At 40.6% G+C, this 144,179-nt stretch overlaps 2 protein-coding genes and 1 pseudogene across 6 annotated transcripts; 1 reads left to right on the top strand and 2 right to left on the bottom strand.

Moving 5' to 3' along the window:
- Positions 1 to 29,092: 29,092 nt before the first annotated feature.
- On the bottom strand, positions 29,093 to 95,469 carry CDC5L (cell division cycle 5 like). Its single transcript, XM_002746594.7, has 16 exons — positions 95,301 to 95,469; positions 92,803 to 92,906; positions 90,622 to 90,783; positions 89,889 to 90,016; positions 86,572 to 86,671; positions 79,465 to 79,683; positions 77,057 to 77,201; positions 75,198 to 75,386; positions 64,941 to 65,089; positions 62,370 to 62,532; positions 60,554 to 60,718; positions 58,955 to 59,035; positions 58,415 to 58,657; positions 54,985 to 55,182; positions 37,615 to 37,827; positions 29,093 to 36,868 (listed from the first exon to the last, which is right to left on the bottom strand). Exons 1-16 carry the CDS (start codon positions 95,343 to 95,345, stop codon positions 36,764 to 36,766), a joined length of 2,409 nt encoding a protein of 802 aa, XP_002746640.1. The 5' UTR covers positions 95,346 to 95,469; the 3' UTR covers positions 29,093 to 36,763.
- An 11,872-nt stretch (positions 95,470 to 107,341) lies between these two features.
- SPATS1 (spermatogenesis associated serine rich 1) lies at positions 107,342 to 141,512 on the bottom strand. 5 transcript variants are annotated; one of them, XM_008994519.5, is made up of 9 exons: positions 141,403 to 141,512; positions 140,924 to 141,062; positions 132,289 to 132,436; positions 125,579 to 125,703; positions 124,159 to 124,320; positions 117,766 to 117,886; positions 116,445 to 116,507; positions 110,684 to 110,799; positions 107,342 to 110,136 (listed from the first exon to the last, which is right to left on the bottom strand). In XM_008994519.5, exons 2-9 carry the CDS (start codon positions 141,048 to 141,050, stop codon positions 110,108 to 110,110), a joined length of 891 nt encoding a protein of 296 aa, XP_008992767.4. In that variant the 5' UTR covers positions 141,051 to 141,062; positions 141,403 to 141,512; the 3' UTR covers positions 107,342 to 110,107. The 5 variants fall into 5 exon arrangements, with proteins under 5 accessions (XP_008992767.4, XP_017826617.4, XP_078225441.1 ...); XM_017971128.4 differs by having other exon boundaries at positions 125,579 to 125,700; XM_078369315.1 differs by lacking the exon at positions 116,445 to 116,507.
- Positions 107,439 to 109,399, top strand: LOC100394348 (serine/threonine-protein kinase MAK pseudogene; annotated as a pseudogene).
- Positions 141,513 to 144,179: the final 2,667 nt, after the last annotated feature.

Here is a 144,179-nt window from a genome sequence, read left to right as displayed (position 1 = left end):
AAGATTCTGAAAAACGTAGGGTGGGGAGACTTCAAAAGAGCTTAATAAAGGAGTTTTCTTACAGAGTTTAAGGAAATCAACAAGGGAAGGGGGACCAGTAACCATCCCCAGGGCTGAAGGGCAAAGGGAGGAGGTCGTTATGGGAATCCAGAAAGGGAAAATGTGTGAAGGGGCCACCTGACAGGAGCTATCACTCCCAGCAGAGGGCTGCCACCAGCCTCTGACCACAAGGCCTGACCTGGCACATAGGGAGCCAGCGAAAAGAATCTCCCAGCCGCATCTCCTGTCCCCGACAGAGGCTGAACCCTTTGATGCTTCTGAGCAGAGAGTAGGGTGGAGGAGGCAGGCAAGGCAGAGGCCTGTACAGCTTGTATGCATAAGAGAATGTCCAAAAGAGACACCCCAACATATCAAACTGTGTTCATCTTGGGTTGTGGGCCAACTGGGGTTGCCAGGAGTACAGGAAATGACGCTTGGATCTTTTACTTCCTATTTCTCTATCTTTGCATTTATAACAACTAGCAGATATAAAACGTGTCATCGGCAGCAGTAATTAAAATGTCCCATTTGGGGAACAGCACCTAGATTTCAGTGACATCTGGTGCTAAGAGCATTATGTGGGGGTCCACCATCTCAGCAGCGGTTCAAGAAGTGCCGCCGGTCCTCCCCCTCCAAACCACTCTCGGCAGCCGCGGCACAGAGCTCCAGGTCAGCTTCAAGTTGAAGGGCTGTACCGCCTGTTGGGCTGCTCTGCACCGTTCTACTTAAATGAGGCGTGTGTATCCACAGCTAGACAGTGGCTACCTTAATGTCATTTTCACAGCCCTCGGCTGGGCACAGAGGTGCCTGGGAATCTGTGGCCACGACAGACGGATGGAATGTGTCAGATCTGTGTCTCACCAGTGGGACGACCTGCGGGGTAAGCCATTTAATCTCAGTGTCCTCACCCCTCAGGTGCAGAGATGGATGGAGGCCTTGCTAGCCTCCCAAGGCTGCCACGAATTGAAAACCTTCAGAAAAGGCAAAGGCACATGCAAAACCAATGTGTCGGGAGCAACGTGCTGGATTCATGCACCTTTGCAAATGCTTTTCTTTTCAGTGTTAAAAAAAAAAAAAAAAAAGGTGTGTTTAAGAAGAGCGATCACTTCTCTTCATTTCCTGCCCTCTCCCCTTCGCAGGGGCATGAGACATTTCATTCAGGGTCACAGACTCTGTTTCTGTCTGGGGGAGGCAGGCCTCGGGGAACGGCCCCCTTTAGGAATTTATACCAGGGGAAATACAATCCAGTGTTTTCCAGCCATCATTTAGCAAAGAGTTGTCATCGGAGTAGTTCCCTCCCAGCAATGCTGCCTCCACTGTACCCCTCCCTGCCCCCTCGAAGGACCGACTTGGTGACTCTCTTCATAGTTATGAACAAGCAAATCTGCGAAAACTTAGGAGGCCTCGGCTGAACCAAAACGTTTTTCAAAGAAACACTTTCCAGCCCAAGAAAGGTAATATCCTGGAGGGCTGCCCGCCTTCCTGCAATTAACTAGAATACCACCCAACGGCGCTTTCGTTGGCTACCATTTCCCATGGAAATACCTCAAATGCTTTTCCTCCTGGTGGTTCAGCAACTAGAGACATGGAAACAGACTGCAGCTCTAAAATGGGACCTTTGTCTTTTCCTGTTCAAGCCACAGAAGGGCAGCTTGGACCATAGAGCCCTTCCTCTGCCACCCACGGCAGCCTAGGCACAGGCAAGGGGCAAGGGTCCTGCTTCCCGGGTGGGCTCTGAGCCCAGGCCCTGAAGCAGGATGGGAGGGGAGGGGGCGATGTCAGGAGGAGGGGCCTAGGGACTGAGACTCTACCAAATGTGTATTCAAGTCCAGCCCTACCAGAGAGCCTCCAGCTCTGTGAACCTGACTGCTTGACTGTACCTCCCTAAACCCCTAGGCCTCCACTTCCCTATCTATTAATTAGGGAAGCAAAACCTTGCAGGTTGTAGTGAAGATTAAATAAGGTAACACTTGTGCAAGCTACTGATACACAGCAGATGCTTGTTACAGAGTAGTTTTCATTTTATTCTTTGGGTTAGAGTGTCCGCTCCACTGTCTCATTTTAAAATACAAATGCTGCAGGAGGAATCATCTTTGAAGGTTTCTAGAAGCCTATCAGGAAAAGGAAAGGAGGTGGCGGTACCAGGTGGAGGGGGCCAAAGGAGAGATGTCAGAAAAACCAAGCCACAGAGCAGCTGATCTATCCTATCACGGGCAATGGCAGAGAGATCCTCCAAAGAAAGCGTTAAGGCCTCTGAGCCCCCGGAAACCTAATAATGCAAGGGCTGTCCCCTGACCAGGCGGTCCGTACCATGCCATCAGTGACAAGGACACTAGAGCTTCACCACTAACAGGATCCAAAAAAGGAACTGGTATGCAAAGTATGTCCCTCCAGCTTCAAGCCTGCCCTGTGTGTCCTCCATGACCTCCACACACACAGCTGGCCTCCCTCCCAGCCATCCCCAACCCTGGTCTGCAACTGCACTGATGCTGGGTTATCAGCACCAGGCCTCTTGCTTCCCAGAGGCCCAATCCTGTCCACCTGGAGCAGCCTGCAATGGCAAATACTTCTTCTTGACCGTGATTTTATAAAAACTGCTTTCCAGAAACAAAAGTCAAGATGCCAGATTTACAGAGGATAAGCAGCTGGTAGCCCCGTTTTAAACATGAAGTAAAAATGAAATTCAATTGGCCAATTTATTATTTGCTGACTAAATTATATCTTGAAATGTAATACATCCAACTTGATAATAAATAGCAAATGAATTTATTCTTTCAGTCCAAAAAAGGATCAGAGAGAATATCGGATGAGATGATTCAGTGAGCAAAAGATAACATGAGTCATTTTATGTTGGACAAGATGACCCGTCCAAAACTGTCTGCACCTGAAATTCCACCACTAGTTGTTCATTTCTTTAAGCAGGAACTGCACGGTTTTGAAAACGTTCAAACTATGGAGGAGACAAGTAAATGGAAAAAATGGGATGGGGAAAAGGGAGTTTGCTACTGTTTACAAGGAACATGAACATAGAGACATGAAGTAATTTTGTTATTTTATGACGTGTTATCTTTTCCTCACAAATCTCATTTTGTATCATATCTGATCCTTTTTGGACTGAGGCAATGTATTCACTTGTTATTTAATATCAAGTTGGATGTATTACATTTAAAGATGTAATTTGGTCAGCAAATAATAAATTGGCCATTTCGATTTCATTTTTACTTTGAGTTTAAAATGGGGCTACAAGCTGCTAATCCTCTGTAAATCTGGCATCTTGACTTTTGTTTCAGAAACGCAGCTTTTATAAAATCATAATCAAGAAGAAGTCTTTGCTATCTCGGAGAAAAACTTTGGATATTTGCAGATCCTTTGATCGGATTCAGGGAAGGAGCAATGCTGAGGCCCAAATCAAAAATAAAATAGCTGAAGGCCAGGTGAATGAGGAAGAGGTCGCAGCACACATTTCTGTACAGGAAACTCACGAGTTACGCCACGGGGACCAGCAGCAGCCACAGGGACATGATAACAGGGCAGGGGCCGGGCACAGGCACTGGAATGAGGAATTTGGAAGGTAAAATTTGTATGTATAATTTGCCATTTTGCTAAAGAATGCTGCTGTTGCCAAATGACAATTTAGTAGTTTTCTTTGTTTATGCTGATTTTTTAAAGATACACTCAGGTCTTTCAAAAATGCTTTAGATGATCCAAATTGTCTCTTGAGAATGTTTTTAATTTAGTACAGAGAAGTATAAAGGGTAATAACCGTGCTCATACTCATGCCACCTTAAGAGTTCATTTTTGGAGGCCAAGGCAGGTGGATCATTTGAGGCCAGGAGTTTGAGACCAACTTGGCCAACACGGTGAGACCCCCCATCTCCACTAAAAAATACAAAAATTAGCCAGGTATGGTGGCGCACACCTGTAATCCCAGTTACTCAGGAGGCTGAGGCAGGAGAATCACTTGAACCCAGCAGGTGGAGGCAGGAGAATCACTTGAACCCAGGAGGTGGAGGCTGCAGTGAGCCAAGATCACACCACTGCACTCCAGCCTGGGCTGCCAGAGTGAGACTTCATCTCAAAAAAATAGAGTTCTTCATTTTCACCGGGAATATTACTACGAGGCGTGGACTGCCATAATCATGCTTATTCAGCTTTTATTACAGATCCATGACAAGGGGTCTGTGTTTGTGTAGTGCCCAGCTGTACTTGTTGGTGCTTTGATTTTTGGTGAATGGCCTTGCCACCTGAGCCTTTCCCCGGGGCTCCTGCACCTGCCTACAATCCTGCAACTAAAGAGTTAACATCTGTCACCAAGCCTCCTACAACCTAGGTTACTGTCCCAGAGGGCCTGGCTGGGGAGCCCTAGCTGGTGATTCCCTGCACCCACCAAACCTCTGAAGCTCCTGTGCGAGATTGTATCCCAACATGCCTCCTTGGCCCAGTAGCCTGGACTCCTTGGCAGTGGGGCATCCATCCCCCGACATCCACACCCAAAGGCTGTGGCTGCCCCATAAACCAGAGCTCCCCATGGCATCACCCTCACATGGCTGCGTGTGGACTGCAACCTCTGAGCTCTGCCAGAGGAGAGAGCAGGTAGCCAGGCAGTGACTGGGTCGTCCCTGATCAGTGCTGCTGGTTCTGACAGCAGAGGCACCCGTGTGGCAGGAGGAGGGATGCGGGCCCAGGTCTGTAGGGACATTGAGGCCTCATCCCCTCAGGGGTAGGTCCCTCTTTTCACAGTCCCTGTTGAGTTTCACCTTCTTTTAATAAAACACATATTAAAACATTGAAACACCTGCCCATCACTGGCATTAAGAATCTAAACTTAATAAATATGAGAGCTGACGTGTATGTAGTGATGCTCACTGCCAGGTACCCTTTTAAGTGTGTCTTGCCTCACTCAGTACCATCCATATCATCACCATCATCACCCACCTTTACAAACGAGGAACCTGAAGACAGAGGTATTTAAAACTGAGGCAGGAGAATCAGGATTCAAAGCCAGGCAATCTGGCAACAGAGCCCACACATGGACCTCTTTCTCCCATGCACCTGAAAGATTAGACCTGATCTAATTAAATATGACATTTCAAGAAAGGAATGTCAATGATTTCATCACTCATAGAGGTATGGAATATATGGAAACTTCTGACATTCTCATAAGGCCTCGAAAACGTTTTATTGAGCTGCTGTTAGTTTAGCAGAAGCTGAGAAGAAATCAATACCCCTTCAATATCTGATGTTCAGAAAGATTTTCCACTTATTGAGGCTAAAAGTACCTCGTGCCTATAATTTCATGGGGAAATTCTTGGAAGGGTTTGCTGCTATCTCCTACATCGAAGCATGGCCCAGACCGGTGCATCACTTACTGAGAGTCCACCACATCGAACAGAAGCTCACATCAGCAATTCCTGAAAATTAACAACTTGGAAATCATAAGATTTATCTGATAAACCATTTTTGCCAGAATTTAGACAATAGAAGAGAATATTTTAAAATCTTGGATGTATTTATTAAATTATGTAATTTACATGATCACTCTCGCTAAATATTTGCATATCAACTTCTGTCCCTACCAATAATAAGAAAGTTAGCAGTAATCCCAGTTACTCGGGAGGCTGAAGTAGGAGAATCGTTTGAACCCGGGAGGCAGACGTTGCAGTGAGCTGTGATCACACCACTGCACTCCAGCCTGGTGACAGAGTGAGACTCCACCTCAAAAAGAAGAAGAAGAGCAAGAGGAGGAGGAAGAAGGAAGTTTTACCTATGAGTTAGATTGTCACAAATGCTCTCTTGCTAAGTATGTCATTCTATATCCTCTTTTTTCTCAGTGGTTGCTTTTGATTGCTGTGTATCCATTTGTAGGGAAAGAATGAATGAAATGTGGGAGGGTCCATCAAGGGGGACCACGGAGTAGGGAAAGGTTAGAACAGTTTAGTCGTTTCTAACCTTGTACACTTTTCCTTGTGCACAAGTTGAAGAATTTCTCTTGTGTATAAAAGCTGAATCAGAGTTGTTGAGCCCCATAGAATACACCCATTTCACTAGATTCTACCAAATTACTTTCTTTCACCCTCAGTGGATGAGACTGCCAATTTTCTTTTTATCCTCATCAATTCTTGATATTGTTAGACTTCAATTTTTTCAATCTGATGAATGCAAATGGCAGCTTAATGTTGTTTTTTTGTTTTGTTTTGTTTGAGATGGAGTCTCGCTCTGTGGCCCAGGGTGGAGTACAGTGGCACAATCTCAGCTCACTATAACCTCTGCCTCCCAAGTTCAAGCCATTCTCCTGCCTCAGCCTCCTAAGTAGCTGGCGTTACAGGTGCCCACCACCATTCTGGGCTGATTTTTGTATTTTTAGTAGAGATGGGGTTTCACCATGTTGGCCAGGCTGGTCTCAAACTCCTGACCTCAGGTGATCCGCCCACGTCGGCTTCCCAAAGTGCTGGGATTACAGACATGAGCCACGGCACCCAGCCTAATTTCTTACCTTTTACTAAATAAACACATTTTACATGGGAGTTAATGAGACAAACACCCAGTTATACAGTTGACCCCTGGCATGTGCTACACATATTTTGGTTTTTGAGAATAAATTCATAATTATTCAGAGTCATCAGGCCTAGTGAGCAGCTCATGTCTCCAACCCCCAGGGGAGGACTCCTGGATTTATTTTTGTTTATTTATTTTTTGAGACAGAGTTTCGCTCTTTTGGCCCAGGCTGGAGTTTAGTGGTGCGATCTCAGCTCAATGCAACCTCTGCCTCCCAGGTTCAACTGATTCTCCTGCCTCAGCCTCCTGAGTAGCTGGGATTACAGGCGCACGCCACCATATCTGGTTAATTTTGCATATTTAGTAGAGACAGCGTTTCACCATGTTGGTGAAAAAGGTAAGAAATTAAAACAAGCTAATTTGAAACTTACCCATATATTAACACAATAGTAACCACAGCAATTGTTTAGGAGTTAAACCAACAGATGGTTTTTTTTGAGGAGGGGTAGGTTATCACTGACATAGTTCAGAATTGCTGATTGCTGCTGCGTGGTGATAATGAAAAGCAGACCGGTTCTTACCCCTTTACATAGTCTTCAGTCAATGTATGTCCTGCTGGACTGCTTTCACCACCTCCACTGTTACCACTCTCAGAAGTGTCCCAGTTTAGATGATAAATTATTAAATATATGGTCAGTGGTTTATTTGAATCTTTGTTTTTGCTTATTTGGGGGCAGGAGGGAAAAAATGGCTGTCGTGCACAAGTGAGAGAGGAAAGAAGCCTGGAGCTACACAGCCAACAACGGGTTAATTAATACTTTGAGGTCTTCTTGCTGGACTGGAATCGGCCTCCCTGGCTTCGCTTCTCTTCCTTGGGGTCACATGAAACAGCATTAAGCCTCTTGCATGTGACAGCCTTTCAAATCGGGAAAGGGCGTGCTACAGGATGAACTGTGTCTTCTCCAAGAAAGACACAGTTAGAGTCCTAACTCAATACCTGTGAATGTGTCCTTAACTGGAATAGGGGCTTTGCAGACGAGCAAACTGAAATGAGGTCATTAGGGTGGGCCCTAATCCGATACACCTGGTGTCCCTATAGCAAAGGGAAGCTGTGCGCAGAGTCAAGCACACAGGGAGATCCCATGGGAAGGTGAAAAGACAGACTGAGGTGATGGAACTACATTACAAGGAATGCCAAAGATGGCCGGCGAACCGTCAAAGCCAGGACAGAGGCAAGGAACAGGTTCTCCCTCACAGCCCCAGAAGAGCCAACCCTGATGACACCTTGACCTTGGACTTCCAGCCTCCAAAACAGAGACAATAAAGTCTATTGTTGAAGCCCTCCATGTGCAGCCATAGGCACTAACACTGGGCTCTTACATGCCACTTTCCCGCACCCCACCAGCTCTCTGCCCAGCCACCACCCCCATCTCTTCACCCTGATGGTTCTGTTTCCCAAAAAGCTCACAACTGAACACAATTCCCCTGCTAGTCTTATACGGAGGCCATTGGTATCTAGGTCCCAAATCAGTCAGATTCTTCCATTTGTCATTATCTCATTTCATACTGTTACATTCAGCTCGTCACTCTGTTTGGTCAAAATATTTTTTGCATCTTGCAATTTTTTTTTAAACAAGAGCCCTCCCGACCAGTGTCAAATCACCCCGGAATGCAGGAAGTGTGCTTTTGAGGCTTTCATACAAGTTAATGCTTGGGATGTTAAGCAGTCCAGGGTCAAGGGCAGAGTTGGGGGCACACGGCCAGATACCACCCTGGGGGATGACACGATTTCCTTAATCAGCAACACTTTTTGTGCTGACCTTGTGCCTTGGTGCTTTTATTTTTTTAAATATCATCTTATCTTGACCATAGTTACATCAAGTTTTATAAAACAAAGTTTTATAAACAGAAAGGTAGTCATTAAGTCTTTCTCTTGACGTTTACTGTTATTTAATAAAGAGTTTTACTTTACATGAAAAGTAGCATTGGCTGGAGTGTTCCCTATGCCTGCTCCTCTCCATTATTCACAGTTGGCCCAGCCTCACCAGGCACTCCCGAAGGCCTGGTTCCACCACCGGAAATGTTAAGGTCTGCACTGGGGAAATGACCATGCTCTTTAGGGTCATCTGGCACATTCAGAAAGTCCAGAGATGGTCCACCCGGGCTGGTGTGGCTCTCCCTGGTGTCGGGGACCCAGGCCCCTGCTATCTTGTCCTCCCCCATGCCCGGCCTCCCTTCCCAGTGTCTCCCTGTGGCAAGTACAGTGGCCGCAGGGTTGCAGACACTAGTGTCTGTCTCTAGCCAGCAGGAGGGAAGAAGGAGGGCGCAGCCTCTCGCATCTGAAGAACATGACTCTTGCACTCATCATTCCTATTCTGTTCTACTGGCCAGGACTTAGACATGCCACCTTCTTAACATGGGCTTGAAGATTGACTGTTAAAGACTGCAGAGAGTGTCCATTGAGAGAGTGCTGCTGATTTTGCTAAAATATTAAACAAGCTTGGAGGGTAGATCATGCGTAGGAAATGTGGGGCTTATAACTTTGGATTCCTTTCCTAAGTGTGGAATTTATCTGTAAAGTAAGTGTATTCGTTGGAATTTAGTTCAGCTGTAACAGAAAACCCAGCGTAACAGTGGTCTGCTTCTGTTTCCTGTGTCTGAATGTTTTAAATGGCAGTAATGCCCACCATCAACTGAAGGCCTGCTGCGTGCCAGGAATGGCCCTAGATGCTTTCCATTTCACCTCTCGAGCCCTGGTAAAGGAAGGCCCCCCTTTACAGGTGAGGAGACTAAAGCTTGGCAAACAGAAGTAACCTGTCCAAGGTCACACAGCTCCTTCATGGTAGAGCCTACAGGAACTCGAAGCTCTTTCCACTCTGCTGACTGAACCAGGGGATGACAAGTGCCACCCTCACTGCACCCAGGTCAGCACTAGTTGGGCAGAGACACCACCCAGCTGACTGTCCAGTGACAGAAGCATGTTTTACCAGACTGGCTTTCAGAACACGTCTGCTAAATGGGTGAAAACTAAAACTGAAATGTGCGTCCACACTCATCTGGCCACATGAGCTCGTCCCGTTAAATTTTTTAAATACTGCAGAGTGACCTATTTGGGTTATGCTTAGCTATGAGCCAGATATGAGACATAAACTGATACCAAGGACATCTGAGACAAGACCCCACAAAATGATGAGTCTCCAGGCACTCAAGTCCTCTCTTCCTCTCCAAGTACCAGGTTTTGGTCAAAACAACCAAACTCGTGGCCCTGATCTGGTGTGAGGCTCATCCTGGGGTCTTTCTCTGTGAACTACAGCCCAGTATCATGAAGGGCATGAGTGATATTCAAGCTTTTCAGGTGCGGGCACTTGGGGGCTCAGAGACAAACAACCTGACACATGATCCCCTCTACTTGAGCAGTACAGCTGCACTTCACACAGGGCAGTCAAGGTCAGAGATGCCAAGGAATTTGTCTCAAGTCACACAGCCTAAAAATAACAGAGTCAGGACTCCAATCCAGGACTTCCGACTCTGAGAACAGAGCTTGTTCTTATTCCTGAGAAGTTTCTCCTCACTATGTTACCCTCTTCCCATTCCCTGCTGTGTGGAGCAGCAAGAGTAACCAGTAATATCCAGAGTTGAGGGGCATCCATTGTGTGGGTGCAGGGGATGGAGACTGCCAAGGGGGCCTGATGTTTTGGGGCCAGACATGCCGGGGGACAAAAGGGAGAGAGACAGAGACGGAAACGGAGAGAGAGGCTGAGCCAGTGGTCCCCTTTCTGGGCAGATAAGCAGAAAGTGTGGTCTAAAGAAGCTAAGAACCTAACTAAGAAGTCAAGATGTGACCCAGGAAGAAACCACGACATGACACGAAAGCTATGGACTGAGGCTCAGCAGAGAGTAGGGCTGCCCTTCCATGGGGGTTCTGGACGGAGGGTGGGCTGAAGCCGGCCAGGCCATATTTGGACAGGGGAAGAATGGAAAGGATGCAGTGAGAGCATGGGGAGACTAGCCTGGAGTAGGGATGACAGGAGAGGCACACTCACCCTGAGGGTGGGGGCAGCACAGTCCTCTGTCACGTGGGTGTTGCCATGAGTTTAATTCACTGAAGGATGTTTAGTCGTTTCAGTCTTTCATAATCACAATGCAGTAACGATGGATTTCCCTTCCAGATCAATCCCTAAATGTGGAATTGCTTACTTAAAGAACAAAGAGTGTTTCCCAGGTATTATTATTTTTTTTTTTTTTTGATGCAGGTTCTCACTTTGTTGCCCAGGTTGGAGTACAGTGATGCAATTATACCTCACTGCACCCTTGAACTCCTGGGCTCAAGCAATCCTCCCAACTCAGCCTCCTGAGTAGCTGGGACCGCAGGTGTGTGCCACCACATGCAGCAAATGTTTTAATTATTTGTAGAGACAGGGTCACCCTATGTTGCCCAGGCTGGTCCCAAACTCCTGGGCTCAAGAGATCCAACTCAACCTCCTCAGTAGCTGGGACTATAGGCACATACCACCACACCTGGCTACTTTTTGTAATTTTTTGTAAAGATGGGGATTCACCATGTTGCCCAAGCTGATCTCAAACTCCCAAGCTCAAGTGATGTGCCTACCTCAGCCTCCCAAAGTGCTGGGATTAGAGGTGTGAGCCACTGTGCTGGCCTCTCCCAGGTATTCTAATTGCATTTCGTGTTGCCGGGTTTGATGGGCAACATCTTCTGCCCTGCTCCCCTCCGTCTCCGCTGTGCTAAGATAGCCCCAGAGCTGCTCTCCTGCTTCTTATCAGCTCAGTGAGATGGGAATGTGTGCCCTAATCATGTATTTAAGAAAATGTAGAGAAATCAAGGTTTATGAGCTTACTCTAAGCTTTTCAAATGTAGGAGAGGTCATGGGCCAATTGGTGAACTCCACCTTGACTCAAATACAAAGAACAATCTCTTTTATGTGCTTCCGGAAAGTGCCCAGGTTTTCAGATGCATCAGCATTTTCAGGGCTTGTTTGTAACGGTGTCAGGAGGACATGACTCTGGCAGTGACCCCCATAGCCCCAGCCACAAGACCGTGAAGCAGGTGCAAGACTGAGAAGTGTGTGGCTATAGAAACAGGACTGACCTGTGCTCCATCCTAACATTTTCTGAAATGCTGATCCTAACGTAGGCGTTCCTTATCTATCTCTTCCCCTTCAGCGGCCCTCAGGAGTTTGTATTTGTGTTCATGCAGTATCTATAAGATGTGATCTCAGCTGAGTTTGAAATATGTTGAAATATACTTTCAAAGACCATTGCAAAAATTTTGAGTTAACTCAGATGCTGTTTTACTTGTACGAGGGGAACCAATCAACGGTGCTGGCCAAAAGAGTCAAAGGAAGAAAGCTTTTCCCTCACTGACACAGAAGAAACTGCAGGGGCCAGGATGCTTTGAATGTCAGACAGGAAACAGACACATTTCGTTAAGTGCAAACCCTTCCTGATGTGAAACGTGCAGCTGTATAAGGATGTAAATACCTTTGTGTCTAAACTATCATTTTGCTAAGCTGCCAAACTAAGATTTTGTCACGTAAAACAGCCTGCTTCAAGGTTAGTTTCAAGCCAATTAAAATTAAATCTCAAAAGCAGTATTAAACTTGTATACCTCATATTCTAATACAGTTTTAAAAAGAAATTTATAAGCTAGGGACTGTGGCTAATGCCTGTAATCCCAGCACCTTGGGAGACAGAGGTGACAGGGTCACTTCACTTAAGCCCAGGAGTTCAAGACCAGCCTGAACAACATAATCAGACCATGTCTCTAAAAAAATTTAAGAAAACATTAGCTGGGCATGGTGGCATGCACCTGTAGTCCCAGCTACTTGGAGGCTCAGGTGGGAGGATGGCTTGAGCCTCGGAGGTTGAGGCTGCAGTGAGCTGTGATGGCACCACTGCATTCCAGCCTGGGCAACAGGGCAAGACCCTGTCTCAAAACAAACAAGCAAACAAACAAACAAAAAACTTACCTCTGCACATACACCAGTGATTTTTCCCCTAGAGCGAGCAATATGCACATCAGAAATGTAGGCGGACAGGAGACAGGAGTGTATTTTCTGCTGTTGTTTAATCTTGTTGCTGCTGTTTTACTTAACTAAATGAGGGTTCATGAAGTTGTTGGTTTTCTTTTATTACTAGTTTTAGTGAAGACAGTGTCTCACTATGTTGCCCAGGCTGTTCTTGAACTCCTGGGCTCAAGCGATCCCCTGACCTCAGCCTCCCAAAATGTTGGGAGCCACTGCGCCAAGCCTCAGAAAGGTTTTCATCCTTTAAGTCCTGTGTGCAGTTCACAGCTGCATTTTCTCACTTGTCCACCAGCACCCTGCTAGGTGGTGACAGACATTGTCTTTGTATAAAGAGACCAAGATTTTACCAATTGTCCAGTGTGGCATGAGGCATGCAAGGAAGCCAGGTGTCTGGTTTTGAGCTCACCATGTGGCCTACAGCTCCTTAGAAATTCCACAGAGGCAATGGCCACAGCATTGCTATTTTATTAACAGTTTTCAAAGCATGGCAGAGCAAAAAGGCACACTTACCCACCCATCCTCAAGGAAGACCATCCGAACTTGGAGGCCCCGCTTGGCATATACAGTGCCGTCTTGAACCAGAAATAAATTACTACAACTTAGAAATCAGTACGTCTTACGGCAGGGATGCCCAATCTTTTGGCTTCCCTAGGCCACATTGAAAGAAGAATTGTCTTGGGCCACGCATAAAACACAGTAACACTAACAATAGCTGATGAGCTTTAAAAAAAATGGCCAAAAAAATCTTATAATGTTTTAAGAAAGTTTGAGGATTTGTGCTGAGCCGCATTCACAGCCATCCTGGGCCACATGTGGCCCGTGGGCTGCAGGTAGGCAAGCTTGTCTTGCAGCCCTATGTGACTTTCTAGAATAGCACTGTCCAGCAGAACTTTCTGTGATGACAAAAAGGTGGCTAGGGTGACTGAGGAACTGCATATCTACTTTTATTTAAATTTCGCTCATTTAAATTCCAGTTTTAACAGCTGCACATAGCTAGTGGCTACCATATTGAACAGCAAAGTTCTGGAAAAACCTGAGCCTTTCTGAACTTTGATTTTTCCTTGGGTTTTTCTGACCCTTTGTCGAAGCACAAACATGGCAACCGCGGATACAGCGAGAGCCCTTGTTCTCCCCTCCCTCAACCCAGCTCCCCTACCCTCTCTACATTCCCCCTTCCACCCAACGCCTTTAGAGCTTTCTAGGACCAAATATTATTTCTAATAACAGAGCTTTCTCATTCCAGTTATAATCACACATCCCTCTGGAGAGAAAGTCTTATAGTGCAACAAATGGCCTATCCAAAGTTTTCAGAAAATTGCTTTTTAAAAACTCTTTGGAGTGGACTCTGCAGGGAAATTAAATAAGTGTCAGGTTGGTTCGAGTAAGTTATCACATATGCCCCATGAGTTTCAGGCCATGTTTTGAGAAGACTTTTTTCACTGGTTGCAAATAACGGACAAATTGTTAATATCATGAGTGATCGAAGGAAGGACTGGTTGTTGCCTTCAGAACAGGAAGACCTCTGCAGGGAGGAGAATATTAATCAAGCCGTCTGGAGAGCAGAGGACAGCCAGGAGAAAAACAAGCTTCTCCTTCATGCATAGGCAGCTCCCGGGTGAGGCTCCAGCAGTGTTTCCCAAACTTCGACGTGCATGCACACCACCTGCATTAAAAGGCAAATCCCTTCAGCAGAGCCGGGTGATGCTGACGCCATGGTCCATAGTGGCGCTGCAGGCCTCGATGCCCTGAGGTTCACAGAGAGAGTCCACATCTTCCAGCCCTGACTCTCGGGTCTTCTCTGCCTGCCGAAGGGAGACTTCTCTTGAAATGAGCATCATGGAGCCTGTCTCCTTCTAGGAATTCAGCTCTGCTTTATAAACTCACCTGTGGCAACCAGCAATTGGCAGACCTCCAGGAAGTTGCCAGAACCCATCCAAATTTATAGGATAGGGCTGGGCGTTGTGGATCATACCTGTAATCCCAGTGCTTTGGGAGGCCAAGGCCAGAGGATTGCTTGAGGCCAGGAGTTTAAGACCAACACAGACAATAGAGCAAGACTCCATCTCCACAAAAAAATTAAAAATTATCCAAGTGTGGTGGTGCACCCCTGTAGTCCTAGCTTCTTCCTGGGCTGAGGAAGGAGGATTGCTTAAGCCCAGGGAGTTCGAGGCTGCAATGAGCTATGATTGTGCCACCCCAGCCTGGGCAACAGAGGGAGATCCGGTCTTTAAAACAAACAAACTTGTGGTTCAGAAGCCCTGAGAGATTAGCTTTGGGAGATTTGTATATACAGTCTTCTTCCTGGATGCCCATGGAGGCGAGAAACCTGGAGGTCATCCCTGATGCTGCCTGTTCCTAATGCTGCCCTTGCCTTAACCCTCTCAGACCTGTCAGCATCTCATTCACCACCGCTACTGCCACCATGGCTCAGGTCTGCCTTGCTCTTTGCTCACCCATAAGCTGGCCTCCAGCAGTCCTTTGCCCGTGCTGACTCCTCCTCCTTACACCTCTGCTGGAAACTCTCCTTGTCCTCTTAAGTAAAGTTTTCCACCATTTTTTTCCCCAGTCTTTCATTTTGGCATTAGCTGGAATAGTTTGGTCCCAAGTAACAGAAATCAACACAAGTGGCTGGGTGCAGTGGCTCACACCTGTAATCCCAGCACTTTGGGACTCCAAGGCAGGTGGATCACCTGAGGTCAGGAGTTCAAGACCAGTCTGACCAACATGGTGAAACCCTGCCTCTAAATAAAAATACAAAATTAGCCAGGCATGGTGGTATATGCCTGTAATCCCAGCTACTTGGGAGGCTGAGGCAGGAGAATCATTAGAACCCAGGAGGCGGAGGTTGCAGCTAGCCCAAATCACACTACTGCACTCCTGCCTGGGCAACAAGAGCAAAACTCCATCTCAAAAAAGAAAGAAAGAAAGAAAGAAACCAATACAAGTTAGCTGATGTGCAGGGGTTCTCACAGGAACCAAGGGAGGTCTGCAACTTGTTTTCAAGAAGATTTTGAAAGCAAGACTGAAGCCACTAGAATTCTCCCCAGGTCTCATCTCTGCCTCTTTCTGGAGATAGCTTTCTTGGTTCCTCCGTCCCCATGATGAAATGGTAGCTCTTCTGCTCCTGGCTTTCCACATTCATGCTGCCATTAAGGGAAACTTAACTCTCTCATTCAGCTCCAGATTCCCAGTAGAGAGGATTTTATTTGCCCAGATTAGATCAAGAGTGTCAAATCAACTATGAAGAAATGGAAGAATAAAAAAACTGTTGGGCCCTATTTCATTGTGTGAAATTTTCATACAATGAAAATTTATGGAATTGATTGGAACTTAAGACATCAGGAAGGCTCCGTGAAAAAATAGAGCTTAGGGGATCTTTTAGGCACAAACAAGGAAGCAGGAAGCCCAGTATCCCCATCTGTTAATACATAACCTCACTTGGCTTCACTGCCTCCTGCATGTCCACTGTCCCATATGGACCCATTATCAGGCTACCCACCAGAATTCTTGGTTGCAAGCAACAGAAACCACTTCTGACCAGTCTCACCAGAAAGGGAGTTGATAGCTCACACTATCTCAGGCAGGCCCAGAGAACCAGGCATGGTGCCTGTGTTGCCCAGAACAATGTCCAAAAGACGCCCTGCAGAATCAGTCCTATGCACACTGGGTAGACACCCTGAGGCTCACACCACCACCACCTCTGCCAGACATTCGTCCCATGGTGATGCTGTCTCTGAAACTGCATGCATGGCTCCTTCTGGCTGGAAAGTGTGGATTCCACACAGCCTGTGCTCCTGTGCATCCCTGGTTCCTGAGCCACAACCCAGCAGCACCTGACTGGGGGAGCTTTCACTGCCAGGAAGACAGGAGAGTGAGCTTTCAGCTTCTACGTAGGAAGCAAGGAGGAGATTCCACAAACGTACCAAGAGACTACACATACTATAAGGCCAAAATGAGTGATGAGCATCGAGTCCAGCCCTGAAATCCTGAACTTCCCCCTGCTCTTTTTACCTCAGGAAAACCCCAGTGGCTGTTCACATCACCATCCCTTTACTCATGCCTCAACCTAAATGAGCCTCTCTCCTCTCTTGCTGTAAAAGCCCACGTGCCCTTCAGGACAACAAACGCAACCCCACATGCCACATGCACCACCTGCCCTGTCCTGGCTGCGGTTCCCACCTGTGTTCTGTCAGGGGTTCCTGCCCCTGACTCTTAGCTCTGTTTTACAACCTGCTACGTGATACAGTCACCATGTTACCACACCTGACCTCCCCTCCCCACCTGAGGAGCAGCCCGAGTTCCTCTGAGCCGGGGATCGTGGTTTGTCTGTCTTCTAAATGCAGCCTCTGCATTTATGTGTGCCCTCTGCAAGTTACTGAATCATACTGGGAAGGCACGGGGAACACTCTTTCTCCATTCCTCTGCTTTCTAAGAGAGGGGTTTTCCCTAAATTCTCCTGGCCTCCTGCCCAGAGACGGAGGAGTAACCAGACTAGCGGGTGACAGCCAAAATCCTAGAGTCATGGAATAGGCCTCTTTCTCCTTTTCTTCTCACCCTAGACCAAAATGAGGCATCGGCCTGGGTGAAGGAGTCCACTCTGCAAACTCACCCAGGCCCATAAAGGGCAGTTCTGATGCAGAGGTGACGGATGCTCGAGGAAGCCACTGCTAGCATGAATCTGAGCCCTATCTGCTTTTATCAGGAACGATGTCGATTTTTCATCTGTTTCTTCCTATTTCCTCCTGTCTCTCACTTAATTTTGTCTTCAGTAGGAAGGAAATGGATTGAATTTGCCCTTTCAAACTTGATCTCCATCTATAAAAGGAAGACAGTAGAGTACTTACACTTCTGTTTCGTGAGGATCCTATCAGACAAGGAACAGGTTTAACCTCATCCCTAGTGTGTCAGACGCTTACTCCATACAAGCCGTTAGAATTAGAGGTACCTACAATGTTTGTTCTATAAATAAGTACAGATCAATCTCCAAAAACAATCTTCCATTTGACCTCTAGATCCATATTTTCCAACACCTGCTTGATATTTCCAGTAATAGCAAACATTTCCTCTTTTCTCCAAAATCAGTTTCTTGTGCCAGCTTCTGTCAGAGGTATCATCATTGTCCATCAGAGACAATATCTTGGCATCAACACCTTCCACTCTGCCTCCCCAAAGCTCTTAAATACACCCCACTTCCTTCTCCATTACCCCAACCTCATCACCCGCCTGTAGACACCTTCAGTAACTTCTCACCATCTTCCTGCCTCAGTATCTTTTTTTCTCCAACCCCATTACAGGCTCTGCCTCCAGGTCAGTCTTTCCCAAGCACTGCTGGAGACATTCAAAACAATCCCAGTAAACAGCTCCAAAGATGTTTTCTTGGTAAGCAGTGGCGGCATGATTGGAGTAAGCACATGGCTTTCTAGGGGACTACATGTACGAAGGCCACACACATGCACCCTATTGCCTCTGAAACAGCTTCAGAATCAGTCGTGGCACTTTAAAGCCACATCCTAGGCGTGTCTCATTGTCTCCTCCACACCCATGGAGCCCCCACTAGGGCTGGACACTGAGGCTTCAGCAGTAAATACGGCGAGCCCCACCCTACACACTCAGTCTGTTTCAGGAGACTTAAAGCCCAGGTCGAACGAACCTGTTTTTCAGAGAGCATTGGTTTGGTTTAGGTTTTGCCCTGCACATATTTGCTATGATTTTGTCATCAAGCAAAAGCATTGCTTTTGTTTCATTATCTGCTAGGGATTTTAGGACCTGGTATTGTTTTGGAATTCATCTAGTTCAAAATAATTTTTTTTTTTTAAAAAAGCAAGTTAGCTTAAAAATAGTGATGACAGTTGAGAATGAACATGCTCTGCTTCTCAGATTTGAAGGTCAAAAAATCTTAACCCAGTTCTTGGTCCTTTGGTTAAAAGGCATTCCTCTGTTTAACCACCAGATGGCACTGGAGCTGCAGAGGGCTGAGCCAGCTCGTTTCAGAGTTTGGGACAACACCCCAGGAAAGCCTAGACGGAGAGGAGATCGATGGAATTTGGAAGATTTGGAAGAAGTGTCCCACCACTTCCTTAACCAACCAAACAGGGATGCCACTTTATTTAGAGACAGGGTCTCGCTCTGACACCCAGGTGTCCCACCACTTCCTTAACCAACCATATAGGCATGTCATTTTATTTATTTATTTATTTATTTATTTAGAGACAGGGTCTTGCTCTGTCACTCAGGCTGGAGTACAGTGATGCAATCTTGGCTCAGTGCAACCTCCACTTCCTGGGTTCAAGCGATTCTCCTGCTCAGCCTCTGGAGTAGCTGGAACTTCAGGCGCATGCCATCACACCCATCTAATTTTTGTATTTTGAGAAGAGATGGGGTTTTTCCATGTTGGCCAGGATGGTCTAGAACTCCTGGCCTCAAGTGATCTGCCTACTTCGGCCTCCCAGAGCACTGCCATTGCAGGCATGAGCCACGGTGTCCAGCTGGCATGTCACTTTAGGACTGATTTTTATTAAAGACAAGAACAAAATATTAATAATTAATTACCATAAAGGCAACAGTGGAAAAAATAGAAACAGGTGATTTAGAAAATCCCAGTCTGCGGCTCACAGAGTCCACATGTCGTGAGTCTCCTTAGTTCCACCTTCTAGTTCCATCTCACCCCTAGAAAAGGACACCTCTACAGAAGCTGGAAAAAAAAAATCCCTCTAGTTTAGTACCTATCTCATCTGCACACTTATCACTGCTAAGATCCTGCCTTCCCTGGGAGCTCAGTCCTCCAAGGCTCAGTTCCCCAAGGTGTAACCCCGGAAGTATTTAGTAGCTGTTCTTCTGTGTGGGCTCCTCCTAACTCAGCAAGCAGGATCGAGGCGGCTCGCTCCCGCCAAGCCTCTTGGTTCCCTGCCACTAGAACACTAAAATGAAATGCGGTGGCCTGGCATCTGTAATCCCATCACTTTGGGAGGCCCAGGCCAGTGGATTGCTTGAGGTCAGGAGCTCAAGACCAGCCTGGACAACATGAGGAAACCCCGTCTCTACAAAAAATAATGGGGGCAGCTACCATCCTCCTTTTTCTTCCACCAGATTTTCAGAACCAATTAAGAGAACTTTAAGGGAAGACATTGGAAACTTCTATGGACGTCTGAAACTTCTAGTCTAGGCAAGGCACGGTGGCTCACACCTCTAATCCCAGCACATTGGGAGGCTGAGACAGGAGAATCTCGTGAGGCCGGGAGTTCGAGACTAACCAGGGCAATGCAGAGAGATCCTGTCACTACAGAAAAACTAACTAACTTTCAGATTTCTCAAGCAAGCAAATCGTAAATCTGGGTAGGTTTTTCTTAACCTCTCATTCCTCAGGTGAAGAGTTTTAAAACCCAAACTATAGTTGACAGACCTGACGGTTTTTGTTTGGAATCTGCGAGTCACCTTAGAGTAATCAAATAACCATCTCCCACATATCCTTTGTTTGATAAATTTTGTGTTTATTTAACATAGACAACATGTTACGAAATGCTCTTAAGTAAACTCGCTACTAGAGTGAAGCAAGTTGACAATAGCCATCATCTCCCAATTACCCTTCTTGTGTGGCAAGAGCGGCTAAAATCTACTCATTTCGCAAAAATCCTGAGTACAATTCAATATTAACTACAGTGCTTGTGGGAAGTAGCGAAGTTCCTTTTTAAAGTTTCCTTTTTTGTAAAGAGTAAGCGTGCTAATAACTTTGTTAAGTCCTATCCTATGTAGCTGTTAGACATGCCATGCTTACAGGCACGTAGTACATTCTACGTCTTTGTCCTTTAACCAAGATATCTGTGCTGGACATGCTCACAGGCATGTCCCAGCTCTCCATTGCTTCTACCTGTTTAGAAAAGTTTTAAGTTATTAGCCAATTGGGTTTTAGTTTAAATTGTAAGGTCTGGCTTCAGCCAACAGAGATTAAACACAGCAGTAAAGACAACCCCAAATGCATCAGGGATAAATTTGTGTGTTTTCCATTGTTCATTGTACTCTCATGGCAGGATGACTAGCAAGGGTACCCTTTCGGCAGTCCGGGAAGTAAAAATTGCATTGCTAAAAGATTGTTTGTCTCAGTGCTAATTTTTCTTTGTAGCACCAAGCATCTATTTCCAACAGCAATCATGTTGTACACTCGATGGCTAGACTTGTCCATCCTACGGAGCTGCTACTTTGCATGCTTTGAATCCCATCTCTACATTTCCCACTCCCCTAATCCCTGGTAACCACCATTTTAGTCTCTATGTATTCGACTTTTTGTTTTTAGAATTCATATAAGTGACATGGTGCCATATTTTTCTTTCCATGTCTGCCTTATTTCACTTAGCATAATGTCTTCCAAGTTCATCCATGTTACAGCAAACGGCAGGGTCTCCTTTCTTAAGGCAGAATAATATTACATTGTGTGTGTGTGTGCGCACGCGTGTGTGTTTACACATGAATCTGTCAACGGACACTTAGTTGTTCTTCTGTGTTTGCTTTGTGGATATTGCTGCAATGAACACGAGAGACCAGATATCTTTATGAAGTAGTAATTGCATTTTCTTTGACTATATACCCAGAAGAGGGATGGCTAAGTCATCTGGTAGGTTTACTTTTTATTTTTTTGGAACCTCTGTACTATTTTCCATAATGGCTGCACTAATCTACACTCCCACCAACAGTATACAAGGATCACTTTGTCCACACCCTCATTAACACTTCTCTCTCGTCTTTGTTATAATATTCATCCTAACGTGTGTGAGTTGACAGTGGCTTTGATTTACATTTCTCTGATGGTTAGTGATGTTGAGCACCTTCCCATATATCTCTGGGCCATTTTTATGTCATCGTTGGGAAATTGTCTATTTAGGTTCTTTGCCCATTTTTAAAAGAGTTATTTGTTTTTCTGCTATTAAGCTTATGAGTTCTTTGTGGATTTTGGATATTAACTCCTAAGCAGAGATATGGTTTCAATAATTTTTTCCCAAACTGTATTCATCTTTTAATTTTGCTGATTATTTCTCTTGTAGGTAGAAGCTTTTTAATTTGATGTCGTCCCATTTATTTATTTTTGTTTTTGTGGTCTGAGCTTTTGGTGTGATATCCAAAAAAAATATTGCCAAAGTCAATGCCAGGAAGATTTTCCCTTATGCTTTCTTTTAGGCGTTTTATGGTTTCAGGTATTACCATTAGGCCTTTTATCCCTTTTGAGTGTTTTTGTTTTTGTTTTTGTTTTTGTTTGTATGGTGTAAGATAAGAGTCCAATTTCATTCTTTTACATGTGGAAATCCAATTTTCCCAGCATTTGCTGAAGAGACTTTTTTTTTTTGAGACAGAGTCTCGCTCTGTCACCAGTCTGGAGTGCAGTGGTGCAATCTCCACCCACTGCAACCTCTGCCTCCCGGGTTCAAGTGGTTCTCCTGCCTCAGCCTCCCAAGTAGCTGGGACTACAGGAACTCGCCACCATGCCCAGCTAATTTTTTTGTATTTTTAGTAGAGATGGGGTTTCACCATGTCGGCCAGGATGGTCTTGATCTCTTGACCTCGTGATCCGCCCACCTCGGCCTCCCAAAGTACTGGAATTACAGGCGTGAGCCACCACACCCGGCAAGAGCCTATTCTTTACTCAATGTAACTTCTTGGTATTCTTATTGAAGATTAGTTGCCTAATGTTTTGATTTATTTCTAGACTCTTGTCTTAGTTCATTTGTGTTGCTCTAACAGAATATCCAAGACTGAATAATTTAAAGAACAGATATTTCTATCTTATAGTTCTGGAGGCTGAGAAGACTGAGAGCATGTCACTGGCATCAGGCAAAGGCCTTTGCACTGCATCATCTCATGATGGATGGTAGAAAGAGATTTTGATAAGGATTGCGGGTAATCTACAGATCATTTGGGATAGTATGGACATTTTAACAATGTTAATTCTTCCAATCCATAAGCACAGACTAACTTTCCCTTTATTCGTTTCTTCTGCAGTTTCTTTCATCAATGTTTTATAGTGTTTGGTGTACAGCTCTTTCACCTCCTTGGATAAATTTATTCCTAAGCTTTTTGTTTTGTTTCTGATGCACTGTAAATGGGATGGTTTTCTTGATTTCTTTTTTAGCTGAGTCATTATTTGTGTATAGAAATCCTAAAGATTCTTGGAGGTTGATTTATATTCTACAACTTTACTGAATTCCTTTATTAGTTCTAACAGTTGTTTTGTTTTTTTTTTTTTGTAGAATCTTTGGAGTTTTCTGCATATAGGATCATGTCATCTGCAAATAGAGATGATTGTACTTTTTCCTTTCCAATTTGGATGTCTTTTATTTCTTTTTCTTGTCTGAGTGATTGTGCTAGTATTTTCAGTATGATGGTAAATATAAGGGGTGAGAGTGGGCATCCTTCCCTTGTACTGAATTTAAAGAAAAAGCTTTTAGTTTTTCCCTATTATGACGTTATCTATGGGTTTTCCATAAATAGCTTTATTATATTGAGGAGCTTTCCTTCTATACCTAAACTGTTGAGAGGTTTTTTTTGTTTTGTTTTGAGAGAGGGCCTCACTATCTTGTTCAGCCTGCTCTCAAATTTCGGGACTCAACTGATCCTCCGGCCTCAGCCTCCCAAAGTGCTGGGGTTGCAGGCATAAGCCACTGTGCCTGGTCAGCTGTTGAGAGTTACCATGAAAGGATGTTGAACTTTGTCAAATGCTTTTTCTGCATCAATTGAGACGATCATTACCATATGATCTACTGTAATGTCTCCACTTTTTTTTTTTTTTCCAGATATTTTCCTCTTTTCGTCTGTTAATGTTATGTATCACATTGATTGACTTGTATGTATCAAATCAGCCTTGCATGCCAAGGATATACCCACTTAGTCATGATATATAACCTTTTTGATGTGTTGTTAAATTCAGTTTAGGATTTTATTAAAGATGTTTACATCAATGTTCACCAGAGATACTGGCCTACTTTCTTACAGTGGTATCTTCATCTTCACTTCATAAAGTGTCTTCATCTTCATCTTAGGTATCAAGGTGATGCTGGCCCTGTAAAAAGTGTTTGCAAGTACTCTCTCTACCTCTACTTTTTGCAAGAGTTTAGGAAGTATTGGTATTAATTCTTTGGCTGTTTGGTAGAATTGAGCCACGAGGCCATCTGGAACTGGGCTTTTCTTTGTTAAGAGAAATTTTGTTTCTTTATTAATTACCACTTCAGTATCTTTGTTATCAGTCTGTTCAGGCAATTCCTTCCTGGTTCAATCTTCACAGGTTGTATTTTTCTAGGAATTTATTCATTTTCTGTAGGTTATCCAATTTGTTGGCATATAACTGTTCAGAATAGTCCCTCATAATCCTTTTTTATTTTGGAGGTATCTGTTCTAATGGCTCCATTTTCATTTTGGATTTTTTTTTTTTTTTTTGGTCTTTTTTTCTGCTTAAGTCTAGCTAAGGATTTGTCAATTTTGCTTTTTCAAAAAAATCATTTTACTTTTATTAATTTTTTTTTCTATGGTTTCTCTATTTTCTGCTCTGATTTTATTTCCTGTCTTCTAATTTTGGGTTTAGTTTGTTCTTTTTCTAGTTCCTAGAGATGTAATATTAGGGTATCTATTTGGGATTTTTCTTCTTTTTTAAATGTAGTCATTTCTTGATTGCCACAGAGTCCCCTTAGAACTACTTTTACTGCATTCCATGGGTTTTGGTATGTTGTTTTTCCAGTGCTGTTTTGTCTCAAGGTATTTTTTAATTTTCGCTTTGATTTCTTCACTGACCCACTGGTTGTTGAGGAGCACGTTAATTTCCACGTGTTTGTGAATCTTCCAAAATTCCTCCTGTTAGTGATCTCTAGTTTCACACCACTGCAGTTGGAAATGATACTTGATATGATGGCAATCTTTTAAAATTTCTTAAGACTTGTTTTGTAGCCTCATATATGGTCTATCCTGGATAATGTTCCATGAGTGCTAGACAAGAATGTGTATTCTACTGCTGCTAGATGGAAAGTTCTATATATGTCTGTTGGGTCCATTTGGCCTATAATGCAGTTCAAATCTGGTATTTTAATTTTCTATCCATTGTTCAAAGTGGGGTATTAAGCTGGCACAGTGGTTCATGCCTGTAATCCCAGCACTTTGGGAGGCTAAGGCAGGTGAATTCACCTCAGGTCAGGAGTTTGAGACCAGCCTGGCCAACAGGGTGAAACCCCATCTCTACTAAAAATACAAAAATTAGCTGGGTGTGGTGGTGGGCACCTGTAATCCCAGCTTCTCAGGAAGCTGAGGCAGGAGAATTGCTTGCACTTGGGAGGCAGAGGTTACAGTGAGCTGAGATCGTGCCATTGCACTTCAGACTGGGCAACAAGAGCAAAAGTCCATCTCAAAACAAACAAACAAACAAAACAAAGCAAAGTTGGGTTTAAATTCCATCACTATCCAAATGGATTGCACTGCTATCCATTTCTCCCTTCATATCTGTTAATATTTCCTTTCTACATTTAGGTATTTAGGTGCTCTAATGTTGAGTGCATATATATTTACAACTGTTATGTCCTCTTGATGAAATGACCCCTTTACCATTGAATAACCTTTGTCTCTTGTGACAGTTTTTGACTTAAGGTCTATTTTACATTACATAAGTACAGCCACCCCATATCTTGAACAGTTCTACTTTCCATCAGCTATCAAGTTTCCCTGCATGGGATACTCTAAGAGCAGAGGCTAAATTATACTCTCCAATTAACCCATGACAGACCTCCAAGAGGCAGGCCACCCATATCACTTTTTTTTTTTTGAGACAGGCGAGTCTTGCTCTGTCACCCAGGCTGGAGTGCCGTGGCGTGATCTCAGCTCACTGCAATCTCCACCTTCCAGGTTCAAGCAATTCTCCTGCCTCAGCCTCCTGAAGGCATCCGCCACCACACGTGGCTGGTTTTTGTATTTTTAGTAGAGACAGCATTTCACCACGTTGGCCAGGCTGGTCTCGAACTCCTGACCTCAAATGAATCACCTGCCTCAGCCCCGCAAAGTGCTGGGATTACAGGCAGGAGCCGCTGCGCCTGGCCTGCACATCACTTTTAAAATCTGGTCAACTTCTGTTTTCCAGCCACTTTCATTTCATTTTACCAGGCCAATCTTTAGATACATTCAGCCACATGGTCTCAGCAGGGATCTAGAAGGGAGGACATCAAGTGATGCTTGCTGATTGACAATTGCTGGCTGGGCACACTGGCTCAGGCATGTAATCCCAGCACTTTGGGAGGCTGAGGCGGGCAGGTAATGAGGTCAGGAGTTCGAGACCAGCCTGGCCAACATAGTGAAATCCCATCTCTACTGAAAATATAAAAAATTAGCTGGGCATGGTGGTGGGCACCTGTAATCCCATCTACTTGGGAGGCTGAGGCAAGAGAATCGCTTGAACCCAGGAGGCAGAGGTTGCAGTGAGCTGAAATTATGCCACTGCACTCCAGACTAGGTGACAATGCAAGACTCTGTCTCAAAAAAAAGTGATGACAATTGGTAATTAATCTTCTATAATTCAGTTTCAAAGGTATCAGTACAACATATACTCTTAAGATATAGAATCTTCATTAATTATTCATGAATCACAAAGGTGCATTCCTTTATATCTTTAGTTTCAGCCAGTTTCAGGGTGATAAACTCCCTAAGATTTAATAGGTGCAGTATATAGATGACTGTTTTATTTAGAGACTAATAAGCGTTCTGGGATTGGTATGATTTGAGACTTTAGATCCTGCAGCACCTGGATATATTAGAAACAAGTCCTGGATTCTGTGCTCAATATGAACACCAACTTCATCACTTGGGCAAATACCTTCCTCTTACTAGTCACCTCATCTGCAAATGATATTTTATTGCACTAATTACTTAGTATTTCCTCATTACTGTATTTAAAACATCTCTCCAGGATCAAGATAGAAAAAAGAATAAAACCTAAACAAAAAAATATAACTGGTTACTTCTGCTGCTTATTGAAGTTGAAAAACCTCAGAATCAGAGAATAAAAGTTAAGAAAAAGAAAGTGACTCACTCACTGCACATCCCCACCCCTACCCCTTCCCAGCCAAGGTAGGTAGGGCTGGAAGGGATTAAGAGAGCAGGGTGTCCCCTAACACTCCCAATCAGAGACAAGATAACTGCAGATTCTCTGGGAAGACGTAACTTCTATCCAGCAAGTTTAATCTAAATTCATAGTTCTTAAATTTCTTGGTCTTAGGATACCTTTACACTCAAAAGAAAAAAATTGAAGACTCCAAAAACTTGTTTGTGGAGTTGATATTGATAGCTATTGATATCTGCTGTATTGGTAATTAAAACTGAGAATGTTTAAAAATACTTAACTACAGCCGGGTATGGTGGCTCACGCCTGTCACCTAGCACTTCGGGAGGCCAAGGTGGGCAGATCACGAGGTCAAGAGATTGAGACCATCCTGGCCAACATGGTGAAACCTCGGCTCTACTAAAAATATAAAAATTAGCTGGATGTGGTGGCACACACCTTGTAGTCCCAGCTACTCGGGAGGCTGAGGAAAGAGAATCGCTTGAACCCAGGAGGTTGCAGTGAGCCAAGATCACACCACCGTACTCCAGCCTGGCAACATAGAGAGACTCTGTCTCAAAAAAAAAAAATTAGCTACAAATTCGTTTTAAAAAAATAACAATAAACACTTATTAGGACCAGGAAAGGTAGTTTTTCTGTAAAGGATCAGACAGTAAATATTTTAGGCTTTGCAAGCTACATGGTCCCCATTGCAACTCTACTGTTGTAAATGCAGCCATAGATAATACATAAATGAGTATGGGCATGGGACAGTTTGCTTCAAAAACCAGCCTCAAAAGGATTCAGCTGATCTGTAAGTAAATTAACTATGAATAAAGTCTAATATAATTCAAAGGAGGAAAACAAGGGCCATCAATGCAACATTCACAATGTGTACCATCCTTTCCGGGTACTAGACTGCAAAGAACTAGAAAATGACCAAGAACCAGGATAAAAATCAGTAAATAGAAACAGATCAAGAAATGACAGATCATGGATCTGGCAGATAAAGATGTTAAAAAATCCGTTATAGACTGCTGTATTTGCTTAAGGATGTAAAGGAAAATGTGAACATAATGAGGAAAGAAATGATGTAAAAACAGAACAAAGTTGAACTGCTAAAGAAGAAAAATGCAATATCTGAAATGAAAACTTCACTGGAATGGATTAATGACAAATTAGACATGGCAGAAAAAAAATTAGTATAGTTAAAAAACTTCAAAATTTATATACACACAAAAAAATAACAGAATCTCAGTGACCTATGGAATGTCAAGCAGTGTAAAAAACATGCCTACCACAACCCAACCATGTAATACCCAAAAAAACTCACTTTATATAGATACAGTGAGGTTAAAAGGATGAAGGAAAAATAATCATGCAAACACTGTAACTGGAGTAACATGAATGTCAGAAAAAGTAAGTTTCAGGGCAAATAATGCTGCCAAATGCAAAGAAGGGCATTTCCTAATGATAAATGGGTCAAGTCATCAAGACACAATAATCCTAAATGTGCAGTAACAAAGCTTCTAAACAGATGAAGCAAAACTGACAGAGGCTGGGCATGGTTGCTCATCCCTGTAATCCCAGCACTATGGGAGGCCAAGATGAGAGGATCGCTTGAGCCCAGAAGTTCAACACCAGCCTAGGCAACATGGTCAGACCCATCTCTAAAAAAATATTTAAATAGCCAGGCTTGTTGGTACATGCCTGTGGTCCCAGCTACTCAGGAGGCTGAGGTGGGAAAATTACTTGAGCCCAGGAAGTTGAGGCTGCAGTGAGCCGTCTGTGCCACTGCACTCCAGCCCAGGGGTACAAAGGAAGATTCTATCTAAAAACAAAACAAAACAAAACAAAACAAAAACAAACAAAAAACAGAAAAAACCTGACAACTGAGATATGCAAACCCACAATTATAGTTGGTAATTTCAACATACCCCTCAGTAATTTGTAGAACAAGTGGAGGAAAAAAGTAATTAAGAATATGAAAGAGAAACTCTATTGATCAATTTGACCTACTTGGTATTTGTAGAACATTATATCCTGCGGAATACACACTATTTTCAAGTGAATGACATTCACCTGATCAAGCATGACAACTCAGTGCCTGAAATCTCAACACTTGAGAAGTCTAGGTGGGAGGGACTGCTTGAGCCCAGAAATTCAAGACCAGTTCGGGCAACACAGTGAGACTGTTTCTACAAAAAATAAAAAATTAGCTGGGTGGTGGTGCACACCTGTGATCTCGCGTTCAGCAAGACAGACCATCTGCAGGCCCATAAAACAAGTTTCAATAAATTTAAAAGGACTGAAATAATCCAGGGTATGTTCTTAAACCACAATAGAATTGGAAACCAATTACAAAAAAAAAAACCTCAGTGTTGTGCAGTAGAAATAGAATGCAAGCCACATATGTCATTTAAATTTTTCTACTAGCCACAAGAGTAAAAAGAAACAGGTGAACTTAATTTCAATAATATATTTTATTTAACCCAACATATCCAGAATACAGCTGACACTTAAACAATGAGGGGGGTTAGAGGCACTGGACCCCCATGCAGTCAAAATCTGAGTATAACTTTTGACTACTCCAAAACTTAATTAATATCCTACTGTTGGCTGGAAGTCTTACCCATACATAAACACTGGCTTAACCCATATTTTGTCTCGCGATGTAGTTCAGGCTGGCCTCAAACTCCTGGCCTCCAGTGATTCTCTTACTACAGCCTCCCAAAGCGCTTGGATTACAGGTATCAGCCACCACACCTGGCCAGAAAATGTTATTTTAAAAATTGTTAAAGAAGATAAAACATATTTAGAATTAGTTAAGTGAAGTGGATCATTATTAAGGTCTTCATCTGCATCATCTTCACACTGAGTGGGCTGAGGAAGTGGAGGAGGAGGGACTGGTCTTGCTGTATTAGGGGTGGCAGAGGGAAAAGAGAATCCTGTGTAATTAAACTCACACAGTTCAAACCCATGTTGTTCAAGGGTCAACCATACTCTCATTTCAACATGTAAGCAATATAAAAAATTGAGCTCTATTACATTTACTTTCGTATTGTCTTCAAAATCCAGTATTTTACACTTAGTAGCATACCTCAAATTTTGCAACAGCAATGTTTCAGGCATTCAACAACCACATGTGGCTAGTGGCCCCCATACAGGACAGCACAGCTCTACATGGTAGGCTAACAAGTCTGTTATAACTGCTAATTTTAATATGCATATACTAAGTTATTGTCTTTTTTTTTCAAAGAAAAAAATCTTGAGACAGAACAAAGCTTTTGAAATATTTAAGCCTATCTTTAAAATTGCAATCTATTATTAATCATTGAGATTACTAAGCTGTCGTCAATGTTATGGTGAACGACAGCATGCATGACAAAGTCCCCATGAAGTTACAGCAGAGCTGAAAACTCATATCACCGAGTGACATCATAGCTGTCATAAAGTATAACATAATTATTTACTTTTTAACAAATTTAGTGTAGCCTAAGTGCACAGTGTTTGTCAGTAATGTCCTAGCCCTCACAATCACTCACCACTCATTCTCTGACTCACCCAGAGCAACTCCCAGCCCTGCAAGCTCCATTCATGGTAAATGCCCTGCACAGGTGCACCATTTTATCTTTTACACCATATTTTTACTATACATTTTCTGTGTTTGGTATACAAATAATTATCATATTACACTTATCTATAGTATTCAGTAATGTGCTGTACAGGTTTGTAGCCTAGGTGTGCGGCAGGCTATATCATCTAGGTTTGTGTAAGTACACTCTAAGATGCTCACACAAGGACAGAACCACCTACCAACACATTTCTCAGAAGGTATCCTCCCCATCAAGTGATGAGTAACTGTACTGTTTGTTCTGATCTGATAACAGTGCTGGCTAATGAGCTGGTAGAATACACAGCCTGGATACACAGGACAAAGAAATGATTCGCCTCCTGGGCAAGATGGAGTGAGATCATGAGAGATTTCATCACACTACTCAGAACTGTGTGTAATTTAAAAAGCACGAATTACTTCTTTCTGGAATTTTCAATTTAATATTTTTGGGCCATGGTGACTACAGATTATAAATCTGAGAAAGTGAAACCTCAATGGGGGACTACTGTAGAATTGCCTGAACTCCCCTCCTTGGCCTTATCTCTGACAGCAAAGGTGCAAAGAAGGAGATCCAAAGAAATAATGCAGGACTGCAGGAAGGATGGGGAACTAAGGAAACGCTTTCAACAAATATTCCAAGCCCAAGAGGCCAAGCAGAGGTGAAAAACTTGGAACCAAACTCAAAGACTGGCCACCAGGGAACACCAGATGAAATAAACAGCCTTAAATAATGAAATAGGATGCATACCCTGGAGATCCCCCAAAGACATATCTAAATCATCCCCTGACCACAATGTAAAAGAGCCGCTAACAGAATTAAAATTGGTTCAAACCACTGCTTCATTCTTTACTCGGAAGTCCAGAAAACTACAGGCTTGAGTGTGATTTTGAAAAACAACGGTTATTGTGCCAGCTCCAAATTCACCCTTTTGCCCTGCTTTGTGGTACAGGAATCGTAATGTATACATGTTTCCACTTTGCCAGTAGATTCAGTATCACAGCCACTGAGGGACACAAGTGGAAGGGGCTTCATTTCTCCTGGTTCTGGGCGTTTCCTTCTTACTCCTACTGTGTCACTGTCAGAATGCAGCTTCCTTGCCAAGGGGCACTTCTCTCTGCTGGGGAGGTGTGTGAGACCCAGTGGTGCAGGTGCTCTGGAGTTTTGCTAGTGCCCCAGAGGCAGCTTTCCTCCAGGTATCACCAGCGCTCCCAGCAAGTGACGTCCTAGTGAGGTTCCCTGGCATCCTGCCTGCCACCCCAGACTGGCACCTCAGCAAATTTCTCCAACCACACTCTTCAGTGAAATGTGAATCTCAGCCTTCAAGGAGGGAGAAAGGGCTCTTTCAAGTCCTTCTTCAGTTACTCTGTCTATAGGTAGCAGCTGCTCCCTACATCTGCCATTCCTGTCTTATTTAGAGATGTCTTTGTCCCTCTTAGTCGTTAACTCCCTACTACAAGTCAGTAATCTTCATATTGAGTCTTCCTTGTTCAAATCACTGGTTTGCTTTCTTTCTCCTGAACAGATTCTACACCCTGAATGATACCATTATTGGTAAGATGTAAAAGACTATGTATATTTTCTAAATCGCTAAGATAATTAAAACCAAGAAATTACAGTCCATTTTAGGGACATCAGTGAGAAAGTATAAGACGTGATTACAGAAGATTAAAGTCATTAATTAGCATAAAAAATGAAACAGACCCAATAAAAAGGCAAAGGCTCTCCAAATGGTTTGAAATACAAAATCCAACAAGATACACTGTTTAAGAGACAACTAAAAATTATATATGAAAGTTGAAAATAAAAGGACAATTTATCATGCAAATATAAGCAAAGAAAGAAGAGAAATTCTAATAACAAAGAAAGTAAAATTCCGGGCAAAAAGCATAAACTCAACAAAAAGGATAGCTTTAGGCCATGAAGTATCCCTTATGAATTGTATGTATGTAACAGACACAAGTATTTATATACTAAATAACAGTATCAAAATACACAAAGCAAAAGCTCTAGAGAAACATATGAAATTGAGGGAAATAACTATGAGATTTTAAGAAAACACTATTATTCGTATAATAACAAGAACATTAAATTTGAATAATTGGTTGAATAAATACACATTTACCTCTGTCCTAAACAAACTAAATAAATCTTCATTTATAACATCCATAGAACACTTTTTAAAGCTGCCTGGCCCCCAAACCTCAATAAACAGAAACAACATAAACCACATTTTTTTTCCGACAAGGTAAAAATCCTACAACTAGCAAAAAAAAAAATTTTTTTAAGCCAACTATATGGAAATTTTGAAAGAATTATTGAACCAGGAGTTTAAAACACAACAATAAACTACTTAGAAAGCAAGACTACTACACATCAAAATGGCTGGGAAGTGAACATACTTGAACTTAAGAGATCGTTCAAAAGCCTTCAACACATTTATTTGCATACAAGCAAAAAATAGACATCAGCCTCAAAAAGTTGGTCAAAAAAAAATCTACAGAAAGCAAAATAAGTCTAATTGAGAAATTAACATATTTTAAAACAAAATCACAATCGATATGCAAATCAAAACACTAGTTTCCTGAACAGAAAATGTGTATCCTTAACAAGTCAAGTAAAAAGTGGTAGAATTAAGAGAAGGTAAATTTCTTAGAACTTAGAAATGGCAAAGTTAATAGAAAAGAGATTGCTGTTAGAATTCCCTGCTAACAACAGATGTTTAAATTTCAACAAAATAAAAATATTTCTTAAAACGTATACATTTCTTAAATTTACTAAATAATAAACATAAAAGGAAAAATATATTTTAAAACAAATTTTTTAAATTTAAAGTTGCTTAAATTTGAAAATAGGTAACATAATAGTCACAAAAGAAACTGACAGTTATAAAGAAATTATTTCCAGAAAGGCTGTGAACTCAAAAGTTCTACAAGTATAGACTTTCCACCTTTCATGAATAAATCATTCCAATATTATAATTGCCCAATGCACAGAAAAAGATATACAGTTATCCTATTTATTTTAGAGAGCTAGCAAAATCTCAGTGTCAAAATACAATAACCAGGCTGGGTGTGGTGGCTCACACCTGTAATCCCAGCACTTTGGGAGGCTGAGGCAGGCGGATCACCTGAGGTCAGGAACTCAAGACCAGCCTGGCCAACGCAGTGAAACCCCACCTCTACTAAAAATAAAAAATTAGTCAGGTCTGGTGGCAAATGACTGTAGTCCCAGCTACTCAGAAGGCTGAGGCAGAGAATCACTTGAACCCAGGAGGCAGAGGCTGCAGGGAGATCATACCACTGTGCTCCAGTTTGGGCAACAGAGCAAGACTCCATCTCAAAGAAAAAGAAAAAAAAAAAAACACAAAATAGCCCAAAAGACCAATCTCATTCATGTAAAAAAATGCAAATTTCCTAAATAAAAGATTAGTAAATCAAATTCAAATGCATTTCTAGGGAGGATGCATGGTTGGCTAACATTAACTCTGCGATCATTGTAGTGTAGTTTTTCTTTGATGTAGTTTATTAGACAGCATTATGTCCATAATATTTCAAAAAGGACTCTCCCTTGTGGGGGTTTCTTTCAGCTTTTTGTCACATTTTATTTCTGTCCCAAAGTTACTGAGACTTTAACATGCTTAACACAAGTTTCAACAATACGTTAATGAATGCCTGTGAGAGACCAACACCAAAGTCGATGTTAGTTTTATTATTATTACTTTTTAATAGAAACAGGGTCTATGTTACCCAGGCTAGTCTTGAACTCCTGAGCTAAAAGGATCCTCCCACCTCGGCCTCCCAAAGTACTAGGATTACAGGCATGAGCCACCACCCCTGGTCTCAATGTGAATGTTAAAATCATCACCAAAATGGCTGAGTGGTGCTGGTAAAGAATCTTGGGTTTTACAGGATACTAACAAAGGATAACTGCGTGTCTGTTCACCATCTCAAGTGGCACTGCTATGTAGCAAATGCATATGCAGTTTACAATGCACTGAGACTGCCGGTTTTGAAATTTTGTAATTCTTGGTGTTTTTATAGGCTATAAGTATGTGCATTACTTCAAATTTTGAGACCAAAGTAGCCTTTATTAATATTAAATTTTAAATCCATATAATTCAAGTCTACAAAAAATGCAAATGAACTGTAAATCCTTTTAAATTTCTTTAAAAAATTAATCTACCTGATTCCAGGACTGCAAAGATGATTTTATGTGGAAAATCTATTAATATACCTCATCAAAACATCAAATGAGAAAAATTATATGAATGTTTTAACAGATGCCCAAATGGCATGTTTTTGAAAGTTCCAGAGGCATTTCTAATTCAAACTCTTTAAAAACTAAGAGAGACACTATCTTTCAGATAAAGACTATCTAACTCCCAACGGCAAACTTAAAAGTAAAAACTATGAACATTCCCATTAAAATGAGAAAAAAACAAAAATATCTAACAACATTGTTATTTAACATTGTCCTAAACATTTCAGCTAACAGAACATGCAATAAAAAGGAAATAAAATTATCAGAAGAAACGTTATCATTATTCACAGATGATACGGAAGTATTTCCTAGAAAACCCAGAACTAAATGAAAAAAGTATTTGAATTAAGTGACTATATAACAGGAAAATATCAATCTATGGTCTGATAAGACTACTAAGTATATACCTATCATGTCTCTCCACATAACTCCCCTACTATTACCTGGACCCTAGTTAGAGTCACTATTATTTTTTGCCTGGATTACTGCATCAGGCTCCTAAATGGACTGGCTTCCCTATCTCCAGCCTGATGAGATATCACACAGTAAAGAGATAGTGATGTTTCTAAAACCAGATCTTATGTCATTCCTTTGCTTAGATCGTCTCATAGATTCTTGCCATATTTAAAGATCCAAATTCCTTATTATAGCCTTATTTATGTGGCTGTATACAGCCAGACCTTATATACAGAAAAGCCACATTGTCCTTTTTGTTCCTCAAACACACAAAAGAGGCTTTTTGCTTGCTATTCACTCTGCCTGGGATGTTCTTTCCTTGAATCTCACAAGGATGGCCCCTTCTAAAATGTCAATCACATGTTATCTTAAATGTTACTTCTTTAAGAGGTCTCTTTGGCTGTGCGGCTTATAGTGATATGGTACAGTATAGTGTGGTGGTACAATGGTGAGCATAGCTGTCTTCCAAGAGGTCTCTTTGATCATCCAATCTAAAATAGCCATTCGTTCACTATCTCAATCACTCTAATTTCCTCCATAAAATCTAAAACTCATGATCTGATACTTTCCCTGTACATATTTAGTATCTCCTCCCCACTAATGTCACCTCCATGAGAGCACGAACTCTTAGTAATTGCTTATCTCCAACACTTAAGTAAGTGTCTGACACACTGGATTTTAATTGTCTGTCATTCTTAAAAAACTATAAGCTCTACTAAACAGGAACCAGGCCTATTTTATTCTTTGTTCTCACTTGAAGACTCTGGCACAAGGTATACATTCAGTATCTGATGGATGGATGGATGGATGGATGGATGGATCGATGGATGGATGAATGAATAAATGAATGAATGAATGAATGAATCCCTCCCTTCCCTTCCTACAGTCCCTAGTATTCTAAGACTGGGCAAATGTTTTTGGTGATCTCAACACATTGCTGGCCTATAATGAGCTTGTGAATGAACTAATACTGAACACTAAATCAATTTATATGAATTATTATAAAATGAAATCTCTCCACCTCTATCCATTTCTCAAATTCTACACTGATGTAACTGACTTCTTACACTAAACATAGAGCTTTAAGTCTGATGGTCTTGTTGAAATTAACTTTTAAAGTGCCTTTGTCAAAAAATACAAGAAAATAATAGGGCAAGAAAAGTTAAATATTTTAAGCCCTGACCCATAAATTATATAAGTAGCTGGCACAGAAGAGACCTTCTTTAAAATGATATTTTAAAAAAATTTTTTTGAGGTACTAAAAAGTTAATCTATCTTGTCAGTGTATACAGAAATGACCATTCTTTGCCGAAACTAACAAAGCCACAAAGAACTGCCTCTTAGTTTTTAAGATACTGGATCACCATTTTGATTACCCAAGAGTTACTCATTAAATATGACACAGAGTACAGAGCTGCTGGTTTGTGGGCACTCTTAAGTATCTAATTACTTCAAACAAAAGGCTACATTCTCAATTTTTTATATTTTGTTTTTATTCAAGTTACTCATAGGCAGCACTTTAAAATTAGGCTTTTTAAATTAAAGGCCAAAACTAAAAAAGTTTGCAAATATGACATTGCTAAAAGAATGATAGCCTTAATAATTTAAATCCCAAAATGTCCGTCCTGTGGAGTTAGGGTCTTTATACACAGAATGTGTAAGATTGATATCATTTAAAATAAACAACTGAAAAACCACAGATGGTGGGTTAATTTGTCAATGAAGATAAACATCAGTTTCAGCCTTCTAGGGTATGAAAACCGGCAATTAATTCGTTCTGTGGCAGAATAATAAACTGTACTTCAGAATTTTGACTTTAACGTCTCTTTCTCCAGCAGCAGATCAGCGTATCTATGCTGAAGTTCCTTTTCTCTTTCTTGTTGTCGCTGAACATCTTCTTTTAGACACTTAAAGAAACAAAAACATTAATTATTTTAGATATAACTATCTAAAATCTACAGTACTCTACTATCTTAAAAACCAGCTGAGTTAAATCATGATTCTTAAGAGGTAAATATTTCTCAAAGAGAAACAAACATATCAAATACTTTTGCTATAAAAGCAGTATTACAGCCTTTCTTTGATTTGGTCATATGCTTGCTATCTTGTAAAACCCTGCTGCTACTTCAAATAAACAAACCACTACTGTCTTATCAATACCCACAAATGAACCTCAAGAAGCCCTGACTGCCCTTTAGCTGGACAGGAGCTATTATGCACATCTGGCAGATAACTGAATCCAAACCTGGTCAAAGAAATGTGATGGTTTGGAAGGACTAGCTATGTTCCCAGAAACCTAGGTTACAAAACAAAAAGATAACTGGTTTAGTTTCCCCTCACAGAACTACATGAATGGGTTGCAATTACATTTCAAGGGGACAAATTACAAGGGCTAAGTATTCCATTTCACAATGTATCTATATACAAAACAGAAGATGAGTAAGGGAAGGCTTTTGTATCTACAACTTGCCTGGTCTATCCATCTACACAGAGGCAATTCTAGATTAGAAAGTCAAATACTTTAGGCTCTCATTATTAAAAGCCTGACAGTACCAACTTCAGAGACAGCCAGCACAGCAGAAGTAAAAAGAGGACAGCTCTGATAATTCTTTGCAGCACTCTTTTTAAGCAACGCTTCAATATATCACATTACCTCTAGCCTCCGGGGAATAGCAGAATCTTCATGTTTCTTGAGTTCTTCAAAAGTGCGTAACTCCAAGTGAGCCTGTTCAATTTGATCCCATAAGTCATTCAACTGTTTCATGAGCCCCATAGCACGAGACTGGTAACCCCCAAGCAAAATTTTCATCTTCTTTTCCATCTTTGCAGCTCTCTTGGCTTCTGTCGTCATGTGACCCCTGTTTATCTGGAGAGCAGGGGAAGATCTCAGCATACATGAGAAAAGCAGGCTATTAAATAACAGGGCTAAAAAGGTACCATTTGTTCATGTATGTGCCCCAAAGCAAAAATATACTGGAACTTTTTATAGCTCAATTACTGTAACAAAATATCAAGCTTAAGCAGGATTTATCTTGCACCTAAAGGGTTTTATAGGTGAGTCCCAAATGATCTATAATCTGTTCATAATAATTTGACCCATAATTGAAGCACAAAGCGGGTTTGAATGTCATAGTATAGGGAAAACTAATGTCTACTTTCTGAAAATGACTTCTGCTATCATTCAACATTATTCATTCTGAGACTAGCGGCAAGCCATCCTCATCATCTGTATCTAAAATATCTACTTCTGGGAGTCTGTTCACACATCAAGCACCCCAACTTTTACAGTTTCCACCCAAGGGCCTGCATCCTAAATCTCCTGGCTCTGGGAGCTGAGGGATCTAGTGTCAAGTCTTCCAAGATCACTAGATCCCTAGAACAAAGAGATGCTTTTAATCAGGCACACAAGTACTTTCAGGAACTACAACCTTTGGGGGCAGTGCAAAGAAGGGGCTAAAATTGTGAAGCTCCACATTTCTCCCTGGAAGGAACTGATGGCACAGTCTTGCAGTGGATACTCGACAACCTGGCTTTGAACTTGCATTGGGGAGTTAATGGGACAGTGCAAAAGTAGCCTCTGGAGGCCTAAGCAGCAGCTGGACACTTTCTGAGCCTTTTCTCCTGGCTTGCCCCAGTAGTAACTCTAGGCCTACCAATTCCTCCTAGAAGGAGTTTGTCTGCACATCAAATGCCCCAATTTTCACAGCATCCATCCAAATGATTATATCCTAAATCTCCTAGATCTGGTAATGGAAGAGACTAGACATATGCAAGTCTCTGTAGATCAAAAAATAAGGAGGTGGTTTTAAATAGGTGTGCAAATACTTTCTAGGGCTACACTCCCTGGGAGCAGCGAAGAAAATAATCTGGAACATGCAGCTCTCATTTTCTCTCCAAAAAGGGTTTATAACTGCATACTCTTCCAGTGGCTACTTGACAGCCTGGCCTCTAACTTGCATCAGAGAGCTAATGGGGGAGACAAAAAGTAGCCGACAGGCAGCCTGAGCAGTAACTTGTCATATCCTGAGCCTTTCCTCCAGTGCATCCCACTGATGATTTCAGGCCTACCCCTTCTTCCTAAAAGGAGTCTGTCCACAGACTGAGTGCTATACTTTTATAGCAACACACACACAAGGGACTATACCCTTCACAACCTAAGCTATGGAAAGTGACAGGGTTTTGCATTCTGGAATCTCCCTAAACTGCAGAAAACAAAGAGGTAGACACAGAACGAGCCCACTTCCAGCCGGTATCTCCCCAGGATCATAGTGTGCAGCCACAAGCCAAGCATAGGCATTTGCCATAGAGATGGCTTACTGTAGAGAGGGTGGAAGAATCAGGCACTTGACTTCAACATGAGGACAGAAGGAACTGGGACACATATCCAGTACCTCAACCTTCCCAGCTACATCTAAGCATCTGGCTTCTACCTTACTAATCACAGGGTACTGACAGAATATGGCAACAAAAATAGACACAGCAGTCTGAACAAATACAAAGATTTAAAAGGTATCTTAAAATCTCTACCTAGATGGATTGGTGACATCCTTCTTCTACACAAGGCCAATCTGAGAAGACTAAGACAGGCAGTTATCCCATGTAATGCACAGAAACCAACAGAGTCAAGAACAATGAACAGAAATATATATTCAAAAAAAAAGGAACAAAATAAATCAACAGAAACCAAACCAAATGAACTGGAGATGTATGATTCACCACCTAACAGGAAATTCCAAATAATGGTCACAAAGATGCTCACCAAGGTCGAGAAAGCAATGCAAGAACAAACTGAGAACTTCTACAAAGAGACAGAAAGTATTAAAAGTACCAATGAGAAAACATCAATCTGAAAAATACTAAAACTAAACTGAACAACTCAATATAGGGGGTCCGACAGCAGACTAGATCAAGCAGATCAAAGAATCAGTAAACTAAAAGATAGGTTACTGGAAATCATCTAATCTCAGGGGCAAAAAGAAAAAATAATGAAAGAGAGTAAAGATAATGTAAGAGACTTATGGGACACCATCATGGAGAACAACTTACGCATTATCAGGGCCAGAAGGAGAAAATAAGTAACATATTCAAAGAAATAATGGCAGAAAACTTCCCAAGCTTGGGGAAGGAAATGAAAAGCCAGATCCAGGAAGCCCAAAAGAAACCAAATAAGATCAATTCAAAGAGACCCACCAAGACACATCACAATTAAAGTGTCAAAAACTAATGGCAGAGTGTTGAAAACCGCAAGGAAAAACCATACCACCATGTATAAAGGAACCTCTGTAAGACTACCAGAAAATTTCTCAGCAGAAACTTTTCAGGCCAGAAGGGAGTGGGATGATACATTTAAAACTCAAAAGAAAGAAAAGGAAGAGCTGGGCACGGTGGCTCACACCTGTAATCCCAGCACTTTGGGAGGCTGAGATTTATAGGGCAGATCACGAGGTCAGGAATTCAAGACCAGCCTGACCAACATGGTGAAACCCTATCTCTACTAAAAATACAAAAAAAATTAGCCAGACATGTGGCACGCACCTGTAATCCCAGCTACTCAGGAGGCTGAGGCAGGAGAATCACTTGTACCTGGGAGGCGGAGGCTGCAGTGAGCTGAGATCATGCCACTGCACTCTAGCCTGGGCAACGGAGTGAGACCCCATCTCAAAAAAAAAAAAAAAAAGAATGAAAAAACAAAAGAAAAAGAAAAGAAAGAGAAACTGTCAACCAAGAATACTATATCCAGCAATCCTGTATTTCAAAACCAATGGATGATAAGGACTTTCTCAGGCAATCAGAAGCTGACTTTATCACCACTAGACCTGCCTGATAGGACATGCTAAAAGGAGTTCTTAAGCTGAAAGAAAATACTAATTAGTAAATGAAAATACATTAAAGCATAAAACTCACTGGTAAAGGTATGTACATTGTCATATCCAAAACATTCTAATACTCTAATGGAAGTGAGTAAATCAATTATATCTCTAATGTAAAGGTTAAAAGGCAAAACTATTAATAACTAAAATACAACAATTTATTAAGGGAATAAAAATTATATAAAAATTTTAAGTATAACATCAGAAACATATGGAAGAAAGGGGTGTAAAGTGTATAGTTTATGTATGCAATCAAAATTAAGTTATCAACTTAAAATACCCTGTTAAATAAACTTTTATGTAAGCTTCAAGCTAACCACAAAGCATACCACTACAGAAAGCCATTAAGCGCCACCCCCCACACACACATACACATACACAGCACAAGCAAGAGAAGAAGAACAGAACAAAGAATCTAAAAACAGAAAACAATTTACACTGGTTAAGTCCTCACCTATCAATAATTACTCTGTAAATGGATTACATCCCCAATCAAAAGGTACAGAGTGACTATTAATAAAAAGAACAAGACCTTTTTAATCAATAAAAAGAACAAGACCTCCCAAAGTGCTGAGATTACAGGTGTGAGCCACCATGCCGTAGCCTAAATAAGGGGCCAATACCCAAAATATACCAAAAAAAAAAAACCCTCAAACTACTCAATAAAAACCAAATAACCCTATTTTTAAAATGGGCAAAGGACCTGAATAGACATTTCTCAAAAGAAAACATACAAGTGGTCAACAGATATATGAAAAAAATGCTTAACGTCTCTTATTACAGAAACACAAATCAAAACTACAAAGAAGTATTACCTCACACCTGTTAGACTGGTTATTATTTTTAAAAATGAAAAATAGTATGTGTTGGCAAGGTATGTGGAGAAAAGGGAACCCCTGTTCACTGTTGGTGGTATTGTAAGTTAGAACAGCCATTTTGGAAAACAGTACGGAGGTTCCTCAAAAAATTAAAAACAGAATTATCATTCAATCCAGCCATTCAATTTCTGGGTATACCTATCCAAAGGAATTGAAATCAGGATGTCAAAGAGATGTCTGCACTTTCATGCTCATTACACCATTATCCACAACAGCCAAGATAGGGATTTTTAAAATACGGTATACACATACAATGGAATACTATTCAGTCTTTAAAAACAGGAAATCCTGTCTTTGCAACAACAGATGGACATAGAGGACATTCTGCTAACTACAATAAGCCAGGCACAGAAAGCCAAATACTATATGATGTAACTTGTATGTGGAATCTAAGAATGTTAATCTCACAGAAGTAGGCAGTACAATGGTGGCTACCAGAGGATAATGGGGTAAGTGGTAGATAGGGAAAGAGGAGATGTTGGTCAAAGGTATAAAGTTTCTGTTAGACAGGAAAAAGAGGTTCTGGTGGTCTATTACACAGCATGGTAATCACAGAATAATGTTTATTTCAAAACAGCCAGAAGAAGGGATTTTAGGCCAGGCATGGTGACTCACAAGTGTAATCCCAACACTTTGGGAGGCTAAGGTGCGTGGATCACTTGAAATTAGGAGTTCACAACCAGTCTTGCCAAATGGTGAAACTCCATCTCTACTAAAAATATAAAAATTAGCCAGGCAAGGTAACATCTGCCTGTAGTCCCATCTACTCCAGAGGCTGAGATGGGAGAATCGCTTGAACCCAGGTGGCAGAGGTTCTATTGAACTTAGATCACACAACTGAACTCCAGCCTGGGAAATGGAGCAAGATTCTGTCTCAAGGGGAAAAAAAAATGGATTTTAAATGTTCTCTCCACAAAGAAATGGCATGTATTTGAGGTGACGTATATGCAAATTAGCTGATTGAATTATTTCACATCTGTGCATGGAAAAAAAAAAATCACATTTTACTCCATAAATATATCCAATTATTATTTGTCAATTAAAATAGAACTTTAAAAAATATGGCCAGGTGCAGTGGATCATGCCTGTAATCCCAGCACTCTGGGAGGCCAAGGCGGGTGGATTACCTGAGGTCAGGAGTTCAAGACCAGCCTGGCTAATGTGGCAAAACCCCATCTCTACTAAAAATACAAAATTTAGCCAGGCATAGGTGGCGTACACCTGTAGTCCCAGCTACTAGGGAGGCTGAGACAGGAGAGTCACTTAAACCCAGGAGGCAGAGGTTGTAGTGAGCCAAGATCAGGCCACTGCACTCCAGCCTGAGCAAAACAGCAAGATTCAGTTACCAAAAAAAAAGTATTATACATCTTCTGTATTATACATATAATATACTTTTAATAGCTAGAATATACCATAGTTATAATCAAAGCATAACTCCCTGAAATTACAAAATGAGCATATTATTTTTATAATGTTATAATCCTAAATTTGGCATAAAACTCAGAGGGCACAAATATAAACATTACATAAAGCAACAAAATATTTTTTAAATTTTAAAGACTTAAAACATACCGTAAAGTCAAGATAATTTCCCTACTGAATATGCATACTGAGTACAGGCAGGCTGCCTTCTCTGATTATTCTAAAATTATAGGAAAATCATTTTAAAATGTATAAACTCAAAAACAGGAGAGTAACAGTTAACAGAAGATTTAAACAAAACTCTGGATACAGGAGGGGCAATAAACTGATACAATAGGGCAGACAAAGTCTGAGCTTAGAGAGTCAAACAAGAGGCAGAGCAGGTATGAAATGGAGAATTCCATTGGCATCATATTGTATCCATGTACATATTCTACACCAGTGGTTCCCAACCTTTTTGGTACCAGGGACCGGTTTCATGGAAGACCATTTTTCCAAGGACCAGGGCGGGGAGTAGGGGTGGTTTTCAGATGATTCAAGTGCATTACATTTATTGTGCTCCTTATTTCTATTATTATTACAATGTAATATATAATAATTATATAGCCTGCCATAATGCAAAATCATTGGGAACCCTGAGCTTTTTTTCCGGCAACTAGACAGTCCCTTCTGGGGGTGATGGGAGATAGTGACAGATCATTAGGCATTAGATTCTCATAAGGAGCATGCAACCTAGATCCCTCACCTGTGCAGTTCTCAACAGGGTTCATGCTCATATGAGACTCTAATGCCACTGCTAATCTGACAGAAGGGGGAGCTCAGGCAGCAATACAAGTGATGGGGAGTATTGTAAATACGAAGCTTCACTGGCCTGCCTGTGCCTCACCTCCTTCCTACTGTGCAGCCTGGTTCCTAACAGGTCATAGACTGGTACCCGTCCACGGCCAGGGGTTTAGGAACCCTGTTCTACATCCCCATGATATAATCATTTCACATTTTAAAATGATCTGCAAATGCTTGTGCAACATGACAATACTTACACTTGTGAGGTCAAAGCTTTAGGAATAATTAGTAAATCTGTATTCATTTTCTTTATGTCTGTCTATTCCCTGCTTCCTCCCTTCTCCCCCACGCCTTTTCCTGTCTCTCTCTCCATTCTTCTCTCTCAAACTAATTCCATCAAGTGATTCCATTAGCAGCTAAAAGTAGGTAGTTTCAGAATAATGTGTACCCAAATGATATTCTGTACTTCAAAATAATGTAACTAAGAGCAAACTGTAGAGAGAGAGAGTGCTATGTAAATACTTAGAAATGTCGTGGGGGGGGGGAGGGCAAATAAGCAGATATGGTACCATGGTGAAAATACTGTCAAATGTAAAATTCTGATATGAAAACTGAACCTAGGATGTTTTCTAAACGTTTACACACAAAACAATATAATCGTATTTGTAGAGTTTTAAAACAAGTATGTAGGTTCCCACGATAAGAACTCCGAAATACCCACTTCAATGCATAACATCTGATTTAAAAAAAAGTTCAACCTCAATGCTTTATGATTATATGTAAGAATGTAAAAAAAGTAGTGTCGCTCAAAACTTAAATACAGTATTTCTACTGGAAAGTAGTACTAGTTCATATCTATACATCTCCAGGTTAGTTTATTAAAAGTCAAAGTCAAATAAGCCCATGGAAGGTGGAGGCAGGGGAGTAACACTGCATGCATGTGCCTTACAAACATGAGATGGACCCAAAATTAATTTAAATGAAGCTCCTTTAAAACCATGCATTTCTTCAGATTTTTATAAAAGTTAAGCTTTTATTCCTCTGCAATTTACTTGAATAAATTCATGAAAACTGATGTCCTTTAATAAATGAACCTCTGATAAATCAAACCAACTTCCATGACAATGATTATATGTCTCCTAAGAGTCAGGATATACTGGCTAAGGGCAGGCAGCACAGTATGGTGGGTAAGAGTGAGTCACTCCTACAACTCAGCACTGCCGCCCAGCTGTTTTGACCTGATGAAAGTTATTTAACCTGTGTGTCTCCATTTCTTTATCAGTAAAATGGCAGTCATTGCTACAAGTTGTTATGAAGTTTAAATAAGATGATAGATGCAAAAAGCCTCAGCTGCCCAGTGCGTGGCACGGAATAAGCATTCCACAAATGTCAGGTCTGATTACTATTATTTTCCAGATATTAAGAGTTCAAACATTTTGCTCTTTTCCCTAATATTAAGAGAGTAAAAGAATGAGGCTTTAAAAAGCTTCATTAAAATTCCACCTTCAATCAAAGTCTAGGTGGACCCTTTCCTGGAAATACAACAAGGAAAACCAGCTGGTCCTTCTTTAAGTGAGGAGTTTGCCGCTGGTGGACCATGAGACCAAATAACACACACTGGACCTCTGTCCTACAGTGTAAAAATAGTATCAGAACATGGACTCGTGGTGCTTCCTAACTCTATGGGAAGATCTGCAAATGAGGTGAAGGAAGTATCTTAAGTATTTGATCCAGCAGTTCCATTCCTAGTATTTCCCAAGAGAAATGAAAACATGTCCACATGAAAACCTATACACGAATGTTTATAGCAACATTATTCATAATAGGCAAAACGTAGAAGCAACCCAAATATCCACCAACTGATACATGGATAAACAAACTGTGGTATTATCCACACAATGGAATAGTACTAAGCCATAAAAAGAAATACTAATATATGCTACCACATGGACGACGTTTGAAAACATTATGTTAAATGAAAGAAGCCCATCACAAAAGACAACATATTATATGATACCACTTATGTGAAATGTCCAAAATAGGTAAATCTATAGATACAAAAAGTAGATTAATTGTTGACTAGGGGTAGGCAGGTTGCGGGAAATGGGGAGTAACTGCTGATACAGAATCTCTTTCTGGCGTGATCAGTGTTCTAATAATGGCTGCACAACCATGTAAGTTTACTAAAAGCCACTGAACCATACACTTTAAATGGTCTGAACTTTATGGTATGTAATTTATATCTCAGTAAGACTATTAAAAAAATAAGATCTACTGCAGGGCACAGTGACTCACGCCTGTAATCCTAGCACTTTGAGAAACCAAGGTGGGCAGATCACAAAGTCAAGAGATCGAGACCATCCTGGCCAAAATGGTGAAACCCCATTTCTACTAAAAATACAAAAATTAACTGGACATGGTGGTGTGCACTTGTAGTCCCAGCTACTCAGGAGGCTAAGGCAGGAGAATCGCTTGAACCCAGAAGGCAGAGGTTGCAGTGAGCTGAGATTGTGCCATTGCACTCCAGATTGGCAAAAAAAAAAAAAAAAAAAAAAAAAAAAAAGGTATACTAGTAGTAGAAATATTACCTCCATAGGAGAAAATAAAATATCTCCATGTTCAATTCTTCTGGATACAAAATGCAAAAATTTTCCCCCAGAAATCAAGAGTCCCTTCTGAGTATAAGTTCTAGAAAGGTGGTAGCAGGATGGAATTAGATTAAAAAAAAAAAAAAAGACAAAACTTCTACTACATAAATTTTACAACACCATCAAAGAGAGAAGACAATAATTTGTACACACTCACTTCCACTTCAAATATTTCTGGAGTATGTCTTTTTAAGCCAGTGGTTTTCAACCACAACTAAACTTCAGAATTACCAGTGGAGTTTTTAAAATCTACCAGCCCCAGTGCCCTAACCTCAGAGACTCTGATTTAAATGGACTCAGATCTTTGTGTTCTTAAAAGCTCCCATGATTCTTAACAGGCAATTAGGATGACAAACTCTGGTTTAGCCAGAGTCATTACAGAGCTAGATATCAGTTGTTTTCTCAACTATATCTACCAAAAAGTCCTCATTCCCAGTAAGATATGAACAACTAAATCCATCAAATTATATTCAAGTTCCTTATTCTATAATTTAGCATGTTCAGCCAGGCAACAGTGGCTCGCACCTGTGATTCTAGCACTCTGGGAGACCAAAGCAGGTGGATCACTTGAGCCCAGGAGTTTGAGACCAACCTGGGCAACACAGTGAAACACCACCTCTCAAAAAAATACAAAAATTAGCCAGACATAGTGGTGCATGCTTGTGGTTCCAGCTACTTGGAAAGCTGAGGCAGGAATCACCCAAGCCTGGGAGGTTAGAGGCAGCAGTGAGCCATGATCATGCCACTACACTCCAGCCCGATCAACAGAGCAAGACCCTGTCTCCAAGAAAGAAAAACAATTCAGCATGTTCTAAGAATACCCATATTACCTACTCCAATCACATCTGGATTCAAACATACATTCCAAAACCCTTAGAGCAAACAATGTCAAATACATACAATGCTTTTTAAAAATTAGTCACACAAACTAACATTTTCATCAGTTAAGATAACTCAATTAGGTACACACTGTGCTCCAGGGATAGTCCATTTCCAATTTGGTGTAACATTATAATACCTGTACTCAGAAACTGCTTAATTAGTCATCAAGGTACATTTAGTATTATCAGTACCCTGTATCTTAGAATTACCTCACCTCATCCAATGGAGTTATTATTCTCAAACCATCAGATTTTAAAACTTCAAAGTTGTTAGCTTTCATTTAACGTCAACAATTTTATTTCATTTAGCTCAAGCTTTATAAGTCTTCTGGCTCAAATACTGTGCTAAGGTTCCAATCAAATATGGACATAAGTGTACAAAAATTAACTTAAGCACAGGAAAAAATTAATTTAGCCAAATAACTATGTAGTCACTAAACATATAAAGAAGAAATGGAATACAGCTTTTAATATTGAAGTTAAGCTTAGTTATCTTACACCTGTCATTTGATTACTAAAAAGGAAGGTATCTGCATGCTTTGTAAACTGCTCAACCTATGACTGTTCAACATGCTTTAAGAGGAAAAATCCTAACCTACAGTTTCTGCTTTTTCAAGCCAATAAACCTCAAGTATGAAATGTACATGCATACAGGGACAGGACTACTTTAAATCAGCCAAGCTCCTCCCAACACCCACCCACCCACACACAGAAACAACATTGAGTGCAAGACAGTATAAAACTTTATTTCCTAAAATTCAAAGAAAAAGGGAAAATCAGACTCAGATTTAACCAGATTCATATTTCTGAATTTTTTAAAACAAGCACTAGCAACTGCCCTGATGGACACTTACTGGCACAAAATTTCTTAAATAAAATGAAGTTCACTATCACTAATAGGAACTTACAAAGTAGACCAACACTTGATACAATTAAAGCTGACTTGATCAAATATGAAAGGGTAAACTTCAATTCAAAACAGGAAAGTAACAAGAATATATCCACATACGAATGGGTAGGAAGACCAAGCTGAGATATTTCATGCATCATAATTCTATTTCATAATACAGTATCTAAAATTTGCTTCAAAATAGTAGTGGAAGGAAGAATGACAGGGAAACAAGAGTGGCTATGACTGATGGCTGTCATAGCTGGGTGAGAATACATGAAGATTCATTACACCAGTATACTTTGGGGTATGTTTGAAAATTCTTGTAGTAAAAGATTTTTTTAAGTCGAACTGAATACTCCATCTACTCTAAAGGCTACTTTCTCAATATCATACACCACAAACCATGAAACATCAATGTAATGAAATATAATGGAGACATTAAAATTTAAAGTATGTCAACTATTTCAACACACCAAAATGTATACATAAAATGTTAGATTAAAATCCACAATTATGTAAAATCTATTTACACTAACTAAAATGAATTTTAAGCCTCACTCAGTACAGCAATCTCTCTCCTAAAATCAGCCCATGTCTCAAATTTCAGACATTCCTCAAAACTTACAGACTATAAAAAATATAACAAATTTGCTGTTGTTTAAAGTGAGGTTAGTTCCTAATACCTCATAGTATCAAACCAAGTATAATCCAACTTAGGTAACTCTAAGAGTGATACAGACCTGAAGAGACATGGGAGGAGAATTCCCATTTACTAAAACCTGCTATCTGCTAATCTCATTTAATCTTACAGTATCTCAAATGCACACTTCCATCAAATAAAACTATTACTCACCCAATTTTTACAGATAGGAAAATGTAAGACCCAGAGAGGTTAAGTAGGGCTCAACTGCTGGCGTCATCACTGAGTGTCTTTGAGGCTTGCCCTAGGCCACAGCCACTAGGGGACGATGCCATGCAGTTGTGCCCTACTTTAAAGTCCAATACACCGGCCACACCACTGCTAGCAAACTAAAAGTCTTCCTTGGCTCAGCGCCTGAAACGCAAACATGCCTGAAAAAATTTAACCTGTGGAACTGAATGGCTTAAATGTCACCGGACAGCTCCCTGAAAAGTAAATTATTCTAGACACATGTAAACAAGAAATAAGACCTTAATTAGCGATTCTGCCCATCATTCTCTCTCTGACTTAGATTTCCACCTATAGGTACCCACTTATAAGAATTTTGACACCTGAGAAAAGCTTTTACTTTCCCCAGTTTGTATTTTAAAATTCCAAATTCTTTTATTAATAAGCTATCAAACTATAAGAAAATAAACATGTCTCAAAAACATTTACAGGAAAAAAAGGTTCCATTTACCACCTTTTTAGAAGTAGGGTGGAACATAACTAATGTTTAATCACATTTACAACTATTGAAGGAAAAATGTAGAATATGATGATCCCATTTAGTTTTAAACACCTTCATCCACACATTAAAAAAAAAGATATATGGGAGAATGTGGGGGTGTTTGTGTGTATACACACTACAACGCTTAAGGTGATTATGTCTGGATAGGAGGTTCCTTTTCTTCATGTTTTCTATTTCTTTTTAAACTTCTACAAAGCACAGCTATTATTTATAGAAAGACGCCTAGAAATGTTATTTTTGTAAATGCATAGAAGAGAAACTGTCTAAAAAAGACTGGCCAGAAACCAATGGAAAACTGATGGTCCCCAGGAGATGAATCAGTGGAACCATAAGTGTTTCCTTGGGTCATTACAAAAGGGAGCTGTATGGGACTTATAAAAGTGTAATTGTTACTTTCAAGCTCACTAAGTTTGTTAAGGTTACTAAGTTTAAGTAATTCCAAAATAAACACATGATCCTTGGGTCTCCAATACTGTCTTAAGTTAAAGTCTGTTACAGTAAGGTTCAGAAACATTAAGAACACCCCTCACTGAAACTCTTACTTGGGGGCCCAGAACATAACCTTATACCACTGGAAAAACAGGTTTAAGGATACCCAAAATAAATAAGCAGTCAATGGGAGCTCCACTTCCCAGTCTATCATTCAGCAACATGATCCCACAATAGTAAAGATGTGGCTCAATCACCAAAACGTTTGCAAACAACAGGAGTCCAGGAGTGATTCTCTTTTAATCTCTATACCACTTACCAGCAATTTTTTAAATCAGTGAACCTTCTCTATACTGATGAGATGCAGGTCCAAGAAAGTAATTATTGTTTGCATCTATGAGTTAGCAACCAACAGATTGCATCCCCAAAAAAGCACGCTAACCAGGAAGGTAAAACCTTATTAAAAACCTTTCCAAGGACAGTAATACACAAACAAAGCAATGCAAGAACACTTTACATCTGCATACAGTAGGAAGTGAAACATGTAAACTGGATAAAACAAATTCAATTCATGTTGAGGCATAACAGAAGCAACCCGGTTATATCAAGATCTCTGGTCCAGCTCATAGAGTTCTTACCAGAGACCACTACAAAATCTGTCAGTGCCTGTAAGGATCGTGGCAGAGAACAGAATTTGGGAAAGAGAGAGTATTCCAAAGTACTATGAACTCCTCTCCTGTACCACAGGTCAACTGTCCCACCACCCCTACACAAGACAACATAAGGATAAACCTGCTGATATCTGACAACATACAGCTCTCTACCCAGAACTGTCCACTAACTAAATCCTTGCCCTAAGTTTTCCCTCTTTAAAGTATTAAGGACATTTTTTCCTGTGTAAAAACATCTGACTTCATAATGAAAATCACTGAGAAAATGAGATCTACTGTGCAGCCAATTTTGCAGAAATATAACCTTCAGACGAGTCAGAGGGTCCTCCTAAGAGTTCTACAAAAACACTGAGAAAGATTTTAAGTGTGTTATCTGTGTTTAAGTTACTTTACTTCTAAGAAGTCAATGTTATATAATATTTCTTGACTATAGTTGACTATGCCAGTAAATTACAGAGTAGTAGTAATATTTCTTCTGGACCAACTTTCTATCTCTAAGGAAAGGCTTTCCATTTTTATAGCTAACATGACAAAATCTACTTTTCAGCCAAACTTCCTCAACCAGCAGTTTAGATACTATTTCATATACTATTAAATTTAACGGCAGGCCTAAATTCAGACTTCTCATTTCACTTTTGCACCTACCAGAAATAATTTCACTCAAAATAATTATGTCTTCAGATGACTTCCTATTTCCACTTAAAGTAGAAACAAATTAGAACACTTCAAATTCTGTTTGCACTTCCCAAATACAGTAATGACTCATTTATCTGGCATCATAAGAAAATGAGGTTTTCCAGATGAAGCATTTTCCAGGTAACAGAAGCCCACAAACACAGAGAACTTGTCTGCCTTGTTCCTTGCTGTTACCCCCAGGACCTAGAACAGTGTCCAGTACATAGTAGATGGGCAGTAATAATTACTGGATGCATAAATAAATAAAAGTACCAAAACTCTTTTATTTTTAACCATTCGTGAAATTTTTTCCTATAATGAATTACAGTCATCCCTCCTTTTTTTAAAAAAAACATGACACTTTTCGAAAAGAAAGTTCTTCTTATTAATTTGGGACACCACTATAAATAGCAATCACTTTACTCCCCTACAATGTATCTTAGTGCCCTTAAGGCTATTAAAATACACTGGGCTTTTTGCCACTATGTAAAAATGGCCTCAGCATGAAACTTTTCCTTTCCTTATATTAACTGTCATTGCTGTGTTTGCTCTTGCTGTCTTATTTTACACACATTAAGTCTGGCAAGGTTCTAAATTTAATTCTGCCTCTAAAGCAGAATAAAATACACGGACTTGGTTACAATTCAGAAGTCTTTTCCACTTATTTCTGACCTGTAGCTACCTTCTAATTCTATTTATTTAACAAACTCCTTGCACACACACATCATCTACCACATTCTACCTAAAATTTGAGATGGTACTATTAGTTTTAAATGAGTATCTTAAGGATTTTTATTTAAGTGCTAAGTTTCAAATATTAATCATGAGCAATGGCTCAAAGACTACCTCCAATATAAACCCCAGGGCATTTTTTTTAATCCATTCAGGAGACACCAGCCATGACAAAGCTGGATTTCATCTGGCTTGATAGGCAGTGATAGGGCCATAATTTAGATTCACGATTCCAAAGTTCATGGCAGCAAAAATCAAACACACTGGCAGCCATGGCATTGAGTGCTTGCAGAGAAGGGCTTATCTCCTGAACCTAAGAGTGGAAAGGATCATTTAAGTATAGCATTTAGTTTATACAATATAACTGAAGTTCCTTCCCCACAACAAACTTTGAATAATGTTTATAATTTAGCAATCAACTGAAATGAAAGAATTACCACAACTGAAATAAAATATTTATGTATTTCAAACCAGTAGAACTACGTCTTCAAAAACTAAAACAAACTAAAAGAAACCTAGTTCTGAATTAGGGATGAATATAAATAAAATCGGGGGTTTGTTTATTCGGGTGTTTGAGTTGCTTTTCTTTTTTTTAAGGATTTCATGAACTTTCATTTGAAGTAAGCACAGTTTACTAAATTAAAGGACTTGATTAAGTATTCTTTAAAAGTAACTAGCTGGGTAAACAATAAAGTAAGTTATCCAAGAGTCAAGAAAAGAAAAATGACTTCAGACTGCATTATTAATATTCTCCAAAATCACCAATCCTTCAACAAAAATAGTTCAACGGAAGATTTCAGTTCCTGGTACTGAACTGAACAAAGAGAACCACATGTTTTTAATGGATGCTCATAAACGACCCAAATAAATCTCCAAAAGAACAGCAGTCGTTCTTTCCGTATTTTTCCCTTTAAAATTCATAAGACCAATTCAACACAGAAATAAAAATTACTGTACTTTATGGCACCACTCACTGTGTGACACATTTATTTGCTGTCATGAAAGTTAGTGCCTCAACAAAGTAAATGAGATTTAGGGAGAAAAAAAATTTCTACCATTTTAAAAAGCACGAAGTGTTCTTGCCATTTGTGGCAAAAAGAGTTTACCTACCTCAAATGAGAAGATTTTCATACTAAGTAAGAAACCTAAGTATTTATATATAAATGATACAAAGAAGCTTTCCAAATAGCTTTTCAATCGATGATGCTGACCTTAGTTCACAATTACACTGCTAACTACCATTTATAAGAAACGAAGCCTACACAACAAAAAAAATGTAACTTACAATTTAACCACTGATGTTCTATTTTCCCTGGCTTTAACACTGAATCACAACACAGAGCAACAGCACACCCTGCTGGAAGTTGGTAATATAAATAATTAGTGGCACTAAACTGCTAAGATTTTACCCAAGAACCAGTAATTTCTCACCAACTGGGGAAAAAAGAGGTTCACAGGGATTAAACATCAGCTGCGATCTTAAAGGTTAAATTAAGACTCAGAATAACTCAAATCAAAAGATACTGCCTTTTTCTGCTCATTCCCCCCCCCAAATTTCCCCAGCCCCACACAGCCCCAACCACCCCAAGTGATTTTAATATTTCTGGCTTTAACCCTAAATAAAAATATTTTCAGATGTGCTTTTTGTAAAGGGAAACTGGTAATGATATAAAAAAGGAAACCAAGGCCATCTTCTGCATATGACTGCCTGAAGTACCCCTTCTCTCCCATCCCACCTTGGCCTTATAAACACCCCTAAAGATTGACATTAAGAAGGCACAAGGCATGGCCAGAAGCAGTGGCTCATGCCTGTAATCCCAGCACTTTGGGAGGCCAAGGTGGGCAGATCACAAGGTCAAGAGATTGAGACCATCCTGGCTGAAATGGTGAAACCCCATCTCTACTAAAAATACAAAAATTAACTGGACATGGTGGTGGGTGTGCACTTGTAGTCCCAGCTACTTGGGAGGCTGAGGCAGGAGAATCGCTTGAACCCGGGAGGGTGCAGTGAGCTGAGATCATACCACAGCACTCCAGCCTGGCAACAGAGAGAAGACTCTGTCTCAAAAAAAAGAAGAATGCACAAGGCAGCCTGGTGGTCTACGAGCCACAATTTACATGCCATTGACAAAATGTCTACACAGATTCTGGAATTCAAAATATGCAGACTATATTAAGAAACCACATGTCCTGAAACTGCATCTAGTACATTTCAACATTTTCAGACATGGAAAATCATGGAAGCCACTATCTAGAGAACCCAGCTCTGTCCTCCCTAACTCAAACTTACAGTAACTCAAGGATGAAGAGAATTGCACTTAACTTTTGTAAATGTGCTCTCTTTGCTATAAATAGAAAACTGTTTGGTACTGCTGAGATTCCTCTTTAGAGCAAACAGGCTATGCTAGCAATGACCTACACTTTAGTATTGGCTTCTTGGCTCCTTGCTCCTACATCTAAAGGTTCTGATTGACCTGTGGTCAATTTGCGGGGCACTCTTTAGTCATGAAGGCCAACAATTATTTTAAAACAAATAAAAAACCCAATGAACAAGGCCAAGGAAGATCTAACACTTAAGTGTAGTTTTCTCCAAGAACTAAAAAGGCAATAAGCATCTCAGTGTATTTTTCTGAGATTGTTTTCAGTGGCATTATTTGATTCATTATCTCCATCAAGGTACATGTAAAATTAAAATTTAAAAAGGATACCAACCTCGAGCCTCTTTTCAAGTGATTCAATTCTGTCCTTTTTACTAGCTAGATTGGCCCGTGTGTAGCGGCTCTGCCCCGGAAGATATAAAACTTGACTGTAGCATTCTTCCCACACCTGGTTATAAGCTTCACTTGAGAGTTCTCCATGGCTCATTCCTTGTTTAACCACTTCCATCTCCTGCACCAAAACGTCCTGGGCCTGTTTACAATAATAATTTCAATAAGTTTAAGTACTACAAATACTTGCTATATCCAGAGAGCGTTAGGAGACTCATTTTTTCCCTCATTCCTTGGGCCAAAGGCAAGGAATTTCGGTTGGTTGTTTTTTTGGAAGTGGGGATAACAATACCTAGGAAAAATACTTAAAAAGCCTTTGAGTCAATGCAGATTGCTTTTTAAAAGTCAAGCATCCATATTTCATCAAAAGCATAAACATCCTTTGCTTTCACTCACTATTACAGCAGCTGCCATTTCTCAGGTACCTATTATTTGCAAGAAACTAGGTTTAAAAGTTTTACCTGCATTATCTCCAAAGGTCACAACCACCTTACAAATTAGCCAATATTAACCTCATTTAAAAGCTAATGAAATTAGGCCCAACACGTGGCTCACTCCTGTAATCCCAGCACTTTGTGAGGCTGAGGTGGGCGGATAACGAGGCCAGGAGTTTGAGACCAGCCTGGCCAACACAGCAAAACCTCATCTCTACTAAAAATCCAAAAATTAGCAGGGCATGGTGGTGCATGCCTCTAATGCCAGCTACTCAGGAGGCTGAGGCACAAGAATCACTTGAACCCAGGAGGCGGAAATTGCAGTGAGCTGGGATTGCACCACTGAGCTCTAGCCTGTGTGACAGAACAAGACTCGGTCCCAAAAAAGGAAAAAAAAAGGCTAATGAAACTAAGGCTCAGAGAGTTTAATCAACTTGTTAAGACCACATCGTTAGTAAGCAGATGAGGCAGAATACAAATGGCATCAATTTGTGTGTACTCCTTCCACTCTCCCACTCCACCGTAAATAATTAGCAAAAGGGAGCTAGGCATCTTTTTGTCAAATGCTATTTCTCTCATCCTGAAGGAATTGCCAGATAATGAGACTGTGGCATGAATCAGATGATAGATCATAAACCAGCTTAGTTCACTACTAAAGAAAACAGTGTAAAATGACAGAATGAGAGAGATAGCTGGACCGGCCTGGGTTCAAATCACAGCTTTACCATTAAAGCAGCTCTCTGAGCTTGCTTAATTTATCTGAGCCCATTTCTCAGCTGAAAATAGCTTTCCAAACAATTATGATGTTGACCTTAGATCAGATGTGTGTGTTATTAGGATTAAGTGAACAATACATTATACAGCCTAGCCCAATGCCAGACTCACAGAATTCCATTAGCATATGAATTTTTTTCCAGCCCTTTACTTCATGGCTTATGAAAAACTGGGAACCACCTTCTGTGCCTTTCAATCTTTCCAGTAATATTAAAAATAAACACATCAAAATCTAAAAAAAACAAGAGAAATCAATAAACAAAAAATTTTAACCAAAAAATGAAAAATCATGTCTATAGAAGATAAAATGGACCCTTAAATATTAACTCTCAAGGGAAATAATGAAAAGAAATCAATTTTAACATACTTTTTCTTTTAAGAAAAAGCAAGTCTGACACTTTATTAAAAGAGAAATGCTATTTTACTCTGTAACTGTACACAGTAAAAATTTACAAGTTCAGATCTTGCAATCATTAGGCGAGAATATGGCTAAGTTATCTTTATCCATAAATAATCTGCTAAGTAAATAGCTGCTTCAAATTATTTTTGGAACAAAAAGAAATAGACACAGATAAATAAAATATGAGAGAATATTTAAACTACTTTGTTTCACAAAATTCCAAACCAATACCTAGAATGATTATTTTTCATAAATTCTGTTAAGGTTTATCCTCTACAGAATCTCCAAAAGCAACAATGTGATCTTTGTTTTAGGTTTCCATACATACAATTTAGGAAAATTTATTTCCTAAATTCCTTTTCCCCTCATATTTTCACTCTAAAAAGAGGAAACTGTGCAAGTATCAATTTCGTAGCCTGATTCTCAATCCCAGTTCAATGATTAAATGTGCTCAACAGAGTAAGCACTCAACAGATGTCAGTTTCCCTACTGCACTTACTAAAAAATGAGTGACTCAGTTATTCTGAAATCAGGGACAACTTGTTGAAATATAAATCAAAACCCTCCTTCCTTTCTCTATTTTCTAAAAATCCTATAATAAATATGTATTACTTATGTGATAAAGAAAATACAAAGTAAGAAATTGTGAGAGGGGAAGAAAGAGGAATAATGCAGGAGAGAAGACAGGAGAGTTTGTAAGAATCTTGTTTGTTTTATCCTAAGTAACCAGGAGCTCATTTCAAATCCATGAGTCTTACTGCTCCTCAGGGCTGAAGGCTAAAGAAAAAAAGACTCAAGCTAATGACCACTCTGCTTCCAACTATGAGACCCACTCTATCTTCTTACACAATTGTGGAGATTTCTATTTACAATCACAGTTGTTTGCTCTGTCAAAGAGAAGGAATAAAATGTGTATGGAGGAAAAGACCAGACACAGACTTCATATAAGAAATCATTTCTGGCCGGGCGCGGTGGCTCAAGCCTGTAATCCCAGCACTTTGGGAGGCCGAGGCAGGTGGATCACGAGGTCAACAGATCGAGACCATCCTGGTCAACATGGTGAAACCCCATCTCTACTAAAAATACAAAAACTTTGCTGGGCATGGTGGCGCGTGCCTGTAATCCCAGCTACTCAGGAGGCTGAGGCGGGAGAATTGCCTGAACCCAGGAGGCGGAGGTTGCGGTGAGCCAAGATTGCGCCATTGCACTCCAGCCTGGGTAACAAGAGCGAAACTCCGTCTAAAAAAAAAAAAAAGAAATCATTTCTTCATGTCTTTATCCAAAAAAGGATATCAGGGGGAAATCAGGTAAGGGGAGTATATTCAGCAAACAAATATTTCCTTTCTTTCAACAGGTGAAAGTTTAATATATAAACATTTTTATATTAGCCTCTCTCTCACCTCTTCATATTATTCTAAATAAGCAAGGTTTTAGTAGTAAAGGCATCAAATTTTCATTCAGAGATAGCAGAGCTGAATACAGAAAATGGCAACTGTAACAACTGTCAATCAAGCCATTAATACCCATGAAACAAAAACATCCTGGTGGTGTTTATTTGATAAAGGTCTAGCACACTGAACATGGGGGACAGAGGTATTTAAAGCATGTCCTTTTCATAACACTTAATCTAAACATGTAACTCCTAATCATATACTTTAGTCGTTTACAAATACCAATGGGGAAAATAAGTTCATTATTTGTCCATGATACACAGCACCTAACAAATAACTAAATCTCAAGACAGAAATATTCCAGCTCAATCATACCTTTTTCAGCTCTTCTTTGGAGAACTTTTCATAAGGATTATGTTCCAGATAGGTAATGTGCTCTGAATTATTGGTACCAAACGCTACAGTTTTGCCTTTTTTACTTCCAGATGGTTCATAAGGGTGATGTAGAAGGTCATAATGAAGCATTGTGATCATTTCTTTTTTGATTAGTTCTTCACTTTTCTGTAAATCTGTTAGAGGTGGCTCTACATTTAAGGGTCTTAGAATAGTTTCATTTACCTAAAAATTTAAAACAAATACAATTACCAAACATATCACTGCAATATATTAACATTAGTACCTGTTACAGCATGAATTAAATAGCAGTTTTACATTTTCGAAAGCAATTTCTATTTTTTTACTTTAAATTCTTATTAGTACTAGTGAAACACTTTAAAGACTGGATTTGAGAACTACCTTGCTATATTCCAGAAAGTAGATGAAATTTTGTTTTACAGTCTTTATGAATGATGTAAAAAGCAGCAATCATATAAAAAGAAACTTAAAACTTCCTAAACCAGAAATTCTAACACTTACTTCTGATGGTCTTGGCAGATCTTTCTGGACAGCTTTATGCATTCGTTTCATTTCCTTTACACGCTCTGCATCTCGTATGGCCTAAAAAATGATTTTTATATCCTTTATTGCAGCTATCGAGTATTTAACATCTCTCAATAAAGCTAAAAACACTTTGGTATGTAAGATCACATATGTTCAAGAGCTAAAGTTTAGAAATTAGTTTAAGTTTGTAGAAAGGCAATGCTAAGGCCACAAAAATGAATGTTTATTCATTCTCATTATAATAGAAACTCAGAGTCCCCACTGTCTACGAGAGCATTCTCCAAATTTGCATGAATCCATCCATCACATAACAAACTTTTCTCATCCAAATGGAAAATGTAAACTCCAAAGAGACTCCCCGCAAAACAACTCTTTCTTCCCTTTCACCCCAAATTACTGACTTTTAATTCAAAAAGCTAGCCAAAAAATGTATTGTTTCTTGATTGTTATGAATAATGTGGGGTAACACATTAAAATTTCATGCCATTTCTGAAGGAGTAAATGGAACTCAAAGTAGCTGAGACCTAAACACAAAAAGTATCATCCTCTGTTCCCCAATGAAAAGCACATTCACATGGGTCCCCTCTAAAATATTATTTCCACTGATGTCATTCTCACTCCAATCCCCTGAGATTAAAGGCTCCTAAAATCCTCCAGCAATGGACTGCAGCAAGAATTACTGAAAGGGGTCATATAATACCAGTACTAGTTTAGGAGTTACCACTTACCCACCATGAGACCTGAGAAAGTTGAGACCATGAGACCTGAATTCATCTGAGCTTATTGAGTATTCCTTATCAGAAATATCTGGCACAAGAGTATCTTAGATTTCTGATTTTTTTCAGATTCTGCAACATCTGCATTATACTAACCAGTTCAGCACCTCTAATTCAAAAAGCTTCAATGAGCATTTCTTTTGAGTGTCATGTCAGCCCTTAAAAAATTTTGAATTTTGGAGTATTTCAGATGTTGGATTTTTGGATTAGCAATGTTCAATCTGTAATACCAATCCTATTTATATCACTGTGCTATTATGTGCAAATGAGAAAATAATTATATATAAGATATATTACTACAAAGTGTTACTAATATTATTCTGACATACTCTAAATTTCCAACTCCAGTTTAGATAGAGGTCTTACTATATTGCCTGGAAAGGATCCTCCCACCTCAGCCTCCCAAGTACCAAGTAGCTGGGACTACAGGCTCCTACCATTGCACTACCCAGGAACCAAGATGTATTTGTTTTTAAAGCTAACCAATAACATCTTTTCTTTGCTAGACTGAAGTAATGTCAAAAAGACTTCCTATGTGTATTTTAGAGAAGCATAATGAATTTGACAGAATGTATTTAAATTTCCATATACATTTTTAAGAATGTCCATCAAAATACTGTGAGTATATTAATTATGTAAATGAGTATTCCTTATTAATGACATGTTATTTACTTTCAAAATTTTTTTCAATATTAAAAAGAAATAGGTAAAGATCTTGAGACATTTAACGGCTATTCTTCATTCTTCAAGCCTGCTGACACATTCAGCCAAGCTCACTTCTTTCAATGCAGTCACCCACCTGCTTTCGAGCATCCACATCGGCAGCATCTTCAATGTAAGTATCATCTATTTCACGTTCTTCCAGCTCCTTCTCAGCATTTTCTGGTAGAACAATTTCAAAATCATTCTTGGGGGCAGGAAGGCCCAGCAACCCTAAACGGAGATGTTCTCGAGATTCTCTTTCCTGTAGAAAAGAAGTACTCCTTCTCAATTCATACACATCAAATATTCAACCAGTATTTTATGAGTCTCTTAGAAACTGATAGCACAACAGGGTGACTCTAGTCAAAATAACTACCTTTCAAAATAACTAAGAGTATAATTGGATGGCTTCTAATACAAAGGTTAAATGCTTGAGGCGATGAATACTCCACTTTCCATGACATGATTAGTACAAATGCATGCCTATATCAACATACCTCATATATCCCATAAATATATACAGCTACTATGTATCTACAAAAATTAAAAATTATAAGAAGAGAAAGGTCTCAAAAAAATCAGCCTAGTATTAATTCTAGAAAAATAATCCTGACTTCAGAACTAAGATAAATCTTTGCTTTGTTTTCTATTCTTCCTTATTCCCAACATTCAGACCAATCGAAAACTTTCACCTGTTATTACTGAAGATACTCTGGGATATTCCAGTAGAAGGTTTGAGGACAGGGCAAAAAAAAGACCCCTATAATTTTCATTTGAGGGAATACATTTCTGACACTGAAATGTAACAGCAAATGAAAAGAACAGGTTCAAAAGTTAGTTTGTCCTTGGACTAATAAAATGCACTCTGAAAGATATCTGAATTTGTATGTGTGTGTTTATTTTTAATAGAAATACTGAATCCCATGTAGGCAAAAGAGAGTCAAGTCCTGATTACCAAAAAAGCCTCCTGGTACCCAGAGTTTTCCCAGAATATTCTCACCACATCCTCAGCTCGCCTTTCCAGCCTCATTTCCCACTACTACTAACATGTACTAGGTTGTGAGGAACAGATGGGTTGTTAGGTCCAAAACATCCTCCGTGCTCACTCATATTGTGGTCTCCATCTGGGACAGCCTCCATCTTCCTTCAGAACCTACCTCCTCAATTAAGGCTTTCCTGTTACCCAACAAATGTGATTATTCCTTTCTTTACCCCAAGCACATTGGTTTTACTCAAAGGGCTTATTCTGTTCTGATATTACAATTATTTTTGGACTTAGTTTAGTACTGCCAATCTCCCCAGAATATAAATTTCCTTAAGACAAAGGACATCTTTATTCAACTTTAGATCCCTCAAATGTCCAAATGCATGCTCTGCATGCATGAAGTTCTCAATGTTTAATTCTTATGTATCCAGTCAGAGGTGGCTTTAGTTGATATCAATTTGGACTTTAAAAAAACATATATAAATCAACCAAATATATACATTAGGTTAGAATTAATTTTAAAATGAAAACAAGCCAGTATCATTAGAAGTTATTTTTTTAATTTCACAATGATTTCTGTAGCATCAGATAATAAGGCCCAATAGCAAAGTAATAAATGCAATTACATGTGCAGAAGCAAAACTTAACTTTTACAATTAGCTTTCTACTTCACCTTGCTGAAGAAAACTTCAGTAAAATCAACAACAAACATCAATATTTGTAAACCTAGTAAGCATAAGGAAAGGTAGGTTTTGAGCCCAAAAGATTCCCTCTTTCATCAAGTCTTACAAATCATTCTCTTTTTTTGGCATCCACAGGTGTATAGATTCTTAAGGTATACGTGATATGAACTAACAGGAGAAATTTTAATTTGGCACCCATGAGATATAAAAAAAATTAAGAGTTTTAAAAGGGAATTGACATTTACCATCTGCTTCACGTAAGAAGGATCACTATAGTCTGCCATTCCATCCTCAGGATTAATGTTTAACTTGTCTCGAAGAGGAGTCCTACCCGGCGTAGAGTTAATAACTGGTTTGGGAGTTGTTCCACTCCGGGGAGTCAGCCCTTCAGTTCCATTAGAAGGAGTCCTAGAAAGACAGGAATCCCAATTAACAGCAGCGCTACTTATATTTTAGATTGTGCTTTCAAATGTTTGTCACATAAATTATTTCGCAGGAAATAAAGAAATAAAGATTCCAGAAATTCTGTCTAGCTAGTTTCATTAGGCTCTCTAGGTTAAAATCAATGTTTGGTCGAGCTACCATGTTATTTAAACATAATATTTTTACTTTTTAACTGTCAATAGTCATTACATATGATATTTTCTAGCCTTTCTAATAAACTAGGTCCACTAAACATTATTTCAACCTTTTCCAGGCACATTAGGGCAGCTAAGAATATGCAGTGGGCAGGGAGATGGGCCACCACACTCAATGACCAGATTCCTCTTTGAATTTGGTTTTGTCTCCTCCCTAACAAGCTGTTGGCTCTCGCGCATCATTATCATTGTCATTACTACTGATGTACACACTTTAAATAGTTCCTCATTTTACATTTTGTTTAGAAACCAAATACCACACTTTTAGAATCCCATCTAAACATGAGTAAGCTCCTGAGGGAGGCCTAAGAGAGTCTCCTAGGAATTAGATCCACAGACTTTGCAGCAACCCATATTTTAATTATTCAAAGTCTTTTTTTTTCCTGGTTGCCTATTTCCTGTATATTGGTGTGTTGCAGAATGGTGATGCTGCCAGACAGCTATTCCTGATAGGTAAGGTGTTATCACATAAGACATGGTCCCTGTCCCCATGGATTTTACAATCTAGGTGACAAACAAGACGTACAGTTGTCCCTAAGTATCCACAGTGATTGGTTCCAGGACCAAAATCTGCAGATACTCAAGTCCCTGATATAAAATGGCATCGTATTTGCATATAACGTTTGCACATCCTCCCATGTACTTTAAATCATCTCTAGATTACTTATAACACTTAATACAATTTAAATACTATATAAATAGTTGTTATACTGTATTTGTATTTGTATTATTTTTTACTGTTGTACTGTTTGGGTTTTTTTGGGATTCTTCTTAAAAAATGGCAGCTTAAAACTAAGCAAAAGAGTTATAAAAAAATACTAATTCTAGTTAATGCATGTGGAAGTGCTTAGGGATCAAACAAACTGATATCTGCAAGTTACTTTGAAATGCATTTAAAAATATGATGAATTGATGGATCGATAGGTGATAAAGCAAATACACTAAAATACTAGCAATCTTAGAATCTAAGTGGTGGCATGATGATACGGATGTTCACTTTAGCATTTGTCAACTTAAACAGGTGAGAGACTGGGTCTCCAAAACAAGGAGTTTATTCAGGAACAACAAGGGATGACTGTGGGATATGCGTGCTATGACAGACCACAGGTATACCCGAGGGTGCTGGGGCAAGGGGAAGGTTTTAATGATAAAAGGGAGAAGTCCATGAAAACTGCTTTGAAATAAAGGCCACTGGTTACAGGGACTTAGCACAGGAGGTGGCATTTATTTTCATTGCCGATATAGATAAGAGCACCCCTTATCTGAAATGTGGGACCAGAAGAGTTTCAGATATGGAATTTTTTCAGATTTGGGGATATTTGCATTATACTGGTTGAGCACGCCAAATCTGAAACTTCGAAACTGAACTGTTTCAACGAGCATTTCCTTTGAGTGTCATGTTGTTGGTGCTCAAAAAGTCTAGATTTTGGATTTTCAGATTTAGGATGTTCAACCTGGTAGGGCAATGTCTTCACAGAAGCAACTTATCTGGAATTTGTGTGGTTTTCAGAAGATCTCTGCAATAATTTCTGTCATGGGCATATGCACATGAGGGTTCCTTTTTCATGAAAATATTACATAAGTGATTCCATTTCAATACTGATAACTTCCACACATTCTTTCAACCTCTCTAAATGCTTGATATTTTCAAAATAAAATGCTGGGGGAAAAGCAACAGTAATACATACACAAAAGGATTACAATCTTAATAAAATTCATAAAGTAATCATTAAAAATGAATCAATCTACTCTAAACTCAAATATAAAGCATTCAAAAATAACGTGACAGGATCCGAAACTTTGCAAAAGGACACTCCAATTAGACAGGCATGGTGGGAGCCTGTAACCCCAGCTACTCGGGAGGCTGAGACACAAGAATCACTTGAACCCAGGAGACAGAGGGGTTCTGTGAACTGATACCGCACCACGGCACTCCAGCCTGGGTACTGTGGTACCCAGGTACTTTTTTTTTCATCTTTAAAAAAAAAGGAGAGGGGGTGCTCCATACTATTTAACCATTCCCTGGATACTATTACTTATTACTATGAAGAAGAAATCAAAGAGGAAAATTGAACACAGGAAGTATTCATTCTCTGTAAACATTACTAAAGCAAACATGCTGCCTAAGTCCTTGAATTCAAGTTTTTCTAAAATAAAAAACATATTTATGTACAATACCTGAATGGAGTAGAGAGAACTGTGTTTGGAGTCTGTACAACCTGCCGCTGTGGAGTTACACCTGAAAAGTCACTCTCATGCAACGGGGTATTAAGTCCACCTTTTAATGGGGTGTCCACATTGGTCAGGGCCATGAGGTTCTGGGCTTCCTGATTAACAAGAAGGCAAAGAATCATGTTTAACAGTTTAGACAGGCTTGCAGAATCTCTTCTGGTCCTACTATACAAATCTTGAAGCAGGCAGAATCCTTACACATTTTCTCAATGAAAACCAATAGAGAAAATGAATACCAGTCACGGCAGATTTTAATACTTCCATTCCTTCTATCAATCTAACACATCTCACATCAGAAGTTTTATACATCAAATAAAGTTTTATATGTAGAGGTATGCTTTTATGGCCTCGCATATGAAATTACCATTACCCAAAAACTTCTCCTATTACTTGTGCCAAACCTCTCCATAATCATGAAATATAAGAATTCAAATTTCCCAGTGTGAGCTTAGGCCAAATGTCTAAATGCCTAGGTTTTAGTCTGGCTTCACCACTAATTCTCTATCCAGTCTTCATTAGTGTCTCTGAGTCTGTTTTTTCTACTGGGAAGTTAAGATACTCCCAAGCAACCTTTCCACTGCACAAGAAAGCAACCTGTGGGGTCAGGTCCCTTTCAGAAGTCTTGCCTGATCTCTTTAGGCAGAACTGACCATGTTCTCTTTAGCACCTCTACTATAACCCTGTCCTCAGTGCTATCTTTACACCCTTAAGTCTCTTAACGTCCAACTTAAGGCCTGTGGCAGAGTTTATTTTCCAAAGATGGTCACTACCTTCTCTCTCATGTTTCATGTTCCCATGTTTAAAATCCAACTGTGATACTCCTTCCATCAAGAGGTAGGATCTATGCCCCCTCCCCTTAAATCTAGGTGGGCTTGTGATTCACCTGTAACCAAGACATTACAACAAAAGTGACAATGCTTGACCTCCCAGGTTAGTTTAGAAAAAATAACGCGGCTTCCCACCACACTCACACTGGAGCTCTGAGATACCAGAGAAGTTCAACCGTTCTGAGACCACCACGCTGTGAGAAAGCCCAAACCACAGGAAAGGCCACATACAAATTCACTCCACATTCCCAACTGAGGACTCACCCAATCAACAGCCAGCATCGACCACCAGACATGGAAGGATGACACCTCCAAATGACTCTATCCCCTATCTGTCAAATCACCCAGAACTGCTGAGTCCTCCTTCCTAAGGCCCTAGACATCACGAAGCACAGACAAACTACTCCTGTGCCCTGTCTGAATTCCTGACTCACAGAAGTCATAAACATAGTAAAATGCACTAAACCACTACGTTTTGTGGCAAAATGAAAATAACCAGAGCAAGACTTACTCCATTATTCTGTATATCTTTATTCATGGGAAAAAAATCTGAAATTTCACACTATCAAAGATCGGGTGTGTGTCCTTTTTGCTATTCCAAATATAAAGCATCTACGGAAAACAATATATGTAGGCTTAGAACTTCTGCATAGGAAAGAGGAGAAATAAGACTCAAATGGCAAAAGTATATATTCCTGGAAGAGTGGGTAACATGTGACATATCATAAGTGCCAAGATTACAAATAGGCAACACTCCCAAAAATGATGTGGCTAAGGAGTGGGGGAGTTTGTCCCAGGTAATAGGGCCAAAGTAATATGCTGGTGCATCTGAGAGCTGTCTCCTATGTAATGAATCATCCTCTTGTCAACCTGGTTACACTGGAATGTTTCCCAGAATCCTGGTACTGAGTTATTTTACATCAAAAATAAAATAGAGGTAGAAGCTGAATGAGAAGCCGAGGTGACAGAGGTGAAGTAGTAATCACCAACCTCCGAAGGCCCTCACTGGTTAGAGGTAGTGACAGACTCGCTGAGGAGCTGACAAGTTCCAGTGTGTCCCTGCTCCTCTTGCTCCTTATATCCAATCCTCCTCCTATATAGGCAGCCCTGGAGACCAACAGCAACCAGACTTCTAGTTTCAAACTCACAGAAACAGCAGTAACAAAAAGCCAACAACCCTCCAGACTTCCATACCAACCTGCTTCCTGCCTAGCCTTCAGATTTCCCTCTAAGCTACGACTCACCCCACCAGGGCTGGTGACCTTTCTCTGTTCTTTAACACTCCTCTTCAGACCTTTCATGCCCTGCTTTTCCCATGACTGTGTATGGGACTAATTCCTCTAACAAATTCCTTCATCTATGATTTTCACAGTGGTTCTGTTCCCTTAACTAAACCTTGACTGATGTACCCTAGACTACATCAGAGGCGGCCAAGAGACAGGGGCAAAACTCCTCATATCCCTAGCTACACACAACAGCAGCCAGAGGTGCTACCTTTATCACACATAGAACAGAGACCCTGAACCAATAAAAGCTGAAAGATGAAAACCAACAAAAGATGAAATTTATCAAAGCTTTACATAAAAATATGTCACAGACTAGACGAAATCTCAACTTCTGTCAGTTCATCCTAGAGATTCCAAAGGGCTTCAACCAATCATAATCATTTCCACTAATAGGTATTTATCTTAGCAGTGACTTCTACTTGTCACCAAACACCCATCCTCTTCCTCCATAGTAACAGAAGCCTCAATTCTTAACCGGCACCTGGCTACCCAGAACAAATATCATATGTTCCCATAGCTGGGACATGTGTGCCTAAGTTCTAGCCAGCAGGACAGAACAGAATGATGTGTGCAAGAGATGTGTTTTTAAGAAAGGAAAGGGTGTGCCCTTTTTCCTCCTTCTTGCTGGCTATATGCAGACATGATGGCTGGTCCTGCAGCCACTGTACCTGTCACAAGGAGAAAAGAAGAAGAGAAACCTGATATGGGGGAGGACAAAACAGCCGGTGCCCAGGTCCCTGACACCAGCCCCAGTTTGATTTAACATTTAGGACATGAAACAGAAATAAACCTCTATTCTATTTAGGACACTGTGAGAGGTTTTCTGTTACAGCTAAACCTAATTCCAACAAATATATAACTTCCCCTACATCTTTTAGAAGAGGAATCCAAAGTTACAAGCCCCAAACTTACTGCATATGGCTCAGGCTCTAAACCTGTTTTGACCTTTTCAAAGTAAGTACTCCTCTCTCAGTTAACATTCACTCATTACCTCAATATTCTTTAACAATCAGTTAAAAGCCTGTATTAAAAACACAAAAGGATACTACAAGGTTATAGGAATTAAGACAGTGTGGTAGTGGCACAAGGTAGATAATAGATCAATAAGACAGAATCGAGAGTCCAGAAATAAACCCTTACATTAATGGTCAATTGATTTTTTAAAGGCTGCTAAGACCATATAATGGGGAAAGAACTGTCTTTACAACAAATTATCTTAGGAAAACTGGATATCCACATGCTCAAGAATAAAGGTAGATCCATACCTAACAGTACATACAAAAAATTAACTTAAAATGGATCACAGACCTAAACGTAAGCACCAAAACGATAAAACTCTGAGGAAAAAACATGGAAGTAACTCTTCAGGACCCAGGGTTGGAAAGAATTTCTTGGATAAGATTAAATGCATAAGCAAAAACGAAAAAGATAGCTAAACTACCCTTCATGAAAATCGAAACCTTCTGTACTGCAAATGAGAACATCAAGAAAGTGAAAACACAACCTACAAAATGAGAAGAAACATCTGCAAATTATATATCAGACAAGGAACTTATATCCAGAATATACAAAGAACTCTTACAATTATAAAAAACTCAGTCAGGTGCAATGGTACACATACATAATTCTAGCACTTTGGGAGGCTCAAGTGGGAGATTCTTGAGGCCAGGAGTTCAAAACCAGCTTAGGCAACACAGCAAGACCCTGTCTCTACATAAATTTTGTTTAATTAAAAAAAAAACAACCCCAATTTAAAAATGGGTGAAGAATATGAATAGCTATTTCTGGAAAAAAAAAAAATATATATATATATATATGGATACACACACACACATATAATATATATATATAATATGTATATAAAAATATATACACATATATGCGCCAGGCCAGGCACAGTGGCTCAAACCTGTAATCCTGACATTTTGGAGGGCAAGGTGGGAAGACTGCTTTAACCCAAGACTTCGAGACTAGCCTGGACAACATAATGAGACCCCATCTCTACAAAAAATAAAAATGAGCCAGGCATAACGGTGCACACCTGTAGTCCCAGCTACTTGAGAGGCTAAGGTGGGAGGGCTGCTTGAACCTGAGAAGTTGAGTCTGCAGTGAGCCATGATGGCGCCACAGCACTCCAGCCTCAGTGACAGAGCAAGACTCTGTCTCAATAATAACAACAACAACAAAGATAAAAAAAATGGCCATTAGCTATTAGGGAAATACAAATCAAAAACACAAGATACCACTTCACAACTAGGATCTGTTTGATTACAAGATAGCTATTATCAAAAAGACAGAAAACAAGTGGTGGTGAGGATATAAAGAAATTAGAACCCTTACACATTCCTATAAAAATGTACAATAGGCGGGCCGGGCGCGGTAGCTCAAGCCTGTAATCCCAGCACTTTGGGAGGCCGAGGCGGGTGGATCACGAGGTCAAGAGATCGAGACCATCCGGGTCAACATGGTGAAACCCCGTCTCTACTAAAAATACAAAAAATTAGCTGGGCATGGTGGTGCGTGCCTGTAATCCCAGCTATTCGGGAGGCTGAGGCAGGAGAATTGCCTGAACCCGGGAGGCGGAGGGTGCGGTGAGCCGAGATCGCGCCATTGCACTCCAGCCTGGGTAACAAGAGCGAAACTCCGTCTCAAAAAAAAAAAAAAAAAAAAAAGTACAATAGGCTAGGCACGGTGGCTCATGCCTATAAACCCAGCATTTTGGGAGGCTGAGACAGACGAATCATTTGAGGTCAGGAGTTTGAGACCAGCCTGGGCAACATAGTGAGACCCTCCCATCTCTACAAAAAATTAGAAAATTAGTTGGGCCTGGCGGTGCATGCCTGTAGTACCAGCTACTCAGGAGGCCAAGGTGGGAGGATCACTTGAGCCCAGGAGGTTAAGGCTGCAGTGAGCCATGATTGCGCTACACTCTAGCCTGGGCAACAGAGCAACACTGTGTCTCAAAAACAAATAAAATGGTGCAGCCACTTCAGAAAACAGTCTGGCAGTTCCTCATAAAGTTAAACATAGTGACCACAGGACCTAGCAATTCCATTCCTAGGTATACCTGCAAGAGAAAGGAAAAACGTGTCCACATAAACATCTGTTCAAAGCAGCATTATTCCTAACAGTCAAAAGGTAAAAAGAACCCACATGTCCATCAGCTGCTAAGTGGATAAACAAACATGGTATATTCGTATAATTAAATATTATGCAGCAACAAAAAAGAATGAAGTACTGATACAAGCTACAACATGGATAAACCTTGACGATATTACACAAAGTGAAAAAAGCTAGTCACAAAAGATCATATGTATGATTTCATTTATATATATATGCAGAATAAGGAACTCAATAGAGACACAAAGCAGATTAATTGTTGCATAAAACTGGCAGGTTTGAGGGGAATAGGGAATGACTGCTAATGGGTATGGGTTTTCTTTCTGGATGATGAAATTATTCTAAAATTGACTGTGGTGATGGGTAAACAACTCAGTGAATATAGTAAAAACGGGTGAATTCTGTAAGAATATTTCAATAATATTGTTAAAAAACATAAAAAGAATTCCATTAAATGTTCCTTATATTACCCTATAATGTAATATATTCCCAAAATTAAAAATGTATATATATTTTAAATTTCAAGTGTGAATAATCACACTTGCAAACTCCTTCAAACAGCACCACTGAAAAAAATGGAGGGGGAGGGGGTCAGGTGCCGTGGCTCATGCCTATAATCCCAGCACTCTGAGAGGCCAAGGCAGGCAGATCACTTGAGTCTAGCAATTCAAGACCAATCTGGGCAATATGGCAAAACCCTGTCTCTACTAAAAGTAAAAAAACTAGCTGGGTATGGTGGTTATGGTCATGCCACTGCACTCCAGCCTGGGTGATGGGAGTGAGACCCCGCCTCAAAAAAAAAAAAAAAGTAGTGGAAAGGTTATTCCTATCTGTCAGAGAAGTGGAGACATCTGAAAGGCTAAGGCGTGGATCAAGTGACAGAATGAGGAAAGCATGCTCTGTATTTTAATGAAAGGGCTGGGTAAGTGCTACACATGCACAAGCAATTCAAAGCCATGTAACACTGACAGAGCCACTATCAGAAGCATCTACATCACTTCAGGGCCACCAGGAAAAGATGGTTGGTGGAATTCTTACAATATCTACAGCCACTACTTCCCCATGTTATTACCAGGTCTATATAATTTAAGTGGATTCCTGTCTATTCTGGACTGTTTAGGCCCCTCCATGTTTATTCTGTGGGTGGTTAGGTTTTCTCTTTCCCAGCCTGCCTGAACAGGCTTATCTGACACTTTACCTGATCTTGAACACCCTGAAACACATTCCTTACTTGTGTTCAGAGTCCCAGGAAATGCAAGATCACATTATTGTTTTTAAAGCTCCTGATATGCTAGACATTTTATTTACTTGAGAAACCCTATGTCCAGGCCTCCTCAAAGCTAATGGGCAATAATTTAGCAAACTTTCATAAAACAATATAAAAGAAGAAAAGGGAGAGGGATAATAAAAAACAAAGTCTATAGGATTTTTACACACACACACACCCACACACACAGGATTTACAAAAGGCACAGGGGCTTTACTCTCTGAAGAGAGTACAACAAAAGACTTCTAAGCCAGAGAATACCAGGAAGAGTTAAGAGCAAAATTATCATTATGAAAATAGAGAAATGAAGCGGAAGTTTTTATTTTAGATTGGAGGCACCCAGCCTTTCTCCCCAAGAAGGTTCCCAGGGGCTGGCCAACTTTATACCCCGTAGACAGGAGACTAGAAATTGCTTATCTGAGGAATCTGACTAAGCAAAAAGAACTAGAAATACTGACATCAAGAATTCCCCAATGAAACATCCCAGCCAGATTAGCCTTCGGGGAAGCTGGGAGGCTATCCACACCTAAGGAGCTTCCAATCAGCTTGTGATTGCCCCCCACGTACCCCTAAACACAGTCAAAGAGCATCAGACTTTTGAGGAAATATCCATTAGCAAAGACAGAAATGAAACAAAACAAAAACTTAGAAACTATGCAAGGAAAAGAAAACTTGTAAAAACAAAACAAAACCACCATTAACAGCCTCAGAGAAATAAGATACTCATGAAATGAGATGTTAAAAAACATGCTGAACAAAACTTTAAAAAGCACTTAAACATTACATATATGATAGCAAATTAAAAACAGAATAAAGATAAAATTGAGAAAATCTCCTACAAATAAATCAAAATCAATGAGATAGAAAACTGGAGAGGAATGAATAGAAAAATTGGAGGTTCATAAAGAGATCAATGAAAGGGAGAAAAAAAATTTAACTAAAAATAATTTTACAAAATTGAAGGCCATGAGCCTCCAGAATGAAAAGATCCACAGTGGTTGAAAAAGATCTACACCAAGAAACATGCATCATAAATCATGTAAGATAATATAAGCTTCCAGACAAAGAAAAAACGAGGTTTCCTTTTAACAAACTGAATAGTATAGGTCTCAAAAGGAACAGTGCAAGCCAGAAGACCTTACAGCATCACTTCAACACTGTGAACAAAAACCACTGCAATCTGGGATTCTATACCCAGTTATACTGTCAATCAAGATGGTAGATTAGTGATTTATACATATGCAAGGTCTTGAAAAATTCTACCTCTGGAAACAACCTAACTGTCCATCAATGGAGAAATAAATTTAAAAATATGTGATATACAGGCTGGGCACGATGGCTTACACCTGTAGTCCCAGCACTTTGGGAGGCCGAGGCAGGCGGATCACCTGAGGTCGGGAGTTGGAGACCAGCCTGACCAACACAGAGAAACCCGTCTCCACTAAAAATACAAAATTAGCCAGGCATAGTGGCACATGCCTGGTCAGGTACTTGGGAGGCTGAGGCAGGAGAAATACTTGAACTCAGGAGGCAGAGGTTGCAAAGAGCCGAGATCATTCCATTGCCCTCCAGCCTGGGCAACAAGAGCAAAACTGTCTCAAAAATACACACACACAGACATGATAACACACACACATGCACACACACACACACACACACACACACACGATAAAATACTATTCAGCCTTAAAAAAGAAATCCTGTCATTTGTGACAACATGGACGAACCTGAAGGACATTACATTAATAAGCCAGATACAGAAAAACAAATTCCCCACGATTTTACTTATCTGTGGGATCTAAAAGTCAAACTCACAGAAAAAGAGTAAAATGCTGGTTACCAGAGGCTGAGAGGTAGAGAAACCAGGGAGATGTCTGTCAAAGGACACAAAATTTCACTAGAAATAAGTCCAAGAGATCATATAACATAGTGATTACAGTAACAATATACTGTACATTTGAACATTGCCAAGAGTAGATTTTAAGTGTTCTTACCACAAAAGATGATAAATATGTGAAGTAATGCACATTAAACAGCTTGTTTTAGCCATTCCACAAGGTATACATATATCAAACATCATACTGTATGCCATAGATACAATTTTTCCTTGTCAATGAAGAAAACGAATTAAAAAAAATTCTGGCCAGGGGCTCACATCTATAATCCCAGCACTTTGGGAGGCCGAGGCGGGCAGATCACGAGGTCAAGAGATCAAGACCATCCTGGCCAATACGGTGAAACCCATCTCTACTAAAAAATGCAAAACTTATCTGGGCATGGTGGTGCATGCCTGTAGTCCCAGCTACTCGGGAGGATGAGGCAGGAGAATTGCTTGAACCCGGGAGGCAGAGGTTACAGTGACCAAGATGGTGCCACTGCACTCCAGCCTGGCACCTGGCAACAGAGTGAGACTCTGTCTCAAAAGAAAAAAAAAATTCTACCTCTTATGAACTCCTTCTCTGAAAGCTACTGAATGATATTCTTCACGGAACAAGAAAATAAACCAAGAAAGCCAAAGACATGGGCGCCTGAAAGAGGGGATCCAAGGAACTCTCTAGGGAGGCAGTGAAGAGAAATCAAAAGAACAAGCTATAAACAAGCCCTGAAGAATAATCAGTCCAGGCAAGAACATTGAGAAGTTCTTAGAAAGACTTTTCAAAAAGATGAGAATAAAAAAGTGGACAGGTTAGAGAAAACTGACACAGCAGCACAGTCTAGAGTGGAATTAGTGCTTAGTCGAAAAACTTAGCAACTGAATAAAACAAGTATTAACTTCAAGAAAAAAATACTACACTGCAAAGTACAATAGTATGCTATAGTTTACATACTACATGTACAAATATTACATATTTGTATAATTACACAAATTATAAGGTAATTCATGGTTCAGCAATGAATAGGACTTACAGTCATAAGATAAACCAAGAATATAAAGTTAACCAAATTATAACAGAGAATCAAGGAATAGAAAATGTATGCATGATAGACATAGAAGGCGTGAGAGAGTCAAGTGTCAAATTCTGTGGGGAAAAACAACAAATAATGCCTAAAACCGAAAACAATCAACGAGTCACAAAGATCTTAGCGGTAAAAGTAAAACAAAGAGTTGTAACTGGCACTTCTATGGATGAAGGGCACAACTGTTCTTGCTAAGCCTTACACAACTATTTGCCTCGAACCAAAGCCTTAAAATTATATTCCTGACTATTAGAGAAGAGGAAATGAGATGTAAGGGTACTAAAAGACCCAACTCTATTTTGTAGGTTTGGATGTTCTCTGGTATACAGACACCCGGGGAACACACTAAGCTGTGTCTACACTATGTGTTAGAGAGAAGGAAGAAAGTAGAACTGTGGGCACTATGCAAAGCTAAGTATAGAAATGCAAGCAAGTCTTTCTTTCCAGGATTGGTAGGCAATGTCAAATTTTACAAAACTATGCTTTATACTGACAGGTACAAAAGACTAATGAAGGGAGAAGAGCTGGCTTCTAGAAGTTACAATAAATGTGAAATTAAAACTACCTTATTGCTGAATCTATTTAGCTTCTCTACTACAGAACGTTGCAAGATCTATGCATTCAGGACTCAGTTTCAAACCATTTACACAGGAAGAAACATAACCAAACCACTTAGTTCTGCTGCATGGTACTTCCAAGGACAATAAACAAAGTAAAAGGCTCATTCTACTACGTGACACCTTACCTGAAGAATTCTGTCCTGGGAAGCTGGTGTTCGTGGTGTTCTAAGAGCAATGCTGTTGTTGGTGACATTGTACTCAGACAAAAGAGTGCTGGAAGCAGAGTTTGTTATGCCAGATTCCTCGGCAGTCTGACGTGCAATTTCACTTGCTTGGCCTACTTTTACAACTTCCTGGAGTTCTGCATCTGAAATCTAAATGGACACAATTATCACAGTAAGCAACATTTTAACTGAGGCCAGACATAGTGGCTCACACTAATAATCCCAACACTTTGGGAGGCCAAGAAGGGCAAACTGTTTGAGCCCAGGAGTTCGAGATCAGACTGGCCAACAAAGTGAAACTCTGTCTCTATTTAAAAAACAAAACAAAACAAAAAAACCAACATTTTAACTGAAAACTGACACAGCTTTAAATTTCCATATTCCAGAAAAATGAGTCGCTGAAGCTGTGTGATTAGTATCAGGGGTTCACTGTAGTACTCATCCTTTTTGTGGCTTTGAAAGTTTCCATAATATAGCTTCAGAAAGCCTTCCCTAACAAATGTTGGAGGAAAATTCATATATGATATAGAATCAAGCTACATAGGCTGTATCTCCATGCTGAAATTCTTTCAAATCAACGTATCAATGTACCAAGAATGTAAAATAGCAGTATTTATACAAAATTATTCATCAATATGTGGGAGGAGAAAGACTGAAAACCAATTAAAATATCACACAGAAAGAGTCCAGTGAACCACCAGATCCGTAAGAAAATCTAAAGGTATCATGTCAGTAATTTCACCAAAATAAATATCCTAAGGTGTACTAAGAAAAAAATTAAAGACAAAATTTCAATTTAATAATTATCCCCACTAGGAATGGCAGGATATGACAAAATTAGTTTATGCCCATGAATCCTATGTTGATGCAGCCAATGTGCTCATTTGGGAAAACAGTTCTTCTGGTCTCCCATGTCCTTTCCTCTACACCATTAAATCTGTCCAATTCTACCAAGCTGTACTACTCAAAAAAATAAAAGGTTACTCTAAGGTCCCATGTCTCTGACCAACTACAGTAAGTCAAAAGAATACAGCGTGTAATAAGCTGAATGAAGGAATGTTTGTATCTCTTTTCTCCACAACTTCCAGATTCACAACTGTTGTCTCAAAAAAGAGAAGCGTAACACAACAAAACATTCCCTGGGAAAAGGCAGCTTAAAGTCCACAAAGCCAAATCAGACCTTTACCCTGGTCAGTTACAAAAAGTAGCCCTAACCTGCTGACAAAATGTTAAAAGCTAACAATTACTTACCAAACCATCATATGAACAGTTTAGGACCTGATACAACAATGTATACAGAGAAGCTGAAACTATCTTATCATATTATATCACAATTACTTGTGAGCTTTTTTGTCTGTCTGTTTTTGAGATGGAGTCTCACTCCATCGCCCAGGCTGGACTGCAGCAGAACGATCTTGGCTCACTGCAACCTCCACCTCCAGGGTTCCAGCAATTCTCTTGCCTCAGCCTTCTGAGCAGCTGGAATTACAGATGTATGCCACCACACCTGGCTAATTTTTTTATTTCCAGTAGAAACAGAGTTTCACCATGTTGACCAGGCTGGTCTTCAACTCCTGACCTCAGGTGATCCGCCCATCTCAGCCTCCCAAAGTGCTGCGAAAACAGGCATGAGCCACCACAGCAGGTGTGAGGACAGCGGCCAGCCCACAGCCACTTGTTTTCGTGTGTGTCTCACCCACTAAACTGAATTTCTTAAGAGCATCCAGCACAAACGTGGTACACAGGCCTTCAAACATTTGCTGAATAAATGATATGGCATGTAAGTTCACACAGTGAAAAATTTGCTTTTATCAGATTACCTGAGGGGCAGGAAGTACTAGTTTGCTTCTCTTTTTAGTAAATTCAGAAACACCACTAGTTTGAAGAATAGCTGATGGTAAATCAGATTCTTTTTTTCTCTTCAAATGCTGTTTGTCTTTTTTTCTATCTCTTCCTTCTTTTTCACTGTCATGGATCAAGGCAGAGAAGAGATTTTAAAATTACATATAGGCAAAAACATTAAAATCCATACAAATACTCATAACCTTTGAACAATCTCTTTTCTAAGACAATAACTAAAAAGGCTGTGCACGGTGGCTCATGCCTGTTATCCCAGCACTTTGGGAGGCTGAGGTAGGTGGATCACCTGAGGTCTGGGGTTCAAGGCCAGCCTGGCCAACATGGTGAAACCCTGTCTCTACTAAAAATACAAAAATTAGCCAGGCATGGTGGCATGCACCCATAATCCCAGCTACTCAGGAGACTTGAGGCAAGAGAATCATTAGAACCCAGGAGGTAGAGGTTGCAATGAGCCAAGATCGTGCCACTGCACTCCAGCCTGGGCAACAGAGAAAGACTCCATCTCAAGAAAAAGAAAAAAAAGAGACAAAAACTAAAAGAAGACAAAAACAATATATATTAAGTAGTTTCCTACATAATTACTTACTATATTCAGGATGAAAGCAAACTCAGAATAACAATAAAATATTATTGAAGTACTAAATATTAATATATACAAGTATAAAGATAATGACAAGCAAAACATTCCACATAATGTCAAAAGAAAAACATTCCTGCATTATGAATATATTCAATAAGAATGTGTGTGCACATAGGAAAAAGTATGACAAGCATGTAAAAGGGAAAATAAGTATATGAAAAAGATAAAATTAAAACATAATTTTTAAATTTCTCTTTAAAACTGTTATTAAATTGTCATGATTCTTAAAATTCACAATTTTTTTAAAAAGGCTATTTTAATACTGACAAGTGACATCTAAACATGTAGGAAGTCTAAAGCCAGGCTCAAAGCAGTCTTTCAAAGCTCCAGGAATACCTCCTCCCCTTCTGCATGTCTTTCTTGCCTCCTGCACTTAGTACTCCTTCCAAAAATTGTTTTCCTGCCAAATCTCTTTATTTGTAGAGCCTACCTAAAGCAAAGTCCTAATCTGAGGAATACAAGGGAGTACATCTAAAAAAGTCCTATTTTACAATGACTAATAGCTGTTGCTTTGTAACAATTCATGTCAACAGAGCAGAAAACTTTAAAAAATCCTTGACAACCATAAAATACTCTCCCTACAACATTTATGTATGAGATTTAAAGAAACTAAAAATCTCAAGAAATAGGAAAAATCTGCTATCCTCTAAGACATAAAGATTTTGTAAATGTATATCTATCCCCATCAAGTGAAAAGATCAGTAAGTTTTTTCTTTTAATTTCATCTTAGTAAAAACGAGGTAAAATTTTTCACTAGAAAAGACTAAAAGGGCCAGGCATGGTGATTCATGCCTGTAATCCCAACACTTTTTAAGGGAGTGAAGGGAGGGTAGCTTGAGCCTAGGATTTCAAGACCACCATGGATAACATGGCAAGAACCACATCTCTACAAAAAATAAAAAATTAGCCAGTCATGTTGGCGCGCATCTGTGGTCCCAGCTACTTAGGAGGTTGAGGTGGAAGGATCGCTTAAGTCTAGGAGGATATAATGAGCTATGATCATGCCACTGCACTCCAACCTAGGTGACAGAGTGAGAGACCCCATCTTAAAAAAAATTTTTTTTAAAGACTAAAAAAAACCAGACTCAATTTTGACAGATTCCTCAGCCACTAGGTAAAATCTATTCATAAATGCATATAAAAGTTAAGATGTGATTCAAAGAGTAAATAGTCCATTAAGAGCCACACATTTCAATTCAAGAGCCAAAAACAGCATTCTGTGCTAAAAAACATGACAGCCAGGGTCCCTAATTTTCTCAGAAAGGTAAATCCATTAAAATAAATAAAACCAAATGTAGGCCACATTGTACTAATAAAAATCTAGGCCAGGCACAGTAACTGAGGCCTATAATCCCAACACTTTAAGAAGGATCGCTTGAGGCTAGGATTTGAGACCAGTCTGGACAACAAAAGGAGATCTCGTCCTACAAATTAAAAAACAAAAAATTGGCTAGGTGTGGTGGTGTACACACCTGCAGGCCTAGCTACTCAGGGGGCTGAGGTGGAAGGCCTGCTTGAGGCCAGGAGGTCAAGGCTTCAGTAAGCCATGATTGCACCACTGCACTCCAGCCTGGGTAACAGAGCAAGACCCTGACTTAAAAAAAAAAAAATTTAATTTTAAAAAATTCAAATCAATTTTAAAAATATGGCTCTGAGAATAATACCTGACCCTTCGTAAGAATCCTCTTACTATACCTTTCCATTTCCAAAATCAGAAAGGCAACTTACGATCTTAGCTCCCCATCAAGATCCTGTTGTCTTAATTTCCTGAAATCTGCATCCAGGGCCTGGTAGTTTTCCTCAGAAGTATCATAAAAACCAAGGGCAGGCTTTTTTTCAAATGGGATTTCAGCATTATAATCAACTCCTCTCTTCCTTTTTCTTTTCTTCTGAATTTCTATGCCAGCTGCTCGAAGTTCTCTTCTTTTTTGGAGGGCAGCAAGACGTCTGAAAAGAATGCAGAATCACCTTGAAAATAATCTACCATGTGGCAGGGATGAATTAACCAACACAGTTAAAAAAAAAACTATCCATTTATTTGGGGAAGAAATATTTATTTAAATCCTTACCTCACACCATTCACTAAAACAAATCCTTGTTTTAATTTAAAGGTGTACACACCCATGCAAATAATAAGGCAAAAAGAAAAACCAAAAGCAACTAAAAGCAAACATGTATCTTATCTCTGGATGGAAATGTACTTACTAAACATAAACTAAATAAATGGCAAAAGAAAAAATCAAAAAGAAAAAAACAATTTTTGCATTTTAATCCATCCATCTGCACACTGAACAGCTTTGAGATTTAAAATTTATAACTGTAACATTATGAAAACTCATATATGAAATAAAAAGGCAAATAGTAGGGAAAAAATATCTGCAATTAGTACTAAGGATAAATATAAAGAGTCTAAGCAAAGTTTTTTTTTTTAAAGGAACTCAAAGGGGGAAAAAGAGCAAAAGGAAACAATTTACAAAGGAAAAAATGCAGGTAGCTAAAATGACAAAAGTCTTACTTAAGTTAATAATTAAAGAATCACAAATTAACAAGTACCATTTTTACATATCTAATTAATATCGTTCAGTTTTTTGTTCTGGTTTAATGGCAAAGTTGCAAAAAACGGACAGTCTGCTGCACTGGTAATAAGAAACTATATTGGTGCATCCTTTCCCAAAGAGAAGTTGGAAATACACATTCATAGCCTAAAGATTTTCATATTTTTTTAGCATCAATTTCACTCCTTAGCCTTTAGCCTAAGGAAATAAGTTAGACCATGAGTAAGGATTTAACTACAAAGCTGTTCACTAAGCACTGTTTATAAGAGTGGAGAGCTGGATACAATCTAAACCATCCATCAATAAGAAATTAAATGCATTTGTAAGATATCAGCCATTTATATAAACTTTTAAAAGGCTATAAATCTACTCTGACATGGAAAGAGGCCCAAGACATACTGCTGTGTAAAAAATGTTAGAAAGTTTACATCTTACAGAGCAACATATAAGAACTGTATGCATATCTATGAGTGAATATATGTCTGAGGAGATATGAAGGATGTCCACCAAAATATTAATAATGGCAGTCACTGGAAGGTGGAATTCCATTTACTTTTTACTTTTTTTCTTTGTGTCTTTCTATGTTGCTATAGCTATAATGATTTCATGATTTTAAAAAAAAAGCTATTCACAATATTAAAGAGAGAAAACAAGTCAGCAACAGTATATATGAGTGACTTCCAGCATGACAGCATGAGGAACTCTATAAACCCACTACCCAGGGAGAATGGTGAAAACTATGTATTTAAAAAAATAACCAACTAAAGTCTCTGGAGAGTATCTAAAGCAGAAACAGCAAATATATAAACATTAACTTAAGGAAATCTACTTAAACTCGGTAAAAAGAAAAGCAAGAATATAATATTTAAATCAAGATCCACTCCCTCCTTCCCCCCACCTCAGAGAAACAGACACTCCACTCCACACAAGTGCATCCAACAACCCAGAGCTCCTTCTCCCCTCCGGCTCCCAGCAGTAGGGCTTTCATTCCAAGAGCATTTCTAGTGGCAAAGTTCCACCAGGATCTGAGAAGTGAGACTTCCTTCATCCATCCAAACAGAACAGAAGTCCTAGCTTTGGGCACAGTGCTGCTAATACTGGAGCCCTGACTGCCTTTGCCCTGGCTTATGGGATGACGATTCCATGCTGAGGGTGGTGGGGGGCGGGCTAGGCAAGCCAAGGAAACCTTGGGCTGCTGTCCATCCCCTACTCCCCACCAAACACTAAGCTAATAAAGCAGGGCTGTCCCTTAGAGACAAGCCCCATCAGAGCTCTGGGGAAGAAGCAGGACAGATAACTGAGAGCCTTACATCTCTCCTCAAACAAAAGGACTTCATTTGCAACAGAGTGTAGAGAAGTTCAAGCCTAAGGGCACTCTCAAAAACACTGGGAAGTTGTGGTAAAAGGCAATTGGGAAGAAACTTGACAGACTCAATGGAGATACCAATGAATGTGCAGGCCTACTAGTTTGACAGAAACAAGGAATGAAGGCTGGAAGGAGGGAACCCTCCCTGAGGTGAGAACAAATCTCAAACACTGATATCAGCAATTACCCCTTCAAAGGAGCCCAAATTTGAGTGGATCAATTTGTAGTGCAATTTATGCCTCAGGACATTGCTGAAAACACAGCAAACAGCTGGCAATCAGTAGAATTTAACAGGGCAAACAGCTGGCAATCAGTAGAACTTAACAGTGAAATGAATGTCAGAGAGCCCTGCCCAAACCATGCCATCCCAGGGTGTCTGTGAGCATACCTAAGACTGCCTCCCTGAGGAGCAACATCAGATGCTTCACATTTCTCATGGGAGGGAAAGGAAGAACAGATTGACTAAAATTGGCCAGACACGTTGGCTGATGCCTGTCTGTAATCCCAGCAATTTGAGAGGCCAAGCGGGGAGGTCAGGAGTTTGAGACCAGCCTGGCCAACATGGGGAAACCCCATCTCTACTAAAAATACGAAAATTATCCAGGCATGGTAGAGAGCACCTGTAATTCCAGCTATTCGGGAGGCTGAAGCAGGAGAACTGCTTAAAACTGGGAGGCGAAGGTTGCAGTGAGCCAAGATTGTACCTGGGTGACAGCAAGACTGAGTCTCAAAAACATAAATAAATAAAATAAGCCACTCACCAAACAAGTAAACAAGCAAATAATAAATGGGGGCTGGGGGAAGTAAGTACCCAAAATTGCTCTATCATCTAAAATGTCTAGTTTCCAACAAAAAATTATAATACATGCAAAGGAACAGGAAAGAATGATCCATATCCTAGAAAAAATACAAGCAACAGAAACTGCCTATGTGAGCAACAAGATGTCAGATTAACAGACTTGAAAGTAGCCACTATATGTTCCAAAACAAAAAGGAAACCAAAAAGTAAGGGAAGGTATGACGACAATGTTGCATCAAATAGAGAATATCAATAAAGAGACAGAAATGTTTAAGAAGAACCAAATGAAGTTTTCAAATTGAAAAGCACAAAGCTGATCAGCTAAGTAGGGAAAAGGAAGGAAATAACAAAAACGTGGAAAAAAAATTTTAAGAAAAATTAATTTACTTAATTAAAAAAAAAGTGGCCACAGTGGCTCACACCTATAATCCCAGCACTTTGGGAGGCCAAGGCAGGCAGACTACCTGAGGTCAGGAGTTTGAGACCAGCCTGGCCAACAGGGTGAAACTCCGTCTCTACAAAAAATACAAAAATTAGGCGAGCATGGTAGCACACGCCTGTAGTTCCAGGTACTCAGGAGGCTGAGGCAGGAGAACTGCTTAAACCCAACAGGTGGAGGCTGAAGTAAGCAGAGATTGTGCCAGTGCACTCCAGCCTGGGTGACAAAGCAAGACTCTGTCCAAAAGAGAAAAAAAAAGTACAAAGCTGAAATGTAAACTTCACTAGAGAGGCTCAACAGGAGAGAATAAGAATGAAGAAATATGAACAGAGCCTCAGAGAAATATGTGGCACTATTAAATGCACCAACATAAGCATAAGAGGAGTACCAAAAGGAGAGAAGTGAAAGGAGCAGAATAAAATGTGTGAAGATATGTTTAATGGCCAAAATTTTGAAAAATTTATTGAAAAATATTAATCTACATATCCGGTAAGCTCAATGAACTCCAAGATAAACAAAAAGAAATCTACAGACAGACACATCATATTAAAAATGTTGAAAGCCAAAGACGAGAAGATTGAAAACCAGTAAGACAGGCCAATCACAGTGGCTCGCACCTGTAATCCTGGCACTTCGGGAGTCCAAGAAAGAAGGATGGCTTGAGGTCAGGAGTTCAAGACCAGCCTGGGCAACACAGTAAGACTCCGTCTCAACAAAAAAATTTTTTTGTAATTAGGTGGGCATGGTGGTGTGCATCTGGTAGATCCAGCTACTCAGGAGGCTAAGGCAGAGGATTACTTGAGCCCAGGAGTTGAGGGCTGCAGTGAACTCTGCACTACAGCCAAGGCAACAGAGAAAAACCCTCTCTTAAAAAAAAATAAAAATTAAAAGCAATAAAACAAAAATGATTCAACAATACAAGGAAATCTCAGTAAGATTTACAGTATTTCTCATTAAAACAATACAGTATGATTCAATTTTGTAGAAATGTTAGTGTATATATACATGTATAAATACACATCTATGTTGAAAGAAAAGTTTAGAGATATATATTTCAAATTTTAAAGTAATTTCATTCTTTAAATAATGGAAATAAAGACTTCAAACCACATTAGAAAACCTTTACACCATAATGCTAAATGTCTATAACCAAGTCATAAAGTATTATATTGCATATGTCCCAAAATTAGAACATTAACAATACTGGAAGAAAAAATGTGCTACTTTATAATCAATAAAAAACTGCTTTAAGTTAAAAGGTAGATTTGTAATTTAACATTTAAAACAAATAGCCCTGCGCTGCATTCTGCATAAAGGCTAACCCAGCCTGTTATAATATAACTTATAAAGATTTGCAGAATCTATAAGAATGCCTACAAGAAATTATAGGGTAAATTAAAATCTGCAACTTTTATTTAAAGCAATCAATGCTAGCCATACTTGGAGATTTTTCACATATTTATTTGCTGTATCCCTGGTCCAATCCACATGGTTAAAAGGCTCTAAAAATTTGGTCCCCAACAACCACGGATAAAAATGGAAAAGTAATTTTTTTTCAACCTTACTCACAGTATTTAACTCTAAATAGTATACAGAATAGAGAGGTGGCCAAGAATGGGAGAAAGTTTAGTACTTCCTCTTGGTTTCTGTTTACTGTCCCAGGCAGCTCATACCCTCAACATAAGTTAACTATTCTAGGCTAGCAGCTGGTCAGCTCTGCCAACATGCATCCTCAGGCATGAAAAAAATCCTCCATCCCAGAATCTGGCACTTCAAAGCCATTAATTCCAACATACTGCTCGTCATCAGGTGAAGAAGCACCAGCAGGCCAACCTGGGGTCCACAAAGGGGCACTGTGTAGGACAGGGAGGTTATTCCAGGGCCGGTCCAAATTTGCCCTTTACTGACTTCATCTTGGATTCTGAGTTACTGGGACATCAATCATGGACTTAACCAAAAGGAAAAAAGGGGAAAGCGAAGAAAATCCTGGGTGAAAGACAATGTGCAATATATACTCATTTACTTTTTAAATAAAGATTTCTGTGAGGGCCTAAATTTGGTTCTAGGCTCATTAATTCCCTCTTTGTTCAGCCAAGTATTCTATTTCACGGCCAGTGCCTGCCCAATACCAATCAAGCAAAGTAACTAATTAGCAGTCATACAAAAGACACATAATCTTGTGTGTCCTAAAATCATGACTCCAAAATAGCTACAACAAGTGAAGCTCTCATAAGACAACAGAACAAACTCAACATACTGGATAAACTGGGCCAGCAACTGGCCAGCTTAAATTTTTTAAAATATGGTTTTCTCTAACTATTCTGAAATGGTTAGGGAAAAAAATACAAGATGTTTTCAGAGAAATAAAGAAGGTAAAGAATACTAGCAAAATGAGAATTGGACAATTCCAATTATCATTCACCCAACAGGGTTAATAAATCATGTCGCACCGGGCGCGGTGGCTCAAGCCTGTAATCCCAGCACTTTGGGAGGCCGAGGCGGGTGGATCATGAGGTCAAGAGATAGAGACCATCCTAGTCAACATGGTGAAACCCCGTTTCTACTAAAAATACAAAAAAAAAAAATTAGGTGGGAGTGGTGGCGCGTGCCTGTAATCCCAGCTACCCAGGAGGCTGAGGCAGGAGAATAGGCTGTGATGAGCCGAGATTGCGCCATTGCACTCCAGCCTGGGTAAAAAGAGCGAAATTCCATCTCAAAAACAAAACAAATAAAAAAAATAAATCATGTCATTTTTATTGGTCCTTAGGATGCCTAGACTAATTACTGAACTATGAATGGTAACAACCACACTGTGACATTGTGAAATAATATATTTGGTCTTCATCCCTGTTTACAACAATGCAACTTCTAAAATCCTGGGACTCTTCCGAGTGATAAGGGTCTTTCTGTATGTTAATGAGTTGACTGATGGCTGTCACCAGAAAGACCAAGGCAGTATTAGAGGATTGGGACTTTCAGCCCTACCCCCCAACCTCAGGAGAGGGGAGAAGGGCTGAGGGTTCAGTTGATAAGCAACGGCCAATGATGTAATCAATCTTGCCTATGTAATGAAGCCTCCATACAAACCCAAAAGGACAGAGTCTGGAGAACTTGTGGGCAGCCAAATACATGGGGCTTCCAAAAAGGTGAACAAGAACACACCCACTTGCTCAGAGGGTGGCATATCCCAGCTTCAATGGGACATAAGCACCTGCATTCAGGACCCTTCCAGACTTCACCCTATGTATCTCTTCATGTGGCTGTTAATTTGTATCCTTTAACATATCCTTTATAATAAACTAGTAAATTGAGTATTTTCTTGAGTTCTGTGGGCCCTCTAGCAAATGAATAGAACCCAAGGAGAAGGCAGTGGAAGCCAGCTCTTTAGTCAGAAACACAAGAAAAACAACCTGAGGCTTGTGGTCAAGCATCAAAACTGGTGTTCAGTCTTGTGGGACTAAGTCTTCAACCTGTGAGATCTGGAGCTATCTCCAGATAGACAGTATTAGAGTTAACTGAATTAGAGGACAACCTGCTATCCACTGCAGGATTGCCTGCTTGCTGGTGGTGGGGGGTGGGTGGGGGGAAGAAAACACCTATCTGGTCACAGAAGTATTCTGTGTTGATAGTTAAGTGAAAAAAACACTTTGCTTTTTATTCCTATATCCACACATACCTTGCTTCTTCCAATTGTTTCTCTCTTGCTTTCCTCTTGGCCTTCTTTCCCTGAGTATTAGCCAAGCGAGCTCTGGCTTCAGAAAGCATCTCAAGTTCATCTGCAAAAATTAAAAGAAGAAAAACTGAGACCGCCATCATGAACGACACAGTAACTATCCACACTAGAAAGTTCATGACCAACCGACTGCTTCAGAGGAAATAAATGGTCATTGTCCTTTACCCCGGGAAAGCAACAGTGCCTAAGACAGAAATTTGGGAAAAACTAGCCAAATGTACAAGACCACACCGGATGTCATCTTTGTATTTGGATTCAGAACTCATTTTGGTGGTGGTAAGACAACTGGCTTTGGCATGATTTATGATCCCCTGTATGCAAAGAAAAATGAAACCAAACATAGACTTGAAAGACATGGCCTATATGAGAAGAAAAAGACCTCAAGAACACAACGAAAGGAACGCAGGAACAGAATGAAGAAAGTCAGGGAGACCACAAAGGCCAATGTTGATGCTGGCAAAAAGTGAGCTGGGGACTGGATCACAGCCAAAGGGGTAAAGGTGCTGCAATGATGTTACCTGTGGCCATTGTGGATTTTTCACAAGAAGCTTAATAAACTAAAAACTTTCATGTGGGGAAAAAAAAAAGAAGAAAAACTAAGTTTTTTCTTAGTTCTTACATACCTTACAAGCAAGGTATGTAAGAGACACTCTATTACTCTATTAGAAAAAAACATAAATATACTCACAGTGTAGCATAATGGAAACAGCTTGAGTTTTGAAATCAAAGAACCTAGGTTAAAAATCAGGCCCACCACTTGCTAGCTATGTGACCTTATAGTCACTTACTCACCCTCCCTAAGTGTATCTTCCTATAAAATTGGAAGACAATTCCTACTTCACAAGGATGTTGAGAAGAGCTAAGTAAAATGAAATATGTAAAGCATCCTATTCATCAAACAGTGGCTAGAATTACTGTATCCTTCATTATCATCAACTAACTGACACAGCACAAATTGTGAAATATGGTAAAAACGATTTCATTATGAGAGAACTGCTATCATGAGATGCTTTTTTTTCCCTCAGAACAATTTCTCTCCTCCAATACATTTTGCATGGCTCTGTGGAATGGAGTAACACACGCCATTATTGATGCCTTCAAACAATTCCTATGCGAGGCTGTCCAACCAAATCACATGGGAACTTGTAAAATACTCAGATTCCAAGGTCACTGCTCTTCCCTTGCCCCTCACACCACCTCAGATGTACTGACTCCGTATATACAGGGGAAGCCCTCATATTTCTATTTTTAAATGTACCCCCTGTGATAATGATGCAGCCAGCCTAGCCACAGCCTGCCTTTGGGAACCACTACATTCAAACTTTTATATTTTAGAAACTCAACAAATAGTCACTGAATGCTTCACAACAACCCTGCTAAGGTAAAGCAGTTACTAGTATTCTCCATCTAGCAACAAAGGGAATCACAGCTCGAAGAGATTTTAAGACTTGCTGAAGGTCAAACAACTAATAGGTGGCACACACAGGTTGAAAATCCAATTCTTGATTTTCTGTTAATACATACTTTACATATTTATAGTGTACGTGTGAGAGTTTGTTACATGCATAGAATGTGTAATGATCAAGTCAGGGTATCTGGGGTATCCACTGCCTTGAGTATTTATTTCAGATCTCTCTTCCAGCTACTTTGGAATACATAATACACTGTCGCTAACTATAGTGACCCTATTCTGCTACCAAACATTGTAACTTATTTCTTTCCATCTATACTTGTACCCATTAACCAACCCGTCTTCATCCCGCTCTCCCACCTACACACTGTTCCCAGCCTCTGGCATCTATCACTCTATTCTCTACCTCCATGAAATAAATGTTTTTAGCTCCCACAGATGAGTGAGAATATGCAGTATTTCTCTCTCTGTTCCCGGCTTATTTCACGTAACATAATGACTTCTAGTGCCATCCATGCTGCTGCAAATGACATTTCATTGTTTTTTATGGCCAAATAGTATTTTGTGTGTGCGTGCGTGTGTGTGTGTGTGTGTGTGTACATCACTATTTTTTTTTTTTGAGACAGGGTCTTGCTCTGTTGTCCAGGCTGCAGTGCCAAAGCTTGATCTTGGCTCTCTGCAAACTCAGCCTCCTAGGCTCAAGTGATCCTCCCACCTCAGCCTCCCCAGTAGCTGGATCTACAGGCATGCGCCACCACACCTGGCTAATTTTTGTATTTTTTATAGAGGCAGGGTTTCACCATGTTGGCTATGCTGGTCTCAAATTCCTGGGCTCAAGTGATATGCCCAAAGTGCTGAGATTACAGCCGTGAGCCACCATGCCCAGCCCACATTTTCTTTATCCATTCATCCATTGATGGACACTTAGATTGATTCCATATACTTTCTAGTACAGAACTCCTGATTCAATACCTCACAGAATCACTTGTAAGTCTCCATCACTGTCTCACAGTGTTGCCTTCTCACACAGAATAAATAACTTGCCTGTAGTCAATTTAGTAATTAATAGGAGGACTGAGGTCCAATATTCCAACTTGCTGCCTCTCTCCATGGAATAGGAATGAGAAACAGGATCCTCAAGAGCTCACCTCCAGCCTCTGAAAAATCCACCCAGTAGAATTACACTACTCAACTTTAAAGACAGGGTCTCGTTATATTGCCCACACTGGCCTCCAACTCTTGGGTTCAAGAGATCATCCCACCTCAATTTGCTTAGCAGCCAGCACTACAGGCACACACCACCACACCCAGTAACACTGCTTAATTAACTGAACTGAAAAAACAAGATAAAGGGACACTATTCAGAAAAAGCAATTACTCTATAACAGAAAACACTGGACACATTTGGAAAGATACTTAGAATAAGAACTGCTAACAGAAATAGGGGCCAGGTATGGTGGCTCACAGATATAATATCAACTCTTTGGGAAGCAGAGAAGGGAGGATAGCTTAAGCCCAGGAGTTTGAGACCAGCCTGGGTAACACAGGGAGACCCCATCTCTAGAAAAAATTAAAAAATTAGCCAGGCATGGTGGCACACATCTGTAGTCCCAACTACTCAGGAGGCTGAGGTGGGAAGATCATTTAAGCACGGGAGGTGAACACTGCAATGAACCATGATTGTGCCACTGCATTCCAGCCTGGGTAACAAGAGCAAGACCTTGTCTCAAAAAAAAAAAAGGAAGGGATTCTAAAGTAGAGGAGTTCAGAAAGGAACTAAAAGAGTTAAAAAGAGACCTGAGGAGTTTATAGTTACCAAAGAAATAAATTCCTCAAAGCACACACTTACCCTCATCCATATCAATTGGATCAGGCCGTGCTGGTTTTGTTTCTGGATTTGGATCTATTTCTCCAGGTTTAAGTTTTCGTGGATCATCTGTTGTTTCCTCTTCATTGTCTCTTTGGGCAGCTTTATCCCTAGAAAAAAGCCCACATGAGTTAGTCACACTATAATACCATTTAGTGTTAAAATTATCATTTCCAAGCTCTGACACTCTTTTTGCCCCCCCCCAAAAAAAAAATGGATGGGCTTTAACAAAATAAAGCCTTTCTACATTACTTCATTTCAAAGAGATGATATTAAAATTCGCTAATTTCAGTGACTGCTTTCAATCACTCTGAAAAAGGACCCAACAGATCCTAATCACAACTGCAGTACAGCCACACAGACTTTAAAAAAAAAAAAACTATTAGTAAAGAACCAAAATGTTGCAATAGTTAATTCTCAGCAGCATGATTATGGTGGCTTTTATTTGCTCTTTTACTATTTTTTCCCCAGATTTTCTAATGATAAACATGCATGACTTGTATAATTTTTTTCAATTATTATTTTAAGAAGTATACAACAGAAGGCATAATTTTGATCAACCATATGAGATTTGGAAAATGCCATCCAATGGCTTCAGCCCTGGCTTTACTCACATCTGTAATTAAAAGTTTAAAGAGAGAAAATACTAAAAGTTTATTCGGCCTCTTTCGGAAGAGATACATATATTCTACACTGCTTTTGAAGATACACTTACAGAAGAAATTCATAGTGTTCTAAGCACTGGGCCGCTGTTCTTCCAATGATTGGAGCAATGGTCCTCCACTGAGTTGGCATCAACTTGGCCAAGTGCAAGAGTTTTTCCTCCTCTTCTCTGGACCATTCTGTCTTTTTAATGCTTGGATCTAGCCATTCATACCTATTAAAAACAGATCATTTTATGTATTAATCAGCTACCTGGCATAAATATCCAATTTGCACAATGGATACACTGACTTCTAGTGTCTGAAAAACAAATGCTCTCATCCTTCAATTACTAAAACTGTTCTTTTTGACAACAGAATATTTTCTGTGTGGTTACACTCACCCCAGTCAATATTCCCCATTTCATCACAGGTTCTATTTTGTTTTAATTATACAAGATTAGTAATGGTTAAAAATCACTTAACTGAATCATCATATGCCATCTTTCCCAAATATCATTTGTTTTTATTTTATACTTTTCTAGAAATTGTGAAATATCTGAAAGACAATACAACCTCATACTTTTTAGTGTTTCTAGTTTTCATACTATTTTCTCATGCTCTGATTCTCACAACATGGCTTACTTCTTTTTTTTTGGAAGAAGTCTCACGCTGTCACCCAGGTTGGAGTGAAATGGCATGGTCTCAGCTCACTGCAACCCCCTCTTCCCAGGTTCAAGCAATTCTGCCTCAGCCTCCTGAGTAGCTGGAATTACAGGTGCCCACCACCACCACGCCCAGCTAATTTTTTGTATTTTTAGTAGAGATGGGGTTTTACCATATTGGCCAGGCTGGTCTCGAACTCCTGATCACGTGATCTGCCCGCGTCTGCCTCCCAAAGTGCTGGGATTACAGGCGTGAGCCACCGCAACTGGCCAGTGTCTTACTTCTTTAAGCTTTTGACTTTGACTCAATTCACCATATCCTTTCATTTGATATGTTTTAAAATTTAAGTAAAACTACTATGACATCCCCTCTGTCTTTCCTAATGCCCCACTGAGTCCACCTTTTCCATACAGTCTACTTAGTTGGATGACGGGCAGGCAAACAGAACTGAAGTCCTACCAAGCATCAGAGCAGGAGCTGTTAACACTAAGAGAAAAGAGAAATCAGAACCAATTCTTCAGCCTAAAAATCATCTTCCTCTTATCAGCCAATTTCTACATTCTTTTACATTCTTTTTTTTTTTTTTTTTTTGAGTGGAGTCTTCCTCTGTTGCCCAGGCTGGAGTGCAGTTGCACCATCTCCACTTACTGCAACTTCCACCTCCTGGGTTCAACCGATCCTCCCACCTCAGCCTCCCAAGTAGCCACCACACCTAGCTAATTTTTGTATTTTTAGCAGAGGCAGGGATTTCACCACATTGGCCAGGCCGGTCTCAAACTCCTGACCTCAGCTGATCCCAGCCTTGGCCTCCCAATATGCTGGAATTACAGATGCACCTGGCTGATTTCTACATTCTGATCCTTTCTCCTACCCAGGTACTTAGGAAATTAGGTCATTCTTGTACAATCCAAAGTATGTTCCTAACACCATATGAGTTGGGGCTGGTGCCAAGTAACTCAGGCCAAGAACACACTATATAGCTTCATAGCTTCATGTGTCCATTGCCCTGTGATTTAAGAGGTGACACCACAGGTTCAGAGCTCGCTTATGTTTTAATATATATATATAAATACATATTATACAACATTATATTATCAAATATAAAATATAGAATGTTTCAAATTTATTGAAACTCAACTACTATAGGCTTACTTACAAAATTAACCAGCATTTGTTATTTATTTGAGAAAGTAAGTTCTAAAACAACTCACTTACGTACTTTTAGAACACAATTCGTTTACAAGCTGGGGCTCATCTGTCCCTGAAAGTAGACTTTGTATGCTTCACAAAGCACTCTCAAATACATTAACACATTTAGATGGTAACTCATCTCTATCAGTTGGGACAAAGTATTATTACTCCTAATTGGGAGAAAACAACGGCAGAGGAGAGGGGATAGAAAAATGGCTTGCCTAAGATCACATAGGAAGCAAGTGACAGCTAAGTCAAAAATCCAAGTTCCCATCTCCCACTCCATGCCTTGTCATCTCATAATGTCTGCTTTCTTTGATAAGGTTCACAGAACTGGCATTTTCCTTCATCATAATTTAGCTCCTTTTATGTTTTCTTCTTATTAAACTGGTACATACCATCTGGCTTTGCACTGCTTTGCTGATTTTCTATGCAGCAACGAAGCAATCCTAGACCACTGGTTTTTCCCATATTTCATTACCGCTGCTTTCAGAATTTCATCCTAAAAAAAAATTGCCAGAGTACATTCAGTCACAAAACTCCAAGTGAGAAAAGACAAAACTTAAATTAACTCTGATACCTGCTAGAGAGAGAGAGAGAGAGAGAGAGAGAGAGAGAGAGAGAGGTACATATAATATGCCCATATACACCCCTTAGGTTAAAAAACTAAGGATGAAAACCTCATTAACTACAATGATAAACAGCAAGCAAGAACTAAGAAATTAATAAGAAATCCCTTAGAAAGGCACCTACCCACCCTACACCACAATCTCCAATAATTTGAGAGTGAGAACAGCCCAATGTGAGAAACCCTACTTTATGACAAAGATTAAGAAAAAGTATTCTTCAACATGTGGCTGTCCTTCTCTTCAAAAAGGATAACTAAAAGGTGTAACTCATTCATTTATATACTCACTCAAAAAACACTTCCTGAACACGTACCTTGAACCAGGTCTTGAAGAAAGGGAATCAAACAAGACATATCCAGGCCTCAAGAAGCAAGTTGAGACTCTGGTGAATATATTCTCCAACCCAAGCCTCCTGTCTCAAGTTAACACACGGCATTTCCCCTCCAGCCCCTTAACCCCCCAACTATGACTCAAGAATCCACATCTCACGTTTAACCTAAGAATTAAATATTTCTGCCCCCACCCCACCAGTCAGCTTTCCCTCCAATTCCCTCCCACCACCCCCATACCATTTCACCAGGGGACCCATCACAATGTGGAATGTGCCAATCTCAAGGCAGCCTGGCAAGCCAAGCCACAGACAAGAAGGTTAATGGAGCTACAGATGCATGCACTCAGGCTATTTTACTTTAAGGCTTTTCTCCCCACATTGGATTTGAGGTACATGACTCTTACTTGAGATACCCCACTCCATTCCCTACTTCTCCCACGATCGAAGATATATTTTTTAAAAAGACTGCAGAACTTTGAGCCCTGCATAGGAATCCTGCTGTTACTTAATTTTATATCTGTCTCTCCCTCAGAAGTCACCTCTTCTCCATTTTAAACAGCCTAGTTCCCTCTGTGCAAACTGAGGCAGTTTTCACTGTCTTTATCTGTAACTCTGTTGTAGTACTACTACACTTTTAAACACAACTTCAACTAAATAGGTACAGCAGATACCTACTCTACCTGATTCATTCTGCAAACACCTGTCAAGCAACCTGTTGGTTACTGTTCTAGGTTCTAGGGATACCAAGACCTGGTCCTCTTGCAATGCTGTCTGGTGAGGTGAAAGAGCAACTAGCACTTACTCAGAGGCTACTATGTGCCCTACTCTGTTCTAAACGTTCCAAACGTATTAACTCGTATAATCCTCAAGAGAGATAAGTAGTATTATCCCACTTTAGAAAAATTTAAAAACTCAGGCTTTCGGAAGTTAAAAAACTTACCCAGTAGCACATAGAGGATGTGATGTTTACAAAAAGACAAAGCAAGCTTTAAAAAACGGAAGAAAAAGGTACCATGAGAATACCAGGGGTGCAACTAATTCTTACAGGGATTTCAAGAAGTGTTTCTGAACTAGGCTTAAAGGATGATCAGAAAGATGTCAAGCACTAGGAAGGCACAAGACGTAAAAAAAGAAGCCACAAAATGTAATGCGAAAAAGACATGGAGCATGAAAAATTATTAAGTGTTCCAGAAACTGATAAATTCAATACACTCTGAACACAAAATGCACTAAAATCTAATTTCTATTTTATTCCCACCCTACTTCCCTTTGGCTCACCAATGGCACTATCCACTACATTTCTGGAAGCAGAGACTATCCTTGGCAGTTTTGGCTTCTATCTAGGAAAAAGTAGAGTGACAGAAAGATAAGAGACAGACCTTGGGATCTGTCGAGATGGCAGACAGGTTATGCCTTGATAACAGATAACTAGAGAGATGGGGGCATAAACGGGCTCTTTGAACCTGGCACTCAAAACTGCTTCCCTTCTGCAAGGAAGTCAATGAAGAAACAAAGTTATGGCCAAGACAACTTCTTCATTTCTGAGTATCACAGAGAGTCGCGGTGCCCGGACTAAGAGTGGATGGTGCCCCAGGGGACCAACTCTAGCTGATGTCCTATCTCCCTGGCCACACTCCTAGTTCCTCCAGGGGTGGGTAGGGGTAGGAAGGGGGTATTCAAGTCAACAAATGTTCACTAAGGGCCTAACAAGTGAGCTTGGAGCTGAGTAGTCAGGTAGTTACATCAAGGTTCCTGTCCTACTGGAGGTCGCAAAATAGGGGGTCGGGCACACGGAAAAGGCCCCGAGGGTCCGCCCCGCACTGCCCTCCACGAAGACCCAGCAGGGTCTCCTCCTGGCCTCCCCGACCCCCGCGCGCGTGCGCACAAGGTGCCGGAGGGAGCGGAGGGCAGCGGACGGCGGGAAAAGGAGACTTACCTCGGTATTCCTCCACACGCCCCCCTTGATCATAATTCGAGGCATCTTGGCGACAGGGTGTCTCGGCGAGCAGCCGAGAGGAGCTTCAGAGAAATAGTAACGGCGCTTGGGCCACTGGACTCAAAGCCGCCACTTCCTCCAAACGCGACCTTCTGCTTTGAAGATCTGCGCAGGCGCAAGGTGGGAGGGGGAGCAGAAGTCTCGCGAGATCTGGGGTGGCCGAAGGGGAAAAGTGCCTGGTGGAAGCTCACCGGTAGGAAGACTGACACAAAACCATCAAACCACTTTGGCCAAAGCGCCCTAAGCCTCGCGCAGGTTCAAAACAGAAAGGAAGAAACCACGGCTCTCGCGAGATAACGGCGGTGACGCTTGGCTGGGACACAGTGGTGGGATTTATCGTGACGTCACCGAGTGGCAGAGGGTGGGAACGTCATGCGTATGGAATTTCAGCACAGTTGCTCAGAAGGAGGCTTTGTTAATTTATTAGTCTAGCTCTTTTAAGTATTTCACTAATAGGAATTTATTCACAGGAAAAGCCAATCGTTTATTTAAGGCTCAGTTTCCTAACCTGAAAATAAAGATCATAGTAATGCCAACCTCAGGATTGTCCTAAGGACTAAATGAGATAATAGACCCACCACCGTATCTGATCAATAATAACTTCTCCGAAACAATTGCAGCTATTATTGCAAGGAGGGCAACGCCAACTTCACCCCATCCCCAGGTTATCAAGGCTTGTTCCAGAAACCCGTAGAAACGTCACGTCAGAGTTTTTAATTCATCGCTCAGTCTGGATTAATAATACCATTGATACGCACTGGAATTAGACAAACTCGAGTTGGGTTGAAATCTTGTGAAATCTTGGCTTTCTCGTAAGTTTGGGTAATAACCTTAATTGAATCTCAGTATCCTCATCTGAAAAGTGGAGCTAACAATACCTACCTCATAAATGAGGAGGCAGATTAACTGAAACATAACTAAAACTAAGTGAGGCAGGGATTGTCAAACTCTCTGCTACCCCACCCCAATTGCGCATGCAATCTCTTTTCAGAACATCTCTGGCTCCATACCTGTAAAGTATCAAAATATTTCCTGGGTCGGGAAATGCCCTATTGATAGTATTTAGTATTTATATAGTGCCTATCTATATTTCATTTCTCCGTTTGCCTCTTTTGGAAGAACTAAAGAATTTTATTTCTTTTTCCTTTTAGCTTTTATTTACACACATTCTGTACAATTATGGCCAGCAAGAGGGCATTTTCCTTGGCCACCCTGGTAGTATTTGCGTCTCAAAGGTTTAAGCTGGCAGGCAGCCCACCCTTGAGCTATTTATTTCTGCGGTGCATAAGAAACCATCGGACCTGTGGCCAGTTAAACTCAAACAAATGTTTTCATTTGTACCTCTCCTGTAATGGGGCATCTTTTTAAAAATTTTTTATATTTAATTTTTGTGGGTACATGGTAGGTGTATTTATTTATGGGGTACATGAGATATTTGATACAGGCATACAATACATAATAATCACATCAGGGTAGATGGTGTATCTGTCACCTCAAGCATTTATCCTTTATGTTACAAATAATCCAATTATACTCTTTTAGTTAATTTAAATGTACAAGTAACTTATTTTTCACTATAGTCACCCTGTTGTGCTACCAAATACTAGGTCTTATTCATTCTTATTATTTTTTGTACCCATTAACTATCCCCATTGTCCCTCACCCTCACCCACTACCCTTCCAGGTAAGCATCTTTCTATTCTCTATCTCTGTGAGTTCGATTGTTTTGATTTTTAGATCCCACAAATAAGTGAGAACATGCAATATTTGTCTTTCTGTGGCTGGCTTATTTAACTCAACATAAGGACCTCCAGTTCCATCCGTGCTGTTGCAAATGACAGAATCTCATTCTTTTTTATGGCTGAATGGTACGCCATTGTGTCTTATGTATCACATTTTTTTTTTAGTACATTCATCTGTTGATGGACACTTAGGTTGCTTCCAGATCATGGCTATTGTGAACAGTGTTGCAACGAACATGGGAGGGGAGATACATCTTCAATACACTGATTTCCTTTCTTTTGGGTATATACCCAGCAGTGGGATTGCTGGATCATATGGTAGCTCTAGTTTTTTTAGGAACATCCAAACTGTTCTCCATAGTGGCTGTACTAATTTACATTCCCACCAACAGTGTGTAAAAGTGTTCCCTTTTCTCCATATCCTCTTCAGCATTTATTATTGCCTGTCCTCTGGATAAAAGCCATTTTAACTGGGGTGAGATGATACCGCATTATAGTTTTGATTTGCATTTCTCTGAGGATCAATGATGCATAGCACCTTTTCGTATGCTTGTTTGCCATCTGTATGTCTTCTCTTAAGAAATGTCTATTCAAATCTTTTGCCCATTTTTCAGTTGGATTATTAGATTTTTTTCAGAGAGTTGGAAAACCTTCTTATGTATTCAGTTTATTAATCCCTGGGTAGTCTGCAAATATTTTCTCCCATTCTGTGGATTGTCTCTTCACTTTGTTGATTGTTTCCTTTGCTGTGCAGAAGTTTTTTAACTTCATGTGTTCCCATTTGTCCATTTTTTCCTTAGTTTCGTGTACTTGTGGGGTATTCCTCAAGAAATTTTTGTCCAGACCAATGTCCCGCAGAGTTTCCCTGATGTTTTCTTGTGGTAGTTTCATAGTTTGAGGTCTTAGATTTAAGTCTTTAATATATTTTTATTTTATTTTTATATATGGTTAGAGATAGGGGTCTAGTTTCATTATTCTGCATATAGATATCCAGTTTTCCCAGCACCACTTATTGAAAAGACTGTCTCTTCCCCAGGGTATGTTTTTGGTACCTTTGTCAAAAATGAGTTTACTGTAGGTGTGTGGATTTGTTCTGGGTTCTCTATTCTGGTATATGTGTCCGTTTTTATGCCAGTACCATGCAATTTTGGTTACTATAGCTCTGCAGCATAATTTGAAGTTAGGTAATGTGATGCCTCCAGTTTTGTTCTTTTTGCTCAGGATAGCTTTGGCTATTCTGGGTCTTTTGTGGTTCCATATAAATTTTAGGATTTTTTTTTTCTATTTTTGTAAGGAATGCCATTGATATTTTGATAGAGATTGCATTGAATCTGTAGATTGTGTTAGGCAGTATAGACATTTTAACAATATTGACTCTTCCAATCTATGAACGTAGAATGCCTCTTCATTTTTTGCATCTTCTTCAATTTCTTTCATCAGTGTTTTATACTTTTCATTGCAGAAGTCTTTCACTTCTTTGGCTAAGTTCATTCCTAGGTATTTAATTTTATTTTTGGCTACTATAAGTGGTATTACTTGTTTATTTCTTTTTCAGATTGTTTGCTGTTAGCATATAGAAATGCTACTGGCCAGGCACGGTGGCTCACGTTTGTAATCCTAGCACTTTGGGAGGGCAAGGCAGGCGGATCACAAGGTCAGGAGTTCAAGACCAGCCTGGCCAACGTAGTGAAACTCCTTATCTACTAAAAATACAAAAAATTAGCAGGGTGTGATGGTGCATGCCTATAATCCCAGCTACTCAGGAGGCTGAGGCAGGAGAATCTCTTAAATCCAGGAGGTGAAGGTTGCAGTGAGCTGAGATCATGCCATTGCACTTAAGTCCAGGCGACAGTGTGAGACTCTGCCTCAAAAAAAAAAAAAGAAGAAATTGTACTGATTTTTGTGTGTTGGTTTCATATCCTGCAATTTTACTGAATTTATCAGTTCTAATAGTTTTTTAGTGAGACCTTTAGGTTTTTCCAAATGTAAGATTATATCATTTGCAAACAAGAATAATTTGACCTCTTCCTTTCCAGTTGGGATGTCCTTTATTTATTTCTCTTCTCTGGTTGCTCTAGATAGGACTTCCTAAAGAATTTCCTGATTTGATTGTTGTTGTAATTGTTGTTATCTTGAATTAGGAAATGGTATCAAAATCACTACTTTCTGTTGAGAGGGAGGCAGTGTAAGATTATGAAAAGCACACAGATGTGATGATCTAAGATCTTGGTTTTCTCCTATCTCTGCTGTCAACTGGCTATGTGACTACTGACAGGCCATTTTCTTTCTCCGTGACTTCTGTTTACAGTGTTCCTCTGTAGGATGTGTGACCATTACCTACTGCCCACACCACTCCCAACGTCCACTCAGTTGTCATGCTTATGGACACAGGGACACACACACACACACACACACACACACACACACACACACCACTGGCTATTTGATTGATACGATCAAAACTGAACAGAGATTTTAACACTGGAGCATAGAGGAAGTCAGTCTCTGCTGACTACTGAACATCTAACATGTGACACCCAGGAGTTGTCTACCACCATGTTTTGGACTAAGAAGGGAAAAAAGCAGTTAAAGAGAGAGACATAGGTCCTGACCATGTCAGAGTACCTGGATCCAGCATGTTCCTGAGTCCCATCTGCATTCCTGTTCTTGCATTGTGATTATTAGTTCCCCTGTTGGTGTTAGCCAGTTGGAATTGGGTTTCTATTATTTGTAAGCAAGAGTCCTAACAATTCCAGAGATGGACCAATACTCTCTCAGAGCCCTTTCAGATCTCATATTCCAAGAGTTGGTGATGGCTTCTCCTTCCCACTCAGGGCCGCGTCTATACTTTACGTCACCTTTGTGAGAACTAGAAAAAGGTGCCCCTTCCTAGAAAAAGATGCCCCTTCCTCAAGACACTTCATGCCACCTGCTGGAAAATTGTCAAAAAATACTGATATTCTGGGAACAGGACACTCTATTACAAGAAAATTGGATCTACCATGGCTGCTATGTGAATTGCACCCCTAGAGACATGCATTATACAACCTACTCATCCAGATTCCAGCCCTGCCAACTGTCCCCGTTTCACCTTTGAACATGCAGATTGTATATCCCCTTTCAGAATTCAGAAAATGCCACATCATGGAAGTCCCAGGATGTCTGAAAGCAGAACACTGTAGCCACAAACATCAGAACACAAACACACTGTCCTATAGGATAGCCTAGTTGGCCAGTCACCCCCACCACACTACTGCAGCCTCACCAGCCAGGTATGGGAACTCCTAAAAACAGGCCCCTGGAACTGCCAATAATCTCTTGAGGGACAGCCATAAGAAGCATCTGCCATCAGGCAACCCGACTGTATTGTCAGTCACCGTGAATCTGGTAAAGTGCATGGCCAGTACTAAACATCTCCTCACTCACCCAAGGCTTTGTTCCCCAAACATATTCCTTAGAACACCAGTTGCATAGAACACTCAATTTTTTTTATCCAAAAAAAATGTTTTTCATGTTCACACCTCTTGCAGTCACTGAAATTAAAGCCTGTAAGAAGCTGTCAGATGAAGAAACCTGTTTCTCCCTGTTGAAGGTTGAATTGTGTTCCCCCAAATAGATATGTTCAATTCCTAAACCCTGGTGCCTGTAAATATGACCTTATTTGGAAATAGAATATTTGCAGATGTAATCAAGTTAAAATGAGATCATATTGAAGTAGGGTTGTCCCTACATCCAATGACTAGTGTCCTTGTAAGTGGAGTTAAAAAAAGATAGACACACAGGGAGAATGTCATCGGAAGAAGGAGGCAGAGACTGGAGTGATGCAGCGCCAAGCCAAGGATTCTGGCAGCCACCAGAAGCCAGGAGAAGGCATGGAACACACTCTCCCTCTGAGCCCCAAGAAGGAGCCAGCCCTGCTGACACTTTGATTTTGGACTCCCAGCCTCAGAAGTGTAAGGGAATACATTTCTCTTGTTTTAAGCCACTTAGTTTATGGTACTTTGTTGTGGCAGCCGTAGGACGCCAATATACTCCTTTGTTAATACAGCAGATCCTTGAATAACATCATTTTGTGCAAGATTGTTTCATTATAACATTGATGAGGCCAGGCATGGTGGCTGATACCTATAATCCCAAAACTCTGGGAGGCCAAGGCAGGAGGATCACTTGAGCCCAGGAGTTTGAAACCAGCATGAGCAACATAGTGAGACTCTGTCCCTACAAAAAATTTAAAAATTAGCTGGGCGTGGTGGTGCACACCTGTGATCCCAGCTACCCATGAAGCTGAGATGGGAGGATCACTTGAGCCTGGATAGTCAAGGCTGCGAGCTATGCTCACACCACTGCACTCCAGCATGTGCAAGACCTCATCTCAAAAAAAAAAAAAAAAAAAAATCCATTTGAGGCCAGGGCCACCATCTGTGTGGATTTCTGCCAGATACTCTGGTTTCCTCCCACATCCCAAAGCTGTGCAGGTGAGGTTCATTTGTGAGCCTCCTGTCCAAGTGACTGTGGGTGTGTGTGAGTGTGCCCTGCGATGGAATGGTCCTGTCCCCTGTCCAGAGCTGATTCCTGCCTTGTGTCGGGATAGGCTCTGGCCACCTGCAACCCTGAACTGGAATAAGCGGGAGTGCTTATCTTGTTTTTATTAATCTTTGTTTCCTTTTTTTTTTTCCATTGAGACAGGGTCTCACTCTGTGGCTCAGGTTGTAGTGCAGTGGCACAATCTCGGGTCACTGCAGCCTTCACCCCCACCCCCAGGCTTAAGCAATTTTTCAACCTCAGCCTCCCGAGTAGCTGGGACTACAGGCGTGCACCACCATGCCTGGCTATGTTTTGCATTTTTTTGTAGAGATGGGATTTCACCATGTTGCATAGGCTGGTCTCAAACTCCTGAGCTCAAGTGATTTGCCCTCCTCAACCTCCCAAGGTGCTAGAATTACAGGTGTGAGTCACCGTGCCCAGCCTAATCTTTCTTAAATATATGCATCGCTTACATTTATTTCAGTGTTTAATGTTAGAAGTGTTTTGGTCTTTATTTAGAAGTTTGCTGTTGTTTTATGACCAGAAATATGCCATAGGAGCTTAACTTTTGTTTATATCAATTAGTCTATGGTAAAATTGATTACATGATACATCCTTTTGCTTAAAGTCCCAGTTTCCAAAAACCTATCAATGATAAAAGTGAGGACTTACTATATAGCATTTCCAAACTAAGGAAACACAATTTGGGAAATTGGCTTAGGAAAAAGAGGTTGGAAGTCCATCCAACTTACAAAGGCGAACGAGGAATGTTAGTAGAAGGATTTTTAGGTTGCATTGCCCCCATTTCCCTACCCCTTACCCCTCTCTGGGGAGCTGGTTCTGGATGGATTGACATTTACTTAGCAGAGAAAACAATCAATATTCTAGTTTCCCTTTCATCCAGTGTTTTCACCACCAAGAAACTATGCAGGAAAGGGATAAAATTAGGGGCAAACCCCTATGACAATACCAAAGCATAATTTAGAGGCAGAGTTAATGACTCTCACAATCTTCATCATCTCGCAAATGAACAGACATAATTTAAATAAAAATACTATCTTGCTTTGCAAATGCAGTCATGTGCCAATGACAGGGCTACATTCTGAGAAATGCATCATTAGACGATTCCACTGTTGTGGGGACATCATAGAATGTATTCACACCAACCCTAGATCCAATAGTCTATTATGCACCTAGGCCATATGGTATATATAACCCTTTGCTCCTAGGCTACAAACCTGTACAGCATGTTACTCAACTGAATACCATAGGCAGTTGTAACACAATAGCATTTGTGCATCTAAATATAGAAAAGATGCAGTCCAAGCATTTATCAATAAAATGTCTTCTAGTCAGGCGCCGTGGCTCATGCCTGTAATCCCAGCACTTTGGGAGGCCGAGGTGGGTGGGTTACCCGAGGTTGGGAGTTTGAGACCAGCCTGACCAACGGAGAAACCCCATCTCTACTAAAAATACAAAATTAGCCAGGTGCAAGAAGAGCAAAATTTCATCTCAGAAAAAAAAGTCTTCTAATAATTGTTAAAAGAAAAGACATCAGCAAAAAAAGAAAAAAAGATACAGTAAATATGGACCACCATCATATGTACAGTCTAAAGTTAATCAAAAGTTGTTATGCATTGCATGGCTGTACCATTTCAAGGCAGGTTCTCTAGCCCCACCCTGTCCACCAGGTTGCCATCCATAAGCCCCACCTTCCCATTTAGAAATTCCTCAACCAGAATTGGGAAAAGCTAATGTCCTGGTGTCAAGTTGCTACAAAATGAATTCCAAGCATCCTAAATACTGATAATTCATGTTGTATTGCTAAAAACATCACCTAAATTGGCTTGAGTTCCATCCATTGACAATTCCTTGTGGTGGATTCAATTATGGTTTATAGGTCTTTCTCAGGGGTTCACCTTTGTGGGTGTTATCAAGGGAGTCCCTGTGCCCTGAAGTGGAGAAGTGATCCCAAGGAGAATTTGCTTTTGCTCAGGCCCTGAGGTTCAAGGGTCTTTTGAGCTCCTTGCTAAGTCTGGGATGGATATTCCAATTGTGTAATTTACATCTAGACTGTGTATCTACATGGCACGGTCTAGATGAGTGGAGATATCTACTCATATCTACCTCCACTCTAAGTTGCCAGATCTGACAAATAAAAATGCAGAACTTCCAGTTAAATGAATTTTAGATAAAGAACAAACAATATTTAGTATAACTATGCCCCTATATCCATTCTGTCTAACAGAATTCCAATTTTTACTCCAGCCCAAACTGTACCCAGACAAAAGAACACATTTCTAGCCAGACGAGCATAACCTTGCTCACAGCTTTACCACTGGAAGCTGGATCCATCTGCCACTCCTACACCACATTTGGTGGAGGCAGACACATTTCCTCAGAAAACAAGACATTGGGGTATCTTGGCTGCTTATGTGGTATAAGGCTAGGACCCTTCATGCACACCACAAAATGTTGACTCTTCATGTAAGCATTATAGCCTGGATTTAGGAGCCTCAGTGTTGGCTCTCAGGTCAGTAGGTAGTGGCCTCCCCATTCCTGAGGGTGGGATCAGGGTACAGTCCCTCCTGGGACTCCCCAGCATGGGAAAGACACTGGTCATCTCAAATGGGCTCCCACATCCTTTCCAAGAGCACCCTGCAACCTTGGCCCCTACCCCCCATAAAAAGGTGCACCATCCCACTTAAGACATGTTGTCCATTTCTGGGAGAGGTAATTATATACCCAAGTGCTCTCTCCTGATTTCTGAGGCAGGAAAGAAAAGTCTGTTTAGGCCAGGGGCATGATCTTGAGGGGCTCCAACTCGAAAATACTTTACCCAGTCAAGTTCTGTAAACTATGTGTTTACCTGTCTAGATTTTGAGATCCAAATGCCTAAGAAAAAAACTAACCAAACTGGGTGCCTCATATTAGAAATGTGAACAATTAGTGGAATCCTACAGTAACTTCCTAAATTCTTTGTGGAATTTTAGAAGTTTAACATCCTACTGTCTTAATATTTTGGTAACTGGGAGTTCAGAGATCGCTGATTTGAACATTGGTGCCACTAGCTGAATAATTCAATGTTTCTTCATGTCCACAGGGACCATTTTCATTTATCCCAGAATCTGAAATTAGAATACCTCTGTGCAATGTAAAATTACACACTAAGAAATGTACTTGTAAAGTGTCACAGAGTTTATTTCTATGGAACTTCAGTTATTGAAAGTAAGAAATGAACACACACGCACCTCTGCACACACATGTTTATATTGACCGAAGAACCTACAGTGAGGTGAAGGGGATCATTACATCTAATAGGTTCAACCTCTTTGTAGCTGAAAAGAAGCAAAAGCTGGAACAGCTATGATATGCACATATTTTTCCCATGTGGCCTTTCTCTATGCCTTTGTTTCCCCAACACATGCAGACATACTCTTCCTACCAGCTGTTGAGGTGCAGTGGAATAAGGCCTGGCCATAAAGATGTACCCACAGAAAACACCAGATCCAGGGAAAACTGCCCTGATTTTCAGGGGATGCAATGTAGTCCTGCAACTCCAGAAGTTCAATCACCTAACACTTGTATGGGGTTTTTTTACTCTTGGTTCCCAGATTCCAGACCAAACTTACCTCTGGAGGCTTTTTTTTTTTTTAGGACCCTGAAGAATTTTGGGTGAACGTCAGCCGGGTGGTCGCTTATCCTCCACGGTGACACTCTGGGGCCCTGGAGCAACTCAGGGGGCGCCTCCCCTAGAGGCCCCTGAGGTGGGAGCGGCTGCCCAGGCAAGACTCTGAGATGGCTTTTGTCTAGGTGATGGAGGAATATAAATAATAATCTCGCTGGGGCCTCCAAATGAAGTATTGGATGCGAGATTGAAATAATCACTAAGACAAAAGTATGCCAAATTGTAGGATCTTTATTGCCGGCAGCCACAGAGGACTTATGTCTCTCCAACCTGTGGCCCCAAACTCAGGGGGATCAGGGTATTTAAGCTGAAAAACCACATCCTGGGTTTAGGGTGAGGGGATGCAAGGCAAGCATCTTTTCAATACTTGCTGATAAGCAGAAGTAATTCTGGTAACTACTGATAAGCAAAGGCTGGTCATTTTAGAGCAAGCTAGCAGGTTTTATTTACAGAAGCCAAGAACAGCAGTTAGTGCGAGGAGAGGGGGTCAGCCATTACAACTCATTTTTGGAAAACAGTTTTTGTCTTGTATAAAATGGCGTTGTTCAGGCTCTAACTCTAGGCCAGCTATAGCACACTTGGGAGGCTGAGGCAAGAGAATTGTTTGAACCTGGGAGGCAGAGCTTGTGGTAAGCCAAGATCACGCCATTGCACTTCAGCCAGGGCAACAAGAGCAAAACTCCATCTCAAAAATAAATAAATAAATAAGCTGAGAGTCATTAGTTTGATTGTGTCAAAGCCTGACAGTGATGCAGCTTTTGATTTTACCTTTTCCTCCAAATGTTTGCTTCTTGCTGATTGACAGGAGGCCCTAAAACTCATGACTGATAGTCACTGAGCTCTCATGCTGCTTGACTGTGTGGATAGGCAATACTGAAGTGGAAAATGCAGCTTCAGGGCAGTTGTATTACTCACCTGCTGTAGATCCAGCCTTCATGTTTTTCTGACATGTACCAAGTTAACATTAGAGAAAAACTCCAAAAGATATTAATAAAATGAAAATGTCTTTACCAAAAGCAATGAAAGTTCACTGCTATGGTCTAAATGTTCGTCCTCCCAACCCCAAATTCATATGTTGAAACCTAATCCCCGAGGCGATGGTGTTAGGAGGTAAGGCCATTGAGAGGAAATTAGGTCATGAGCTCATGAATAAGATTAGAGCCCTTGTAAAAGAGACCCCAGAGAACTAGCTCACCCCTTCTACCATATGAGGACACAGCAAGAAGGTACTATCTATGAGCCAGAAAGCCAGCCCTAAGCAGACACTGAACATGCCAGCACCCTGCGCTTGGACTTCCCAGCCTCCAGAGCTGTAAGAAATAAATTCCTGAATTAACGAGATTTATATTCAACGAGGAAGCCATTTCAATCAATGTTGGGATCCCAACCGTGTGAATACTTGCAAAGCGAGTTTCACAAAATGGGCAGTTTTGAGCCCAGACCCAGGGATGCCTGAAAGAGGGAAGTCGAGATAAAGGAGTCAGGAACAGACAGAGGAAAATCAAATTAAAAGATAACCAGATGGGCAAAACCAGATGGCCGTGCAGATATGACAAACAGTGTTTCTTGCTACACAAACGTGTTTCTGAGCACCAAAGATATTATTATCTTCTATAGCCACTTATTGCTTAGCTGTCAATTTATTGTATGGAACTTGTGATTTAGATACCTGACGTCAGTAAGATCTTGAGAATGTATATATTCTGAGACTTGGAAGAATAAAGTCGCTGTTGAAGCAATATCTCTCTCAGCCCTCCTGACCCCGCCTGTCTGTCCTCTTTTCTTCTTGCACACCCCCCACTCAGGTTGGAAACCTCTTGCTGGACAAGAATTCCCTCCAGACATGGTGCCCAAACAGGGACCTAAGACCAGGGATTTCAGTGATGCTTACGTGAGTGGCAATCGCAGTAAGTAACAAAGTTTTAAGGAATATTGTAAATACAAGAATCAAGAATTTTCTTTTGTAAATACAAGAGGTTTGTGAGTCAGATTAATCAGGAGTAAAAATGGGGCAACTTGAATCGAAGGAACATAAGTTGTTTGTACATTTATTACATTCTATGATTAAAACTAGAAGTCATGATGTAAAGCTTAGTCAAGTACAAGAGTTTTTACACATTGTTCATGAATTGTGTCCCTGGGTCCCTGAAGGTGGAATCTTGGATGAAAATGCTTGGGGATTTATTGGGGAAAAAAATCAGTCGTTTTTGTTCTCATAACAACAATCTACCTCAAACTGCTGTATTAACTACTGTTTGGAGTAAGCTTTGTGAATGTGTTTGTCCGTCTCCATTGCCTTCTGCTCCTTTTTATCCTTCATCTTTGCCCTCTTCTGCTCCACCTGACTATCAAACTCAGGCAAGTTTTGAGCTGAGGAGTTCAAATCAACAACTGCTGCTGCGTTATTTTTCCAAGATGAACCAATACACAACCATGGGACAGTTGGGGGATGGCGCCTATGGGAGTGTGTTTATGGGCAAGAATAAGGAGTCTGGGGAGCTGGTGGCCATCAAAAGGATGAAGAGAAAGTTCTATTCTTGGGATAAATGTATGAACTTGAGAGAAGTTAAGTCCCTGAAACTGTTATTAAATTGAAAGAAGTTATGAGAGGAAATGACCACCTTTATTTCATATTTGAATATATGAAAGAAAACCTCTATCAATTAATGCAAGACAGAAACAAGTCGTTCCCTGAGTCAGTCATCAGAAATATTATGTATCAGATATTGCAAGGGCTGGCTTTTATCCATAAACATGGTTTTTTTCATAGGGACTTGAAACCAGAAAACTTGCTGTGTATGGGTCCAGAACTTGTGAAAATTGCTGATTTTGGACTTGCAAGAGAAGTAAGGTCACAGCCACCATACACTGATTATGTCTCTACTAGATGGTATCGTGCCCCTGAAGTTTTGCTGAGATCTTCCTGTATAGCTCTCCCATTGATGTGTGGGCTGTTGGAAGTATCATGGCTGAACTCTATATGTTAAAAAAGTGAGGTTCATGAAATCTTTAAAATTTGCAAAGTTTTAGGGACTCCCAAAAAAGAGTGGCCAAAAGGATACCAGCTGGCATCTTCTATGAATTTTCGTTTTCCCCAGTGTGTTCCTATAAACTTAAAAACTCTGATTCCCAATGCCAGTAATGAAGCTATTCAGCTCATGACTGAAATGTTGAATTGGGATCCAATAAAACGACCAACAGCAAGCCGGGCATTGAAACACCCATATTTTCAAGTTGGTCAGGTATTAGGCCCTTCCTCAAATCATCTGGAATCAAAACGGTCTTTAAATAAGCAGCTGCAACCATTAGAATCAAAGCCATCTTTAGTTGAAGTAGAGCCCAAGCCTCTACCAGATGTAATTGATCACACTGTTGGACAATCCCAGTCGAAAACTAGCCAGCAGGCACTGCAGCCCATTCAGCCACCACAGAACTTGAGCGTCCAGCAACTACCAAAGCAACAGAATCAGCAGAAATCGCCACAAACACAATTCCCAAACATCATCAAAAACATGCCAACTAAGCCAAATGGCACACTGAATCATAAAAGTGGTAGGAGGCATTGGGGCCAAACTAACTTCAAATCTGGAGAAAGCTGGGAAGAGTTGGAGGACTACGATTTCGGAGCCTCCCATTCCAAGAAGCCAAGCATGGGTGTTTTTAAAGAAAAAAGGAAGAAAGAGTCTCCATTTCAGCTTCCAGAGCTGGCATCCTTGGGCTCCAACCACTCGCTAGGGGAAAACAAGAGCTTACCTGCTGCTATTTCCCTAAAGTCTGATTCCGAATTGTCAGCTGCTCCAGCTTCTAACCAGTACTACTTGAAACAATCAAGATATCTTCCAGGTGTGAATCCCAAGAACATGTCCTTGATAGCCAGTGGAAAGGAAATAAACCCCCACACGTGGAGCAATCAGTTATTCCCTAAGTCACTGGGACCTGTCAGGGAAGAACTTGCTTTCAAAAGGAGCAATGCAGTTGCCCCTGATCCTGACATAAACGGCCAAGATGATCTGCTTTTAGAAGTCAAGTCTGGACTAGGATACAGAAAAGCATTGAAGCTCATCAAGAACATCTTTCTTCAGTAGTTGATATTCTAAGATAAATTTGCCTCAAAAAGTTCTATGCTGGTCTTCTTAAATTAATTATGGAATTTTATAGAAGAAATCAAGGAAATAATTCTAAGGAAAAGAATTAAAAGAATATTTTCTAAAAAAAAAATTCCTATTGTTTATAAGCCATTCTGTTTATGGTATTTTGTTTTAGCAGCCTGAACAGGCTAAGACACTCGCATGATGTCTGTATTTTATGACTGATTTGAGGGCATCCTGATCTATAATTGACTAAAACTGAATGTGGACTAAATATTAATAATATTCGTATCAATGTTAAACTCTGTGAGTTTGCTATTTGTGTTGTGGTTGTTAGACAACACCCTTGACCTTAGGAGACACATGCTGAAGTATGTAGGTATACAGGTGTAAAGGGTTACAATATCTGCCACTGACTCTCAAAGAGTTCAGCAAATTGGTAATTGTAATATTGTGAGAGAGAGAAAGTTTGAACAAATATTAACAATGGTAGAATCTATGTGAAGGATATACAGGTGTTTGTTATACAATTCTTGCAACTTTTCTGTAAATGTGAAAGTTTTCAAAATAAAAAGTTTTAAAAAAGCAAAACACTTTCCCATTAGAGTCAAACACTGGATTTAGAACAGTCACATGACAAAAACCATCAACTGGAAAAGACTCGCCAGAGTGCAGTCAGCACATGTTTTGTGGGCCTGTTTATGCTCAGGATTGTCCTGGAAAGTCCAAAGCACCTGTGGATAGAGGCATGGAGTTAAATGTTTCCTTCCATTACAAAACCAACAATTCTTAACCACCACACTTGACACTCAATGCTTGGCTATGAAAACTGCCCATGAGACCACCTCAGGACAGAACACACATCCACTCCAGGAGATACTTTGCCTGCCCTCCTTTATGAAGCCTCTCAAGAGCCTGTTATTCTGGACTCCTCCAGTTTTTTGTTTTTTGTTTTGTTGAGACGGAGTCTCACTCTGTCACCCAGGCTGGAGTGCAGTAGGGCAATCTAGGCTCACTGCAACCTCTGCCTCCTAGGTTCAAGTGATTCTCCTGCCTCAGCCTCCTGAGTAGCTGGGATTACAGGTGCCCAGCACATCTGGCTGATTTTTATATTTTTAGTAGAGGTAGGGTTTCATCATGTTGGTCAGGCTGGTCTTGAACTCCTGACCGCATGATCCACCCACCACGGCCTCCCAAAGTGCTGGGATTACAGGTGTGAGCCACTGTGCCCGACCAACTCCTCCAGTTTTTACACTATTCTTTGATGGTTCTTTAACCCACCAGAAAAGAGTAGATTGTGCATTAAGGGCACTGCTGGCCGCCAGTTGTCAAGCTCCTCAACCTCTTGTATCTCATTCTTCAAACTGTTGGCCTTCTCCTTCACCCAGAAAGGCAAGCTGTGGGAAGAAGACAACACCCTGAGTTGCAGTTTGATGCAAAATTTACAAACACCAACAGCAGATAAGGCACTATATGCTCCAAAAGTAAATAGACCTCCAATTTAGACCAGCTTCAAAATAAAATATGTTAGTTGTTCACCATTTGCCCCTGCCTCAAACCCAGCTCTTGTTCAGCCCTTCTATGCCAAGAGGCTGACCTTGCAGCTAGTATCACCTGGACTCCTCTGTGCTTCCACTTTTTTTTTTTTTTTAGGCAGAGTCTCGCTCCGTAGCCCAGGCTGAAATGCAATGGTGTGATCTCGGCTCACTGCAACCTCTGCCTCTTGGGTCAAAGCAATTATCCTGCCTCAACCTCCCAAGTAGCTGAAACTACAGGTGCTTGCCACCACACCTGGCTAATTTTTGTGTTTTTAATAGAGACAGGATTTTACCTTGTTGGTCATGCTAGTCTCAAACTTCTGACCTCAGGTGATCCACCTGCTTTGGCCTCCCAAAGTGCTGGGACTACAGGTGCAAGGCACCTCACCTGGCCCAGATTTTTTTTGTTTTGTTTTATGAGACGAAGTCTCGCTCTGTTGCCCAGGCTGGAGTGCAATCTCACCTCACTGCAACCTCCACCTCCTGGGTTCAAGTGATTCTCCTGCCTCAGCCTCCCAAGTAGCTGGAACTACAGGCGCATGCCACCACACTCAGCTAATTTTTCTATTTTGGTAGAGATGGGGCTTTACCATGTTGATCAGGCTGGTCTTGAACTCTTGACCTCAGGTGATCCTCCCACCACAGCCTCCAAACTGCTGGAATTACGGGCATGAGCCACTGTGCCTCACCTGTGCTTCCACCTTTGAGCTGGGCTTGGCCAATGGCACCAACAGGAGATCGAAAGGTGGGAAGAGATTAGGGCATTTCTTACCTAGCTCCTCCCGTGATGTCCTATCTCCCCAGGTACCCCCTGTTCTGGCAGTGCCACAGCTCCAGTTGGCAGCCCTTCTCCCAGGGCTTTAGCGCTTACTGCTCTGCAAACCATGATCTCTCTTGTTGCTGCTCAGACCCAGGAGTAGTAACGCTTCCCACTGTCATGAGCCTCTGGGTGCTTCATCCTCCCATGTGGGTTCCCCCAACCCTGCCCACACACCCATAAATAGTCCCTCTCCTTAAGCTGTCTTCAGAATCCCAGCTGAGTGTGCTTTCTGTTTCCTGCTGGGACCTTGGCTAATGCAGATACCCAGAGTCTTCCCAGAGCCAATGAGACTTAAAAGGGCATTTCTAGGCTGTATGTGTTACAAGAGGTAGTAGGAAGTGTGACTCTGGGATGAGTTGGAGCAGGGAAATGCAGAATGTTTTCATCTTTTGGAAGCTAGAATTCTTGCACTTTTGAGGAGAAATAAACCATAATTGGCAAAATGTCCTGATATAACTGCTGGGGGTAGGGAAGTCCCTGCAAGAATGAAGAGGAGAGTGACCACATAGGTAATTGGTGGAAGTCAAGGTTATCACCTAAAGCTGACAAGCCAGATAGTAGAAGCCCAAATAAGAAAAGCAGGACTAAGAGCAATGCATAAAGATATTAGCATAATATCTTTTGTTGTAGAACAAAAACATAAGCATTTCTAAATATCAGAGGAAAGAAATTGTCAACCTTTGTTAAAGCAATCAAAGAAAACACTGAAAGATTCACAGTAAATATAACACAGTACACATAATAAATGTAACAAGTAATATAACAGAACTGAAATAAAATATAGCAGTCAAATCAATAAATCCAAGTGGCCGAATTCACCTGAATTAAAGAAAATATTTTCAAGCTAGCTCACAGAGAAAAATCCAAATCTATCCTAAAAGCAAAGTGCTTCAAAAGCAAAAGAATGGGCAAAAGTGTATTAGTCAGATGCAAACAAAATAAAGTAAGAATTAGAATCTTAATAACTGGCTAGGTATACTTTAGTACAAAAAGTATTAAATGAGAAAAATAAAGATACTTTTTTTTTTCTTGAGATGGAGTTTCACTCTTGTTGCCCAGGTGGGAGTGCAATGGTGCAGTCTCGGCTCACCACAACCTCCAGCTGTCAGGTTCAAGTGATTCCCTTGCCTCAGCCTTCCAAGTAGCTGGAATTACAGGCATCTGCCACCATGCCTGGCTAATTTTGAATTTTTAGTAGAGACAGGCTTTCTCCATGTTGGTCAGGCTGGTCTCAAACTCCCAACCTCAGGTGATCCCCGCACCTCAGCCTCCCAAAGTGCTGGGATTACAGCCATAAAGACACTTTTATAAAGCTAAAAGACACAATGAACAACAAAAATATCGAAACACTAATATTCAGACAACTAACTCTCACACTAACTCTCAATCCAAACTAGGCCAAGTGAACAAAAATAAGGAAATATAGGGGCTAAACAACATAACCAATAAAGTCAATCTTCTGGGTATGTATCTAACTTTCCATCCTGATTAAATAGAATACACTTTATTTTCGGTACAGGTGGAAATGTAAAAATACATATTAAGTGACCTAATACAGACGCATTTGTCCTTGGAAGGAAGATACATTACCTATAATGCCTCATCGAGGACCCAGATTAAATACCACCTCCTCTACAACACGTTCCCAACTTCCCCACATGTTCTCCCTCTGTGTACACAGTGTACCACATTTGCTTTCCGTTGTTTTATGAATGCTCATCTACTAGTCTCTGCCCCTAATAGACAATGAGCCTTAAAACAAGTGTTATATCTTATTCACCTTTGCGATTCCTGCCTCCATTACTTCACCACCTTCCCATTTCTCCTGTAGATTAAGCACATAAATGGTACTCAAAGGATATCTGCTAAGTTGAATCAATAATCCCTGTAAACATATTGCACATTATAGGGACCTTTTCAATAAGTAGTCTTACCTCCCTAATTTTTATTCTAATTCTGGCTCTCTCTGTCACTAACTAATCAGAAAAGACTTGGCAACTTTATCTGGTTCTGGTTATCAGGTTTTGTTGTTATTTTGAAGGTGGATTGTTGCATTTGCAGATTTAACATTTTAAATTTAAAGATGTGAATAACTTTGATGACAGTCATGGACTAGTACGAAACTGATTCATCAAGTGACTTGGGGAAAAACCTACAATTTTTATTCATAGATGATAAATAATATTTTTATTCTTAGATAATAATTCCAGCCATAATGAAGTAGCAGGGATCAGATTTACTCTCCTGACTTAAACCAGTAGAAAACTGGACAAAATGTATGAAACAACAGTTTTCAGAATGAGACAACAGGCAGCACAGAATCGTGATCCTAAAGAAAAGGAAAACAAAAAGAAAAGGAGAGTTCTATAATCACCCAGCTTTTGTCTGGAGGCACATTCAAGACCACAGCATAGAATGAGCAACCCCACACAGAGTATGGCATCCTCTCTGAGTTTGAGGGGCCGAAGATCTGACTTCAAAGAGTCTTGGAGGGCTGGAAGCTGCAGGGCAGAGTTCTGGAGAAGAAGGAGCTATACAGAAAAATAAAATTAAGAAACTTACACAGCATTTCCTTTGAGTCTTTGCCTAATATTAAGATGACACATGTTTAGGGTAGAACTCTACAAGATCAGACAATAGAGTGACTGAACTGAATGGACTCACAAAGGGCTCGCAAAGGCTAAAAATCATTTTAGTTCCTACCAACTGAAGTAAAGACTCCTTATTGATCACTCAAGGCATTCAGTAGAGACTCTAAAAGGGCAACATCTTACTTAGTAATGAGGTTAAACTATCCCTAAAGACTACATTAGACAGCCCTAACAAAGCTTGAAAACAAGCCTTGAAAGACTCAAACCAAACTGCAAGTGACTTAACTGCCTGCTAGAGCAAAGCCCAGCACTCTTTAAAAGAAGACAACAAAATCCAAATACTCAACAATATAAAAGTATAATGTCCAGTATCCAAATAAAAATTACTACACATATCAGGAAGCAGAAAATGACCCATAATTAGGAGAAAAATCAGTCAGTAGACACACACCCAGAAATGACACAAATAATAGAATTAGCAAACAAAAATCTTTAAACAGCTATTATAACTATGTCCAAGTATTTAAGGAAGACACGAACATAGGAAAGAAACAACAGATGTAAAAAAAGAATCAAATAGAAACAGAAAATAATAACAAAAAAATAAAAAATAATCAAATAGAATTTCTAAAGATCAAAATACATAATCACTAGATGGGACTAACAGCAAATTAGACACTGCAGAAGAAAATAGAGAATCTAGGAAACAATAAATGCTAAATCCAGCAACAGAAGCCTTTGTCACTTCTGCCATGACTAACTGGTTAGCAGACTTTTTCATCAGGGGGACTGTCCCTGAGGAAAAGGTCCAACTCTCCCAATTCTCTTGTTGACCATGGCACAGAAGAATATACTGAGCTACTTCTCTCTCTCCCTTTTTTTTTTTTTTAATTTGAGAGAGGATTTTGCTCTGTCACCTAGGCTAGAGTACATAGCACAATCATAGCTCACTGTAGCCTCAAAATCCTAGACTCCAGAAATCCTCCTGCCTCAGCCTCCCAAGTACCTAAGACTACAGTTGCATGCCACTATACCTGGCTAATTAAAAAAAAAATTGTAGAGATAGGGTCTCACTATGTTGCTCATGCTGGTCTCCATCTCTTGGCTTTAAGCAGTACCCTGCCTTGGCCTCCCAAAGTGCTGGGATTACAGGTGTGAGCCACTGCATCCAGCCAGTTTTGAACTTCTTTAAAAAACATGCGAACAAACAAACAAAATAAACTTAACCTTTCTTTTTAGGAAAACCAGACTAATTGGCATTCTAGTATTTATACATGTAAAAACATATTTGCATATGAAAGGTAATGTACAAAAGCTAAAATAGTTGGGTAGGGTGATTAAATTTAGGCAATTGCTATTATTTGGAATATTCTAGCATAGTGTTTATTAAAAATGTAAAGTATAGAAATGAGAAGCCCTAATCGTGTACCATGAGTAACAATGCAACATAATAAAGACATTAAGACATCTCAAGTTTGGAATAAAAGGCCTTTATTCCCACCGAGCTCCAGAGTTGGTCAGACCCTGGGACACATGCCCACTCATATGAGACTGTTTTGTATTAGAAAGAAAAAAAGAAAGAAAGAAAGAAAAGAAAATACCTCTTTATAGGTTAGAAACCTACTTAGGTAAATAAGTGAGGTTCAGAATGGAGTGAAGCCAAAGTGTGGAATTAGAGGAGTGATACTTCCCTCAAACCCAGAAGTGCTCTGTTGGCTTTCTTTCTGCCTCTTGAAACTAACCATTCTCCCCAGTTGCAATCATTTAAGTATATGTCTTTCTTTCCCAACAAACTCGTGTTCTAGAAATCAGAACCCTGCCTTTTTGTTCCATGTGAACTCTCCTATAGTGCACAGCTAGCACAACATGTGGCCTCTGGTAGTTACATCTGTTGACTATGTGACCATCCCAATTGCCAGACTCTACAGAGTGTCTATCCAAACACCCTCCTTACAAACTGCCCTGCCCTCTTGCTGGGATTCAAAAGGGCCCTGTGTGCTGGTTATCTACTTGTCCCTCCACAGGAGGAAAAAAATAAAATAATCGATATTGTGTAAAGATGGGATAACACAAAACATGGTAAGAGAACTCACTTGGGAATTTGTGGAAGAGGCTCAAGTGGAATAAATGTATCAAATTTCTTCTCATAAGGCACTCTGAAAAACCAGCAAAGGCAATCATAAAACCGGTATGTTATCTACAACAACAAGATCAATACATCATTGTATTCAATAGAATGTCCTGTTTTCCAATTTTAATTTTCAAGTATGAACCTCAAAACTGTAATGACCACAAATTTTATTTCATTTATTTTTTGACACAGGGTCTCACTCTGTCCGCAAGGCTGGAGTGCAGTGGCACAATCTCAGCTCACTGCACCCTTAACCTTCCCAGCTCAGGTGATCCTCCGACAGAGGATCAGCCTCCCAAGTAGCTGGGATTGTAGGCGCGCACCACGATGCCCAGCTAATTTTTTGTATTTTTGTAGAGAAGTGGTTTTGCCATGTTGCCCAGGTAGGTCTGGAATGCCTGGGCTCAAGCCATCCTCTAGTCTCAGCCTCCCAAAGTGCCAGGATTACAGGCATGAGCCACCATGCCCGGCCCACAGATTTTATTTTATTTTATTTCATTTGTTTTGAGATGGAGTCTCACTTACTCTGTTGCCCAGGCTAGAGTGAGTGCAGCGGTGCAATCTCGGCTTATTGCTATTTCCCTCTTCCAGGTTCAAGTGATTCTCCTGCCTCAGCCTCCTGAGTAGCTGGGATTACAGGCATCTGCCACCATGCCCAGCTAATTTTTGCATTTTTCGTAGAGACAGGGATTTTACCATGTTGGCCAGGCTGGTCTCAAACTCCTGACCTCAGGTGATCCGTCCACCTTGGCCTCCCAAAGTGCTGGAGTTATAGGGGTAAGCTACAGCTCCCGGCCCACAGATTTTAGTTTTGGTCATTTTTAGTCAACATCATTATATCCTACATGGTTGATTTTTTTAAATGATATTTTTAATGTAATACACCAACTCCTTTTTTTTTTTAATTTAATGATCCTCCCATTTTTCTCCATCACTTTGGTCTAAGTTTACTTCCAAGTTTAAGTCCACCCACATAGTAGTCACTATAGCCAATGATCTGATTCAGTATGAAAATTTAGAAGTTTTCAAATGTGTGGCAATAGAGATAAGAACAAAATTAACAACGACTTTTTTGTAGTCCAACTCCTCTGTGTAATTTTAATTATACACATGCATATGTGCAGACACTAATTGAATACTAAAGATGAGCTTTTCAAGGAATTTTCATCCAATCATGTCTTATTGACATCTATCCCTTTTAAAATATAATTTATGTGTAGTGAAGAGACCCAATCCCTTTAATGTTAACTAAATAATGCTAGTATTATTTAGCATACACTTACATTGAAAAGTTCACTGGTGAGAGTGTTGACCCCGCCTTGTGAAAGCCTTTACTCTGTTCTGGGTACATATATGGATTATCCCCTGGAGTTAGCTTTGGGATTCCATTCCTGGGATCAATATCTGCATAGAAGTTTTGAAAACAAGATCATGTAAGGGCTGAAGATGATCCACAGACTTGCTGTAAGTATTGGCATGACAACAGAAATAGGATATTTTAGTATTTTGTTATAAATTACAAAGAAGTTTCTCAACGTTCTGTTTGTGAGTATCTTGCCTTAAGGAGATGAAGATAAACATATGAGCTTATGTTTGGGACGTTTTCCAAAACGTGTTGTTATGACTACCTCGTCCTGGAAAAGAATTGTTAGATTCAGATGGAGTGTTTGGTTTAAAATACAAGGTGAATCAGTGGTCTCTTTGCAATGATCCAAAAATCTCTGACCTAAAAATCTCTTCATTCCTGAGCATTAGTGCACTTTGAATCCCCGAGTCTTAGGAAGCCCAAGAAACAAATGTCCCTGGGGTTCTGCCTCTCTGACTGGGTCCCTGAAGGAAACCAACTGAGGGTGTCTTGCTCTTCCTTCTGCCTGAGGTCTGGGGCCATGCAAGAGTGGGAGATGGCTTCCTGAGAAGAGCAAGATTACTCAGCAGAGGCTCTGACACCCAGCTCAGCCCCTGCTAAACCCCCAGGAGCAAGAAAACTAATCACGGGAGTGGAAGGCGTCAGCCTAGTGTAGGGTGATCATTTAAACCCACACACCCAAAGTCCTTAAAATGGCCTATTTAAAAAACTTAAAATTAAATAAATCAACCCACACACTTGACACCAGATGCATCTCCTAAGAGAACAAGGCTGGACTACAAGGCTCACCAGTCTTGGGCTCAGAAGCAGAGACACATGGCTGGAAACATGACTTCCATCTTTGCCACACACCCAGATTCTTCTAGCTAACTCAGAAAAGCCATCAGCATGACAGGTAGGAGTTCCTGAGTCACCGGAGGATTTAATGTTTTTGTCTTTCCCTTTCAAAAAACCTTTTCAATAACTGACTGTGTTACACTTTTGATTAGCTCTTCTGTGTAGTGAAATAACATCAACTACACCCTTGCTTTGAGTTCCTGCTGGGTATGAGATGCTGAGGATTCAAAGCAGAGAGAGTGGAGGTTTAAAATATACAGTGAATCCCCTTGAGGCCAGGAGCTCTAGACTAGCCTGGCCAACATAGTGAAACCCCACCTCTACTAAAAATACAAAAATTAGCTGGGTGTGGTGGTACATGCTTGTAATCCCAGTTACTTGGAAAGTTGAGGCAAGGAGAATCGCTTAAACCCAGGAGGCAGAGGTTGCAGTGAGCCAGGATCATGTTACTGCACTCCAGCCTGGGAAACAGAATGAGACTCTGTATAAACAAAAATTAATTAAATAAATTAAATTAAATTAAATATACAGCAAATCCAAAACCTTTTGAATCTCAAACCAGGATACCGACAAGTAAGAGTGAAGTGATAGCAAGATGTAGTGGGAAGGGTTTGGACTTTGGAGTCAGTCACACCTGAATACATACTCACTCCTGCAGTTTCTAGTTCTGTGCCCTAGAGCTATTTACTTAACCTTCCTAAGCCTTAGTAACCTCGCTTATAAACTGTTTATTTCAAATGGCTACTTTGCAGAGTTATCATGAATACTAAGTAAGAATAATACAAGCATATACCAACACTCAAGAAATAGTAGCAATTATTATTATTTGAATTCAGAACTGAAGTAATACCCCTCATCCCAATTATTTTTTAATCCAGAAGATATAATTGCTATATAGCTAAGGTATAAACTTCTCTCCAGGAATCTTATCTAGATGAGGAAACAAGATATGTAAAGAAGAAGATAACACTAAAAGGCAGTAAATGCCACATACTCTAGAACAGTGTTCCAACATTTTAGCATGCCTGAAAATCACCTAGGAAACTTGCTTAAAATGCAGGCTTCAACACAAAAAATCCCAGAACCACCATTTTTTATACACACTCGAATTGATTATGATATAGGCGGTCTAAGGATAACACTTAGAAATAGACTATGGTGGCTGGTGGCTCACGCTTGTAATCCCAGCACTCTGGGAGGGAGGCTGAGGCAGGTGAATCACCTGATGTCAGGAGTTCAAGACCAGCCTGACCAACATGGTGAAACACTGTCTCCACTAAAAATACAAAATTAACTGGGCATGTTGGCACACGCCTATAATCCCAGCTAGTCAGGAGGCCGAGGCAGGAGAATCGCTTGAACCTGGGAGGCAGAGGTTGCAGTGAACCAAGATAGCACCATGTACTCCAGCCTAGGCAACAAGAGTGAAACTCCATCTCGAAATAACAACAACAAAATTTTTTTTAAAAACCCTACTGTGGTAAAAGGTATCACCAGATAATGTCATTAGAAAGAAAAAGAGCCAATTGTGTGGTGTCAGTATAAGGTATTACTTTTAGGGGGAAAATCTCCCAAACAACACTTCTGAGATAATGTGTTGTTTAAGCTATTAGGTACAATATGGGGCCTTGGTATAATTTCTAGATATTTCACCAAAACAGGTATCAGCCCAAAGTGCTGGCCACTATGTGTCAATAGCTGATAGACTCATAACACTGATGATCAGTTCTAATGCTTGTTTGTTTTTAGACAGACCATCCAATTTCTTTACATCCTGAATGTCTTTACAACCAGGAAGTAGAAAATGGGACACATACATTAAGAGACAAATAACCACACGAAGGAGTGACTGTCTACCAAATAACTTACTCTGCCCCACATTTCAGTGCCCCAGAGCACTTAGGTAGAGCCGTGTTCTGACTGGTAGATTGTGAGCAGAGATAATATGTGCCACTTGTAAAAAGAAACATTTAAGGAGCTGATGTGAAAAAACTTCCAGCATTTTCTCTTTTCCCTTCTGTGGCAATCTTAGAAGCCACAGGTTGAGATGGAAAAACACAGATACAAGCAGACAGGATCCTTGGAAAGGAGCTGCCCTGGAGAGCTGCTGGATCCACAGGGGACTTTACAAGAGAAAGGAACAAACTTTAGTGCTTAAGCTGCTGAGGTTTCAGGGATTGTTACTGTGGCAGAATCTATCCTATTCTAATACAATATTGCTATACTATAGGAAGAGCTACACAACAGAAAATTATATTTTCAGGACTGGGCATGGTGGTTCACTCCTGTAATCCCAGCACTTTGGGAGACTGAGGCAGCTGGATCACAAGGTCAGGAGTTCGAGACCTGCCTGACCAACGTGGTGAAACCCTGTCTCTACTAAAGATACAAAAATTAGCTGGGTGTGATGGTGTGGGCCTGCAATCCCAGCTACTCAGGAGGCTGAGGCAGGAGAATCACTTGAACCCGGGAGGCGGGGGTTGCAGTGAGCCAAGATCACACTACTGCACTCCAGCCTGGGTGACAGAGTGAGACTCCATCTCAAAAAAAAAGAAAACAAATTACATTTTCAGACCTATTTCACTACCACATACAATCAGATGGCGTTTTGTTCTGTGGCAACAACTAGGCTTTGACGGCCAATACCCTGGTTAAGGCTGATGGATAACGTCAACCATTATTTACAGATATTCTGATTGATTTTTTTCTATAATAATGTGTTGCATTCCAGTTTAAAATGGCAGTTGGTTGGCAATCCCTGAGCCTACCTCTTCATCTCATCCAAGAAATAATGAGTTGGAGCCAGGTGTGGTGGCTCATGCCTGTAATTCCAGCACTTTGGGAAGCTGAGGCAGGTGGATCAGGTGAGGTTAGGAGTTTGAGACCAGCCTGGCCAACATGGTGAAACCCCGTCTCTACAGGGATACAAAAATTAGCCAGGCATGGTGACACATGCCTGTAATCCCAGCTACTCAGGAGGCTGAGACATGAGAATTGAACCCAAGGGGCAGAGGTTACAGTGAGCCAAGGTCACATTACTGCACTCCAGCCTGGGTGACAGAGTGAGACTCTGTCTCAAAAACAAACAAAAGAATGAAATAACTAGTGGGAAGAGAATTTCACAAAGGAAGAAGGAACCCTCCCGGGTTCAAGCGATTCTCCAGTGTCAATCTTGACAGTATCGAGTGCTACAGTGAGATCAAGGAAGAGAAGAAATACAAAAAGACCATTGTGTTTGATGTTTAAAGAAGTCACTGTGTATCACTTAAGACGTAATCACACTAAAACGAATCAAACCTGTACATCCAACTACCATTTCACAGGAAGTACACAGGAAAGAGAAACCTGTTAAATGGCACCAAGGGATGTAATCAGCAAAGTCCTGATCATGGCCTAGTTTCTTCACTAAACAAATTGCAAGAAAAAAGGAAGGAGGACCTGTATATTGAAACTTAAGAGACACACCAACCAGTTTCAGTCTATGGGCCTTACTTGGATCCTGATCCAAACAAACGAAATATTTTTAAATTACAGCATTTATGAGACAGTGGGATTTTTGGACACTGAAAATATTAAGCAATTACTGTTAATTTTTAAAAATATGATATTATGGAATTGTGGTATTGTTAATAAAATAATCCTTATCTATCAGAGGTACATATGATATATTTAGAGATGAAATAATATGATGTCTGGAATTTGCTTTAAAATGACCCCCGGGGGGGAGGGGTAATGATGAAACAAGTTAGCCAGGTGTTGATTATTATTGAAGCTAAGTGGATGAGTACATCTGGTTTCATTATGCTATTGTTTGAAAATTTACCTAAGTTTTTCTTTTTTAAAAAATGTGAAATATGGGTTACCACTGGAGTTGGGGTTTACCAGTGGAGTTGGAATATTCAGGGAAGAGCATACTGGAGGCTTTAAATATAAAGATAATATTTTATTTCTTAAGTGGAGTAAAAGAACACAAGTATTTGTGATATTTCGTTCCATATAGTCAATACATTTTTTTATAAATATATCATTGCATTTACTCAGTATTTATAAAACTCTAAAGGAATAAGGGATGTAGAGAGGAAAGGAGGAAAGGAAAAAGGAAGGAAGGAAGGAAGGATGGAGAAGAGAAGGGAAGGAGGGAGGGGGAAGGGAAAGGAAAGGAGAGGGAAGAATTATAAACATAAGATTCAGAATAAAGTGGTTTACTTTTGAGCCAGAAGGGCAGTGACAAATGGGAATTAGGATTTGGATCATTGTGATAATCCCATTTACCCTTGATAGGTACCTGCAGCTCAAGAGTGCAAGGTGGGCCAGCTGCAGTGACTCACACCTGTAATACCAGCACTTTGGGAGGCGAAGGCCGGCTGATTACTTGAGCCCAGGGGTTTGAGACCAGCCTGGGCAATATGGAGAAACCCTGTCTCTACTAAAAACAGAAAAATCAGCCTGGCATGGTGGCACATGCCTGTAGTCCCAGCTATTTGGAGGCTGAGGTTGGAGGATTACTTGAACCTGGGGCTGGGGGACAGGCATTCCAGGCTCCAGTGAGCCAACATGGTGGCACTGCACTCCAGCCTGGGCCACAGAGCAAGACCCTGTCCTTAAAAAAAAAAAAAAAGTGCAAGGTACAGGACTCCTCACATATCCCATATCAATGACCACTCTCCCAGCTCACCTACCATGGCTTTCCACTTATTTTTCTACCTAAATAAATGAAAGCCTCAATTCTCAAAACTATTTGTCTCTGCTGTGAGTTTAAAAGTCTATTTTAAAACTCAAAAATGAGAACAGTCTACTTATTTCTCTTTGTATTCCTGCTACAGCAATCCTATTTATTCTGGAGCAATGGTGACCTCCTACACAGGGATTTATATAGAAAAGTGTGTCATAAATGGTCTGTTAGTACTCAGCAACTTTTGAGGGTCTTTGAATCAATCTTTTATGATATGAGTAGGTTTGGGCAAAGAATTCACCAAGCTACAAACCAAGGAGATATAGACACACAGGTAGATATATATTCATTTCAATAGCCCTTAATTAAATAAGCTATAAAATAAAAACATGCACTCTAGGCTGAGGTCTATGAGTTGTTTTCCTTGTGGAGAATATAAAGCACAATTTAAATGTGTATGCCAGGCAGCATCTAATTGGAACATAAATTCTTTTCTTCAGACTTCAATGGAGGTTTCTATTAATAAGTATCTGAGAGAACTTATCTGATGACTTAAATGTCACATTTGCATTTTATGAAATTCAGAGAAAAAAGAAAATGTGGATCAGCATCTGTTGTGAGTTCTCTGCCAAAGTATGCAGGCTGCCAACTGTCCCCTTCACTTTTCTATCTTCCTGGCTCCACTGGGGTAACATGGTGACTCTACAGGGCTGCCCCCAACTACAGAACGCAGGGCCTATAGAATCACGACTCAAGAGTTTTTCGGGGACGGCACAGTCAAGATCCAGAAAGAAACATCACCGTATTTCTTTCTCCCAAAGCATTTGTCCACCGTCCTCTCTGATAGAGACCTCTTGTTGCCGAGGAAGACTCCATTAAAGAAGCACTGCTTTCCAACATGGTAGGTGTGGATGTTGCTGCTAAGCCTCGGGTAAAATGTCCACTCAGGACGATGCCCATCTTCTGTAAGACACCAGAAAGCCTTCAATTATTGCTGCTCCCAGGCTCATAATGCAACCGGATAACAAAAAGCTGTGAAAACTCCCCAGGCACTACCGGCTATACAACCTCTAATTAATGCGTATAATCCCTTGGTTCTACATCAGAGACAGCGTGAAACTCTGTGGGACTAGGCACAAAAGGAAGGGAAGTAGTGGGAGAGCTACCTACTTTTTTTGCTTTTGTTTGTTTGTTTGCCCTCTTCACCCTCTCCTTCAAAACGAAAGCCAACTTTATGTTTGGAAGTTAAGTGTTGATTGGGAAGCTCAGAGACAGTCTTACAGGCACCTGTGATGCAATCTTCACTCTGATAACTGTGTAGGAAAAACAGAATGCCATCAACCAGCAAATGGCTAGGCCAGTGCCATCCACTTGGTACCTCAAGTGGCTGAAACATGGTGTTGGCTGCAACAATAGGACACACATGCGCTACGGTGACGCTGGGAAATGTGCCTGTGATCATTTCAAATGAGAAAAGCTGCCGTGAGACCTCAGGCTAGTTTCTGGGCCTTGCAGTGCCTTTGTTTCATCATCTGATACTTTTCCTGTATCGCTAACAGTGACTTTAAACAATAAAAGATCCCCTAGCAGCTCAAGGGATGCTGGAGAAATGTGGGCTCTGGGATAGCCAGGAAGAGCACAGGCTTTGAGACAAGCAAGTTTGTGTTCTGATCCCATCGCTGTACTTCCTGGCCATGTAGCTTTATGGATGACTGAATGTCTCAAAGCCTCAGTTTCCTCCTCTGTAAAATGGGTATGTCTATATTAGCCACATAGATCTATGTGTATTGACGCAGAAAGAGGTCCATGATCTATTTATACCAGTTTGTATATTAACCCATTTGTTTTATATCTATATGTGTACACATGCATATATATACATACACACACTTCAAAATACTGTAAAAATATATATCAACACTTCACAGCTATGGGGCAGAATAGGGATATTGCTGGAGAATATTGGGGAAGGGGTTTTTATACTCTATATATTTCTATATTATTTTAATGTCTTGCTACAGTATTTTAATGGGTTTTATATAAAGGCATTTCATTTTTGAAAAACATATAATAGCTTCCTGGCAGAAGTATTGTGAATTTTGAGATAAAGCATGTCAAATGCCTGGCAGTTGTGGGTTTTCAATGATGGTGGCCAACAGTATGGCAGACTTCTGAAAAGACCTGGGGCACAGAGGCCTGTGGAGGAGGGCCTGTGACTTACTTGTCTGCAACTTAAGCAGGCTGAATTCCTCAGGATACTTATGCTTTTGGACTTCAGGCAATGATGTTTCAGAGGAGTGCTCAGAATGTGAGGAGGAGGATTTCCGATCCAAGTCAGCAGTGCTGCTGGAAAAAGAGCAGAAGGGCTGGATTCTTCCACACGCTTACACTGGTAGTTAGAGCCTGATCTCACATAGTTCACCCTAGAATTGCCCTCACTTATGAGAACTGGGACTACTCCTCTATAAAAGTCCCTGATATCATTTATTTACTCACAATTTGAGGGGACTGAAACTTATTCAAAAGATTGGTATTCAGTGGCTCACACCTGTAATCCCAAAACCTTGGGAACCTGAGGCAGGTGGATTGCTTGAGGCCAGGAGTTTGAGACCAGCCTGGGCAACACAGTGAGATCTCATCTCTACTAATTTTTTTAAAAGGATGTTTAAAAATAATTTGGTGGTTCCTCAAAAAGTTGAATATAGAATTACCATAAGACTTGGCAATTCCCTTTCTAGGTATATACCTAAAATAACAGAAAACAGAGATTCAAACAGACACTTGCATGTGAGTGTTCTTTGCAGCATTATTTATAATAGGCAAAAAGGGGAAACAACCCAAATGTCTATCAAGAGAAGAATGAATAAGCAAAATGTGGTACATAATATGTTCAATGAAATATTATTCAGCCTTAGAAAGGAATGAAGTGGCCTGAGCAAAAAAGTGAGCCCTCATCTCTATTTAAAACAATTTAATTAGCTAGGTGTGGTGGTGCATGGCTGTAGTTCTAGCTACTTGGGAGGCTGAGGTGGGAGGATCACTTGAGCCCAGGAAGTGGAGGCTGTAGTGAGCAGTGATTGTGCCACTGCACTCCAGCCAGGGCTACAAAGTGAGATCCCATCTCTTTAGAAAAATGTTTTTAATAGCTAAAATGGCAAATACTGTGCCATATATATTTTACCGCAATTTTTAAGAAGGAATTATATGTGTTGCAACATGTATGCACCTTGAAAGCATTACACTAAGTGAAAGAGGCCAGACACCAAAGACCACGTATTGATAATTCCATTAATATTCTATGTCTGAAATAGGCAGATCTATAGAGACAAAAAGTAGATTTTGGTTGTCTCAGACTAGAGGGATAGGAAGACAGGAGTGTGGGGTGATGATTGCTAAAGGATATGGATTTCTTTTTGCAGTGATGAGAATGTTCTAAAATCGATTGTGGTGATAGATGAATACACTAAAAACCATTGAGTTGTATGTACACTCTAAATGGGTGAGTTATATAGTATGTTAATTATGTTTAAATGACTCTATTACCAAAAAAAGCATGTTCAATAAAACCACTACATGCAAATAAAAAATCAATAAGTATATGGAGAAGATGAAGAAATAATCAAAAACAAACCCAGACGGAAATGATTAAAATAATAGAGTATTTGTTTAGTGCTGAACTTCCTAGCAGTTTATAAAGGTCCACAACAAACTATGGTGGGTGTCAGCAGAACATGCAATCACTTCTAGTTTATATGGCTTCGCGTCTGATACCTGGCCTTGGACAATGTGTTCAGGTATAATGATCTGTTATCAAGTCACAGAATCTTCTTTCATAACACTGTATCACTGGTATTTAAATGGTATCAAGGCAACTTCATATTGCTTGTCTTGTTTGCTCCCTGCTGACAATCCTGTGGTGTAGGTAGGACAAATAACTCAGTGCCCCCACCCCAAATTCAGAATATAAGCAATTTTGGAGTTGTGTTAGTTTCCATGACCAGAGTATAGCTAGAGACAACTGGAATTGGGGCTCAATATCTCAGAACTGTCACTCTCCTCTTCTTATCCTGACACCTGGGCTTCGTTTTCGCCAATTGCAGATGAGCTTCTTGACAAGAGCAAAAAGCCACTGGTAGCTCAGATTTGAATTCTCATTGTCCTCTGACCAATTTTTATTCCCATCTCCAATGTGAAAAATCTCAGGGAAGGACTCATTGGCTTGGCTTATATCATACATTCTCCCTTAAATCAATCACAAGTAAGAAGTGGAGACAAGTAAGATGATGATAGCTTCTATTTGGAATACTCATTAAAAATGGGTAGGCAGGAGTTTGAGACCAGCCAGGGAAACATAGCAAGACCTCATGTTAAAATGTTTAAAAACTGGGTAGGGAAGAGTGGGTGTGGTGGCTCCTGCCTGTAATCCCAACAGTTTGGGAGGCCGAGATGGGTGGATCATCTGAGGTCAGGAGTTTGAGACCGGCCTGGCCAACATAGTGAAACCCCATCTCTACTAAAAATACAAAATTAGCCAAGCATGGTGGTGTGCACCTGCAATCCCAGCTATTCAGGAGGCTGAGGCAGGAGAATCACTTGAACCCAGGAAGCAGAGGTTGCAGTGAGCCGAGATCACACCACTGCACTCCAGCCTGGGCAACAGGAACAAAACTCCGTCTAAAACACAAAACAAAACAAATTGGGAAAGAAGGAGTGAAAATCAGTTCCCCAGAAAAGGAGAATAGCATAGACGAGGCCAGGCCACTGGGAAGTCAGTGGAAGCCGAGCAGCTTCTACAATATGTGAACACAAGCAAGGGATTGGAGGGAGCTACTTCAAGCAAAGGAGGCAACGTGAGCAAAGGCATAGAAGGAAGAAACAGGAAAATGAAGAAATTTGATGTGCTTGTGGCAGGACTGCTGGAGAAAAAACTGGAGAAGAGAAGGAGACAGATCTGGAGAACTTGCAGTTCATATGAGGGGGGACTCTTTTTTATCAAGCTTTCATGGGATTTCATTAAATAATGGTAAGCAAGGACATGGCACAGTCACATACGGTTAGAAAACTCTGGAAGCTGTCAAAGGAATGGACTTTGAGAATATAAAACTTAAGTCAGGGAGTCCATTTAGGAGAGCGTAGTGGGCAGCTTCTGACACGGTCGCCAATGATCCCTACCTTTTGGCACTTATTCCCTTCTGTCATCTTCTCCCTTTGAGTATAGGTTAGACCCACTAACTCACTTTCAACAAAGAGAAAACAGCAAATGTCATGGATATCACTTCCGAGGTTAGGTTGCAGAGAGACTGTGGTTTTTCCCATGTGCACTCCTGCTTGCTTGTGAGGAGAGACAGCTGCTGTTGTGAGATGCCCTCTGTAGAGACAAGGAACTGAGGGAAGCCTGTGGCAACAGCCAGTGGGAAACTGAGCTCTCAGCCCCAGCAGCCTGTGAGGAAGTGAATCCTGCCACCAACCATGTGAGTGAGCTTGGAAATGTATCCTCCCCAAGTTGAGCCTTCAGTTGAGCCCAAAGCCCTGGCCAGCATCTTGATTGCAATCTCATGAGAGAGACTTTGAGCCAGAGGCACTCATCTAGCTTATACTCAGATTCCTGACCTGCAGAAAATGTGAGATAATAAATGTTTGTTGTTTTAAGTCACTAAGTTAGGATGATTTGTTGTGCACCAATAGATAACTAATCTAGAAGATATTACAGTAGTCCAGGTAAGAGATGATCAGGCCCTTGAGTGGGACCAAGGTAGTATAGAAGGAGTAGAAGAGATGGACTTACATGGTATTTCAGGGCTCGATCACCAACTGGTTGAGTGAGTGAGAGGAGACAAGTATGATCCATTAATCTGTACCTTTGGGGCTGTATGAATACTGAGATTATCAACTGAAATAAGGAACAGAGAAGGATCTGGTTTTCGAGGATGGGTGATGAGAAGTTCAATCAAGGCATGCTGAGTTTGAGAGGCCTGTGTGATAACAGGTGGAGATAGCTAAAGCAGTTGAGTATATTAATCTGAAGCCTGGGCTATGTCTAGACTGGAGCTTTAGATTTGGCTACACATGCTTTAACTGAGTTAGGTCCTCTGTAACCCAGGCATCATGAGAGATAAAGGGGACTTATTGAGGTAGGAATTAGGAATGCAGAACTGGCAGCAATCGCCCAGTTCCCCATCCTACAGGACATGAACTTCACAGTCTGGGCTTTCTTTACCTCCCAATACATGGACCCATTGCTGCTGCTAGTGACATACTTCTGTTTTAGAGGACCTAAAGAGGCAGAGTTTAAGAATTATGCCAGCCTCTTCTATGTCCAGTGCTGAGGGCAGCAAGTCCACTCGCAGCAGATTTTATTAAACAAAGAATCACCTGAGCAACTTCCCTTAACTTTAACTGAATAAATCCACTTCTAGGAATTTACTTTTATTATATAACCAGAGATGGGCAAGAGCCTGATGTACAGGAGCACTTATTACACCACTATTTACAAGAGCAAATCTTTAGAACTATAGGTCACTGGTTAGACTTTGGTCTATTCAGACACTCCAGCACTGTAGTTACTGAAAACCGTGTTCTTGGAAAACACTCAGAGGTATGAAAAAATCCTCTCCACATGTTGCTTGGTGAAAAAGCTGCCTTTATAAAATGTCCTTCAGTAGGTGAATGAATAAATAAACTGTGGGACATCCAGACAATGGAATATTATTCAGCATTGAAAAAAATGAGCTATTAAGTGGTGAAACGACAACAAGGAAACTTAAATGCATATTATTAAGCAAGAGAAGCCAATCTGAAAGGGTATATACTATACGATTCCAACTATATGTCATTCTGGAAAAGAAAAAACTGCGGAGACAGTAAAAATATCTGTGGTTGCTAGGGGGTGGGAGGGGTGGGAAGGGATGAATAGATGGAACACACAGGATTTTTAGGGCAGTGAAACTACTCTGTATGATACCATAATATGCCGGGAGCAGTGGCTCATGCCTGTAATCCCAGCGCTTTAGGAGGCTGTGGTAGGTGGATCACGTGAGTCCAGGAGTTTGAAACTGGCCTGGGTAACATAGTAAGACCATGTTTCTACAAAAAAAAAAAAATTAAAAATTAGGTAAGCATGGTCGCACACACCTGTGGTCCCACCTACTCAGGAGGTTGAGACAGGGGAACTGCTTTAGCCTGGGAGGTCAGGGCTGCAGTGAGCCATGATTATGCCACTGCCGTGGTGAGCCATGATCATTCCACTGCCTTTCTCAAAAATAAATCAATAAATAAAAATGGAAAAGGTACTATAATGATGGATACATGCCCTTATACATTTGTCCAAACCCATAGACTGTGCAACATCAAGAGTGAGCCCTATTGTAAAATAGGGACTTTGGGTGATTATGATGTATCCACGTAGGTTCATCCATGGTAACAAATGTCCCACGCTGGTGCGGGATGTGATAGTTGGGGAGGCTGTACATGTGTCAGGGCAGGAAGTACACAGGAACTTTGTACCTTCCTCTTAATTTTTCTGTGAACCCAGAACTGCTCTGAAAAAGTAAAACACTTAATAAATCTTTTTAAAGTGTAGGTTTTATGAAAGAGTAGTATAATATGATCTTAATTGTAAAATAAATATATCTTTTATGTGCAAGAAAAAATTAAAATTAGAAAAAGCTAATATAAAAATGTTAACACATATTCTCTAAGATGTAAAATTTTAGTGACTTTTATTTATTGATTTATCTATTTATTTATTTTGACACAAGTTCTCACTCTGTCACCCTGGCTGGAGTACAGTGGCTCAATCATATAGCTCACTGCAGCCTGGAACTCTTGGGCTCAAGTGATCTGCCCCCCTCAGCGTCCTGAGGAGCTAGGATTACAGGTGCACACCCACATGCCCGGCTAATTTTTGTATTTTTTTTGTAGAGAGGGGTCTCATGGTGGTGCCCTAGCTGGCCTCGACTTCCTGGTCTGACGAGATTCTCCCACCTCAGCCTCCCAAAGTGCTGAGATTATAGGTGTGAGCCACCATGCCTGGCCATGTGACTTTTATTGTTAATACTTTTATTTTTAAAAAGTCTTCATCTTTTTAAATTTTCTACAATAAGCAAATTACTTTCATTTTATTATTGGAAAAACAAATTATTGGAAAAACATTTTCAAAACTTTTTATGGTAAAAGAAATATAAACAGAGAAAGTACATAAAACACAAAGACAGTTTTACAACTAATTACAAAACCAACATCCTGGTCAAGAAACAAAACGTTAGCCTAGCACAGTGACTCACACCTATAATCCCAGCACTTTGAGACGCCAAAGTGGGAAGATCGATTGAGCCCAGGAGTTTGAGGTTAAAGTGAGCCAAGGTAACACCACTCTACTCCAGCCTGGGTGACACGGCAAGACCCCTCTCTCTACCCAAACAAAAGAAACAAAACGTGGCCAGTCCTTCCCTTCCCTACTCCCCAGAAACCATCTGTGTGTGTCCACTTCTGGGAGCAGTAACCACTATCCTAATTGTGACTCTTAGGATAATCATTTCTTTGCTTTTCTTTAAGTTTTACCACCCATGTATGTATGTATCCTAAAAATACATAGTTTCACTTATTTTTCAACTTTATAGTAGCAAACACACAGAACTTACTGTGTCCCAGGAAGTCTTCTGAGCTCTTTCCAGGTATTAACTCAAGTTAATCCTCACAACAATCCTATAAACTATCATCACCATTTTACAGACAAGAACACTGAAGCCCAGGGGTGAAGTCATTTGCTCACATTCACACAGATACTAAGCGGCAGAACCAGGATTTGAACCCACACAGTCTAGCTCCAGAATCCATGCTCTTGCCAAGCATACCATGCTACCTCTCAGACTGTTGACTTCTTTGTCAGGATCTCCCCCAACAGTGACAGCTCTGCACCAGACCCTTACTTACTCTAGGTAAGCAGACACTCTGGGGAGGCCTGGGGACTCACTGATGCTTGGGCCTGTTTCAACAGAAGAAGAGGAACTGACACTTTCATCAGAGGATATTGTGTTGGCAAAACATCCCTTAGATTCCAGAAAATCACTGCAGCTAGCACCTGCAACACAGAGATATCATATTTAATTACATTATTGAAAATACATTCCACCCTATTTTGTTTCCTACATTATAAATAAATTTTTAAAACAGGTAACATGTATTGAGCATTTACTGTGCACTGAGGATTATGTCAACACCTTAAACACGTTATCCCATTTAATCCCTATAACAACCCACAGGCATAGGTATTCCTTATTATCCCCATTTTATGGTTGAGAAAATTGAGGCTGGGAAGGTTAAGAAACTTGCCTATGATCACATAAAAAGTAAACATCTAGGCTGGGTACAGTGGCTCATGCCTATAATCTCAGCATTTGGGAGGCGAGGTGGATGGATTGCTTGAGGTTAGGAGTTTGAGACCAGCCTGGCCAACATGGTGAAACTCCATCTCTACAAAAATACAAAAACTAGCTGGGAGTGCTAGCGCACTCTTGTAATCCTACCTATTTGGGAAGCGGAGGTGGGAGGACTGCTTGGACCCAGGAGGCGGAGGTTGCAGTGAGCTGAGATTGTACCACTGCACTTCAGCCTTGGTGACCAGAAACTTTGACTCAGAAAAAAAAAAAATCTAGGCCCATATTTGATTCCAGGTCTTGTGACACTAAAGCCTGAGATCCTAACCCCTCTACTAGACTGCTTGCCTCTACACATAGTTCACCTACTCTGAACTAAGTGGAAGACCTATGATCTGAAGTGAGTTGTATAGCACTGTCTGTTATATTATGCATCTCAGTAAAAGGATTGGTTCATAGAAAGACTGATGAATATAATGGTGATCACAATTCAAAGAACACCCTCAGAAATTTTGTGGCTTCCCTTCACACTTCTCATTCATGATAGCAGCATCCATAACAGTTCCTGGCACAAAGCAGGTGCTCAATAAATGCTTGCTTGCATAAGTGAAAAAGAATTATAACTCCCCAACCACCCACAGTTACAAGTAAGGGAGTCCTGAAAACCAGTGAGTGTCAGACAGAGAAGAGCACCCATTATCTTCACTCTGCTATACTATTAATACTTCATAAAAGTCAATCTGTTCTCTTATCATTTTATATAGTTACGTGCCTCATCAAGCCACAAAAATAAAAAGTCAGATGAAAGAATTATGCATATTTCTTTATGCATAATTTCATAGAGCACCAAAGCTTAATAGATGGCAATGTAACCTCTGGTAATGAGAAAATTGTAAGAAATAAGAGTCAAACTTCTCTGATTCTTGAGTACATTTTTAGACTGACTGCTATTCCACCTACACAGTATCATGCTTCACACATATAGAACCATCTTTTGGTATCAAAGAGGGATTGGTTCCAGGACCCTTGAAATACCAAAGTCTGAGGATCCTCAAATCCCTTATATGAAACAGTGTAGCATTTGAATATAACATATGCACATCCTTCTGTATATAACATATGTACATACTGTACTGTAAATCATCTCCAGATTACTTGTAATACCTAATACACAATGCAAATGCTATGTAAATAGTTGTTATATTTTTATTTGTATTATTTTTGTTGTTATATTGTTGTTTTTTTTTTTTTGAGATGGAGTCTCACTCTGTCACCCAGGCTGTAGTGTAGTGGTGCCATCTCAGCTCACTGCAACCTCCGCCCCCAGGTTCAAGTGATTCCCATGCCTCAGCCTCCTGAGTAGCTGGTATTACAGGCACCTGCTACCATGCCTGGCTAATTTTTGTATTTTTAGTAGAGACAGGGTTTTGTCATCTTGGCCAGACTGGTCTCAAACTCCCGGCCTCAAGCAATCCACCTGCCTCAGCCTCCCAAAGTGCAGGGACTACAGGTGTGAGCCACTGCACCTGACCTTGTTGTTTCCTTGTTGAATATTTACTACGGGCAGTTGGTTGAATCTGCCCATGCAGAGCCCATTGATAGGACTGTAGAGTAGAAACTATGCAAATTCCCACCATCTATCAGCAGGACTGCTACTCAGACAATTTTTTATTCATTTCCTCTCAAATTCATATCACAAGTGAATAATATCTTTTCCACTCTCTGTCACCAAAACTTACACCCCTAAGAGGACTTTGCCTTTGACTCCACAAAGCTTAAAGTTCAGCTGAGTTACTTCCTCCCTTCAAAATCCTTCCACTCTGAGTTTCTCAGGATGTGGCACAAGGCCTACCTGCATCAGAATTACCTGGCAAGCCTGTTAAAAATACAGATTCCTGAATTCTGTCTCAGACCCATTGAATTAGAATCTCTCCAAGTGAGGTCTGGGAACCTGCATTTTGAATAGCGCCCCCCCGCCCGCATCCTCACCCCTGCTCTTCATTTAGGCTCACGTTTGGCAGTGATCTCCTTCTTGAGGTCTAGTTGCATCACTGCACTATATTTTATCCTGTTCCACTTCCAGATTCCCAACTGCACAGAACTTCCTGAATGTCCCCAGTCATGAGAATCCCCTTGGGATACTTGTTCAACACGCAGGCTCCAGGGCTCTGATTCAGACCTACAGTCTGGGAGCCAGGATATTTAAGAAGCACCTCAGGTGACTGTTAGGGCCTGCCAAGTGTGGGAAGTGCTGCTCTGGAATACGCCCCAGAGCCTAGAGCAGCCCCCAGCACAGTGAGGGCCAACTGGTTGCTTGAAGTGTAGCTGGGATGGAGTCAAGCACAGGGGAGATGGCAGGAAAGACGCAAAGCTGTGAGGAAGAGGGGACAGGTCCCCAGCAGCCTAAGGAAGAACCACCCATATACCAAGCCACAAAAGAAGTATCAACAATACATAGACCACACTCTCTGACCACAATGCAGTACAAATTAGAAATCAATAATAAAAAGACAGCCAAAAAGTATCCATAAGCTTGGAAATTCAAACCATGCTTCTAAATAATTCATATACAAGAAGAAATTGTAATGGAAATCATGAGGTGCTTAATGATCAATGAACATTAAGTACTATATATCAAAACTTGTGGGAGTCAACTAAAGCAGTAATTAGAAATCTGGAGCCTTAAATGCATATGCTGTATTTCACTGAATATGAGACACCATCAACGGTACTAGCATTATTATTTTATGCACCACAAAGAACAAAGGCTGCCAATTAAAGTATGACACATGCTTTTATCACTTAGAATTTTTATTTTATACTTATTGAAGCTTTTTTTTTTTTTTTTTTTTGAGACGGAGTTTCGCTCTTGTTACCCAAGCTGGAGTGCAATGGCACGATCTCGGCTCACCGCAACCTCCGCCCCCTGGGTTCAGGCAATTCTCCTGCCTCAGCCTCCTGAGTAGCTGGGATTACAGGCACGTGCCACCATGTCCAGCTAATTAATTTTTGTATTTTTAGTAGAGACGGGGTTTCACCTTGTTGACCAGGATGGTTTCTATCTCTTGACCTCGTGATCCGCCCGTCTTGGCCTCCCAAAGTGCTGGGATTATAGGCGTGAGCCACCGCGCCTGGCTTATTGAAGCATTGTTTTAGATTTACTTAGACATAGATTTTAATCACATATCACTCATATGCCTATGTGAAGAAGGAAAATAAAGACAAAATAGACTGGCTAAGGCATTCCTAAATTTTATGCACATTCAGAAGTCTGACTACTAAATCACTTTCAATTCAATCACTGATGTCCACATTTTCCACCTAATACTGACCTAATAATTCACTAAGAATGATGCAGCTTTTTTTTTTTTTTTTTTTTGAGTGGGAGTCTGGCTCTGTCGCCCAGGCTGGAGTGCAATGGCCCTATCTCGACTCACTGCAACCTCTGCCTCTCAGGTTCAAGCAATTCTCCTGCCTCAGCCTCCTGAGTAGCAGGGATTACAGGCACTCACCACCACAACCAGCTAATTTTTGTATTTTTAGAAGAGACAGGGTTTCACCATGTTGGTCAGGCTGGGTCTCTTGGCCAGGCTGGTCTTGAACTCCTGACCTCATGATCCGCCTGTCTCGGCCTCCCAATGTGCTGGGATTACAGGCATGAGCCACTGCACCCAGCCCCACATTTCTTAAATGAGTGCTTCTCTATTGTCTCTGGAGTTTTCTTCCAAGCTACAAACACACATTCTACATGCTTCAGTGCTCATACAGCAAAAATTATTACAACTACATCATGGTGGCTGCTGGGCTCACAGACCTGGTAACATGCAGTCCCTACTTCAAAGATGCAAAGTGTCCATCCAACAATTGACGGGTTATAGTGTTCAAAATCAAAATCCAAAATGAATGAACTAAGCTTTCAATTTAAGAAATAAGAAAAAAAAAATACTAAATCCCCCCAAAATTTTAAGGAATGAAATAATAAAAACAGAAATGAATGAAATAAAGATTATCAGAACTATGGCTTCATACAAAAGCTAAATAATGTAGATAAACAAGGCTCAAGAAAAGATTTTAATCACAAATAAATAATATTAGGGCAGCCTGTAATCCCAGCACTTTGGGAGGCCAAGGCTGGCAGATCACCTGAGGTCAGGAGTTCAAGACCAGCCTGGCCAACATGGTGAAACCCCGTCTCTACCTAAAATACAAAAATTAGCCAGGGCATGGTGTCACACGCCTGTAATCCCAGTTACTCAGGAGGCTGAGACCGGAGAATCCCTTGATCCCAAGAAGTGGAGGCTGCAGTGAGCTGAGATCACGCCACACTGCACTCCAGCCTGGGCAACAGAGTAAGACTCTGTCTCAAAAATAATACTACTAATGTTATTATTATTAAAAATGAAAAGAAGGCCATAATTATAAACAAAATAGAGATAACGTTACAGATAAAGAAATTAAGCTCCAGAAATGTCAAATAACTTGTTCAGGGTTACATTAACTATGGAGTATAATTTATAAAATGTAGTCTAATATTCAAATAATCAAGACAGTACTGACAAAAACCCTAACAGACAAATCAATAGGACAAAATTGTAAACATAAATAGAATAAAATTTTATATGAAAATAAGTTGCATTTTATCTTGGTGAAGAAAGGATGGGTTATTCAAAAAATATTGCTGGAACAACTAATTAACCATTTGGAATAAAAATAAAATTAAACCTTTTTTATCCCAAACTGGAATAATCCAGATGAAATACAGATTTGAATGTAAAAATTGAAATTAAAGATGTACCTGAAAAAATAAGTGAACGTGTATATAATCTTAGAGTGAAGAAGTTATTGCCATGAAAGATATCAAATACAGGCAAAATAAAGGAAAAGAGGCATATATTTGAATATGCCTCTTTAAATATACACTTAAAACTTTCATAGCAAACTATAAACGGGGAAAATCTGTAACATACCTGATAGAAAGAAAAAATAGTAGCCATGACAAATTATGAGCTTTTATACATTTATAAGATGAAAATAAATATCCAAAAAGAAAAAAAAAGGGCAAAAGACATGATCAGGTAACTTACTTTTAAAACAAGCTGGACACAGTGGCTTATCCCTATAATCCCAGTACTTTGGGAGGCCAAGGCAGGTAGACTGCTTGAGGCTAGGAGTTCAAGACCAGCCTGGGCAACATAGGGAGACCTGGTCTCTAGAAAGAAACTAAAAAGTTAGCTGGGCATGGTGTTGCACACCTGTGGTCCCAGCTACTATGGAGGCTGAGATGAGGATTGCTTGAGCTGGGGAGGTAGAGGCTGCAATGAGCCCTGATTGTACCACTGCACTCCAGCCTGGGCAACAGAGTGAGACCCCATCTCAAAATAAGATGAAATAAAATAACACATACAAATAGCCAATATATATTTGGGGGAAAATTTCATCCACCATAATAATTGGGTTTGGAGGAGTGGGTGGTTATTTTTTGGGTTTTTGTTTTTTTTTTTTTTTTTGAGACAGGGTCTTGCTCTGTCACCCAGGCTGGAGTGTAGTGGCATGATCTTGGTTCACTGCAACCTCTGCCACTAGGACTTAAGTGATGCTCCCACCCCAGCCTCCCAAGTAACTGGGACCATGGCATGCATCACCATGCCCAGCAATTTTTTTTTATTTATTTTTTGTAGAGATGAGGTCTTACCATGTTGCCCAAGCTCGTCTCAAACTCCTGAGCTCAAGTGATCCACCTGCCTCAGCCTCCCATAAAGTGCTGGGATTACAGGTGAGAGCCACTGCACCTGGCCCCATCCTAATAACTGAAGACTTGAATTTAAAATAAGATACCATTATTTGCTATCAGTTTGCAAACACTCAGGGTTGCCATAGCTTGGAGTAATGGCATTCCTATCATTGCTGGTGGGAATGATAGGAATCTTCCTGAAGAGCAATTTGGCCATACGTTACTTCCAAAGCCTATGAGAAGTGCATATCACTTGACTCAATAGTTCTACTTCTAGAAATGTATCTATGAAAAAGGCATGAAATGTATGTATAGAGATATAGAATGGATTCACATATGTGGAGAAGAAATGAAATCAAGGCCAAAGATGTCCTCTATGTTGATACTTGCATGTGAGCTCTGAGGTATTTATGGTAACATTTACTTATGGCAATTTTTGCCCATAGGTTTTCACAGTGGCTGCCTTTCACAGCATGTAAACATTTTAATTGTATATTGCCACTATAGGACTTGAGTGTTCCCCCAGGCAAGAACTGGTTGGCTCTATGGATAGTATCAGAGAGGGCCCTTTCCCACATTTTTTGTTTGTTTGTGTTAGGGACAAAATTTAAATGTTTAAATACTGATGCTCCCACAGTATAGAGTACCATCCAGTTACTCTAAGCAAGTCAATTACTTCTCCACATCCAGCTCCCAGTGGCTGCCCTCTCCGCCACCTGGCTCAGAAGGCTGTGGGGAGAAACAAACACGCTAAGGAAACACACCCTGCTTGAAAGGATCGCCATTTATCGTGAAAATTGTTATTCAAATGCAATAAATGTCAAGTAAGCCAAAAGTCAGAAAATTCTAACAAGTTTCTAAAACACTATGAAAGAAGAAGAAACTATGTAATTAAAGGCCAAGAGAAGGTTCTGGTGACCAGAAAGGAATTCAAGGGAAAAAGGAGAATTTGAAAGAAAGTCTTGTTTCTTTAGTGCCATCTGTGGAATTCAGGATAATTATTTCCGGTTTTTTTTAGGCAGGAATAACACCTTACATAACCAAAGCATTTTCATATGCTTGTCATCTCAGCTGATTTTCACAATAGCTCTGTCCGGTAGGGATAGAAAGAATACATCAAGCCATGTTTGTTTAATGTGGATACTCATTTAACCAAACACTATTTCCCACCCCTACTTATCTGCTTAACAAGGGGCCTACGGATCAAGGACGGTGGTTTTTAACCCACTTTTGGATTATATCCCCTCCCCCATGAGCAGTAATGAAAGCAATTGGTTCTCTGGTGGAAAAATGTTCACACACACACACACACGCAGGTATCTTCAACTGGTTTGTGGAGCCCCTTCCTTCCTGAAAACCATAGACTCCAAAGATATTCTAAACTCAGATATATTCTCCTGAATGGATTCACCTACACAGTAGAAAAGGACACCATGGGTCTTTCAATAATGTGCTCTGGGATCTGGTACCCTTCCAGTACCCCTAACTCAAAAACATGGATCCCTAGGACATCCTTAAAACAGCATCTTCCTCCTTTACCCCAAACCAAACTGGAAACTGCAGAAAGGTCTGGAGCTTAACTTAGAATCCCAGAATCCTTTTCTCCGTGCTGTTCCAGACCCACTTGGACAATTAATAGTTCTAACTCCTCCAGCTCCTCCTTCTCTACGGTCCCAGCATATATCAATAGCTGGGTGGAATGAGTTGTACCTCCCTCCTTTCTCCGCACTGTGAAGGAGAATGAGGTGATCATAGACCCAGAATACAGAAGACCAGGGAGAAAGCTAAGAATTGATCTAGCAAAGTCTGGACATTTCACAACCCCTTTATGCAGCACGCAGACCACTCACCCATAACAGATAAATGAGAACTTGAGCGCAGACACACTCTGAGCTTTTCTGGGAGACTGTGGCTGTTCAGGGCCATGACACTGTTCTCTAAAGGCAAACGTGCCTCCAAGTACCCTCCTCGGCCTTAACCAATTATGGAGCTACCAGCCATTATTTAATTTTTAGAGTGTTCATAATTCCCATCTGAACTGTCCCATCCAATAAACAGTGACACAAACCTGCTAATATATCAGCAAAAGAAAGATGAAGAGACACAGGCTCGGGAGTATGGCAGACTCACGTCAAATCCAAGCTCTCCATTTATTAACCCAGGCCCTGGGCAGGTCAAATATTTGACTCCCTTTACTCACAGGTAATGTACTTCTCCACTGTTGTGAGATCCCCTGAGGTAACTTATGAGAATCTCCGCTTTGGCGGTGCTCTCTGCCTAATCAAATCTTGGGTTAGTATAGGCATAAGCTACTATTCAAGCAGCTCTTTCACACGCCCCCAAACTAGCCTCCTTCTAAACTTCAAATGGTGCCCCACCCCCACCCCCGACCCCGGGTGTAGTATACTTGGATGTGAACACCAACTCCACACCCAGCGGTCTGGGTTTCTTAGCACTCAACTGTAGGTCCTCTCCACCTTGGTCATGTCAGAGTCCCTTTTCTCTGGAGCCTTCTCCAGCTCTCTGCCACAGGTCGCGCTTGAGATGAAGGGGAGACGGCAGCCCTGTGGACCGTTTCCAGTAAGCATTGGTGGACTCGTCTGTGCACGTGTTGGTTTTAAATTTTAGAAGTAACCCAGAGACAAAGAAAAGGCTCTTGTAAGAAAGGTGTCAGTGAAAACAAATTCCGCAAGCCATCGAAAGTCAGGAGGGAGGACTGGCCTCTAAACCGGAGCCTCCCTCCCTCCACCCGGGCGTTGCTTGGTTTCCAAGCCCTCTGAGCTCCAGCGAGTCCTCCCCCAGCCCGAGCCAGGCTCGCTGCACCCCCACCCCCAGCTCGAGGTGCTCCTTCTTTTCCACCTCTGGGTCTTCCCACCCCCTCCCCCAGAGGAGGCTCGGGTCTGTGCTCAGAGGCTTCCGCGGAGCATGGGACCAACGCACCAATTGGCAGGCTAACTGCCGAACGCACGCCGAGGCCGAGAAACCGAGAGCTCAGGGCAAGAGGGACGCCGTTGCCTCCTGTTCCTCCCGCGGAGGCGCGTTCCGGGGTTGCCGGGACACCGGCCCCAGCCACGCGGTGCGCAGCGTCCTGCCTGGCCCGGCTGCCGGCCCAGCGGCCGGCCCCCACCCCCTGGGCACTGTGGCCATCGGTATGGGATGGAGGCTCCCGAGAGGTGCGGAGCCAGAGGCTCCAGCAGTCACCTGCAAGAATCGCTGCAAAAGCCACTTTGTGGTTTTGGATTTTTTTTTTTTTTTAAGAGTTGTGGTTCTTTTCCAGGCAATTTTCATTATTAGAACTGTAGGCTCTGGTGGCAGTGAAAGAGGCGCCCTCCACAAGGCTTGCAGATGCCTGGTTATAATTGGCATTGATTAGACAGGATCCACCTACCACTTACAGAGCGCCTTTTCTGGGCCAGGCGCCCTGGTGGATGTTATCTTCCTTCAGCAGCCAGCTGCATTTTTCAAAATAGAAAACCAAATTTTAGCAAAGGCTTGCTCAAGGTCACCCAGAAAACAGAGTCATTTCCAAGTTTCCTCATTCCAAATCCACCACTCTTTCCATCATATTGACTTAAATTTATCTTCCTCGTCTTTTCCATTATCTAATAAATCTTGCATAGAAAGCCTCTCTTCAAGTCTAGTTTAAGTCCTTAAGTTCGCGTTTAGACCAAGTTTTCCCTTTTTTTTGTTGCTGATTATAAGAGAAATAGTCATTGTAGAAATATTGGAAAATGTGGAAAAATATTGTCAGTATCCATGATCCCACAATATAGAGGTTAAATATTTTTTTCTGATTAGCTATTGCTGTGTAACAAATCACCCCCAAATTCTGCTGCTTTAAACAACAACATCCATTTTTATTTTCCGATTCTGGTGGTTGGCTAGGCTAAGCTCGGCTGCTCATGCTTGGGGTCTCTCACAGGGCCACAGTCAGCGGTCACAGAGGAGCTCCCTCACTCCTGTGCCTGGTGACTGATGCTGGTTGTCAGGGGAGGTCAGCAGGGGTAGGGCCGGTTCACCCATGTGTGGCATTTCCATGTGCTTTCTCACAGCAGTGTCTGAGTTTCCAATATGAGCACCCCAGGAGGGCCAGGAAGAAGTTGTACTGCCTCCATAGCCGTAAGTGCACGGAGAGGGAATTATGACCACACCTCTCCAACAAGGTCATACTGTATGAAAAGCCCAGGGGACAGGGGAGCTTGTGGCACTCCTACAAAATACAATCTCCCCTACTGATATTTAGGGGTTATTTCCTCCTTGTCCTTTCTTTGTTCACATGTACATCATATACCCCTAGTGATTTACACCCCTGCTGATATTTAGGGTCTGCTTCCTCTCTGTCCTTTTTCTGTGCAGAAATACATTAATATAATTCGAATTCTTTTATATATGTATATAATTTTGTATTGGCCTTTTAAAATTTAAGATTACAGTTGATGGCTAGGCACTGTGGCTCACACCTATAATCCCATAATCCCAGCACTTTGGGAGGCCAAGGTGGGTGGATCACTTGAGGTCAGGAATTCAAGACCAACCTGACCATCATGTTGAAACCTGTCTCTACTAAAAATACAAAAGAAAAAAAAAAAAAAGCTAGGCATAATGGTGGGCATCTGTAATCCTAGCTACTTGGGATTCTGAAGGAGAATCTCTTGAACCCAGGAGCAGATGTTGCAGTGAGCCGAGATCACACTACTATACTTCATCCTGGGCAAGAGAGCCAGACTCCATCTCAAACAACAACAAAAAAAGTTGGCCCTCTGTATCTGAGGGTTCTGGATACACAGATATGACCAACTATAGAGTGGAATATTCAAAAATATACAGAAATTTAAAATATTACATGCATTGGAACAGAATCATAAAAAAGAAAAAATAAAAATAAAATTTTAAAAAGTAAAAAAAATAAACTTAAAATAAGACAAATAAAAACAACGAAGTTTAGCAACAATTTGCATAGCATTTACATTGTTTTAAGTATTATAAATAATCTAGGGATGATTTGAAGTTCTGTACAGGAGGATGTACATAGGTTATATGCAAATACTGTGCCATTTTGTAAAAAGGACTTGAGCATCCTTGATATGCTCAAGATTTTGGTATGGGAGGGGAGTCTTTTTTTTTTTTTTTTTTTTCTTTTTTTGAGATGGAGTTTCGCTCTTGTTACCCAGGCTGGAGTGCAATGGCGTGATCTCGGCTCACCGCAACCTCCGCTTCCTGGGTTCAGGCAATTCTCCTGCCTCAGCCTCCTGAGTAGCTGGGATTACAGGCATGTGCCACCATGCCCAGCTAATTTTTTTTTTTTTTTTTGTACTTTTAGTGGAGATGGGGTTTCACCGTGTTGACCAGGATGGTCTCGATCTCTTGATCTCATGATCCACCTGCCTCAGCCTCCCAAAGTGCTGGGATTACAGGCGTCAGCCACCGTGCCCAGCCGGGAGGGGAGTCTTAGAACCAATCCCCTAGGGATACAGAGGGATGGATGCATTTCCTGAGTTTTTCTCCTTATTGAAGTTTTAAAAACATGTTATCTCTTTATCCCATGGTAGGAGAGGCAACAGTTCTGTTAATAGAAACGTTAGCTGGGGAACAGCATAGTTAGTTATTAATGGCTTGACTCAAGATGCTGCCTTACCAGGAAGGCAGAGATTTTTGTCTGTTTCGTTCACTGCTATATGCCAAGTAACTAGCACAATGCCTGGCACATATAGATGTTC

This window comes from Callithrix jacchus, chromosome 4, assembly GCF_049354715.1.
Source record: "Callithrix jacchus isolate 240 chromosome 4, calJac240_pri, whole genome shotgun sequence".
Taxonomy (NCBI): Eukaryota; Metazoa; Chordata; class Mammalia; order Primates; family Cebidae; genus Callithrix; species Callithrix jacchus.
Note: the sequence above shows the minus strand (reverse complement) of the source record. Positions and strands in the feature narration are given on the sequence as shown.

What these genes read in the sequence shown, in the direction of transcription:
- CDC5L (XM_002746594.7), bottom strand. Translation starts at nt 95,345, where the DNA reads ATGCCTCGAATTATGATCAAGGGGGGCGTGTGGAGGAATACCGAG. An exon ending in AAGCAGTGCAAAGCCAGATG is followed by an intron (nt 90,784 to 92,802) that starts GTATGTACCAGT and finishes TGTTTTTAATAG; the next exon opens with GTATGAATGGCTAGATCCAA. An exon ending in ATGTGGATGCTCGAAAGCAG is followed by an intron (nt 59,036 to 60,553) that starts GTGGGTGACTGC and finishes ATCATTTTTTAG; the next exon opens with GCCATACGAGATGCAGAGCG.
- SPATS1 (XM_008994519.5), bottom strand. Translation starts at nt 141,050, where the DNA reads ATGCTTACTGGAAACGGTCCACAGGGCTGCCGTCTCCCCTTCATCTCA. An exon ending in CTTTGGGAGAAAGAAATACG is followed by an intron (nt 117,887 to 124,158) that starts GTGATGTTTCTT and finishes ACTTCTATGCAG; the next exon opens with ATATTGATCCCAGGAATGGA. An exon ending in TCACCAGTGAACTTTTCAAT is followed by an intron (nt 116,508 to 117,765) that starts GTAAGTGTATGC and finishes CTGGTTTTTCAG; the next exon opens with AGTGCCTTATGAGAAGAAAT.